This window comes from Lithobates pipiens, unplaced genomic scaffold (genome assembly GCF_037356315.1).
Source record: "Lithobates pipiens isolate NorthernLeopardFrog02 unplaced genomic scaffold, aLitPip1_a1.2 Scaffold_23, whole genome shotgun sequence".
Lineage (NCBI taxonomy): Eukaryota > Metazoa > Chordata > Amphibia > Anura > Ranidae > Lithobates > Lithobates pipiens.
The window spans coordinates 183,571,300-183,715,478 of NW_027507785.1; positions in this window are offsets into that span (position 1 = coordinate 183,571,300).

A 144,179-nucleotide genomic window follows, 5' to 3' on the forward strand; every position below is an offset into this window, starting at 1 on the left:
ATGACTTATGACAGATAATTGTTATTGTTTTAGTTTTCCTTTTAGTTGTTGTTATTAGTATTGGTTCTATATACTAGCACATAGCGAGTGATACTTCAAATCGGCTTTGATACCTATACTCAAGTCAGACAAAGGATTAGAAATATTGTGATTGCAGTCATGTATACCACTCTCAATGCTCGTTATATTTTCCTGTACCCGTGTTTATTGTCTCAATAAAAACATTTTTTAAACAAAAAGAAATCTTTGCACCTCAGCTTTAGAGGAAGTTCCATTTGAAGTTCCCCTTCGAGAGCCTAGTCCCAAGCGGGGGAGGGGGGGCCTTGTGGGGGGGGGGGGTACTGTCACGAATCACCAGTAATACCTGCATACCTTGTCCGTCTGCTTACCTGGTCTGTGTGTCAGCCCTGTGCTGCACTCTTACACCTGCATGGTTAAGTAATCTTCCCTCAGCGTGGCTCCACCCTAGCCTTTACAGGATACACTATTTAACACTGTGCTGTCCAAGCCTGCCTTGCTCGAGCAATATTGTGTGTTTGGTTTCCTGGCTTCTGCTTGCTGTGTGCTCTACGTCTGTTTCTGTTATCAATCTTGGCTTATTCTTTGACTATCCCTGCCTGTTTGTTACCTTGACCCTTGGTGTGTGCTCTGTTTATCCTTGTCTACAAGTTGCCCCAACCTTTGCTTTATCTCCTAACTATCCCTTGTCCTGGTCTGATGCTTCCTCACTATCCTCCTGTAGCCTACTGTGCGTGTAAGCTGGGAAACCCTGGGGGCCGTGACCCAGAGCCAGTTGGAAGCAGTCCATTCTCACCACTATAGGCTCTGGGGAACACTTGCTGGCAATTAGACTCCACACCCTGGGGAATCTTGTCCTCTAGCTCCCATTGGGATCTGGGTTGGTATTCCAGTGGACCTGATTTTCTGAACCACCCAGAGTTCCATCCACAGCAGTCAACCATAGGGTCCACTATCATAGTGGTGCACTCCTGACCCCAATGGTGTGCATCTGTCACCTGGCCTCAGGTGAGCTGGCGTGAAAAACGTATTTCCTTCCCAACTATACAATCTAGACACCTTATACCTTTACAAGGTGCATATACATACAAGCATATAGCCTCATACTTGCAAAACACCCTATCCCAACTGTTAAAATTCCTTCCAAAAATTCATCCAACTCCCCCAAAATGAAAGTAATAACTCTTATGTACAATCCATTGCAGAACAAAAACACATTTGTTAAATCATCAATATACAAGAAATGGTGCCTCCACATTTACCCATTCTGGAAAAAAAGTATTGTCTTTCATTTCAGAAATTATGGCAATTATAACTAATCCCACTCCTTCCCTAGTCATTCTAACCCTAGAATCCTTTCCACACGAGTTCAGAACCCTAGTAATGCATATACTATTTGCACGAAGTGCTCTAGAATTTCCTGGTATAGGGCTGAACTATATATATCAGATGCTTCTTGTTTTACTTGTACCCAATAATGTTTGCTAAAGTATTTGCCACTTGGGCACCTTAGCTGTGTTAATGCAGTTTTATAAATGAATACTGACATTATTTATTAAATATATGTTCTAATACATTCATTTGTGTTCTAATTCTTAGAAGCTTTATATAGCTTTGGAGGCACTTAACCTAATATTGATTAAGTGGTTTTAGTGTTGCGCAAATGGGGGAATACAAGCAAGGAGGGGAGAGGGAGGGGGGGGGGGGGGAGGGGGAGAAAGAGAGGGAAGGAGAAAAGAAAAAGGGGAAGGGGAAGAAAGGGCAGGGAGGGGGAAGGGGAACAGTTGAGTATGCAGGTAAAGGATAAAAGGGTAAAAGTCAAAAAGTGCTAGTGTAAAATTATATGCGTCTGGGTGTGCACAAATCCTTGTTCGGTACGTGCTAAACTAAAATATTGCTTTATATTTCTTTTAATTTAAAGATTGGTTTACTTATGAAGCTGTTCCAATATTTAAATTACAAGTGTTTTGCATGTAGAAAATAATACTATAATTTGCAAACTGCATGCAAATACATTAAGCAGAAATTGTACTACTAGAGAGCACTACATTCATCAGTGCATTCATTGCTTTATTTTGCATGCAAATTCACTAAGTGAACATCTTGGAAAGCATTGCTGTAATTAATTTGCTTTGAAGACTTCCATTTTAAATAGCAATTGCTTTTATAATGCAGAACAGAAAACAGGATTACTGGCATCAGTATAGAAATTGGTTCCCTATGGAAAATAAGGAAAAACAGTTTAGTCACCAAGTTAGGCCTAAATCATATTTCTACGTAATAACACATTTATTAACACATTTATAGAAGCATAAAAACATAGAAGAGTGACAGTAGAAAAAAAGTCTAGATGGTCCATTGAGCCTGCTAGTTTTTTTCTTTTTTGCATTAGTAGAGATTTCCCAAGCATATCAAAATTTGCATACCATTAAATGACTTACTTTACTATCTCTGCTGGAAGTCTATTCCAAGCATCAACTACTCTTTCTGTAAAATAAAACTTTCTGAGGTTAATTTTGAACTTTCCTCTTGCTAGTTTGAGGTCTTGTCCTGTGTTTTTTATCTTAGCTTCATATTGAAAATTCTGCCCTCTAGGGATGGGTAAACGGTTTGGCCCAAGCATAAGTTCAGGCTGAACATTTGCCTGTTTGACTTTTTGCCGAACACCCGAATTTGCAGGGTGTTTGTCAGGAGTTCGCCCCGACTTACACCCCTCAATGCACTGAGCACTACACAGTGCATTCTGCTCCCTGATCAGCGTGTAGTGTAAGCTGATTGTTTAGGAGCAGATCCAGGAAGCCAGCTGTGGCATTCCTTAACCGGTTCCAGACCAGCAGTGGCAGTTTTACTGCCGCAGGTTGGTCTGACTGCATGAGATCATGTTGCTATACGTGATGCGCACAGCCGGCTGGGAGGCACGCACGCGTGCCCCCCCAGCCATCCCCGATGATCGGATTCAATCAGGAGCTGATCAATCCCCAGGCCCAGGCCAATGATATCTGGCCTGGACCTGGTGATCACTCCTGATGCATGATATCCTTCCCCTGTCTGTGTAACTGTAAACACTGACAGGGGAAATGATGTCATCTATCCTTGTGATGGTCTTTTCCATTCCAGACCGAGAGGAGAGAGCATCAGAACAATGAGTTGCACAACACTACACTGACACCAGGTCACATAGGCACACATTCACCCCCCGATCACCCCCTCAGTTAAACCCTTCATAACCTGTCACTGTGTCACCCAGTACAGCAATCAAATTTTTTTTTTGATCGCTGTACTAGTGTCATTAGTGACGAAATCAGTGTTAGGGTAATTAGTCTTAGGCCCTGATAGGACTAGGGACCCCCCCAACTCCCCCAATAAAGGTTTAACCACTTGATTACCCCCTGTCACCTGTGATCACAGTATAAGTGTAATGGGTGACGCAGTTTAGCTAGTTTATTTTTCATGGTGTCAGGGCACCCGCCGTATTTTACCCAAAAAGGGTTTAACCCCCTGATCACCTGGCGGGTGATCAAAGTTAGGTTTTAGCGTCATATAGAGTCTGCATCGCCCCAGGAAGCATTAGATTAGTGCCAGTACCGCTAACACCCACGTACGCACCATACGACTCCCTTAGTAGTATAGTGTCTGAACGGATCGATATCTGATCAGATTTATACTAGTGTCCCCAGCAGTTTAGGGTTCCTAAAAATGCCGTGTTAGTAGGATCAGCCCAGACACCTGCTAGCACCTGCGTTTAGCCCCTCCGCCCAGCCCAGCCCACCCAAGTGCAGCATCGATTGATCCTTGTCACTTACAAAACACAACACACATAACTGCAACATTTGCAGAGTGAGGCCTGATCCCTCCGAACGCTAACAATTTTTTTGGTAGCATTTGAATCAGTAGCTAACAGTCAAGAGCTTTTTTACCTGTGAGTCTCACTAGTGTACCAATAAATTTACAGCCCAAAATGGCAAATCGAAGGTACACTAGTGAAGAGGCCTACACGTTTCTGAGCATGACAGACAGTGAAGAGGAAGTCCTTCATCTGTCAGATTCAGGCTCATAATATGAACCTGTAGACAGCAGCAGCATCCCCACAGATAGCTCTGATGACGGAGTTGTGGTCCCTGCCAAGGTCAGGCGTACCAGACCCCGATCTTCTGCTGTCATTGAGGTGCAAGAACCACAGGTCCCTCATGTGGTGCAGAGAGCCAGTACTAGTGCCGCTATTCATTCTGGTGAACTGGCAAGCACCAGCGGCCTAGTACATTCTGGTCATACATCCAGTACTGCAGTAACACGTGGTGACATGGGGAGTCCCATAAGTGCAGTTCAAGCGGGCGAGGTGGCAAGCACAAGTAGTGTCCCACTGCCACCAAGAAGAAGACAAACACAGGCCCATCAAGCCCATAGTGCCCTTCCTGCTGCATTTACCAATCCTAATTGGGAACCCACCACTTCTGCAGCACCTGTACTTCCCCCATTCCCCGGCCAACCCGGAATTCAGGTGGAAACAGTTGATTTTACATGACTTGATTTTTATTCACTGTATTTCACTATAGATATATTGTGGACCAAAGAAATTTGTATGCTGGTCAATTCATCGCCGCTTATCCCCAGTTGTCCCGTGCCAGAGATTGGAGACCAATTACGGTTTCTGAATTTAAGACCTTTCTGGGCCTATCTCTTCTCATGGGCATAAACAAAAAGAGTGAGTTGCGGTCATATTGGTCCACTGACCCAATTCACCATATGCCCGTGTTCTCTGCCTCCATAACTAGGACACGATACACACAGATCTTGCAGTTCATACACGTCAGTGACAATGAACTCTGTCATCCTCGGGGTGACCCTTAATTCTGATCGGCTCTACAAAATTCGGCCCCTCGTAAACCACTTGAATCAAAGTTTTGCAGCCTTGTTTACTCCCGATCAAGGAAAAATTGCTGACGTTTCGACACTAGCTGTACTACAGCTAGTGCAAAACGTCAGCAATTTTTCCTTGTTCGCTGTGTTTGTTGAGCTGTGATGTGATTTTCCACTAAAATAAAGTGGTCTTCTGAAGAGTGCAGCAGTCCAGAGCTTGACTTTCGTCTGTTGCTAGTGTTAAAGCGGGAGTCCACCGGGACTCCGCGTTTTTTTTTTTTTTTAAAGCCAGAAGCTACAAATACTGCAGCTGCTGACTTTTAAAATAGTGACACTTACCTGTACAGCGAGCCCGCGATGTCGGCACCCGAAGCCGATCTCTAGGTCGTCTGTCGGGTCCTGCCGCCGCCATCTTGGGTATGGGAATCAGGAAATGGAGCCTTTCGGCTTCATTTCCCGGTTCCCTACTGCGCATGCGCGAATCGCGCTGCGCAATAAGGACGCTCCCCGCTGCCTCTGGGATCTGTGTGTTTCCCAGCAGGCAGCGGGGCACTTGCGGTAAGGGGCGGGCACTTGCGGAAAGGGGCGTAAGTTACGCCCCTTTCCGCAGAGAGCTATCCCGGAAGTGGGTGCAGTTACCTGGATTATCCAGGTAACTGCACCCCCCTCCCCCCTGAAAGGTGCCGATTGTGGGAGGGGGGGAGGGTTCCGATGAGCGGAAGGTCCACTTTAGGGTGGACCTCCGCTTTAATAGCCAGCACCTGTGGCTTCCCATCCGAAGAGACAGTTTACAGCCTGCATGTGTGCTACTGCAGTGGTGAGATCCCTTCTCCTCCATATTACTCTCGATCAAGTTGTCTGCATTGATGAGTCTGTGATTAAGTTTTCTGGCCACTTCTCTATCAAACAGTATCTTCCCAGCAAGTGTGCCAGATATGGGGGCCAAGATGTATAAGCTCTGTGACAGGGCCACAGGCTATACATATAGTTTTATGGTTTACAGGGGAAAAGATAGTCACGTAGAGCCAGAGAACTACCCTGACTACATAGGAAGCACTGGTAAGTGTGGGACTTAGTGTCACCCTTATTCGGAAAGGGGTACCACTTGTACATGGACAGTTATTACACGAGCGTGACACTTTTTAGTCACCTTTTTGATTATGTAATTGGTGCATGTAACACCGTGCGATCTAATCCCCTGGGCTTCCCCCAATGGCTTGTAGAACTCCAACATAGTTAGGGGAGAGAGCCTGCTTGAGGTGTAATAATTTGTTAGCAGTGAAGTGTAGGGATTCACGGAATGTTTTCATTCTGTGCTCGCTTCACGCAGACACGGCAGTCCAAATTCCTACAGCGACTGATGTTATGGAGAAATCCTTCTGTGTCCACGAATACAACCTTAATATGGAAGAAGTGGACCAGTTGTTGGTGCCCTACCTAATTGCCAGACGCTGGTACAAAAATGTGTCTGTATACTTATTTTAATTGGCTTTGCTGAACACTCATGTGCTATACAGAGCTTCAGGATGGACTGGATCCTTCCTTAAATTCCAGGAAGAAATTATCAGATGGTGCTCTTGCCCTACTTCTTAATCCAAATGCAGTGAGCCGGCTGCATGAGAGGCATTTTCCTTTTGTCCTCCCTGGTACCCCTACCCAAGAAACCCCCAAAAAAGATGTTGTGTCTGCAGAAAACGTGTATTTAGGCATGACACCCGCTTTTATTGTCCCTCCTGTCCTGGCCAACTTGGTCTCTGCATTGGTGAATGTTCCAAACGCTACCACAAACATACCATAGTGGCGTTTTAGCGTAGGGTACAGCATCACACAGTCATAGGCACACTAACACAGGGTCTCGGGATCTTGAAAGATGTGATGGCCATCACATTTTGACAGACCATAATCTGAAACGTTAAGTTTACAGTTTTTTTGTACAGTTTTTATAAAAGTGAAGAAAAAAAACAACACAAAAACACAAAACAATCTAAAATAAAAAATCTAAAAATAGTTGTGGTTGTATTTTTCTCTTCTCTCTCTATTGTTCTCTATCTTATGTTTGCTCTCTACTGTCTGCTCTACTGTTCGCTCACTATTGTTCTATATCTATCTTTGCAGGTATGGTATGTTATACTGTAATGTTTGTTTTATTGTTAACCATTTGGTTAGCAGGTACACCATTCAGCTGCAGCAAAGGTTTAGTTATCTTGACAGCAACAGTGTTTGCTCCCACGATACATAAACCTGTGACTCCAATGCCATCGGAGGTGATTTCACCACCACAGTTAAAAAAAGAGCATATATGCCAAAGCATGGGGGCAGCAGGGATGGAAGAGCGATTTGCTCCTAACCTTTGGGGTGGATGACCCCATGCTTCAGCATATATTTTTTTTAGGCACAGATTGCAATGTTTTATTTTTACTATGTTTTATTGTATTTGCTTTGCAGGTATAGTAAGGCTTATTGTTATACTGTAATGTTACTTTGTTTAATTGTTAACCATCATTTGCATAGCAGGTAGGCCATTCAGCTGCAGCACAGGTTTATTTATCTTGACAGAAATAGAGTTTGCTCCCACAATACGTAAACCCATGACTCCAGTGATTTCACCACCACAGTTAAAAAAAGAGCATATATGCTGAAGCATTGGGGCTGCAGGGTGGAGGAGCGATTTGCTCCTAACTTTTGGAGTGGATGCCCCCATGCTTTAGCATATATATTTTTAGGCTATCCAGCTGCAGCACTGATTTATTTATCTTGACAGCAACAGCGTTTGCTCCCCCAATATGTAAATCAGTGACTCCAGCGCTGTAGGAGGTGATTTCACCACCACAGTTAAAAAAAAAATGGTGAATGTATGCCCATCATTAGAAGTGGGTGGATGAAGAGCAGTATTCTAATGGTGGGCATACCCACCAATCAATCTCTTTTTTTCATGCAGCCCACAGGCTGCATGAAAAAAGTACATTACAATGTATGCCCAAAAAGGACAAGCAACATACTGGTATGTTGCTGGACTTTGAATGCTTATACCAGAATGATCATCTTGGTATCATTCTTTTCAGCCGGAGGGCAGCTTCCATATAAAATCAATTCTAGTGGCTAATTAGCCTCTAGACTGCCTTTATAAGCAGTAGGAGGGAATGCCCCCCCCCCCCCACTATCTCCCATGGTTTCTCGGGCTCTCCTGTCCCAACAGGGAACCCGAGAATGCAGCTGGTGGTTCAGCCAGATGATGATAGAGCTGATCAGAGACCAGAATTGCTCCAATCATCTCTATGGTCTAAGAGACCAGAAGCTATGAGCATTTCATGACTTAGGTTTCATCAGATATAAACAGCGCCATTGGGAAATTGACAAAACATTTTATCAAGCTGATCTTGGTGTGGTCAGATGCTTTGAGGGCAGAGGAGAGATCTAGGGTCTAATAGATCCAATTTTTCTTTAAAAAGGAGTATCTGTCACTACCTATTGCTATCATAGGGGACATTTACAAACCCTAAAATAAGAATAAAAATGATTAAAAAAAATAAAAATGAAAAGGAACAGTTTAAAAATATAATATGAAAGCAAAATAAATAATAAAAAAAAAACACCCCTGTCCCCCCGTGCTCACACACAAAAACGAAAACAAGAGCCGGTCTGGTGTCATATGTAAACCACAATTGCGCCATGTATGTGAGGTATCACCGCGAAGGTCAGATCGAGAGCAGTCATTGTAGCAGTAGATCTCCTCTGAAGATCTAAAATTGTAACCTGTAAAGGCTTTTAAATGCTTTTAAAAATGTATGTAGTTTAATAGGGGGCGTGGCCCGCTGCAGACCATGATGGCTGCCTGAAGTCCGAGCTCCTCTCCATGGCCTGGATACTGGCAAATATCCTTCCCACAGCTCACACTATCAGAGCAGGGGAGGATCGGGGACGGTCCAGGGCATGTCAAGATAGCGGTATAATCCACCCAAGCCTCACCGATTAACAGGCTACTACTCGCTGGCCATCACAATGCAAAGGCCCTAAGATCGCACTGACACCTGCACATCTCCCCACGCTGTCTCTGCAAAGCTGACAGGCAACACTACAGTGCAGAAATCACCACAGGACGCAGCCACCGCTCCTATGAGAGAGAATATGGACACTTTCCCCTCGCCAGCAGACACCCCAGGATGACATAATGCTGACAGAGGTAAGAGACTGGCTACCTCCCTTGCACATTCCCCAAACAAAGAGCCACATGCAAAAAAAGAGGTCTGGTCCACTGTTGTTGCCCCCCCCTGCCAATTACCAGCCCCTTTGGGTCTTGTACGGATATTAAGGGGAACCCCGTACCCATATTAAAAAAAGAAAAGGTGTGGAGCCCCCAGGCCCTATATACTCGGAACAGAAGTATACAGGCGTGCAAACAAGACAGGGACTGTGTTAGACATGTGCGATTAGTTTCGTACGAATCGCAAATTCGTACGAATTTCCCTGAATTCGTACGTTCGGGAGGATCTGAAATACGAATTGCCATGCGTCCGAATTTTGTACGCAATACGAACTTTTGTTTATGTATTTCGGATCAGTTGTCGTCGCATCGACGACTCAGTCATTTTGCTTATTATGAGGGGCTCCCACCATCCTTGTGCTATGCTGACTTCCTCCTGGGGCTGTACCTCTGCTGTGCTCATTATGAGGGGTTTCCACCATTCCTGTGCTGACATAATGAGCACAGCAGGGGTACAGCCCCAGGAGGAAGTCAGCACAGCACAGGGATGGTGGGAGCCCCTCATAATGAGCACATGGCTGCCATGCACAGCTGCTCCAGTTTTGATCCCCCGCACTGTGCGGGGTCACCGGGGATGTGCGGGGTCACTGGAAATTGTTTGGTGTTACCAAGCATGTGCTCTCCGCACATCCCCGGTGACCCCAAACAGTGTGGGGTGATCAGGCAAAAACTGGACCAGCGATGCATGGCAGACAATCCGCTTCTCTCTTTTATTTTAAAATCTTAATGGAACAAACTGAAGAGAAGCTGATTTGTTGCCATGGGCAACTGCTCCAGATTCTGTTCGCTCCAATTTTGATCGATAAATGTCTTTTTATCTGTTCTAGCAGTCGTATGTGTAAATGAGAAGAATGGTGGGGGCACATCAGGGCACATTGGAGCACATCAGGGTACATTGGAGCACATCAGGGCACATTGGGGCACATCAGGGCATATTGGAGCACATTGGGGCACATCAGAGCCCACCGGGGCAAATCAGGGCATATTGGAGCACATTGGGGCAAATCAGGGCATATTGGAGCACATTGGAACACATTGGGGAACATCAGGGCACATTGGGGCACATCAGGGCATATTGGAGCACATTGGGGCACATCAGGGCACATCGGGCACATCAGGACATATTGGAGCACATTGGGACACATTAGGGCACATCAGGGCACATTGGAGCACATCAGGGTACATTGGAGCACATCAGGGCACATTGGGGCACATCAGGGTATATTGGAGCACATTGGGGCACATCAGGGCACATCGGGGCACATCAGGGCATATTGGAGCACATTGGGGCACATCAGGGCATATTGGAGCACATTGGGACACATTGGGGAACATCGGGTCATATTGGAGCACATTGGGGCACATCAGGGCACATCGGGCACATCAGGGCATATTGGAGCACATTGGGACACATTGGGGAGCATCAGGGCACATTGGGCCACATCAGGGCATATTGGAGCACATTGGGGCACATCAGGGCACATCGGGGCATATCAGGGCATATTGGAGCACATTGGGACACATTGGGGAACATCAGGGCACAGCGTTTACCAGCCAGCACGCAGAGTAGCGCAGGAAGCGTGTGTAATAACTTCTCTCTCCGCTCCTCCCTGGTGGCACCTCCTCTCTTCTTGTCCTTCCCAGATGATGTCACAAGCAAATAGGGGTAGATGAGAAGCGAGGGGAGGGATTGTGTGGAGGGACAGGGACCAACTACTAAGACCTAATGGCCATCTCTGCTGCAGACAGTCAGTTCAAGGAATGTTCAGAGTGAGGGAGGGGTACCCCAGCTTTGGCAAATTGATTTTCAAAAATGCTAACTGCTCCATTAGCTGGGGGGACAGCTGGGATCTTTGGGGCGACAGGATGTTTCCCGTCACAGAAAACACCCGCTCACTCTGGACACTTGTCGGAGGGCAGGACAGTAGCTCCTTGGCAATATCTGCGAGGACAGGCCACTCCTCGCTCTTCCCCTGCCAAAAAAAACATTGGATCTGCGGTGGGGTGCACTGGTGGGGCTGACAAATAGGACATGACAACCTCCTTTGCTGATATGGGTTTCTTGGGGTGCACTATGCTGGAGGTTCCCATTAGGGTGTCAAGTGCCTCAGCCAAGACAGAAGAGGCTCCGCTGGCAGGAGCTCTGCTCACTTCACTAGATGTAGATGATGCATGGGAGAGGGGGTCTTCAATATCTTCTTCCTCCTCTTCCTCTTCTCCCAGACTTACCATCTGCCTTTCCCTCTTACGCACCCTGTCGATTAGTCTGTCCCGCCATGTCGTCAGAGCACTACACCGCACAGCCATTTACCCTTGATGCGAGGGTCACACATGGCAGCCAGCATCAGTTCTGGGCAAGAGGCGGTCAACTCCCACGTGCGCCTACCCAACTTCATCAGAAATGTGTTTAGCAGAGCCAACACATCAGGTTGAGGGCCACCACCAGGCAAAGATTCCTCAGCCTCAGCCTCAGCACCTCGGCGTGCAGGAGAAAGGAACGGTACCCATGTTTGTCAACTGCTGATGAGGATCCAGATGTTTGAACTACATCATGGGACACCTTGGCCTGCCACCAATGTGCCGTCAGGGACAGGAAGACATGCTGGGCACTACACGCACTCCACAGGTCAGTGGTCAGGTCAGTGGCGGCCCGCCCATAGGGGGCGCCCGGGCGCCGCCCCCCCTCCCCCTAGGTGTAAAAAAATAAAAAGTAAAAAAAATGGGGCAGTGTCACATGGGTTGATGTCACATGGGTTGGTCACATGGGTTGATGTCACATGGCGACAGTCCCAGCATCCTCCGGGACTGTGACATCGTAAGGGGGCGGGGTCACCATGTGACATCAACCCATGTGACCAACCCATGTGACATCAACCCATGTGACACCGCCCCATTGTCCCTATATAAGTGGCAGCGCAGCGCGTCCCTGGCATTCCGGCCGGAGAGATCGTCGAGTCAACATCTCCTGGAGAAGAAGAAGAAGAAGAACGGGCGGCGGCGGCGGCAGCGACAGAAGACCGGGCCACCGCCTGTAAAAGAGCTATAAGAAGGCGCGGTGGCCCGGCAGAAGAACCGTAGAGGGGGACAAGACCCCCGAAGTCGGAAGAAGAGGCCGGCGGCGAGGAAGAAAGCCGGGCTCCTCTGCTAGCAAAAGAGCTACAAGAAGATAGCGGAGCAGTCCGGCGAGAAGACCCCCGAAGACGGAAGACCCCCGGAGCTGTGCAATAAAATATTTTAACCCTGTGTTGTGTTTTTTTTGTACTTTTTTTCACAGGTGAATGGGTAGGGGTACATTGTACCCCATACTCATTCACATAGGGTGGGGGGCCGGTATCCGGGGCCCCCTTATTAAAGGGGGCTCCCGGATTCCGATAAGCCCCCCGCCCGCAGACCCCGACAACCAACGGCCAGGGTTGTCGGGAAGAGGCCCTTGTCCTCATCAACATGGGGATGAGGTGCTTTGGGGTGGGGGGCCGCCCGCCCCCCCTCCCCCAAGGCACCCCCCATGTTGAGGGCACGCGGCCTGGTACGGCTCAGGAGGGGGGGGCGCCCGCTCGTCCCACCCCCTTTCCTGGCCGGCCGGGTAGCGTGCTCGGATAAGGGTCTGGTGTGGATCTTGGGGGGACCCCCACGCCCTTTTTTCGGCGTAGGGGGTTCCCCTTGGAATCCATACCAGACCTAAGGGCCTGGTATGCTCTCAGAGGGGGGAACCCACGCCATTTTTTTTCAGATTACATAAGGGGTGTGGTTTATGAGAAGTGGGAGGGGCCAACATGATGGGCGGGGTTGTGATGGGCGGGGTCTGGCGCCCCCCCATCCAAAAACTTCACCAGCCGCCACTGGGTCAGGTGCACTGCCTGTCCACCTGTCCTTCCAATCTCCTCCTTGAGCACCCCGACACAAGACCTGTATAAGGCTGGCACCACAGTTTGGCTGAAGGTCTTACGTGATGGCACACGGTACTGTGGTACAACAGCCTGCATCAATTGCTTGAAGGGCTCACCTTCCACAATATTGAAAGGTGCTCCTCCAACTGCAATGAGCTGGCCAATCAGGCGTGTTATTTTATGCACCTGCGCCCTAGACATACCCTTACTCTGAAAGCCACCAAAATCTTCCAGGGTGGCCTGGCTGGTATGGATTGGATGCGGGATGGTAACAGCATTCTTTTCTGCCTTATAATGGCTGGTGGTGCTGGCACTCATGGTGGCTGTGGCAGTGCCACTATTGGTTCCCCTTTTGGTGTTTGGAGGAGTGGCCATAATACTTTTCTCCCCTAACAGCACTGCATGGTGGTGCACACGCAGGTGCTGGTTCATGCCACTATTACTGAGATGTCCTATGTCTCGGCCCCCGGCTGACCTCCCTGCCACAGTGATTGCATTTGGCCTTCTGACCGACACCAATTCTTTTAAAATGCTGCCAAATGCTGGAACGGCAGCCACCACCTTGGACACTGCCTGATGGAATACCTTCCACTGCAGTGGTCACACTCTCTTTCTGAGGTTCGGCAGGAGCGGGAGGAAGAGACCTGAACATCCCAGGTATTTTGGGTTCTGTGATGTATTGAGGTCTAATGGTTGAATTGGCCCATTCTGATGCTGGAGGCTTAGAAAGCACTTGGGCAGGGGTCTTTTCAGGAGAAAAAAAGTAGTGGGGACTGAGGGGAGATACTTTCTGGGCTGTCGGTGGTGCCAACATGGGTAGAGGGCTGGAAATTAAATTTGTCTACAACAATGTCTGGAAAGCCTGCTTCCACCTCTTTCACATTGCCAAGGGAACAGTGATCATTAGAAGCAGTAAACTCTGTCTCCTTGCTGACCACTGCCAAGCTCCCTGTAGTGCTGATGGTGATGGCACTGGCAGCAATGGTGGTGGTGACATCATCATGAGCCTCGGCCTCCTGACATGTTTCCTGCTGCATGGCCAGGATCTCCAGCTTTGGCTGCACAAATGTATGTGCACTGGGAACCCCTTTGGCCTGCCCTCTTCCGTAAAAGGTACCAATGGGCAGCATGTTACCAGCAGCAGTGGCAGAGGTGGTAGCGCCACTTTTGCTATGAATTGTGCTGCTGGTTCTAGGAGGTAAATCCTGGAACAGCTGGTGACATGCAAATGTCTGCTGTTTGCCAGGCTCTTTATCACCAGCAGTCTTTACTCCCAGTCGCCTCAGCGTTATGGGAGGTGAGCTGAGCTCAGAGGGCGCAGAGACAGAACGTCCCACCTGCTGCTCATGTACACAGCTCATAGTTCTCCCTCTCCCACTCTTACTGCTTTTTTGGCCTTGTTTTCTGCTCATTTTTCCTTTAAAAGTTAGAAAAATGTAGACAAAAAAAAATATGATTTTGATTGCAGCAAACTAACACCAAAATCACCAAATGTACAAAAAAAATATTATACAAACAGAAAATAACAAAATATTAACTAAATGAAACAAGAAATGAAATAAAAAAAAAAAAAAAGATCTCTCAAAACCAACCAAAAAACTAATAAAACCAGAAACTAAACACTAAGAGATGATACACTTGCAAACTACAACAGATATAAACTAAAATGAACAATGAAAAACTAAGGATTGCAAAGATATTTGCTCAGATGCACAGACAAATAATCGTGTTATCTGCTCCACTACACTAACTAACCCACAAAGGGAAGTCACATGATCGGGCCTGCCCTGTAGGCCTCAGCAGCAGAAGAAAACCTCTGATTGGTCAACCAAGTCACATGTTGTTTCCGTAGTAACGAAATTTGGACATATTGTCATATTGAGGTATATATTTTTTCTTTTAAATTCATCGTAAAGAACGTTCGTACAAGTTAACGAACCTAACGACAATTCGTATTTCGTACGAATTGAAATTGAATTTCGGACACGAAATACGAAGTACAAATTAATTCTAATACGAACCGGAACGGAACGAAACTAATTTATTGACGACGCCCATGTCTAGACTGTGTAGGTTTTTTGTGTTAAGTAGAATCTGTTTGTAATTTTGAACTGGTACAAGTTACTCTTGTTGGGAGCAGGAACGGGCCCTGCTGTGAAATATTATATCAAGAATTGTAATTACATGCCCCTGTTAAACAGGGGCTGAAAAATTGGGCCTTAGGCACTGCTTGCTGGTGCCACAACACTGCAACCTCTCCCAGATACTCTAGTTGGAGTGCAGGAATGAGCCCTGCTGCAAAGCATTGCATCATAAATTTTAATTACATGCCCCTGTTAAACAGGGGCTAAAATATTGGGCCTATACACTGCAACCTCTCCCATACACTCTATTTGTAGTGCAGGAATGAGCCCTGCTGCAAAGCATTGCATACATTTTTTTTAATAACACGCCCCTGTTAAACAGGGTCTGAAAAATTGGGCTGGTGGCATCACCCAGAACCAAAAATGTTCTTCCAAGATATCAGCGGAGGGGGAAGAGGATAGACAGTCAACATAACGGGACAGTCACTCAGCATCAGCATAGGCAGTCTTGAAGGGATGTGATATTTAAAAAAAAAATATTCGGTTACATCAGCTTCAGGTGCTTGGTAGCTGGTGGTGATCCAAGACTGATTCATCTTTATGAAGGTCAGTTGATCAACTGAGGATGATCACATATTAAAAAAATAAAAGGCGTGGAGCCCCCAGGCCCTATATACTCAGAACAGGAGTATACAGGCGTGCAAACAAGACAGGGACTGTGTAGGTTTGTTGTGTTAAGTAGAATCTGTTTGTAATTTTGAACTGGTACATTTTTAAAATGTAGCTCCAGTCAAAAAATCTATTTTTAAGCTTTTTGGAAAACATAGGGAAGGGTTATCAACCCTTTATAATTTGTTTTGCCGTCCGTCTTTTTTCATCTCACTTCCTGTTGTCTCCTTCCGTTTGCAAGTAGGAGACGTTAGTAAGTTGGATGTTTGAAAGTAGGGGCCTGCCCTATATGCTCTGCAGAAAAGGCGGAACAAGGTGCTGGTGTTGCCACAACATTGTAAGCCCTCAAAGTGACTCTTGGTGGGCGCTGGAGCGCCCTGCTGTGAACGATTATATCAAGAATTGTAATTACATGCCATTGTTGAACAGTGGTAGAAAAATTTACCTTTGGTGGTTGTGGTGATGGTGCTGGTGCCACAACACTATAAGTCCTCACAGTTACTCTGGGTGGGCACAGGAACGGGTCCTTTTGTGAAATATTATATCAAGAATTGTAATTACATGCCCCTGTTAAACAGGGGCTGAAAAATTGGGCCTTAGGCACTGGTGCTGGTGCCACGACACTGCAACCTCTCCCATATACTCTAGTTTTAGTGCAGGAATGCGCCCTGCTGCAAAGCATTGCATCAAAAATTGTAATTAGATGCCCCTGTTAAACAGGGGCAGAAAAATTGGGCTTCTGGCGCTGGTGCTGGTGCCACGACACCTCAACCTCTCCCATATACTCTAGTTGTGGTGAAAGAATGAGCCCTGCTGCAAAGCATTGCATAAAAAATTGTAATTAAACGCCCCTGTTAAACAGTGGCTGAAAAATTGGGCCTTAGGCACTGGTGCTGGTGCCACGACACTGCAACCTCTCCCATATACTCTAGTTGTGGTGCAGGAATGAGCCCTGCTGCAAAGCATTGCATAAAAAATTGTAATTAAACGCCCCTGTTAAACAGGGGCTGAAAAATTGGGCCTTAGGCACTGGTGCTGGTGCCACGACACTGCAACCTCTCCATATACTCTACTTGTGGTGCAGGAATGAGCCCTGCTGCAAAGCATTGCATCAAAAATTGTAATTAAACGCCCCTGTTAAACAGGGGCTGAAAAATTGGGCCTTAGGGGGGGGGCGTGGCTGCCGCTATTCACCACACTACCGCCGACGCACTGAGCCTCTGGGCTATGCGGAAGAGGCACCAAGCGCCGGTGAAAATGCTAAAACTACCGGACTTCTTCCCGGCCGTCTCCCGCGGACTACAAGAATATGGCAGCGGGAGACAACCTATCAGTCACTTATCAGGTGATCTAGCGCCAGCTCCACGAGCGCGACCACATAGATCGGAACAAGAGAGGGACACAGCCACCGTACCCGGAATGTTTACTGCACAGGACAGCGGTTCCAACTCCAATTCTCCTTGTAGCTCACCTACCACGAGGAGCCCTGTGAAATCTAAACCCAGACTGGACCCTGAGGTATCCGCACGGAGCAACAGGCACTCTGCACTGGAAATGGAGGTGAGTGGTGCACACAACAATGACTCAGCTGTACACTATCCAGTAGACCCGATCGCCATGTTTCCAACTACAGGGCAAACGATATCGGATACTACATTAAAAGACATGCTCATGTCCCTGAGAACATCGTTACAATCAGACATGATGTCATGCTTTCAACAATGCAGAGCAGAGATCAATGAACTTGGGGACAGAGTGCATCAAGTAGAAACGAGAATGTGCGATGTCCCCGCATCCTTTAATGCACTAGTGGACTCCCACATGTCCCAACAAGATACCATCTCCAAAATGCAATCGAAATTGGCAGACCTCGAGGATCGTTCCCGTAGAAATAATCTGAAAATACGTGGCATACCTGAAAGCGTTGCAGCACAACATCTCCAGTCGTACGTTAACGATCTTTTTCAAGCCGCAGCACCATCACTATCCCCACTGGATCTTAGGATCGACAGGATCCATAGAGTGCCCAAACCGTCCTTCCTGCCACAAGAGGTCCCAAGAGATGTGTTACTCAGGGTTCATTTTTTCCAAACCAAGGAGATAATCCTGGATGTCTTCCGCAAAGCGGAGAATCTCCCAGAACAAGCGGCTAATCTACAAGTGCTCCCAGACCTCTCACAGCACACATTGCAATTGCAATTGCGACGATTACTAAGGCACTGCGAAACCACAAAATCTAAACTCATCGTCTTATACCAGGGCTCTAACCACCTTGTCAATTCGCTGGAAGATGGGTTGCAGCTCCTTAGACAATGGCAAATTATAACATCGGATACGAGCACAGATTCGCTTCCGCAACACAAGACTCCGCCTGGCAAATTACAACCGGACTGGCAACCCAAACATCATAGAAGATCCAGCTCACGACGCACCTGAGTTCAAGGTATAAGTGCCTACCTACAAGCTTTCATTAGGATTCCCCGAATGCTTATGGTACCGTCCACCGTACCTTAGCACCCACTGTTTGGGCAGCTACGCTGCCTGGTCCACTTGGACTTTGTTCATTTGTTTTGTTTGTTTTTTTCTCCTCTTTTCTTGTTTTTTTAATTCTGCAACTCAGTTGTTTATGCACAAGCTCAAGTTACTCCATATATCTCACGCTGGGAAAACGAAAACTGCAGCTCACTCGACTACACAATTTCCTTGCCACCGTTCTTGGCAGTCATCCCGGATAATAAATGTCTCAGGAAAAAACTTTCATTTCATCACTGGTCCCTGTACAAATCATTATAGGCTTCCTGAATTAGTCAGCGTTACAAGTCTATTCTTCCCACAAAAGAAGACAAAGCTTCACATCTTCCCTAAGCAACGCCGGCATCGTTTAACGTATCATTCAACTGTTTTGAATGACCATTAAGCTTCTATCAATCAACGCAAGAGGCCTCAATCCCCCGCCCAAAAGGAGATCTCTCTGGAAGGAGGCTATCCAGCACAAAGTGGACATCCTGGCAGTTCAAGAGACACATTTTCATAGATTAGCCACACCCAAATGTTCCCACCCGAATTTCCCGCACGTTTTCTTGTCCTCTATCACAGCTAAGAAGAGGGGGGTAATGCTGGCTGTAAGAGACACCGTGGCGTTCGAATTGAAAGACTCATTTATTGACCCAGAAGGTCGCTTCATCATACTGGTCTGTATTATAAACAAGCTACCTATTACCTTAACGTGTGTATATGCTCCCAACTCGCATCAACTTAAATTTGTTAAGCGGGTTATCAAGCAAATAACAAAAATGCGAGCGGGGAGCATGCTATTATGTGGGGATTTTAATATGACTATAGATGAAAATCTAGACACTTCTTCTCGAGTTAGGCAACGTGGCCCGAATTTCCGGGACCTCCTTATTAGAGAGGAACTGTATGATGTTTGGCGTTGCTTAAACGCAAATGATAAATCATTTACGTACTACTCCCCTAGATATAATTCTTACTCCAGATTAGACATGTTTCTTGCGGATAAGGTGCCCAGAACCAAAAATGTTCTTCCAACATATCAGCGGAGGAGGAAGAGGATAGACAATCAACATAACAAGACAGTCACTCAGCATCAGCATAGGCAGTCTTGAAGGGATGTGATATTTCAAAAAAAAATATTCGGTTACATCAGCTTCAGGTGCTTGGTAGCTGGTGGTGATCCAAGACTGATTCATCTTTATGAAGGTCAGTCGATCAACTGAGTCAGTGGACAGGCGCACCCTATGATTGGTAACAAAGCCACCAACAGCACTGAAGGTGCATTCCGAAAGAACGCTGGATGCAGGACAGGCCAGTAGCTCAATTGCATACTGTGCAAGCTCTGGCCAGTGATCCATCCTCAAGACCCAGTAAGCCAGAGGATTTTCGGTGGGAAAGGTGTCCAAGTCTGACCTTTCCCCTAGGTATTCCTGCACCATGTAAATCAGACCCTGGCGATGGTTGCTGGAACCGATCATACCTTGGGGCTGTGGACTAAAAAATTGTCTGAACGCATTAGTCAGACGGCCACCTTCTCCACCGCTCTTTCTGACTGATGCCTCAGCAACACATTGTCCAGGACCAGGAGTTTGTAACCTCCCAGTCTCTGGGAACGTGTTGCACACACCTTTCTGCAAGGCCTTCCGGAGATGTCTCATCCTCTGCTCCCTCTGCGACGGCAAGATAAGGTCCACAAACTTACCCTTGTACTGTGGATCAAGGAGAGTGGCCAGCCAGTAATGGTCCCTCTCCTTGATCCGAAGAATACGAGGGTCCTTCGGCAGGCTTTGTAGGATCAGGGAGGCCATGCACCATCAGAGGAATTCGGTCCAGAGTCCTCTGGGTCACTATGGACAACATGATCCACAGCTACCTCCTCCCAGCCACGTACAAGTCCACGGATTTCTTGGGACAGTAAATCATCCCTACAAGACTGCTGCTGCTGATGCTGAGTGCCAGGCTCCACCTCCATGCTGACACAATCATCCTCCTCCTGCTCCTCCTCCTCCTCGTCCTCTTCCTGTGTGATGGGTGGGACAGCAGGAACACTGTCTGGATAAAGGGGGCCTTGAGAGGCAAAGAAGTCCTCCTCTTCCTGCCTCTGTTCTGCCTCAAGTGCCCTGTCCATTATTCCACGCAGTGTATGCTCCAACAGGTTGACAAGAGGTACAGTGTCACTGATGCATGCACTGTCACTGCTCACCATCCTTGTGGCCTTCTCAAACGGTGACAGGACAATGCATGGATCATGCCCCACTGGCATGGTGAGAAAAAACCGAGCTCCCTTGACCCTGTCCTTGTGCCGTAGTCGCACAGGTACTCATTTATGGCACTCTGCTGCATGTGCAACCGCTGCAGCATGGCCAACGTTAAGTTCCACCTGGTGGACATGTCACATATAAGGCAGTTCTTGGGCATGTTCAACTCCTTTTGGAGCTCAGCCAGCCGAGCACAGGCATTAAATGATCTGCGGAAATGCACACAGACTTTCCTGGCCTGCTTTAGGACATCCTGTAAGCCCGGGTACCTGCCCAAGAACCGCAGCACCACCGGGTTAAGGACGTGAGTCACACAGGGCACATGGGTCAGTTGTCCCTGTCGGAGGACGGAGAGGAGGTTGGTGCCATTGTCGCAAAACCACCATTCCTGGCTTAAGCTGGCGTGGTGTCAACCACCTCTCGTCCTGCCCCTGCAGAGCTGACAAAATATCCGCCCCAGTGTGGCTCCTGTCCCCCAAACAAACCAGCGCAAGCACGGTATGGCATCGTTTTGCCTGCATATTTGCGTAGCCCCTTGAACGCCTACGGAGCACCACTGGTTCAGAGAACAGAGCACTGGAAGAGGCCACAGAGGAAGAAGAAGAGGAGGGGGTGGAGGAGAGAGGTGTGTCACAACCAGTAGTAGCATTTTGGAGGCATGGTGGCGTAACAACCTCCAACACTACTGCACCTTGTCCTGCATCCTTCCCAGCTGCCAGAAGAGTGACCCAATGAGCCGTGAAAGACAGGTAACATCCCTGTCCATACCTGCTGGACCATGAGTCAGCGGTAATATGCACCTTACTGCTGACCGCCATGTCCAGCGAGGCAAGGTCATTGCCTTCCACATGCCGGTAGAGAGCCAGAATCGCCTTCTGTGAGAAAAAGTGTCATTTGGGGACCTGCCACTGAGGAACCGCACATTGCACAAACTCACGGTAGGTGGCCGAGTCTACCAACTGAAAAGGTAGCAGTTGAAGTGTTAGCAATTTAGCCAAGCTAGCATTCAACCGCTGGGCATGTGGATGGCTGGGAGTGAACTTCTTTCTACGGTCCAGCAGCTGGGGCAGGGAAATTTGCCTGCTCGGACGTGGGTGTACTGCTAGAAGAGTGCCGCAAGTACTTGGCTGTGACACACCTAATTCTACACCTTCATTCCTCTCAGTGCAGGTTTCAGAGAGGACTGAAGGTCTAGTGGGGTTGGAGATCCCAGCTAATGAGGAGCAAGGAGAGGTCCGCTTTGTTCTTTGGTGTGGGTCTTTGAGGTAAGCTTGCCAACGAGCTGCATGGCAGGTCAACATATGTCTGGTCAAGCATGTGGTGCCCAAGCGGCTGATGTTTTGGCCACGCGAGATACGCTTGAGACATATGTTGCAAATAGAAGCGGTGCGATCTGATGCACTCATCTCAAAAAAGGCCCATACCAAAGAACTTTTAGAATAATGAGCAGAGGCAGCGCCCTGCACAGGCGGAGCTCTGCGGTGTGATTCAGTCGATGTGCTGCCCCTAAGTTGGCCCCCAGAGGGCATCCTGCCTCATTGGAGATGTGCCGCCTCCTCCTCTTCCTCTCTCCTACCAGAACTCACATGGAGTCAGTGCCCTCATCATCCCCTACCTCTTCATCACTGGAGCAAACCTGGCAATATGCTGCAGCTTGTGGAACATGACTGCTAGATTGCTGTCCTTCTTGAGCATCCCCTCTCTCTGCGCTCACGCTACTGTCTTCCTCTAGCTGAGTATCATCATCAGAGCCTACAAAACACTGGGCATCCTCCCGGAGCATATACCCAACACTATGCTCAAACAGTTCGGGGGACTCCTCAGGAAGACGTGGTGGGTCTAGGGAAGGAGTCACTGATGATGACATTGAGATGAGGGAAGAGGATGCGTTGGCAGCTGCATTGCTAGTACCCTGAGCCTGGGTGAGAGAGAATGAGAAGGATGAAGAGGGCTTGGTCATCCACTCTACCTAGTCTTCGGCATGATGCGGCTGAACATGTCCAGCTGCTGAAAATAAGGACAAGCGTGTCCCATTGTCACGTGCTGATGACGATGCACCACGTCCACAACCAGCACTGCTGTCTCTAGACACAGAGCCTGCTTACCCTCTTTTATTGGCTCGTGCCTGTCTGCCTCTCCTTGTTGGCCTTCCAGACATGGTAATGGCCTGCAGGGAGATGGGAAAACCAGCAATTGGGTAGTGGATATTTTGCTGGAGGCACAAAACACCCACTAACTCCTGCAGATGCCTTTATTATAGAACACCAGCAATAAAGGGCAGATACAGGTGTATATTGTGCTGTGCTGGAGGCACACAACACCCACTAACTCCTGCAGATGCCTTTATTATAGAACACCAGCAATAAAGGGCAGATACAGGTGTATATTGTGCTGTGCTGGAGGCAAACAACACCCACTAACTCCTGCAGATGCCTTTATTATAGAACACCAGCAATTAAAGGGTAGATACCGGTGTATACTGTGCTGTGCTGGAGGTAAACAACACCAACTAACTCCTGCAGATGCCTTTATTATAGAACACCAGCAATAAAGGGCAGATACAGGTGTATATTGTGCTGTGCTGGAGGCACACAACACCCACTAACTCCTGCAGATGCCTTTATTATAGAACACCAGCAATAAAGGGCAGATACAGGTGTATATTGTGCTGTGCTGGAGGCAAACAACACCCACTAACTCCTGCAGATGCCTTTATTATAGAACACCAGCAATTAAAGGGTAGATACCGGTGTATACTGTGCTGTGCTGGAGGTAAACAACACCAACTAACTCCTGCAGATGCCTTTATTATAGAACACCAGCAATAAAGGGTAGATACAGGTGTATATTGTGCTGTGCTGGAGGCACACAACACCCACTAACTCCTGCAGATGGCAGATGGCTCAATTAGAGAAGAGCAATATAGGTAGATACAGGGATATACTGCGCTGAAGGCACACAGACAACACCCAGATGGCAGATGGCTCATTTAGAGAAGAGCAATATAGGTAGATACAGGTGTATACTGTGCTGGAGGAACACAACACCAACTAACTCCTGCAGATGGCAGATGGCTCAATTAGAGAAGAGCGATATAGATAGATACAGGTGTATACTGTGCTGGAGGCACACAACACCAACTAACTCCTGCAGATGGAAGATGGCTCAATTAGAGAAGAGTGATATAGATAGATACAGGTGTATACTGCGCTGGAGGCACACAACACCAACTAACTCCTGCAGATGGCAGATGGCTCAATTAGAGAAGAGCAATATAGGTAGATACAGGTGTATACTGCACTGGAGGCACACAACACCAACTAACTCCTGCAGATGACTCAACTAGAGAAGAGCAATATAGGTAGATATAGGTGTATACTGCACTGAAGGCACACAGACAACACCCACTAACTCCTGCAGATGGTTCAATTCGAGAAGAGCAATACAGGTGTGCAGGCTATAAAAATATGTGGGAAATTTTTGTGTGAGCAGTAATGTAATTTGTCCTTTTGGAAGTGTGTCTCTTGGACGCAAAGTATGTCTGCTCTCTGTTTTGTAGCCTCATTCCATAGGGAGAACCTTTTAGCAGGGTGATTTAGCCACTTGGCATTAATTAATAAGCAGTTGATCACCATTGTTTAGGTAATGAGTGTTGTCACGTGGTCGTATGGTGTGGGTACTCACTGTTCCGGTGGAAGAGCTGGTAATAACAGATGGCCGTGATGATTGGGAAGAAGAAGCCCAGATGTTTTCGGTGAGAGATATCCTGTGGACTTCAACGTAACTGTGTATATCGAATAAAAGATAAGAAGAACATGGAACAATAAAAATAAAACAAAAAGAAACAGTCAATATGGTAAATATAAGAAATGGATCTACAGTGGTGTGAAAAAGTGTTTGCCCCCTTCCTCATTTCCTGTTCCTTTGCATGTTTGTCACACTTAAGTGTTTCGGAACATCAAACCAATTTAAACAATAGTCAAGGACAACACAAGTAAACACAAAATGCAATTTGTAAATGAAGGTGTTTATTATTAAAGGTGAAAAAAAATCCAAACCATCATGGCCCTGTGTGAAAAAGTGATTGCCCCCCTTGTTAAAACATACTATAACTGTGGTTGTCCACACCTGAGTTCAATTTCTCTAGCCACACCCAGGCCTGATTATTGCCACACCTGTTCACAATCAAGGCATCACTTAAATAGGAGCTGCTTGACACAGTAAGGTCCACCAGAAGATCCTTAAAAGCTACACATCATGCCGAGACCCAAAGAAATTCAGGAACAATTGAGAAAGAAAGTAATTGAGATCTATCAGTCTGGAAAGGGTTATAAAGCCATTTCCAAAGCTTTGGGAATCCAGCGAACCACAGTGAGAGCCATTATCCACAAATGGCGAAGACATGGAACAGTGGTGAACCTTCCCAGGAGTGGCCGGCCGCCCAAAATTACCCCAAGAGCGCAGCGACGACTCATCCAAGAGGTCACAAGAGGTCACAAAAGACCCCACAACAACGTCCAAGGAACTGCAGGCCTCACTTGCCTCAGTTAAGGTCAGCGTTCATGCCTCCACCATCAGGAAAAGACTGGGCAAAAATGGCCTGCATGGCAGAGTTCCAAGGAGAAAACCACTGCTGAGCAAAAAGAACATCAAAGCTCGTCTCAATTTCTCCACAACACATCTTAATGATCCCCAAGACTTTTGGGACAACATTCTGTGGACCGATGAGACAAAAGTGGAACTCTTTGGAAGGTGTGTGTCCAAGTATATCTGGCGTAGAAGGAACACTGCATTTCATAAAAAGAACATTATACCAACAGTAAAATATGGTGGTGGTAGTGTGATGGTCTGGGGCTGTTTTGCTGCTTCAGGACCTGGAAGATTTGCCGTGATAAAAGGAACTATGAATTCTGCTGTCTACCAAGAGATCCTGAAGGAGAATGTCCGACCATCTGTTCGTGTACTCAAGCTGAAACGAACTTGGGTTCTGCAGCAGGACAATGATCCTAAACACACCAGCAAGTCCACCACCGAATGGCTGAAGAAAAACAAAATGAAGACTTTGGAGTGGCCTAGCCAAAGTCCTGACCTGAATCCTATTGAGATGTTGTGGTATGACCTTAAAAAGGCCGTTCATGGGGGCGCATGCGCGGCGCTGAACGTGATGGCGGCTTGAAGAGATAGCTCCGTCTCGCCCGGAACTCTATCAGCGCCCTGGAGGGCTTAAAATCAGTTTGGCACTTCACAACCTACACCCTCCAGGTCCCCTAATCACGGTGCATGCCGTCAAAGAAGAAGAAAACCCGCAGCGGGAGCCAACATACCTTAACTCACTATCTCCTGCGCACGAGGGATAGCGACGTGATGGCCCAAGATGGCGCTGAGCGGTGCGGTATCACCTCCTCCCCGCTCGCCTCACCACAAGTCTCCGCGGGCTCTCCTTTGCTCCGGCCCCAGGTAGGAGATAATAACTCTCTCTCAAAGGCGGATCTGGACGCCAGCCTGGAAGCTATGTACGACAGGCTGGCGTCCAAGTTTCAAACGGAGCTGCACAAGTCCTCGCAAGCCTTATCACAGGAGATTGCGGCCCTGGGTTCCAGGACGGACAGGCTGGAAAGCAAGCACGACGAACTTGCGCTCGCACATAATGATCTCAGCAGGGAACATGAAACCCTCGTTTCAACCGTTCTGACTATGCAGTCGCAAATCGAGGAGCTCGATAATAGGAATAGGCGCAATAACCTACGTCTCAGAGGGATCCCGGAATCGGAGACAGACCTGATACCCACTGTTATCCGCCTCTTTAAATCTCTCCTACCGGATCACGAATCGTCCTCCTTTACGTGCGATCGGATTCACCGAGCTCTCCGTCCGAAGCCTCCTGCAGACAAACCCCCACGGGACATTGTCTTGTGCATGAAAGACTTTCTAGTTAAAGAGGACATATTGCGTGCAGCAAGAAACAAACAGTGCATCCTTTTGGATGATGCTCTTATTCAAATTTTCCCGGATATTTCCCCAGCCACTTTGGAGAGAAGGAGGAACCTCAAGGATGTTACTTCTGCCCTGCAATCAGCCCGGATTCGCTACAGATGGGGGTTCCCCTTCAAGTTAGTGGTGCCTCACAATGGCAGCACCTACTCTGTCACTACGCTCCAGGAGGGCCAAGAACTCCTTGTCAAGCTGGGTCTCTTAAATGCAGTGGATCTTCACAGACCACCCTCCACCCCCAGACCAGCACCTATTTGGCAAACTCCACCCTCGCGGAGAGACAGAAGAAGGATTCGTTATGGAATCGGGGACCACAACGCTGACAGCCCACGTTAGTCAGAGCCATTTCTTTTTGGGTTCCCCCCCTGTTTTCTAACCCTGGCTACCCGCCTTTCACTTGAACTTTATGGCCACCATGACGGTATGCTCCCTAATCTACACATTGTTCCGGAAGGGCCTCTTTGTTGGTCTGCCACGGGTTTGAGCTGCTGCCTGCTTCCCCCACCCAGCAAATTTCCTGTTTTTTCCTTTTTTGTGGAATTCTTGGTGTTTTTACGCTTGTTCTGAGCTGGGTTCGAGACCCTGTAGTCTCGGTGTTCTTTATTTCTCCCGTTTTTGGGGTTATCAGGTAATTGGACAGTTCACCTTCTTTCTTTTTTTTTTTTTTTTTTTTCTCCTTTACTAGTTACCTGACCCTACTCCTTTTGGAACAGGCTAAGCCTGGGTACGTTCAATTTTCTGGATATGTTCCAGTTCCTTGACTCTTTTTGGCTTGTTTTTGTTTTTGATTTTTGTTTTTATTTTTCTCTCTTTTTTTTCTATTACCCTCCACTAGCGATGGTGGTTGCTTCTCTAATAATACAGACTGAATATGTTGGTTTTTTTCTATATTTTGTTTCACTGAGGGGAGGTGGTTTTCGGATGTTGTCGGACGCAGTGGATGGCAGTGCCCCTGGTAATCTTATTTGGGCTTTTCACCCCACCCCCTTGTATCTGTTATTTTACTCCAATACTGGGGTTCTCTTAGCTAACCTCATCTTAGATCTTATCAATGGTAATTACATGCATATCTCATAATGTTCAGGGGTTTAACTCCCCTAATAAAAGGAGGAAGGCCTTTGACTTTTATAAGACGTTGGATGCCAAGGTTCTCCTCCTCCAAGAAACCCACTTTGCACGTAAATCTCACCCTAAATTTTTTCATAGGAATTATCCCCAAGCATTTTACACCCTTCATTCCTCCAAGTCCAGGGGGGCTGCCATCTTCTTGCACTCTTCCTTTCCTATGGACATTAAACGTGTGTATAAAGACGCAGAGAGTAGATATGTGATCATCCACGGGGTAGTATGTAATAGAGAATTGACTATTGCTAGTGTCTATGCTCCGAATGATGCACCAGCTACCTTCTTTAAGCAATTTTTTGATAAACTCTCCTCATTCCAATCTTCTCATTTAATCATAGGTGGGGACTTCAATCTGGTTGCGACTCCCACCCTGGATCGCTCTACTCACACACCTCTATCTAAGGCCTTCCCCAAATCCCTAAATTGTAATCTAGTAGAGTTTCAACTCTCTGATACCTGGCGAGCACATAATGTGGGTATTAAAGAATTCACATTTTACTCCCGCCCCCATAATAGCTCGGCGAGGTTGGATTATATCTTCACCTCACCCATTATACTGGCCAACTCAACCAAAGCGGTCATTCACCCCTGTGTTTGGTCTGACCATCACCTCACCTCCTTTTCCACCACATTTATCAAATTGGCCCCTACGCCACATTCCTGGAGGCTTAATGAAGCCCTGCTGTCTGATCCCTCTTTTATACCCCTTATCGAAGAGGCCATTGAAGACTATTTTAACTTTAATGCTCAACCCGATATTTTACCCTCAGTGTTATGGGTGGCTCATAAAGCAGTCCTCAGAGGGAAGATTATTGAGGTTTCAACTATACGCAATAGGATGACCAATGGTAGAATTCTGACTCTCACGCGAGAACTGGACCAACTTTACAGGAATACGGCCGCCTTACATTTAGAATCCACTAGACGAGAAATAGATAGCAAGAGGCTAGAGTTGGACTCCTTGTTGTCCAACAAGGTGGAGAAGTCTTTTAGATGGGCAAGGGCTAAACAAATCCTCTTAGACAATTCGGCATCCTCACCATTCGCACGAAAACTTAACCGCCTTTCCCGCCCTCCTCATATCTATAAGTTAAACAACAGAGAGGGACAACTTACATCCCACCCGAAAGAGGTCTTAGACATCTTTAGAAATTTCTATTCATCCCTGTTAGCCCCTAACGCAGACATTGAGGCCCAGGCAGTTGATTCCTGGTTGGACACGATACCCCTTCCCACTCTATCTCAGTCACAGTCTGAACAACTTAATTCACCTGTTTCCACAACTGAAGTTTTGAACGTCATTAAATCCCTTAAATTGGGCTCAGCCCCTGGTCCAGATGGGTTTGCGGCAGTCTATTACAAGAAATTTGCATCCCATTTAGCACCTAGACTTGCATGCCTGTTCAATTGGGTGATGCGTGGCGGCAGTTTCCCAGAAGAGATGTTGCTGGCAAACATGTCTTTGATACCTAAACCCGACAAAAATCATTCCCTCCCACAAAATTACAGGCCCATATCCGTTATGAATAATGACCTCAAAATTTTCAGTAGGATCCTTGCAGACAGGTTGGCTAAATTTATTCCCTGTCTTATCTCCCCATTCCAATCCGGCTTCATTCCCCACAGACTGATAACCGACAACATCCGTTTGGCCTCGGATATTATCCAAGATGCCAACTCTAACTCCCGTAGCTTACTTTTACTTAGTCTGGACATCCAAAAGGCCTTTGATAGTGTTGCCTGGCCCTACCTTACTTCAGTTTTGCAAAAAATGGGTTTTGGGGGAGAATTTTTGCATTCCTTCCACACCCTCTATAAGAATCCCATGACCAGAATCAAAATCCCTGGCTGCTGCTCTGATTTCTTCAATGTAGGTAGGGGCACGAGACAGGGTTGCCCCCTTTCCCCATAAATTTTTGCCCTTGCCCTTGAGCCCCTAGCCATAGATATTCTGAATAACCCCGATATTTCTGGTTATAACAAAGGCCCCCTGTCATATAAGTTTTGTATGTATGCGGATGATGTCCTCATGTTCCTAACGAACCCTCTGCTCTCCCTTCCCAATTTATTTGCCTCCCTTTCAAAATTTGCGGAGATATCGGGGTTGACCATCAATATGTCTAAATCATCTGCCCTTCCTATAGGTATCCCCCCGTTAGATCTCTTACACCTCAAACAGTCCTTTCCCTTCCACTGGCCGGACTCATCTCTATCCTACTTGGGGATAGCACTCCCAGATCATTATAATAAATTATTCACGTCCAACTACCCACCCCTTGTCAAAAAAATTAAAATGACCCTGAAGATGTGGTCCAGACTTCATATATCCTTCATGGGCAGGATTACCGCTCTAAAGATGGTGGTGCTTCCTAGGCTCTTATATTTTTTTCGTTCTCTCCCCATTAGATTATCAAGGTCTTATCTTAATGATGTACAAGCTTCCCTCCTTCGCTTTGTTTGGCAAGATAAACCTCCTAGATTTTCAAAAGCTATATTGTACCGCTCCTCTAAAAAAGGGGGATTGGGGGTTCCACAGATATGGCTGTACTATGTGGCCAGCAGATTCTCGCAACAGGCTCAATGGAATATCAGGGCTTCCAGGGTTCCGTGGGTACAATTTGAACAAGAATCTGTAAAGCCTCTTTTTCTTCCGGGTATGATGTGGATCCCTCCTTTGGCCAACCACACTAAGTCCTATGGGAATATGCTTGTCTCGGATGGCATGCTCCTTTGGCATAGATATAAGCACGTTTATGGTTTGGTGTCTCGGGCTCCTGGTGGTGCCTCCTTTTTGGGGGACTCCAGGTTCCTGACTGCACACAACCACTTAAATGCTTTCCGTCTTTGGATAGAGTTGGGTCTTATATCCCTTAAGGACTTTATAGTGGACTCTAACTTCACCACATTCCAGGACCTACAAGTTAGATTTCAGATCCCCCACACGGAGTTTCTCCATTTTTTGCAACTTCGACATTTCTTTCTTCATCATTACCCAGGCCCCTACTCAACGCCCCCGACTTCTTTTGAGGAGATCTGTTATACAGCCCCTAGACAGAAGGGGTTGATCTCTTTGCTCTACCGGGGCCTTGAGGAGGTGACGGGTGGAAATGACCTGAAATATAGGGCCTCCTGGGAACAGGAACTTGGGGATCTTAGTGACTCAATTGACTGGGTGGAGTCCTGGCGCAATATGTGCCAATGCACGAAATCCCTGTCAGTAAGGGAAACTGCTATAAAAGTGATTACTAGGTGGTATTATACTCCCCTGCGGTTACATAAAATCTTCCCACAGGCTCCGAACAGTTGCTTTAGGGGCTGCCCCCTTCCAGGCTCGTATACACACATCTTCTGGGACTGTGACCGGATACTGCCTATATGGCAACTTCTCTTTGATATAATTGATAAGTTGGCAGGCTTCCATATCACTTTAACACCACATCATGCTCTGTTGTTTCAATCCCCGCCAGATGTTCCCAAACCACTGAGAAAGTTGATTCATTCGATCTGCCTGGCCATGCTATGGTCAATTGCTTTCAACTGGAAGTCCCCCTCGCTTCCTCTCCCACAGGTCTTGTCTCGAGTAGATCTTATGATGCATTCTGAGAAAATTTACCACACTCTTCATGACACTATGCCTCTGTACGAGGCCAAATGGAATCCATGGTTTATATTTCGACTATCACACTGACCACGCTAGTCTCTCCTTCCCACTCTCCTTCTTTTCGCTTTGTATTTTCTTGTGTTCTTTTTTTTTCTTCCTTCTTTTCCATTCTATGTATCTACTTTCTTTTTGCTTATATTGTATCTCATGCTCATTATACTTCTGATTTAGTCGGATGTAACAATTAAAGCCCATGAGTTTGTCCCAGTTCCATGCAGAGTATTATTTTTGAAATATCTCTCTCACCATTGATTACATGTCATTTTGTTTACAGTAGTTGTTTATCACTATGTTATTTTGCTGTATTAACGATGGATATGTAATACTGCTGTTTGCACCCCCTTTCTTTTTCTTTGTATGGTTCTGCATGGGAATTTCCCGATACTCATACTTTGTATTTCAGTTGAATCTTTTTCAATAAAACGTTTGAAAACAAAAAAAAAAGGCCGTTCATGCTCGAAAACCCTCTAATGTAACTGAATTAGGACAATTCTGCAAAGATGAGTGGGCCAAAATTCCTCCAGGACGCTGTAAAAGCCTCATTGCACGTTATCGCAAACGCTTGTTTGCAGTTGTTGCTGCTAAGGGTGGCCCAACCAGTTATTAGGTTTAGGGGGCAATCACTTTTTCACACAGGGCCATGATGGTTTGGATTTTTTTTCACCTTTAATAATAAACACCTTCATTTACAAATTGCATTTTGTGTTTACTTGTGTTGTCCTTGACTATTGTTTAAATTGGTTTGATGTTCCGAAACACTTAAGTGTGACAAACATGCAAAGGAACAGGAAATGAGGAAGGGGGCAAACACTTTTTCACACCACTGTATAAACCGATCCGTGTGCAGAATCATCTGCTATCTATTACCAGGAGGGGGTAGAGGAGAACTAGATATATGTCTCCTGTCCCCGGAGAAATACACATGCTTATTTTTCATTATTTCCACCAGCGGTTTTCTTGAGAGAACGCTTATGAGTAACTACTTGCCATTCGTCAGGCATGTATTGTATATTTTCTGGTTGCGTACGAGTTAAGGTGTGATATGGCAGGATGTTCCATTTTCTTAATGCCTCAATCCCTTCTTCCAACTTAGAAATCATGACAGTGACCCCATTGTGGGTGATAGAAAGAGTTGCTGGGTATTTCCATTTATGGGGGATGGCATGATTTCTTAATGCTTTAGTGAAGATCGCTAGGTTTCTACGCCTTTGTAGTGTGTGTCTGTACAAGTCAAGCAGCATCCTTATATCAGCGTATTGTGGGGGTAATTTGTCCAGCTTACGGGACTCAAGTAAGATTTTTTCTTTTACATGATAGTAATGGACTCTCAAAAGGACATCCCGTGGTGTTTCATCAGAGATAAAGGAGGGTTTGGGGATTCTATGTATTCTGTTCACTATGAGATCTTGTATGGTCAGTTCCGGTAACATTGTGGAGAACATAGTTTGGGCAAATTGCAGGAGTTGGTTAGGCGGGATAGATTCAGGTATACCCCGCAGCTTGAGGTTATGTCTCCTTGATCTGTCCTTGAGGTCTGTGATTTTATCTTTCATCCATTGTATGTCTTCCCCCTAAGCCGCGTGTGCTTCCACCATTATGTTGTAGGAGGATGTATATTCTCCGATTTGGTGTTCTACTCTATCTACTCTGGTGCCCAGGGCCTGTACTTCTTTATGGCAGTCATGAATGCCTTTCACCATATCTGAGTGAAGAGATGCTCTTAGTGACATTAGCATTTCTTTAAGGTGGACTCGGATATGGGAGCATCAGTAGTTGGGAAGTCTTTTATGGGGTCCCTCTCATGGGTCCCCTGTGTAGCTGTGGAGAGTTGTGGCCCGTTTACCTCCATTGACGTATCAGGGTGGGATTGCGGCCTAGCAGGGGAGTTCCTCCACAGCCTAGCCTTCAACGGACTGCGCGTGGAAGGGCTTGGGGTTCCAGAGGATGAACCACTGTGAAGGATGCTGTACAATTTTTTGCCGCCGGCCCATCTTCATTGTATGCCCCAGTAGGAGAGCTTTCCAGGGGTGCCGTGGATTCCATGGATGACGCCGTTGGAGTCGGATGGCGGTGGATTTCTCCACATGGAGCTAGTTTGCCACGCCCCCTCCCATGTTGAGGTTTTTGATGTTGTCATTTTTTCCCACAATTCTTTGCAAAATGAAGATTTTTTTCCACAAAATTGTCATTGTAATAGGTTATTTTTCTCACATGGCATGTGTATACCACAAATGACACCCCAAAATAAATTCTGCTATTCTTCCTGAGTATTACGATATCACATGTGTGGGACTTTTCCACAGCCCAGCCACATAGAGAGGCCCAACATGCAGTGAGCGCTATCAGGTGTTCTAGGAGCATAAATTACACATCTAACTTGTTGCCTACCTATTACACTTTTGAAGGACCTGGAGCACCAGGACAATGACACGTGACACTGACGTGGCACTGATGACAGATGGCACTGATACGTTGCACTGATGACATGTGACACTGATGTGGCACCGATGACATGTGACACTAATACGTGGCACTGATGACAGATGGCACTAATATGTGGCACTGATAACAGATGGCACTAATACATGGCACTGATGACACGTGACACTGATGACAGATGGCACTGATACGTGGCATTGATGACACGTGACACTAATATGTGGCACTGATGACAGAGGGCACTTATATGTGGCACTGATGACAGATGGCACTTATACGTGCCACTGGGGACAGATGGCACTGACAGGTGGCACTGGGGACAGGTGGCACTGGGAACAGATGGTACTGACAACAGGTGGCACTGGGGGCAGATGGCACTGACAGATGGCACTGGTGACAGGTGGCAGTGGGGACAGATGCAGTTGGGACAGGTGGCACTGACATTTACTGTGGCACTTTATTTTCATTTTTTTTATACTTACCGCTGCAGCTGTTGATCTCTCCCTCCTCACAAGCTGTCTCTGTGTGAGGTGGGAGAGCAGGCGATGAGAGATGATCTTATATGTTTACATATGAGATCATCTCTCATTGTACAGGCTGATCGCACTGTAAACGGCCACTGTGATTGGCCATTTACAGCGATCTGTGACTGGCTGTGTCCATGGGACATGGCCAGCACAGAATTTACCTGATGGGCGCTCGCGGGAGGGCGCATCACGGAAGTAAACAGGAGGGCATCCAGGGATGGCCTCTCGGCAATTGGCATCCACGCTGCAGCCGTCTTTCGGCTATAGTGCGGATGCCTAGTGGTTAAACTTGGGTCCCATGCAAAATAAAAACACTCCTACATCACAGAATCCCTCTTAAAGCAGATTCGAACACTAGCCTCAATGCCTTAGTGGTCACCATCCCTAAAGCGGGAAAAGCTCCAGACAACCCTGCCAATTACCATCCAATCTCTCTCCTAAACGCGGACACAAAAAGCTACACTAAAATCCTTGTGCAATGTCTCTCCTCTGTAATTCCCCAAATTATACACCCTGACCAAGTAGGATTTGTGCCCGGCAAACAGACTTGAGATGGGCCCAGACGGTTTATTGACCTAATCCAATGGATGGAACATACTAGAACGCCTTCTCTCCTCCTATCTTTGGATGCAGAGAAGGCATTCGATAGGGTATACTGGCCATACATGGAAGCAGTACTCCATAAATTTGGGATATCGGGCACCTTTCTCACTGCCATACAAGGTCTATACATTCATCCAACAGCACGCATCTGAACCTAGGGCATCGTCTCCTACCCCTTCCAAATTACCAATGGCACCAGACAGGGGTGCCCATTATCTCCTCTAATTTTTGCCATGGTAATGAAACCTCTAGCACAATCCATAAGATCTGATCCATCGATCTCAGGTATAAAAATCTGAGACGTTGACCATAAAATTGGCCCATACGCTGATGACGTGATCATAGCCCTGACTAACCCCCTAACATCTCTACCGGCAGTACAAAGAGTCCTAGAAAAGTTCAGCACAATATCCATGTACAAACTGAACCACAGTAGATCCCTTATGCTCAATCTCGGCATAGAACCCCAAATGTTTAAAGCCATCTCCTCTAACTTCCCCTTTGCTTGGGCCCCTAACTCTTTTCTTCCCTATTTAGGAATCCACCTGACATCCCCAAGCCACATACTACTCAGAACCAACCTAGAAGACCTTGCGGGCAAACTTACAAAACTTACAAAAGAACTTAGCCGAGTTCCAGCCTCTTGGGCCGGTATTCTGGCAGATAGTGCCCTGCCATCATGTAGTGTCCGCCCCGTATTGCACATGCGCAGTACGGGGCAGAAGAAGCTTCGGAAAATCTCCAAAGCTGAACGGTGCCTACGCCGTGAGTGGAGGTGGTAGCCCCACCATCCAAATGGACATAGGGCTCGGAAAATTAGAGGGCCCCTCGCGGGCGAGCTTTGCTCGCCACGCTTCGGGCTTGGGTTCGCTGCGCTCGGCTCTTTTATATTCCTACTCTATGTCCACCCAGATGGTGGGGATAGAACCTGGACTCACGGCGCAGGCGCCGTTCATCCTCGGCTATTTTCGGAATCTGTGTTGCTGTGTACTGCGCATGCGCAGTACACAGCGGACACTATCCAATGGGGGACCATATATGATAGGACACCGAAAAGGATAGCTCAGGCCAAAATGTATTTACTTCCACATGTCTTATATTTTTTTCAAACTATACCCCCTCCACTGGTACAAAATCAGATCAAAAAGCTCCAGGGAATCATCAATAGCTTTGTTTGGCAACAGAAATGCCCCAGAGTGAAAAAAGACACACATTTGACTCCAGTCCAATACGGCGTACCAGACTTCCAAGCTTATTACTGAGCATCTATCTTAGATCAACTGAAGGCCTGGTGGTCAGACAAAACACCACACATCTTGGAAGCAAATAGAAGCCACTATACTACTCATAAACCCTAAACTTCTCCTGGTTGCCACATGGCTCAACCTCAACCCTAAGCGTTACCCACTTGATACCATCACAGCCTGGGTCTGGACTGCATTATCGCAATCTACACGAGGGATATCAATGGAAACTCTGTCAACAATACCAATTCAAGCGCTGCAACTTATCTCTCCAGACTTAGCCCTATCGGAATGGACCAAAGCCGGCATCACCAACATAGGCATGCTCTTCTCGGGATCAGTTCTGCAACCATTCACCCATCTAGTAAAACAATATGGCCTATCCAACCAAACTTTCTTTCTCTATCTGTGGATTAGATCCACCCTATCAAAAACACGTTGGTCAAATTCAGACTCTCTTTCGCTCCCTCTGATAAAATACTACAATCTTGATGTATCCAGAAACAAAGGAATTTCTCTAATATACAAACTGCTCACTAGACCATTAGCAGAAGGCCCTTATATTACCCCTACGCCTTTCCCACTGCATTACCCATTGGGAATCAACACAGAAGTTATTCCACAAATGGTACTTCCCCCCAGAAAGGCTGGCGAAGATATATCCAAATACCTCACCCAAATGTTGGAGAAACTGCAACAAAACCGGATCTCTCTCACACATATGGTCTCCTATCAGGAGATTCTGCGACAAAGTGAATAACCTAATCTTTTCCTTATGTGGTATAACCCTCCCCATGTCCCCACTTGAACTACTCCTGGGACTCTCTATTCCAACCTGGCTTAACCACTTAAAGACCGCCGTATTGCCATTCTACGTCATCAGAATGGCACAGGCAGGCACAAGCACGTAGATGTACGTGCCTGCCTTCCAGCGGGTGGGGGGTCCGATCGGACCCCCTCCCGCTGGCTACGGCGGTCCGTTTCCCTCCGGGAGTGATCCGTGATGAGGGGATGGCCGTTGGTTTCTGGCCACCCCCTCTCGATCGCTCCTGGCCAATCACGAACTTCCTCCCACTGTGTATTGTTTACACAGGAAGGAGGAAGTGATGTCATTCTCCTCGGGGCGGTCTTTTTGATTTAAATTGTTTTTATTGAAAAGAATCGGTATACATTACAGGTATAATGCAATCATTTCAGATGAAAATGTGTTACAAGTACATGACTTACATCAAATAAAATAAAAAAGGAGATACAAAATCACAGAAAAAAAAAAGAAAAAGGGGGAATCGAAAGGAAAAAGAAAAAAGATATTGCATTACGATTGAAAGCATAAAACCGGTTCTTCTCACTTGGATCAAATACACAGCAAAGTACAATAGGCTTATCTCTAACATTTAGCTCTGGCGCAACAAAAGTAACTAATGCTTTAAAATGAAACGTATACCCTTATGAGGAAGCGATATCTGTATGACTCCTCCGCACCCCTAATGGGATCACGCTGTGACAGAGGGGCCATCCAGAGCTTCGTCGGGTAGAGTTGACTAATACGACTGTACCTCACAAAAAGTATGGTAGTGCACTGGATAATGGGGAGGAGGCTATTTTCTATACCATTCCGTCCAACATTTCCACTGCGTGTCTATGTTTTTACCACAAGAATTCCTAAGGGCCAACAACCTTTCATATTGAAAATTGAGGTTCACTTGAGTTAAGACTTCCGATGGGTTAGGGGACAGTGTGCTTTTCCAGTGGCGTGCGATAATCAATTTGGCTGTGTTCAGAACTTGAATTACTACTGTACGGAATTGGGTGGGATAATTATCAATTCCAAGGTGTAAAATTGCTAAGGCGGGGTCTGGAGATTGTAGCACACCCGTAATTTCAGCGAGGATGCTGAACATTTTCCTCCAGTAACTAGAAATACCCTTACAATGCCAAAATATATGTAATGTAGTACCTACGTTACCACAGTCTCTCCAGCAGAGAGGAGATTGTGTGTTGAACATCCTAGCTAGTTGACAGGGAGTCCTATACCATTTATGCAAAATCTTTTGGGTAAGCTCCCAGTGACTGACACAGCGAGTAGCAATATAAGTACATTTAAGGGCTCTACTCCAGTGTGTAACATCATAGGATTTGTTCAAGTCCCTTTCCCACGTAAGCATGGACGGGGACTTCACCACTTCCCTTTTATGTTGAAGGATGTTATAGAACAATGAAATACCATTGCCCACCATGGTGGAGGAGAAAAGGATCTTCCATGCCGAACTATCTATTTCAATGACTGGTGGAGGGGTCTTCAGGAGAAAGGATGAAACCTGGTTGTATAGAAATTCACTCGATTGGGGAATGTCATAAGTAGATTTCAAGGAGTGGAAAGGCAGTAGCTTTGAATTGTAGTATAAGTCGTCAACCCACTCTAACCCATTCTCCTTCCATAAAGTAACTTTACTATACGGGAGTAGAATTTCCAGTGTTTGAATTGGGAACCTAATGGTAGCACCAAGGTTTTCTCTCGGTTGTTGCAGGCGTAAATGTCTCCAAGCTAAGATAGTCGCCACGATCGTAGGGGAGAGGTATGTTAAGGCTCTAGGTTTCCAAGCGTCTGCCAGTAGAAAAAGACTTAAGTGAGAGGTTTTCGCTATATAAGCTTCTAGGTTAGCCCACAGAGGATCAGGGCTGTGTAGGAACCAATGCTTGGCTTGCGCTAGAACAGCTGCCCAGTAGTAATCCTTAAGGTCGGGGAGGCCCATACCTCCCGCATTTTTATGCAGTATGAGCTTGTTAGAAGGGCATCGGGCCCTCTTGCCCTGCCATATGTATTGTTTAAGGAGCTTATTTAGGTCTTGGAGGTGCGACTGTTTATATACTATCGGGAGGGTCCTGAATATGTATAGTATTTTCGGCAGAATCATCATTTTATAGGACGCTATTCTTCCTGCCCATGACAACTCTGTTTTAGAGAAATGTGATATAGCTTTCTTCACGTCTTGTAGAAGGTTTTTGATATTGACCTCTGCTATATGAGATAGGTTAGTCGTTAGTTGTATACCTAAGTAGGGGATTTGTTTGGAGGTCCATACGTACGGAAATGTTTGTTTGAGATGCGAGCTCATGTGTTGGTTTATTCCTAAGTTTAATATTAGAGACTTGGTAAAATTCACTTTATAGTACGATATCTGACCGAATGTTTCTAAGATTTCATGTGCGAATGGTAGTGACACAGCTGGGTTAGTCAAGTATAGAATGAGATCATCTGCGAACAAATTAACTATATGAGCTTTGCGTTGGACCTTGAGACCTGATATGTGTGGATGTGATCTAATGGCCTCTGCCAGGGGTTCTATCATCAGATTAAATATAAGAGGTGACAGGGGGCACCCCTGGCGGGTGCCATTCGATAAGTGGAAGGATTTAGACAAGTGTCCCATAGTAAACACCTGAGCTGAGGGGTTGGAGTATAATGCAAGGATAGCCGAAAGGGCCTCCTCCCGAAAATTGAATTTCCGCAATTCCGCTGCCATGTAGTCCCACTGGACTCTATCGAACGCCTTCTCTGCATCTATAGAGAGAAGCAGAGAAGGCGTTCTTCGAGTCTCCGCCTGGTGGATGATATTAAGCAAGCGCCGTGTGGCGTCCGACGCCTGCCTCCCCTTCGTGAAGACAGTTTGATCCGGACTTATTAAGGTTGGCATAAGTTCAAAAATTCTATTGGCTACCATCTTAGCATATAATTTAATGTCTCCATTGAGGAGGGAAATGGGGCGAAAATTAGCTGGTGTATCGGGAGATTTGCCTGGTTTGGGTAAGGTAACAACATATGCTTTGAGCATTTCTGCTGGGAACGAACCCGTCGTCCTGGCTGTATTAAAGATAGAAAGAAGGTGAGGGGACAGTATGTTGGAAAAAGTTTTGTAATATGCATTTGAGAGTCCGTCAGGGCCAGGGGACTTTCCTGAAGGTAGGGAGTGTATAGCTTTCCCTAATTCGCTAAGTGTGAATGGGTCATTAAGGTCATGTAATTGGGTACTGGATAGTGAAGGTAGTTGGATTTTATCTAAAAAGGAATTAATTTGTTCTTTAGATGGTCTGGAGGTGTTGGGATCCGTGTGCAGGTTGTATAAGGATGCATAGTAATCCGCAAAGGCATTTGCGATTTCTTGAGGGTGTTCTAGTCTATTTGCAGTTTTAGAGTGGAATAAGAAGGGGATTGCCGTTTTGATTCGTTTTTCCTTCAGGCGATTGGCTAAGAACTTACCTACTCTATTATTATTCCCATAGTAGTTAAGACGGAGCCTTTTCATGGCTCGGTCATGTATTGTGCAGTACCATTCTCTAATTTTGTAACGTACGTTAAATAGTTGGTTTGCGAGATCAGCAGACGGATCTAATTGATTACGGAGTTCTAAATTACGTAAGTCAGCTAATAGGTCATTTAATGTGGAAGCTCGGATTTTTTGAATCTTGGATTTGATTTTAATTAGGACTCCCCTTACAAACGCTTTATGGGCATTCCAATTATTGAAAGGGCTAGTACTGTTAGGGTCATTAAGAATAAAGTATTCTTCGAGCTGTTGGGCAATTTCTTTGTGTAATTTCGGGTCTTGTATAATGGTTTCATCATTTCTCCAAATGCGTACTGGGACATGGGTTCTACCACATTCAATATGAATTAGAACGGGGGCATGATCCGACCAAGTAATATCAAAAATAGAGGATTTTGTAATCCTATGTAACATGGTCTTATCAGTAATAAACATATCCAATCTGGAGTAGGAATTAAATCTAGGGGAGTAGTATGTATAAGATCTTTCACTGGCATTGAGACAACGCCAGGCATCAAATAGTTCCTCTTTAATCAAGAGATCTTTAAATTTGGGTTGATGATTCCGGACTCCAGAGGATGTGTCTAAATCTTTATCCAATATCATGTTGAAATCCCCACATATCAAGATGCTGCCAACCCGCATCAGCTCTATGCGGTTGAGAACTTTTTTCAAGAACCTTAACTGGTGCGAGTTAGGAGCATAAATACATGTAAAAGTAATAGGGACTTTGTTCACTTTACACACTAGAATAAGGAATCTTCCATCCAGGTCAATAAAAGAGTCGTTAAGTTCAAAATCAACTGAGTCTCTTACCGCAATCACGACACCCCTTTTTTTTGCTGTGATCGAGGAGTGCATGATGAATGGGAAGTTTTTATGGGTACAAGTAGGCATAGACAACTTGTGGAAATGCGTTTCTTGTACTGCCAGTATATCTACGTTCAGTTTAGTTGCTTCTTGCCATAAAGATCGTCTCTTGGCAGGGTGATTGAGTCCCCGCGCATTAAGCGACAGTATATTAATACTCATAAGTCATTAGCATGGAGTGGTATGTGCTACTATGAAATAGACTCCGAAGTGTTGTCCTAGAGAGTACTCCCAGCGGTAAGCAATGGAATAACCATGGGGCCTTAGAAAGGTTCTGTTGGAGAGGTATGGACCTGAGAACAGGGCCAAAAAGGTATGGCACGCTGCAGGGCAGCAGAAATTCAGCATAATCTTGTGGGAAATGAACACTCGTGACCGAACAAATGTAAAACGTAGTAGAAATTTTGCAAGGTGGGTAACAAAGGAAGGCAACCTGTGAAGGAATAGTTCCATCTGTAGTCTGTTAAACTGTTAAACGAGGATAAGCGCCAAGAGATAGCAAACCGTTAATGAAATAGTTCATTTATTTCAACTTTGCATTGGCGTAGGCATGTCGTCATGTCTGTTTGCAAAGAGGATCTCAGTAACATTAATAATGCTTTCAGCATAGTATCTGAGATGGGCTGCCCTGTGGTCGGAAACTGTGCAATGGGGTCTTGTGTACAGTGAAGGGCAGATCGACCGCTGAGCGGGCCACTCACCTCCATGTCCCTGTCTGTTGCTCTGGGTTGCGGGTGGGTGGCTGGATCCATCCTGGGTTTAGATTTGGCAGGGCTCCTGGACGACGGAGATGTATTTGGAGAGTCTGAGTCTGAAGACGGAGTTCCTGTGTCTTCCTCCATCTGCGCTGTGCCTTCCGCTCTGGCTAGTATCTCTGTGCGCACTTGAGGCTGCTGGAGCTGCGGCGTGTGCTGTCTCCCTCCGCCATCTTTCCGTGACCGGGTAGAAGTCCGGCAATTTCATCTCATTTGGCGGCTTCTGAGATTTCCGCGGCATGGTAGATTGCACGGCGGGTGTCTCTGAGATGCGGATCGGTCGTTCTTTCGGCTGTATTGAGCCTATAGCGGGCTGTTGCGGCCTGATTCCCCGAGCGCTGAGCGGAGCTCTTTTAGATAGCGGCCATCACTGGGGCGGTCTTTTTGACCGGACTACGAGGAGAAGACACAAAGTAAGTGCACCAAAACACTACACTGACACATAGGTACACGTAGGTACACAAACCCCCCCCCCCGATCGCCCCCCGCCCCCCTCCCCCCCCAGTCACAGTGTCACTGATTGCATTGATCATTTCTTTACTGATCAATGCATTCAGTGTCAGTTGTAAAAGTAAAAACTGTCAGGGCAGTTAGTGTTAGGTCCAGGGTAGCCCCCTATCACCCCCCAATAAAGATTTAACCCCCTGATTGCCCCTAGAGTTAACCCGTTCACCCCATTTTGCCAGTGTCACTAAGCGATAATTTTTCTGATCGCTGCATTAGTGTCGCTACTGTCGCTAGGTAGCTAGTTATTTTTTTAGGTTCACCGCCAGGTTTTTATAGCGCTAGGTACCCCGATATACTACCCAATAATGGTTTTAACATCCTGATTGCCCCTAGTTAACCCTTTCACCCCCTTTTGCCAGTGTCACTAAGCGATAATTTTTCTGATCGCTGCATCAGTGTCGCTACTGTCGCTAGGTAGCTAGTTATTTTTTTAGGTTCACCGCCAGGTTTTTATAGCGCTAGGTACCCCGATATACTACCCAATAATGGTTTTACCATCCTGATTGCCCCTAGTTAACCCTTTCACCCCCTTTTGCCAGTGTCACTAAGCGATCATTTTTCTGATCGCTGCATCAGTGTCGCTACTGTCGCTAGGTAGCTAGTTATTTTTTTAGGTTCACCGCCAGGTTTTTATAGCGCTAGGTACCCCAATATACTACCCAATAATGGTTTTAACCCCCTGAATGCCCCTAGTTAACCCTTTCACCAGCGATCACAGTATAAGTGTCACTGGTGACGCTGGTTAGCCAGTTAGTTATTTAGGTTCCCCGTCAGGTTTTTATTTAGCGCCTGGGACCCCCATATACTACCTAATAAAAATTTGAACCCCCTGATTGCCCCTAGTTAACCCTTTCACCACTGATCACCGTATAAGTGTTACGGGTGACTCTGGTTAGTTTGCTTTTTATAGCATCAGGGCACCCACCATTTATTACCCAATAAAGGTTTAACCCCCTGATCACCCGGCGGGTGATATCAATTAGGTTTTAGGGTCAGGGTCTGAGTCGCCCCAGGCAGCGCTAGGTTAGTGCCAGTACCGCTAACACCCACGCACAAAGCATACACCTCCCGTAGTGGTATAGAATCTGAACAGATCAATATCTGATCTGATCAGATCTATACTAGCATCCCCAGCAGTTTAGGGTTCCAAAAAAACGCATTGTTAGCGGGATCAGCCCAGATACCTGCTAGCACCTGCGTTTTGCCCCTCTGCCCAGCCCACCCAAGTGCAGTATCGATCGATCACTGTCACTTACAAAACACTAAACACATAACTGCAGCGATCGCAGAGTCAGGCCTGATCCCTGCGATCGCTAACAGTTTTTTTGGTAGCATTTTATATTTAAATTCGGAAGGCAGTGCTTGGTTTTCGGGGTCCCGTACGTGGCTAGGCTCCCAAAAAGTCCCCCACATGTGGTATCCCCGTACTCGGGAGAAGCAGCAGAATTTATTTTGGGGTGTAATTTGACTTCTGCCCATAGCATGTGTGAGCAATATATCATTTAGTGACAACTTTGTGCAAAAAAAAAAGTTTGTAATATTCCCGCAACTTTTGGCAAAATATAAAATATTCCATGGACTCAACATGCCTCTCAGTAAATAGCTTGGGGTGTCTACTTTCCAAAATGGGGTAATTTTGGGGGGTTTTGTGCTATTTTGGCATTTTATGGCCTTCGAAACTGTGATAGGTAGTGAGGAGTTAAATCAAAAATTTGCACCCTTAGAAATCCTGAAGGTGGTGATTGGTTTTCGGGGTGCCGTGCGCGACTAGACTCCCAAAAAGTCCCACACATGTGGTATCCCCATACTCGGGAGAAGTAGCGGAATATATTTTGGGGTGCAATTCCACATATAACCATGGCATGTGTGAGCAATATATCATTTAGTGACAACTTTTTGTTTTTTTTATTTTTTGTCATTATTCAATCCCTTGGGACAAAAAAAAAAAATATTCAATGGTCTCAACATGGCCCTCAGCAAATAGCTTGGGGTGTCTACTTTCCAAAATGGGGTCATTTGGGGGGGTTTTGTGCCATCTTGGCATTTTATGGCCTTCAAAACTGTGATAGGTAGTGATAGGTAGTGAGGAGTAAAATAAAAAATGTATGCCCTTAGAAATCCTGAAGGCGGTGCTTGGATTTCGGGGTCCCGTACGCAGCTAGGCTCCCAAAAAGTCCCACACATGTGGTATCCCCGTACTCAGGAGAAGCAGCAGAATGTATTTTGGGGTGTCATTTCACATATGCCCATAGCATGTGTGAGCAATATATCATTTAGTGACAACTTTGTGCAAAAAAAAAAAAAAGTTTGTAATATTGTAATATACTTGTGGCAAAATATAAAATATTACATGGACTCAACATGCCTCTCAGTAAATAGCTTGGGTTGTCTTCTTTCCAAAATGGGGTAATTTTGGGGGGTTTTGTGCTATTTTGGCATTTTATGGCCTTCGAAACTGTGATAGGTAGTGAGGAGTTAAATCAAAAATTTGCACCCTTAGAAATCCTGAAGGTGGTGATTGGTTTTCGGGGTGCCGTGCGCGAATAGACTCCCAAAAAGTCCCACACATGTGGTATCCCCATACTCGGGAGAAGTAGCGGAATATATTTTGGGGTGCAATTCCACATATAACCATGGCATGTGTGAGCAATATATCATTTAGTGACAACTTTTTGTAAATTTTTTATTTTTTTTTTGTCATTATTCAATCCCTTAGGACAAAAAAAATAAATATTCAATGGGCTCAACATACCCATCAGCAATTTCCTTGGGGTGTCTACTTTCCAAAATGGGATCATTTGGGGGGGGTTTGTACTGCCCTGCCATTTTAGCACCTCAAGAAATGAGATAGGCAGTCAAAAATTAAAAGCTGTGTAAATTCCAGAAAATGTACTCTAGTTTGTAGACGCTATAACTTTTGCGCAAACCAAAAAATATACGCTTATTGAAATTTTTTTTACTAAAGACATGTGGCTGAATAAATTTTGCCCTCAATGTATGACTAAAATTTAGTTTATTCGATTTTTCTTATAACAAAAAGAAGAAAATATCTTTTTTTTTTCAAAATTTTCGCTCTTTTTCCATTTATATCGCAAAAAAAAAAATCGCAGAGGCAATCAAATACCATCAAAAGAAAGCTCTATTTGTGGGAAGAAAAGGACGCAAATTTCGTTTGGGTGCAATATTGCATTACCAGTTAAAGCAGCACAGTGCGAAATTGGAAAAAGACCTCTGGTCCTTAAGGTGTTTATTGGTCCGGAGCTGAAGTGGTTAAACACCTACAGACTCTGGTGACCCACATTCGTATAGTAGCAAGAATAGCGATCGTGAGAAAATGGAAAAGGACACACCCCCCGTTATTGAAAGATGCCATTCAAATACTCAACCAGAACTTCCTAATGTAATTTTCTTTTGCCAAAGCAAACATTTCCACAAACCGATTTACCAAAACCTGGGAGCTTTGGATCACACTCTAGAAGTGTACCATTATGTTAGATATCCTTCCTTTCCTGGAGCAAGTCCTCCACACCCCTATCTCGTCGGAAATCTCTTGCACAGTGAAATCCAGTCCAGTCGCAAGAAAAAAAAGCCTTCCAGTGCTGTAAAACGACTTGATCTGATGTGAACCAATACCAGAAACATACACTAACTGTGTGTAAGAACTGTGTGTAAGCTCCTCGACCATGACCATAAAGTAAGATTCTTACCAGAACTCCATAACCCTAAATTGTAGAGCAGTCATGGTAAACATAAATGAATAGACTACCCGGGGTCAGTTTTCCTCCAACTCATCAGATATCAGGCATCCATCTCTCAGTTATTAAAAGCATTCATGTATATAAAGTAAACATGCCACAATAGTGTAATTCTGCAAACACAATTGTACTGAAATTAGTTAAAACCACTCACATGTAAAATGATGCGTGCAACATTTCCCAATAAGGTAAACCAGCTGCAATGTGGATGGGCAAAGCCGATTTGTGTGCTGATGTCCCTGTGTACAGGCAACGTCCCTACTCATTTTGTCGGATGCTGATGTCAGTGTCAATCACTGCTCATCGCACTATATATAATTTGAGAAGAGGAAGGTGGACAGAGCCATTGTGTGGTTAAAGACGAACTGCACACAAAAAAATATACAGTAAAACTAATAATATACAAATGTCTATTAAGATTCCATATCTGTATATGAAAATACCAATATGTACAACATAAAAATATGTGTATTAATAAGAATTATCAAAAAATACTAATTATATAAAAAAAAAGTCACCCTACTCCTCATAAGAAATGCCACATACATTGTAAATCAGACAATTTAAAATAAGAACAAATGCACACAAATATTAAATCAATTGAATACTTTTTTAAAATACATAAATATAGAGCAGGTTTATCACAAAACCCAGAAAAATAAAGGAGATTTGGGACTTTAGATGAGGCTCTTGACATTGTGGGGGTACTTTAGTAGAAAACATGTTTAATAACATGGACAATGTATACAATACATATCAATGGTACAAGTAAAAAAATATTTTGATCATAAAATTACACATACATATACACATATAACATGGACATCAAAGATACGTATATAATATACAAAAGATTGATGAATAATTGCTATGAATTCATATATATATATATATATATATATATATATATATATATATATATATATATATATATATATATATATATATATATATATATATACATGTCATTGAGGTGGCACATTGCAATATAAGTAACATAGTATAAAGTAATATGAACATGATTGCTTCGTGTTCGAGTCGAACATACGTTTGACTTGAACATCGACGGTTAGCACGTTGGGCGGATACCGAACGTTATGGGCCATTATCTTCAAATTCATGTGGCGCTCATGGCCCACAATGCACTGCGCCATCGCAGTGCATTGCTGGCTCATGATTGGCCAAGCATGCACTGTGACCCCGCATGCTTGGCTAATCACAGCGCCGGCAGCGAGGAGAGCCATGATTGGCACGATGCCTGTGGCCAATCATAGCTCAGGCTGTGTAGTACACGCCCCACACTATATAAGGCCGCCAGCATGGCGGCCTTGTCTAGTGTGTTGGCATCTGTAGGATTTAGTGGGTGTTCTCTGTGTACCTTCAACACAGTACACACCGTTTGTTATCAGACGATTTTGCGTTCTTGCTCTTCTGTAATTGAGCTTTTAGCAATCTGCAGGAGTTTGTGGGTGTTGTCTGCGTGCCCTGACCGCAGTATACACCATTATATCCACCTAGATAGCTAGCTATATTGCTCTTCTGTAATAGAGCTTGCAGTCAGTTGTAGGAGATTGTGCGTGTTGTCTGCGTGCCCTGACCGCAGTATACACCATTATATCCACCTATATAGCTCGCTATATTGCTATTCTGTAACATAGCTTGCAGTCAGTTGTAGGAGATTGTGCGTGTTGTCTGAATGCCCTGAGCACACTATACACCATTATATCCACCTATGTAGCTAGCTATATTGCTCTTCTGTAATAGAGCTTGCAGTCATTTGTAGAAGATTGTGCGTGTTGTCTGCGTGCCCTGACCGCAGTATACACCATTATATCCACCTAGATAGCTAGCTATATTGCTCTTCTGTAATAGAGCTTGCAGTCAGTTGTAGGAGATTGTGCGTGTTGTCTGTGTGCCCTGAGCGCACTATACACCATTATATCCACCTATATAGCTAGCTATATTGCTCTTCTGTAATAGAGCTTGCAGTAAGTTGTAGGAGATTGTGCGTGTTGTCTGCGTGCCCTGAGCGCACTATACACCATTATATCCACCTATATAGCTAGCTATATTGCTCTTCTGTAATAGAGCCTGCAGTCAGTTGTAGGAGATTGTGCGTGTTGTCTGCATGCCCTGACCACACTATACACCATTATATCCACCTATATAGCTCTTCTCTAATTGAGCCAACTGCAGGAGTTAGTGGGCGTTGTGTGCCTCCAGCACAATATACACTACCCAATTGCTGGTTTTCCCATCTCCCTTCAGGCCATTACCATGTCTGGAAGGCCAACAAGGAGAAGCCCAGAGGCGCGAGCCGATAAAAGAGGGCAAGCAGGCTCTGTGTCTAGAGACAACAGTGCTGGTCGTGGACGCAGTGCATCGCCATCATCAGCACGTGGCCATGGGACACGCTTGTCCTTATTTTTGGCAGCTGGACGTGTTGAGCCGCATCATGCCGAAGACTTGGTAGAGTGGACGACCAAGCCCTCTTCATCCTCCTCATCCTCTCTCACCCAGGCTCAGGGTACTAGCAAAGCAGCTGCCAACGCATCGTCTTCCCTCGTCTCAATGTCATCATCAGTGACTCCTTCCCTAGACCCACCACGTCCTCCTGAGGAGTCCCCTGAACTCTTTGAGCACAGTGTTGGGTACATGATCCAGGAGGATGCCCGGTGTTTTGTAGGCTCTGATCATGATACTCAGATAGAGGAAGGCAGTAGCGTGAGCGCAGAGAGAGGGGATGCTCAAGAAGGACAGCAATGTGGCAGTCATGTTCCACAAGCTGCAGCATACTGCCAGGTTTGCTCCAGCGATGAAGAGGGAGGGGATGATGAGGGCACTGACTCCACGTGGGTGCCTGGTAGGAGAGAGGAGGAGGAGGAGGAGGCACATGTCCAACGAGGCAGGATGCCCTCTGGGGGCAAACTTAGGGGCAGCACACCGACTGAATCACACCGCAGAGCTCCGCCTGTGCAGGGCGCTGCCTCTGCGTGTTATTCTAAAAGTTCCTTGGTGTGGGCCTTTTTTGAGATGAGTGCATCAGATTGCACCGCTGCTGTTTGCAACATATGTCTCAAGTGTATCTCGTGTGGCCAAAACATCAGCCGCTTGGGCACCACATGCTTGACCAGACATATGTTGACCCGCCATGCAGCTCGTTGGCAAGCGTACCTCAAAGACCCACACCAAAGAACAAAGCGGATCTCTCCCTGCTCCTCATCAGCTGGGATCTCCAACCCCACTAGACCTTCAGTCCTCTCTGAAACCTGCTCTGAGAGGAATGAAGGTGTAGAATTAGGTGTGTCACAGCCAAGTGCTTTCCGGGCACTCTGCTAGCAGTACACCCACGTGTGATTATAGCAGGCAAATTTCCCTGCTCCAGCTGCTGGACCGTCGAAAGAAGTTCACTCCCAGCCATCCACATGCCCAGCGGTTGAATGCTAGCTTGGCTAAATTGCTAGCACTTCAGCTGCTGCCTTTTCAGTTGGTAGACCCCCTTCCGTGAGTTTGTACAATGTGCGGTTCCTCAGTGGCAGGTCCCCAAACGCCACTTTTTCTCACAGAAGGCGATTCTGGCTCTCTACCGGCATGTGGAAGGCAATGTCCTTGCCTCGCTGGACAGGGTGGTCAGCGGTAAGGTATATGCATATTACCGCTGACTCATGGTCCAGCAGGCATAGACAAGGACGTTACCTGTCTTTCACGGCACATTGGGTCACTCTTCTGGCAGCTGGGAAGGATGCAGGAAAAGGTGCAGTAGTGTTGGAGGTTGTTCCGCCACCACGCCTCCAAAATGCTACTACTGGTTGTGACACACCTCTCTCCTCCACCCCCTCCTCTTCTTCTTCCTCCGTGGCCTCTTCCAGTGCTCTGTCCTCTGAACCAGTGGTGCTCCGTAGGCGTTCAAGGGGCTACGCAAGTATGCAGGCAAAACGATACCATACCGTGCTTGCACTGGTTTGTTTGGGGGACAGGAGCCACATTGGGGCGGATATTTTGTCAGCTCTGCAGGGGCAGGACGAGAGGTGGTTGACGCCATGCCAGCTTAAGCCAGGAATGGTGGTTTTGCGACAATGGCACCAACCTCCTCTCCGCACTCCGACAGGGACAACTGACCCATATGCCCTGTGTGGCTCACGTCCTTAACCTGGTGGTGCAGCGGTTCTTGGGCAGGTACCCAGGCTTACAGGATGTCCTGAAGCAGGCCAGGAAAGTCTGTGTGCATACCTGCAGTTTATTTAATGCCTGTGCTCGGCTGTCTGAGCTCCAAAAGGAGTTGAACCTGCCCAAGAACCGCCTCATATGTTACATGCCCACCAGGTGGAACTCAACATTGGCCATGCTGCAGTGGCTGCACACGCAGCAGAGGGCCATCAATGAGTACCTGTGCGACTACGGCACCAGGACAGGGTCAGGGGAACTTGGTTTTTTCTCACCGCGCCAGTGGGGCATGATCAGGGATGCATGCACTGTCCTGTCATCATTTGAGGAGGCCACAAGGATGGTGAGCAGTGACAGGGAATGAATCAGTGACTCTGTACCTCTTGTCCACCTGTTGGAGCATACGCTGCGTGGAATAATGGACAGGGCACTTGAGGCAGAACAGAGGCAGGAAGAGGAGGACTTCCCTGCTTCTCAGGGCCCCCTTTATTCAGACAGTGTTCCTGCTGTCCCACCCATCACACAGGAAGAGGACGAGGAGGAGAAGGAGCAGGAGGAGGATGATTGTGTCAGCATGGAGGTGGAGCCTGGCACTCAGCATCAGCAGCAGCAGTCTTGTAGGGATGATTTACTGTCCCAAGAAACCCGTGGATTTGTATGTGGCTGGGGGGAGGTAGCTGCGGATCATGTTGTCCTTAGTGACCCAGAGGACTCCGGACCGAATTCCTCAGCTAACCTACGGTGCATGGCTTCCCTGATCCTGCAAAGCCTGCGGAAGGATCAAGGAGAGGGACAATTACTGGCTGGCCACTCAGCTTGATCTAAGGTACAAGTGTCAGGTTGCTGACCTTATCTTGCCGTCACAGAGGGAAATCTCTGGGAGGCCTTGCAGAAAGGTCTGTGCAACGCGTTCCCAGAGACTGTGAGGTAACAAACTCCTGGTCCTGGACAACGTGTTTCTGAGGCATCGGTCAGAAGGAGCGGTGGAGAAGGTGGCCGTCTGACCGATGCGTTCAGACAATTTTTTAGTCCGCAGCCCCAAGGTATGATCGGTTCCAGCAACCATCGCCAGCATCTGATTTACAAGGTGCAGGAATACCTAGGGGCAAGGTCAGACTTGGACACCTTTCCCACCGAAAATCCTCTGGCTTACTGGGTCTTGAGGATGGATCACTGGCCAGAGCTTGCACAGTATGCAATTGAACTACTGAAAAATTGAGTAAGCTGCGCTAAATCATAAACCCACATAAAATTCAATGAAGTAAAAAACATTAGACAAAATTTAAATAATAATGTGCAAAATTAGGCCTATTACCCCCAGTCCAGAATAAGGGTTATAGGATAAATGATCACAGTGAACAACGGAAAACGAAAAAACAAAAACAAAAAAATATAAAACAAAATAGTGAACACCCAATGTGTAATTATATAGACATTTAAATTCCAACAGAGTCCAATATAGATGAAATCGTCAAATCTTCTACTGTGTAGCAAGTGCTTGATGCACCACCATACAGCCAAAATGACTCCTTACCAGAATTTCATGATCCCCCACTATAGAGGGTCACCAACAGCATGTAACATTAGATATCTCCCACTTCAGAAGGGTCTCAGCTGTTCTCCTCCCTCCACGATATCATGACCAGTTTGTCAAACAAGTATCTTTAGTTATCTCCCATATATTAGGTCATATGTGCCAACTCCATGCAAAAGAAATGAAGCTTCAATAGTGTAAAACCTTTTAATATAACTCAAATATAAAAACAAAAATGCACTTACAAAGCACAAAGGAAAGATCAGCCTTAAGTCCGATGCACCGGTCGGACGCAAACAGACAAACTCGTTGTTCCTGGGTACAATTCCTTCGTAAGGGGTGATGTCAGCGCATCGCTCAGCCCTACGCGTTTCGCAAAAAATTGCGTCATCCAGGGGCACCTTCAAAGGCGCAAATTTCATCCAACTTACAAACGTCTCCTACTTGCAAACGGAAGGAGACAACAGGAAGTGAATGCACGAAACGAATGCGCTCCACCTAGCTAGCATTAAATCTGTGAAAAATCTAAATATATATATGTAAATGTAAACCTAAAAAAATATTAAACTAATACGTGTATATATGTAGGAAGCTGCCAGCAAAAAATAGTGATCTCAACACCTTAGGAAAATATAACAATACAGAAAAATGCGGCGCTACCTAGAACACTCAAAAAATAAAATAATATAATAAAACATATAAAGTGCAACAGTGAATCCACCTCACTAAAAGTGATAAATGTGCAATATTCAACCGTGAATATTATAATATCTGGTAAGATAAAGTGTATGAATCTTCAAAACATCATGCGTAAAACAAATAATTAAATGTGAAAATTGCTGAATAAATACTCCTATAAAAACAATAATACGTAAAAAGTGCTTCTCTAATGAAGTCCATGCAATTAAACGGTGAGCATGTATCACAGTTCATGCAAAATTAGTATAGTGTTCTCCAAATCCGTGACTGTCCAAAACTTCAGTGCCTGATTTCAGTGCCACAACTCCGTGCACCCACTGTTTCCCCCAGCCTCTCACCTCAGAAATCAAATATATAAGCACTGCAACAAAACCGATATTCACTCGTCTTTAGCAGTCCAGCTTCAGCAGGATACCACTGTACATATAGGAATAGTATTTCCCCAGTATCTTCAAACAGGTGAAATTATCGTTCGTGGTACATAGGAAAGATAAGGGGAGGCTCTCATGGGTAGTAATCAACAGCAGCGTTTTAATAGATAAAATAAATCACTTACATTGAAGCAAATGACAGCAAACTTCGCAAATACGAACGGAGCAAATGACAACAAACTTGGCAAATACGAACGGAACTTCCGGTCTCGGCCGCGAACGGAAGTGATGAGTGTAACACCAAAAGCTCCCTCCCCTTACCGTTTAATTGCATGGACTTCATTAGAGAAGCACTTTTTACGTATTATTGTTTTTATAGTATTTTATTAGTGTTTTTATAGAGTATTTATTCAGCAATTTTCACATTTAATTATTTGTTTTACGCATGATGTTTTGAAGATTCATACACTTTATCTTACCAGATATTATAATATTCACGGTTGAATATTGCACATTTATCACTTTTAGTGAGGTGGATTCACTGTTGCACTTTATATGTTTTATTATATTATTTTATTTTTTGAGTGTTCTAGGTAGCGCCGCATTTTTCTGTATTGTTAGACAACAGGAAGTGAGATGAAAAAAGACGGACGGCAAAACAAATTATACAGGGGTGATAACCCTTCCCTATGTTTTCCAAAAAGCTTAAAAATAGATTTTTTGATGGAGCTACACTTTAAAAATGTACCAGTTCAAAATTACAAACAGATTCTACTTAACACAACAAACCTACACAGTCCCTGTCTTGTTTGCACCGCCTGTATACTCCTGTTCTGAGTATATAGGGCCTGGGGGCCCCACGCCTTTCCTTTTTTTTAATATGGGTACGGGGTTCCCCTTAATATCTGTACAAGACCCAAAGGGGCTGGTAATGGGCAGGGGGGGCTACCTATGCCATTTTTCTCAATGATTTTCATCCATATTGCCGGAACCAGATATTACATTAAACCGCAAGCAGTTTTAAATTACTTTTTTCCGTTAAATGTCATTTTGTGCAGAGACGGTTTTAAACACGGGAACCACGTGCCACTTCACAGGCATACTATAGACACCCCCAGGCACAATATTTAAAGGAATATTTCACTTTTTCTTCACTTTAATCATCATTAAAATCAGTGCTCCCGAAAAAACTGCCATTTTTAAAAACATTTTAGGCATTGACCCACGTCCCCTGGGGCAGAAGCCAGGTCCCCAATCCCTTTTTAGGACAATATCTTGCATATTAGCCATTAAAATTAGCACTTTTTATTTTGAATGTTTGAGTCCCATAGACTTCAATAGGGTTCTAAAGTTTGCACCAATTTTAGGTCTGTTTGAAAGTTCTGGTGCAAACCGAACCGGGGGGTGTTCAGCTCATCCCTACTGGGTATCCTCATCAGAGCCTTCAAAACGCTGGTCATCTCCTAGAGCATGTACCCAACACTGTGCTCAAACAGTTCGGGGGACTCCTCAGGAGGACATGGTGAGTCTAGGGAAGGAGTGACTGATGCCATTGAGACGAGGGAAGAGGACGCGTTGGCAGCTGCTTTGCTAGTACCCTGAGCCTGGGTGAGAGAGGATGAGGAGGATGAGGAGAGCTTGGTCATCCACTCTACCAAGTCTTCGGCATGATGCGGCTCAATGCGTCCAGCTGCCAAAAATAAGGACAAGCGTGTCCCATGGCCACGGTGCTGATGACGATGCACCGTGTCGTGTCCACGACCAGCACAGTTGTCTCTAGACACAGAGCCTGCTTGCCCTCCTTTATTGGCTCATGACTGTCTGCCTCTCCTTGTTGGCCTTCCAGACATAGTAATGGCCTGCAGGGAGATGGGAAAACCAGCAATTGGGTAGCTTTAGGTGCACACTGAGCAGATAACACAGTACACCGACTGTAATTACTGCAGCTGTCTGCCTGTTTTACAGAAACAGAACAACACCAGCAATAAGGGGTAGCTTCAGGTTTATACTGTGCAGGAGGCACACAACGCCCACTGTAAATGCTGCAGATGCCTGTGTTACAGAACACCAGCAATAAGGGGTATCTTCGGGTGTATACTGTGCTGGAGGCACACAACACCCACTTTAACTCCTGCAGATGCCTGCATTACAGAACACCAGTAATAACAGTTAGCTTCAGGTGTATATTTTGCTGGAGGCACACAACACCCAATTTAACTGCTGCAGATGCCTGTATTACAGAACACCAGTAATAAAGGATATCTTCAGGTGTATACTGTGCTGGAGGCACACAACACCCACTTTAACACCTGCAGATAGATGCTTGTATTACAGAACACCAGCAATAAGGGGTAGCCTTAGGTGTATACTGTTCTGGAGGCACACAACACCCACTTTAACTCCTGCAGATGCCTGTATTAGAGAACACCAGCAATAAAGGGTAGCTACAAGTGTATACTGTGCTGGAGGCACACAACACCCACTTTAACTGCTGCAGATTCACAAGAAAATAGCACACTGTCCCTGCCTATCCTGCTCTCTCCTTGCACGCTGGAACACACTACACAAGGTCGCCGCACTGGCGGCTTTATATAGTGTGGGGCGTGTACTAAACCTCCTGAGTTATAATTGGCCACAGGCATCCTGCCTGTGGCCACTTATGGCTCTCCTCGTTGCCGGCGCTGTGATTGGCCAAGTATGCGGGGTCACAGTGCATGCTTGGCCAATTATGAGCCAGGAATGCACTGCGATGGCGCAGTGCATTGTGGGCTGTGAGCGCCACACGAACATGGCACGAACGGCCCACAGATTTCTGGCTTCGCCGAACGGGTGAACAGCTGGTGTTCAAGTTGAACACCAAACTCATCCCTTCTAAACTGCAAGGTCAGCCAGATTGCCAGACAGACTAGTCACATGACATTCTCAGATGTCACCAATTACTACTCCTCCTGCACTCATCGTTTCCAACAAAAATATAAGCTCAACAACTTTTTGAAGACCCCCTGTAGAATGTGTGCTTTGCAAGGTAAGCTGTGTTTTGTATGTGAATTTTGCACAGAGCTTAGTGAATGAGGTAATGGTCACTGACTTCCATTATCCAATCTTGTGCAATGTTTTTTACTTTCTTTGCACACGTGTATTCTTTGCAAAGTAAAATTTCATAACATTCACAAATCTCTGGGAAAAATTCACTTACAAAGTACAACTTTACTTGTAAAACGAACAGCCTATTTTCCTTTCATAAATCAACCACATAATATAGAAGGAAATGAAAGCACTCTAAATTTTAGGTAATTCATGTAATCAACAGCCATATCAGCATGTGCCATAAGTATGAGTGAGTTAATGAATCAGATTTTGGGCTCATTTAGATGGGCACTAAGACCTGTCCTCTGTGCTGTCTGTTGTGTCTGCATCCACTTTGGAGTTGCACGCAGGCAGCCAATAGAAATGGACACAGATGCCGTGGCTGCACAGATACAGTTTTATATCAAAATTTGACAAGCAGGCAGGAGGGTATACATGGATTCCAACAAACAATGTCTGTGTTCAGATCTCTGCACCCATTTCTTCCTGCATGTTAAATTTCAACATGTTACTGTGTCCATGCCGTTGTGTCTGCATCCAATTCTATTGGCCACCTATGCTCAGCTCTAAGGTGGATACAGATACGGTAGACAGTGATTCAGCATAAAGGACTGGTCTCAGCATTCATCTGAATGATCCCTTCCCCCCTAATGTATTAAATACAAAGTCTTTAAAATATTATCTTTAATCTCTCCATGTTTTATGAACCCTGCATGATTATGGCTTAGAATTTGATATTTGATATAAATTAACTAAAGATATGAGTCTGAAATTTGTATAATATTTTATATTTTTTCCTTCTTTAGGTGTAAGCATGAAATATCTTAACTCTCCATTTTTATTTTTCAAAGTTTTGTGTATTATTCAAATATATATAGATATTAGCAATACTATCTACTGTATATATACTTAGAACTAAGGGCTATACTTGGTATGCTTACATGATACATTTTCAACTAATATAAATTCTATGCCATCCTTTTAAATACAAAATTAATGTTCCTGCTAGCACAGTTAATTAGTCATCAGCAGAGTTATTTTGTAGAAGACCTTTAGGGTATGTAAACAGTCCAGTGGTTCTTGCAATTTTTTCTGTGCATTTGACTGCACTTTAATACTTGTTATAAAATTTCCAATTTGATTTTTGTGTCAGTACAGGAAAAAAGAATATAGTACAATATGTGTTCAATGGCATTTTAGATAAATCTTAATCTATCTGTATGCTTTGAGACCATGTGCATCTAAAAGAGGACACACCAGGAAATAATTTGTGGAAGCATATAACAAATACATTGTGGAAACTAAACTGCTTACTAGAAGCCTTTTGAAGCCTTGTAATACATTTTATAGTATTACATGACTACATTCTTTTTAAAACCCAAAGTTGTGTATGTTGTATGTACCATTATTTATAACTGAGATAAAATTCTAAATAATTAATGCTGGTTCTTATTCCCATCAGAAATTTAAATCACTTTAAACACCAGCTCCCATTACAACTGTCTACGATTTCTTTTCACTTTGGAGAGATTCCTGTTGTGTCCCTTTGACAGACAGTGAAAGGATAACTCTCCGATGGGAAATAGACAGCAAAAAATAAAAAAATAACAATACCCTCACAGTGATACATCTAACTTTTTAATTATTCTGTTTCTTTTTTATTTTTATCTGGATTTAGGTCATTTTGAAGCTTGTTACAATTTTTATTGTAATTACTAATCTTAAAAGCTTGTTATTTTCCCCAAGATTTTTACATTACATTACATTTTTACACATGAAAATTTCAAGATATAAACTGAAATTTACTGATTAACATAAAACATTTGCATACTAACTATAGTGAACAATTACAAGAGAAACAATTATTTGCACTATTATGGTTACAGTAAGTTCTTGTGGCAATTTTTGTTATAACATCATAATGGTGGATTTATAATATTAAAGTTTTGGTCCCAAGTGGTTTGAACATAGAATGTGACTTCAGCTGTTTTATCAGTGATGCTTGATGCATCGCTGATGAAAAAAATGTTTGTGGCCCATTAGGTATATATGTAGCACATTCTGCATTTATATTTACAAGTTTAAATAATTTATTTTTATTAGTTTATATATGTGAGTTGAAGCTTTGGTGCATGACGAGAACTATGATTTAATTGGTAATGCTGAATCTTGCCTTTATTCTTCACATGGTTGGGTTATTAATATTCCTTGCTATACTCTCCTTTGGAGAGATAGAGTAAAATGCAAAGGTGGTGGTGTCTGTCTCAATTTCAGAAGTGATCTCAAGGCAAGTGTGCAACATGACCTAGTTGACGGAGAGTGTGTTGAGCCTGAAGTATTATGGGTGTGCACATTACAAAGTTAAACATCAGAGTTTGTTACAGGCAACCCTGTGTTAATAGATGAAGTGGAGATTTAGCTCCTTGCACAGACAGACAAGGCTGCAATGAATGGCACAGTGATAATAATGGGAGATTTTAACTACCTTGAATTTTACTGAAGCAATGGCACTGTTGGAACAGTTAAAGGGGAACAATTTATATACCTATTACAAGTCAATTGTATGGTCCAATTCATTGAGGCCCAACTAGAAATGATGCTCTGCTAGACCTGGTAATCTCAATCCTTGCTAAGTTTATCACTAATGTTCACATAACAGTACATCTGGGTAGCAGTGGCCGTAACACAATTTAATTTAATGTTAGCTGATACTGCACTCGAAAGATAAAAACATTTAACTTTAAAAGAGAAAATTTTCCAAGGATTTGGGCTGCTCTTCAACACTTAAACTGGGTGGGAATACTGACATAGTTGAGCACAGAACAGAAATGGGAATTCTTCAAAATGACTGTATGTGAACACACTACAAAATATATTCACATGGGCAATAAGTTTAAAAGGCTAAAAATAAAACCAGTGGCTCACAGCCAAAGTTAAAAAAGCTATAAATAATAAAATGAAGGAACACTTTAAAGATTACAAAGAATAAAACAGATTATGTAAGAAGGAAATAAAGGCCACAAAAATGTAAAATGAGCGACAGAGTAAGGCAAACCTTGAAAAAATTGTTGAATACATTAATAGTAAAAAGTTCAGGTCTGAGCATGTAGGCACTTTACAAAATAATCTAGAGTAGGTGACTGAGGACAAAAAGAAGGTACATTTGTCTGTGTATACAAAGGAGCATGGGAGAGCTCAAGTCCATAATGGGGATGATATTGACATAGCCCCAAATGAAACACCATGGCTCAAAATTGATATGGTCTAGAAATATTTAGACTCAATAAAGGTGAACAAAGCACCTGGACCAGATGGCATATACTCACATGTCCTAAATGAATTGTGCTCTGACATTTCAAAGCCATTGTTTCTAATTTATAGAGATCCTTTAATGACTGGCATCATACCACTGGATGTGGTGGTATATTTAAATAAGAATCAAAGTCTTTACCAAGAAACTAAAGAACTGTAAGTTTTCGTTTTACTTCTATAGTCGGGAAGATACTGGAGAGTTTAATAAATGACTACATAGCTTCGTTTTTGCTACAAAAAATATATTTTAGGCACTAGACAGAATAGAATCATGAAATACGGAAGTTGTCAAAGAAATCTGATTTCTTTTTATGAGGAGGTAAGCAAAACCTCAGATAAAGGAGTGTCTATGGATGTAGTATATTTTTGGATTTTTCAAAAGTGTTTGGAACAGTTCTACACACACAGCTAATGTGTAAGGTAAAGTCTACAGGCTTGGAAAAATCTGTTTGTAAACTAATAGAAAATTGTCTAAAAGACCATATTCAGAGAATAGTGGTTAATGATTCATATGCTGAATGTTCTATTTCATTAGCAGCATACCCCAAGCTTCATTGATGGGACCCTTACTTTTTAATACACTGTATTTATATAGAGCCTGGGATTAAAAGTACAATTTCAGTGTATGCAGCTGACACCAAGCTGTAGTAATGTAGTGGAATACCAACCTTACAGGATGTCTCAAAGCACTATTTAATTGGGCGACTGTCACAGTTTAGCCACAGACACAACAATCCTTAAATTTTCAGTAGCGGAGTCTTTTAAGTTGTATAATTGTTGATAAAACGAACCAAAGCAATTGGCTATATCCTTGGGGTTAGTCAGTCTGTTGCCCTTAGGGTCTATTAAATATGAGATTGTGGATTGGGCTGTCTTACGTTTGTATTGTTGGGCCAGGGTTTTCCCTGATTTATTTCCCTGTGAGTACCAGGTTAGCATAAGTTTTCGCAAGTAGAACTCATGTTTGTTCTGAAGGTAAGTACTCAGTTCTGACCTCAATTTACCGAGTTCTGCGTGAGTGGAGGCAGAGGGTGAATGCATATTACTTTTCTCTAAAGACTTTATTTTGTCTAGGAGGGTGTTAAGGGTCGCAGAGTGCTTTTTCTTCTCCTGAGTCCCCAGTTTTAGCAGAACTCCTCTTAGTAACGCCTTATGGGCATTCCAACATGTGGTGTGATTGGAGACAGATTGTTGGTTCAGAGTGAAGTACTCGTCTATGGCATTTTTGACCTGTTCCCTAATGTCCTTGGTGCTGATCAGGTTGGCATTTAAACGCCATCATGTAAATGGGGTGGTAGATGGGGATAGATGGAGAACCATTGAGATGGGGGCATGATCTGACCACGATATTACCCCAATACTGGGGAAAGTAACGGTTTGTAGCAATACTTTGGATGTCAGGAACAGGTCAATCCTGGAATATGATCTCTGGGCGTTAGAGTAGAACGTGCAATCTCTCTCAGTACCATGTTGACACCTCCAAGGGTCATAGAAGTCTTCTAAGTGTAGAATGGAGGAGAGGGTGGTGGACCTTCTCCTGCGGGGGGTTGAGGAATCAAGTGTGAGATCTAGCACCTCATTGAAGTCCCCGCATAAAATAATTTGGTCTTTCGGATAGTGTTGTATTTTGGCAAGAATGGATTTAAGAAAGGGCTTTTGGTGTGAGTTAGGAGCATAAATGTTAACAATTACCAAGGGCTTGTTATTAAAACAAGCGGCCAGTATTAGGAATCTTCCTTCGGGGTCTTGTTCTACATTGGAAACTGTGAGTACTACCGTGGATCGCACTGCTATCAATACTCCTCTGACTTTTTTGTTTGTGCAGGAGTGGAAGATATGTGGGTATCGCTTATTAGTACATTGTTGAGGGTTCTGGGAGGACAGATAGGTCTCCTGTACGCATAGAATATCGGATCGGGAAGTCGTTGCTTCCCTCCATAAGAGGGATCGCTTGAAAGGACTATTTAGTCCCTTAATGTTAAGGGATGTGATTGTAAGGGACATGAGATACTAAGCGCAGTTGTCAAGATGGTACTGAGGTTGACTGACCCTTATGAAGAGGCAAGTAGTAGTTAGGTACACAGTGCACAAACACAAAATCGTAGACTTTTAGCAGAAATTAACAATTGTTGTAACAAAAAAAATAACAATAAGGCAGTAAAGAAAACAAACGGTGCTGAAGCTTCTATATCGCTAACTGAGTGATATAGAGGCGTAAGTCACTCAATTAAACAGTCCCTTCAGGAACAATGGGTGGTGAAAAACGCAGTGGAACGGTAATTCGGGTGTACAGTATGGGTAATGCCGTGTGCCTAGCACACAGTGGCAGTCTGGCGTGGGAGGATCGAGAGAAATAAGGCAATCATCCACAGTCACATGTGTAACTGAGCACCGGTTAAGAAAGAGGGCGACCTGGAGTGTTACCCCTTTGTCATCGGAGAGTCATGATTTTGTTTTTGTAGCCCATTTAGTAGGGATCCTGGAGGATCTAGTATTCAAAGGCGGCACCGGGGGTATGTTAGGAGAGATGCCCCAGTTATGTAGCTGTTTGAATCCATCTTTGGGAGTTAGAAAGGCGACTTGCTGTTGCTGGTAGTTTACAAGGAGCTTAGTGGGAAATCCCCACTTGTAAGCGATTTTGTGCTCTATGAGGATCGCAGTAATTTGCGAAAAAGCCTTGCGCGCCTGTAAGGTGGCGGCCGAGATATCATTATACAGCTGAATTTTAGTGAAGGGTTCAGGAAGGTTGCGTATGGTTCTCACGGCCCTCATGATCTGCTCCTTAGAATTAAAGAAATGTATCCTAGCCAGGATATCTCTGGGTATTGAATCGGGCAGGTGCTGCGGTTTGTGGATTCTATGCGCTCTATCAATGAGGAGATCCTGTGGTGTTAAGAAAGGTATGATCTTACGAAACAGTTGGTGCAGGTATGGAATTATATCAGGAGATGACACAGTATCTGGGACCCCTCGGATCTTAATATTATTCCGCCTCAAGCGGTCTTCGAGGTCTGCGACTTTAAGACGCAGTTGGTGGATAGCTGCGGAATGTTCATCTTGAATGTCAACCACAGTGTTATGGGAGCTAGTGGCAGCAGAGAGATGGTGCTCAATGTGAGCTATACGGTCTTCCATGTCATCTACTCTGTCCAACAAATGGTTAATGGAGGATCTAAGCTCTTTCTGCATGTCTGCTTGTAGTGAGAGTAACATGGCCTACAGGGTATGTTCAGAAGCAGGGCTGTCAGAGGTGTTGTAAGCAGCCAGAGAGGAGTTAGATTCACCTGGTGCTGCTGTGGAACCAGCGCCATGTTGCCGCTTCACTGGGGGAGGCTTAGAGGGAGAGTGTGCTGGAGACATCGCTGATCTCTTACCTCTATCACTCGGTGAGATGGCAGGCAAGCGCTGTTGTTCCTCAGATTCCTCCATATCCCCTCTCTGATATGGAGGAATCTGAGGAACAACAGACGCTGGGGCCACCGAGGCCGTGGGTGTCTCCTGAGGCGCGGGGCTTTCGCCCCAGTCGGCGCCATCTTGGGCCTGCACTCCGGCGGGCTTCATGTAGAATTCCGTGAGTTTCCTCGCTCCGTGGGCGGCGGATCTGCCGCGGGTCATGTCCCCTGTGATGTGGGGTGATCCCTGGGTCTCCGTGGGACAGATCGAGGAGGTTGATGGCACTGGATGCTGCTTGTAGCTATGTGGATGAGAGGAGCTCTATGCCTATGCGGCCATTCCGGTCAGCGGCCAAGCCACGCCCCCAATCCTTAAATTCTATCTGGATAGATGTTTTCAAGAGCATACATCTGGCAGCTTCCAGGTACAAAGAAGCTGCAGACCGGAATGACAGTGTGATGCAAAGCCCAACCCCTGAAAAACAACCCCACATCATAACTCCCCCTCCACCAAATGATTTGGACCAATGCAAAAAACAAGATCTATGAAGACATGGATGATCAAGTTTGGGGTGGAGGTACATGACTGGCATGCAAAGAGTCCTTACCACAACCAGATAGAACACCTCTGGGATGAATTAGAGAGGAGATTGTGAGCCAGGCCTTCTCGTTCAACATCAGTGCCTGACCTCACAAATGTGCTTCTGGAAGAATGGTCAAAAAATCCCATAGACACACTCCTTGTGGACAGCCTTCCCAGAAGAGTTGAATCTGTTATAGCTGCAAAGGGTGAACTCAATATTTAACCCTACGGACTAAGACTGACTGGGATGTCATTAAAGTTCATGTGCGTGTAAAGGTAGGTGTCCCAATACTTTTGACTATATATATATATATATATATATATATATATATATATATATATACACACACACATATTTAACCTATTGCAAACATAGGTAAAATGATAGTGTAAAGCCCCGTACACACGAGCGGACTTAACTCCGAAGGAGTTTCCAACGGAGTTCCGCCGGAGTTCCGCCGGAGTTCCGACAGAGTTCCGTGGAAACGGACTTGCCTACACACGATCACACTAAAGTCCGCCCGTCTGGTATGCGGTGACGCACACCAGGTCTGACGAGACTATAAAACGGAAGTTCAATACCAAGTGCGCCACCCTTTGGGCTCCTTCTGCTAATTTCGTGTTTACCTCGTGTTAGTAGAAGTTTGGTGAGAGACGATTCGCACTTTTCAGACTCGTATTTTTCAGACCATTTTTCACTGCTTTTCAGTTTGTGCTTGTGAGGTTTGTATCTGTTTTTTAGTGCGTGTAGTCAGTTCGTCTCTGTATTTTGCAGTGCGATCTACTGTGCTCGCTGACTTTCAGGTCGCTCTTCACAGGCCTTGCTGTTCTTCAGTGACTTCTGTTAAGTTCGTTCTGACAAGTCGACCGTTTTGAAGCCATGTTGCGTGTACGTACTCGTCGTCGAATTCGTGCTTTGCTTGTGCTTGGTGTTGTAGTTCATTCTTCAACCCAAAAACAGTCCGTGAACGGGGTGTTGAGGAGTTCATGGACAAAGAATTGGTTGCTCCAGCGTGACCAGTTCTCGCACATGCCTTTGCTTCGTGAGATCCGGGAGAATAATCCTGATGATTTCAGGAATTATCTCCGGATGACGGACCCCATTTTTCACCGTCTGCTGGCTTTGCTGACCCCTTATATCAGCAGGCAGGATACCTGCATGCGGCAAGCCATCACTCCGGAGCAGAGGCTCATCGCCACGTTGCGCTACTTGGCGACAGGGAGAAGCCTTCAGGACCTCAAGTTCTCGACAGGCATCTCCCCCCAGGCTCTGGGGATCATTATTCCAGAGACCTGTTCTGCCATCATACAGGTCCTGCAGGAGGACTATATTAAGGTATGATTTATCATTTAACATCACATTTTATTGTCTTTAATGTTTGCTAATGTCTTGTATTTCTTTCCTCAATCTCTAATTACCATGATTGCAATATGCTGTGAATGTCCCCTTTGTCCTCATGCATGCTGTAATCTTTTAATGCTCCTTTTTTGTCTTTCATGCATATTTGCCTTCATTAAACCTCACCAACATGCTATGGTAGGCCCATATCCACCTAGTCTAGTCACTTAAAATGTCTTTGGTCAGCTCCATTCTATTGCTTTATCCTAAAACCAAACATTTAATATTATTCCAAATGGTCTGTGTCCCCTTAACTGAATCCCCCCCCCCCGCTTAATAGTATCCCAAATGGTCTGTGTGTCCTTTAACTGGATCTCCCCCCACTTAATATAATTCCAACTAGTCTGTGTGTCCTTAAATTAATGTTGAATTATATATTGTATTTTTAACCCACTTCAACCCTGGAATGATTTTCCCCCTTCCTGACCTTCAGCACTTTTTTTTGTGATTTGGCAGTGCGTTGTTTGAATTGACAATTGTGCGTCCTTGTAACATGGCTCCTCCTAGTAAATTATTTTCATTTTATTAGCACAAATAGAGGTTTGATTTGGTTGTCTTTGATCAGCTCTGCTTTTTTATTTTTTGCGATTAACCACCAACAAAACCAAACCGCATTTTTACAAATATGCATTATTTTACACTTTTCGCTATAAGAAATATAGCCCCAAAAATATATCACCCTGATTTTTTTGGACATCATTTTATGCTGATACGTATTCTTAAACAAATTTGTTCAAATGAATCGCAATAAGCGTTTATTGATTGTTTTGTGCAAAAGTTCTATCGTATCCAAAATATTGTCTATTTCGCTGGCATTTTTTAAATCTTGCCATTTTTGTAAATAGTAATGGCGGTGCTAACCGTTTTTAATTTGTTGATTGTGACTGCCACATTATGGCGGACACATTGGCCAATTTCCATACATTTTTGGGACCATTGTCATAAATACAGTGATCAATGCTCTAAAATTGTATTGATTACTGTAAAAATGTCACATGCAGTGAAGGTGTTATTAAGCACAAGGGGGCCGAGGAATGGTTTAAAGTGTGTTCTGGGTGAGTGTTTATTAACTGTCTGGGGGATGGGCTAGCAGTGACCTGACCCTGATCACTGCTCCCGATGACAGGGAGCAGACGATCGGTGTCCTGTGACTAGGCAGAAGCGGGAAAGAAAGTTTGTGTTGTAATGTACAATGTTTAATGTGCAAAAGTACTTATTTTGTTTTTTTATGCTTTGCCTCCCTAGTTTCCTTCATCGCCACATGAATGGCAGACTGTGGCATCCTATTTTGCCACCCGTTGGGACTTTCCGAACTGCGGTGGTGCGATAGATGGAAAGCACGTCCACATTGTGCCACCACCCCATTCGGGGTCGTACTATTATAACTACAAGGGGTTTCACAGTATTGTGTTAATGGCGGTGGTGTCGGCACAGTATGAATTTCTGTATGTGGATGTGGGGAAGAATGGCCGGATGTCTGATGGAGGAGTCTTCGCCCAGACGGAGTTCTACCGCCGTCTACAGACAGGTGGACTGGGATTGCCACCTGATTCCGATAATGTTGAAGAACTCCCCTTCGTCTTCATAGCTGATGAAGCTTTCAGTCTGGACGAGCACGTCATGAGGCCATTCCCCCAAAGAACCCTCACCCCGGAGAGGAGGGTTTTCAACTACCAGCTGGCCAGAGCGAGAAGAGTTGTTGAAAATGCGTTTGGAATAATGGCCAGCCGGTTCTGTGTTTTTCTTACTCCAATCAACCTTGCGGAATACAAACTTAACCATGTTGTACTTACATGCTGCATTTTGCACAACTATTTAAATAAGAATTCAACAAATTATTTAGCTTCATTTGTGCCTGAGGCTGGACTTCCGGAAACTATGGCAGGCCTGGATACTGGCCGTACTGGCTTGGCCCCCCAAAGTGCCCATGAGGTTCGTGACAAATATGTAAATTATTTTAACGGTAGGGGGGCCATTGCAATGCCACACAATCTTTAAAGTTTTAACAATTAAAAGAATAAAAGAAGATCAAATCTGAATTTTGTTTTCTTGCTTGCTTTTGGTTTGTGCTGTCTCCTATGTTATCCTAGTGCACTTGTAGTGCCAAGTGTATTTTCATTAAATAAGGCCCATTGTCACTGGAAACACAAAATCACTTTTCCCAAACTGGTATTGAGCATTGAAAGAATACGCCATTGCTAGTTCCCTCCTTTTCTCTCCCTCTAGTCTCTATTCCCCTTTACTTTTAGTTCCCTCCTCACTCTTTCCCCTGTTCTTTCCCTCGACTTGCTCTTTTCTCTTCTTTCACAAACTGTTCTGCCTATGATGGCATATAATACACGTTATGTACCCATTACTGTTGCCCGGATTGCTTGGGCAGAGTATCCCTGCTTTATGTATTGGTTATAGCTTTTAATTTCACAATCACTCACCTCCCCCACTGATGCTATTTGTTGATTTTTGATTCACTTTGAGGGGGAGTCAGATGTACAACCTATATTTCAATGCATGGTTGTGACTTTTTTATTACTCCAATGCTCTGCTGGAATGTTCTCTTACGTCTATAATATCTGTAACTGTGCCTGTTACTTATTCTTGATTGTTGTCAATAAAATATTTGAAAAGAAAGAATACGCCACACATTGTTGATTCTTCAAAATTTTAATTTGGCCACATTCACATGTGCCATTGAATATTTGCATGAAAATTTTTATTTTGGTGTTAATTTAAAAATTTGTGGTAAAAACATTTTTTGGTTTCCTTTTTTTTATATTTTTCAAATTTGTTTTTTGTTTTTTTGTTTTTTTAAATTTTTGTTTTCTTTTTTGTAAAAAAATATGAAAAATGTAACAACAATCAGCCACAATATTTATAATTTAGGAAGTAACAATCTTAAGTAAAACAAGGGAAATGAAGAACATGATCGATATTATGGAGAAACGGATTATATTCTCCCCAAAATATTGATCATGTTCTTCATTTCCTGCTGCATATTGTCAATCCGATTCTTCAGGAGATCCAGGCTAGTTCGCATGGCATCTATTTCCCCATTCCAGCACATTATCTGGCCAATCAGCCTTTGTGCGCTGTCACTGGAAAACGGGGCCCTTTCCACAACCAGAACATCGCCTACAATAGATGATAAAAATTGGTTAAAAAAATATGCAGTCATACATGGATTTCGACAAGCTGGGGTGTCAGACACTCACCTGGTGGGGTGCCCATCTCCCCTACTTCCTCCACCTCTCCTTCCTCAACCTCTCCTTCCTCCACATCCTCGGGGGGGGGGGGGGCACTGGTGCTTGGAAATGTGTCCCTTTCCACAACCAGAACATCACCTAAAATAGATGTAAAAACATGTGTTTTGAAATATGCAGGTATACATCAATTACCTGAAGCTGTGGTGTCAGACACTCACCTGGTGGGGTGCCCATCTCCTCTCCTTCCTCCACCTCTCCTTCCTCCACATGCACATCCACGGGGGGGATGGGGCTAACCTCACATTCATGCTGGCAAGGGCGGCGGTCCCTGGGATCCTGCTTTGTGAGTCTTTTCTCCCCTATGAGAAATTAAACAAACAAAAAGGTATACTTAGCACACAGATATTTAAGGCCAGAACTAGGAAGATGAAACCTTGATTAGAAGTGTTGTACAATTGTCTGTTTATGAAGAGATGCAAAATGTGAAGACATGATAAATCAATTCACTTTGCCAAAAACGACAATAATTCGCTTTTTGTGCCAAGTTTCACACATGCCCAACCCCCCCCCCCCCCCCAAGTATACCAAGGAACCCCGTGTGGTTTACCCTAATAAATGTTCTCTGGTGTCCCACACTTTTGCTCATGAGTGCAGATGTGTTTTTAACCAGCTGCCAAGTGTCCTCTCCTTCAATTCCACTGAATGTTCTTTTCTAGTCATTGTAGTTTGAAACCCATCTAGACCACAATGTCCTAATCTTTTTTTTGTTCATAAAAATTACACTGCAAAAAAATGAGGATTAAACCCTGTATCATAAACGAGGTTTGACACAAACAACGAACGAGGGTTTGTTATTAAGGATACGATTACTGTATCCACCAACATGAAAGCAGCAATTTTTTACATTGTACAAATGTAAAGCATATGGATCAGTATGCAATAATCATAATAGGAACACACGACAAGTACTTACTTTTTTTAAGAACTTTCTTGATCCTTCTGTACTGATCCGGCTCCCTCAATTTAAGGTCGGACCATCGTTTCCTCAATTGGTCTTTTGACCGTCGTACCCCAAAACGATTGTGCAGGGTCTTAACTACTTTGGCCATGATTCTGGCCTTGCGCAAGTTCGGATGGGTGTATGGTCCATGCTTGCCATCATAATCCTTACTTCGCAAGATTGCCGCCATCTCCACCATCTCTTCAAATGCCATATTTGAGGCCTTAAATCTCCTCTTTCCGGATCGGGACGTTTGTGGCTCCGAGGATTCGTGACTACTGGAGTCATTATCAAGCACCTGTTGTGTTTCCGCCATGTTTCTCCTACTGCGCACCGAGAGAAAAGGGGGCGGGAAATATTCTTGTAAAAGAACGTCATGGGCGGGCAACGCAGGCATGGTTCTACGCGTGCGCACTGTATCTAACGCCAAAATGCACATGTCGTACGTGCTTACGTACGTTATGTGCGCACAAAAGGGCGGGAAAATAAGACTTGACCAAAAGAACGTCATGGGCGGGCAACGCAGGCATGGTTCTACGCGTGCGCACTGTATCTAACTGTATCTAACGCCAAAATGCACATGTCGTATGCACATGTCGTACGTACGTTATGTGCGCACAAAAGGGCGGGAAAATAAGACTTGACCAAAAGAACGTCATGGGCGGGCAACGCAGGCGTGGTTCTACGCGTGCGCACTGTATCTAACGCCAAAATGCACATGTCGTACGTGCTTACGTACGTTATGTGCGCACAAAAGGGCGGGAAAATAAGACTTGACCAAAAGAGCGTCATGGGCGGGCAACGCAGGCGCAGTTCTACGCGTGCGCACTGTATCTAACGCCAAAATGCACATGTCGTACGTGCTTACGTACGTTATGTGCGCACAAAAGGGCGGGAAAATAAGACTTGACCAAAAGAACGTCATGGGCGGGCAACGCAGGCGTGGTTCTACGCGTGCGCACTGTATATAACGCCAAAATGCACATGTCATACGTTCTTTGGAGAAAATAGGAACGGAAGTTGTGAGCAACCAAAACGAAGGTAAGTTTAAAAAAATTCACCAAATCAGTGGCATATCCTGCTTAGAGATTGGGGTCTATATTGGGCTAAGATTAGGAGAGTCTGGGCTAACATTATTGTTTTTGGCTTGTGTATTGTCTTTCAGAAAAATGAATCAGAAATTTAAAGATCCTGAATTTTTGAGTCTATTTATTGACAAATACAAGGAGCTGACAAATCTGGGGCAAGTAAAGCACAGTGATTATTATAATAAACCAGTAAGGAGGGCAACGCTGGAGAAACTTCTGACATTTGTGCAGACTTGGATCCCAGAGGCAGACGTGGACTTTGTGGACAAGAAAATTCAAATATTGAGAAACATGTACCGAAAAGGAGAATAAGAAAATCCAGAAATCCATCACATCAGGAGCAGCACCAGGTGATGTGTATGTACCCAGGCTGTGGTACTTTGACAAACTACGGTTTCTTGGCAACCAGAGTAAGCCCAGGGAATCGCTTTCAACCCTTCCCTCCACCCTTCCCTCCACCCTTCCCTGCAGCATTCCCTCCACCTCAGCAGAGGCTGATGAGCAAGCTGAGCCTTCCATCCTGGAAGAAGCGGATGCACCCAGCTGGAGCCAGGTAGTTTGTTACAATAAATAGTGATATTCATAATATTAATGATGTTAACTAGATGTTATAATTTAAACGCTATTATTGATGTTAAAAAAACTAATATTTTGATATATCAATTTACAGTAGTGGCCACAAATGTTTGTCACCAGCAGAAACAAGAAATAGTGGTGTCATAATGATACTCTTTTATATGTATTAACAGAATTTTGAAGTCAGGAGCTGAAAAATGTTTATGATTGATGAACAAAAAACTAAAACGATGTCCCTTTTTTATACACAGGATGAGCTCAGCCAGGAGGAAGGTGTGGAAAGTGGCAGGCAGGAGGAGGCCGGGCCCACTGTCAGCCAGGAGGTGGCCGGGCCCAGTATAAGACTCACACAATCGCAGGTGCCTCCCCTCTGTCTTCCGGAAAAAAGGCCAAAGAAGATGACAGTCACACAGGAGGAATCCCTGGGCTTCATTCGAGAGGCTACAAATGTGTTAAGGAGCCCCCTGAAGCTGAAGAGGCCTATGGCTGCTATATAGCCAGCCGGTTGCAGCAATTGGAGATGGGCCAACGCCTCCAGTGTGAGAGAATAATTTTCTCGGCCTTGCAGAAGGGGCTGAGTGGCGAATTAACTGCCACCAGCGAAATTGTGGATCAAGTTCCTCCTGTTCCTCCTCCTCCTCCTCCTCCTCCTGCCACAAGTACACCACCGGAGCCACAGCCTCACAGGAAGGCTGCTGAGAAGTCTGCAGGGAAGGGTGCAGTGAAGGGTGGAGCGAAGAGAAGAAAGTGATGACCTGGCTTCACTCTGGTCTGACCAAAGACGCAGCCTGTTGTACCACAGCCTGGGGACATATATACCATCTGCTGCTGCTCTTGATGTCTGGGATTCAGGGACCATATTGTACTTCTCAATATGTGAATTTTCTTTTCCACAGAGTTTAATGTTTGCCCTGGGGCCAAAAGGCTACACAAATGTCAGAAGTTTCTCCAGTGTTGCCTTCATTTTTTTTTTTTATGTGTTTTTTGGTCAAAGACATTTCTAAAAGACAATGTGAAATTAACAAGGGACACCAACCTCCGTGAGGTTCCAAAAAAAAAAAAAAAATGTTATTGTGGTAACTTGTCACCAGAATAAAAATAAAAAGGTTATTGTGGTAATGACACACACAAAATAAAAAGGTTATTGTGGTAATGACACACACAAAATAAAAAGGTTATTGTGGTAATGACACACACAAAATAAAAAGGTTATTGTGGTAATGACACACACAAAATAAAAAGGTTATTGTGGTCATGAAAAAAAATAAATAAATAAATAAAAGGTTTTTGGTGTTAACTTGACAGAATAATTAAATATGGAGATCACAAGAAAATAATTGGTAAAGAATTATACGAAAAATATGGATGAAAAAATAAAAAAAAGACGACTACAAAAAAAAATAAAAAACATTATTACTGAGATGCGGCTTTAAACTAAAAACAAGATCATTCATGAGATGAGGAGTAATAAGCCAGAAATGTGTTTTGTGAGAACTCTGTGAGTGAATATGAGCAGCAAAGCAACTTCGTTCTTCTAGCATTATAAAGAAGATGCGCTGCATTTAAACAAGCACAGAATTTGCAGCATGACGAATGTGCTACTTCCAATACGAACTGGAGTTTTACAAGACCGAGCACTTCCGTCTCGTACTTGCTTCAGAGCATGCGTCGTTTTTGGTCTGTCGGAACAGCATACAGACGAGCGGAATTCTACATCGGAACTGGGTCCGGTGGAGTTCCGTCGGAAAAATTTGAAGCATGTTCCATTTCTAAAGTCCGTCAGACTTTTGCGAATCAAAAGTCCGTTGCAGCCCACACACAATCGAATAGTCTGATGGAATCAGTCCGTCGGACTTTGGATGTTGAAAAGTCCGCTCGTGTGTACGCGGCATAAGAGTTTGGTGTGGCTGGTGGTGGATACACGTGGAAAGGCACAAGTTACATGGTTACATAGTAGGAGAGGTTGAAAAAAGGCACTAGTCCATCAAGTCCAACCTATGTGTGTGATTATATGTCAGTATTACATTGTATATCCCTGTATGTTGTGGTGTATGTTGTGTTCGCTCAGGTGCTTGTCTAATCGTTTTTTGAAACTTTCAATGCTCCCTGCTGAAACTACTGCCTGTGTAAGGGAATTCCACATCCTTGCCGCTCTTACAGTAAAGAACCCTCTATGCAGTTTAAGGTTAAACCTCTTTCTAATGAGTGGCCACGTGTCTTGTTAAACTCACTTCTGCATAAATGTTTTATCCCTATTGTGGGGTCACCAGTATGGTATTTGTAAATTGAAATCATATCCCCTCTCAAGCGTCTCTTCTCCAGAGAGAATAAGTTCAGTGCTCTTCATAACTAAGATCCTCAGTTACTATTAGGTTTGTTGCCCTTTTCTGTACTCACTCCATTTCCATTACATCCTTCCAGAGAACTAGTGCCCAGAACTGCAGCATATGACTGCTGTGAGGCTGGACCAGAGTCTTGTAGAGTGGGAGAATTATCACTTTATCTCTTGAGTTAATCCCCTTTTTAATGCATTATTCATGCCAATATTATGTTTGCTTTGTTAGCAGTAGCTTGGCATTGCATACCAGTGCTGAGTCTATCATCTACTAGGACCCCCAGGGTCTTTCCCATCCTTGATTCCCCCAGAGGTTCTCCCCCCATTGAGTAGATTGCATTAATATTTTTGCCACCCAAATGCATTTTTTAAATTTTTCCACACTAAATCGTATTTGCCTTGTAGTTGCCCACTCCATTAATTTGTTCAGATCTTCTTGCTTCTTGAAATGTTATTGCCCTGCTTAGCTTAGTACATAGCTCAAATACAGAGATTCAAATGTTTACCCCATCCTCTGGGTCATTTATGAACAAATGAAATAGGATTGGTCCCAGCACAGAACCCTGGGGGACCCCACTTTCCACCGTTTATGGGGGACTGTGTCAAATGCTTTTGCAAAATCCAGATACACCACCTCTATGGGCCTTCCTTTATCTAGATGGCAGCTCACCTCCTCATAATGTAATTCCCAGGGATGTATTTTGGCTCTTTTTAAATATTGGTGCTACAGTGGTTTTTCTCCAATCAGCTGGTACCTTTCCAGTTAGTAGACTGTCAGTAAAAATTAGGAACAATGGTCTGGCAATTACTTGCCTGAGTTCCTTAAGGATCCTGGGGTGCAAGCCACCTGGCCCCAGAGACTTATTAACCACTTTCAGACCGGACCATTTTGCTGGTAAATGACCAGAGGTCTTTTTACAATTTGGCACTGCGCTGCTTTAACTGGTAATTGCGCGGTCATGCAATGTTGTACCCAAACAAAATTTGCGTCCTTTTCTTCCCACAAATAGAGCTTTCTTTTGATGGTATTTGATTGCCTCTGCGATTTTTATTTTTTGCGATATAAACGTAAAAAGACCGCAAATTTTGAAAAAAAATGATATTTTCTACTTTTTGTTATTAGAAAAATCCAATAAACTCAATTTTAGTCATACATTTAGGCCAAAATGTATTCAGCCACATGTCTTTGGTAAAAAAAAAGTCAATAATTGTATATTTATTGGTTTGCGCAAAAGTTGTCACATCTACAAACTAAGGTACATTTTCTGGAATTTACGCAGCTTTTAGTTTACATCTGCCTATCTCATTTCTTGAGGTGCTAAAATGGCAGGGCAGTACAAAACCCCCCCAAATGACCCCATTTTGGAAAGTAGACCCCCTAAGGAAATTGATAAGTGGCATGTTGAATATTTTATTTTTTTGCCTCAAGCGATTGAATAATGACAAAAAAAAAAAAATTTTTTTTTTTTACACAAAGTTGTCACTAAATGATATATTGCTCACACATGCTATGGGCATATGTGAAATGACACCCTAAAATAAACTCTGCTGCTTCTCCTGAGTACGGGGATACCACATATGTGGGACTTTTTGGGAGCCTAGCCGCGTACGGGGCCCCGAAAACCAAGCACCGCCTTCAGGCTTTCTAAGGGCGTAAATTTTTGATTTCACTTCTCACTACCTATTACAGTTTTGAAGGCCATAAAATGCCAAGATGGCACAAAACCCCCACAAATGACCCCATTTTAGAAAGTAGACACCCCAAGCTATTTGCTGAGAGGCATGTTGAGTCCATGGAATATTTTATATTTTGCCACAAGTTGTGGGAAAATTACAAACTTTTTTTTTTTTTCACAAAGTTGTCACTAAATGATATATTGCTCACGCATGCCATGGGCATATGTGAAATGACACCCCAAAATAAATTCTGCTGCTTCTCCTGAGTACGGGGATACCACATGTGTGGGATTTTTTGGGAGCCTAGCCGCGTACGGGGCCCCGAAAACCAAGAACCGCCTTCAGGTTTTCTAAGGGCGTAAATATTTGACTTCACTCCTCACTACCTATTACAGTTTTGAAGGCCATAAAATGCCAAGATGGCACAAAACCCCCACAAATGACCCCATTTTAGAAAGTAGACACCCCAAGCTATTTGCTGAGAGGCATGTTGAGTCCATGGACTATTTTATATTTTGCCACAAGTTGCGGGAATATTACAAACTTTTTTTTTTTTCTCACAAAGTTGTCACTAAATGATATATTGCTCATGCATGCCATGAGCATATGTGAAATGACACCCCAAAATAAATTCTGCTGCTTCTCCTGAGTACGGGGATACCACATATGTGGGACTTTTTGGGAGCCTAGCCGCGTACTGGGCCCCAAAAACCAAGCACCGCCTTCAGGCTTTCTAAGGGCGTTACAGTTTTGAAGGCCATAAAATGCCAAGATGGCACAAACCCCCCCCCAAATGACCCCATTTTGGAAAGTAGACACCCCTAAATTTAGGGGTACACTAGTGAGACTAGGTAATAAATGGCGGGTGCCCTGAAACTATAAAAAAATAACTAACCAACCAGCGTCACCTGTAACAGTTATATGGTGATCACTGGTGAAAGGGTTAACTAGGGGGCAATCAGGGGGCTTTATGCGGTAGTATATGGGGGTCCCTGGCGCTATAAAAAGCTGCGGCGAACCTAAATACCTACCTGCCTAACTAGCGTCACCTGTGACACTAATACAGCGATCAGAAAAACGATCGCTTATTAGGCTGGGTTCATACTGGAGCGATGCGGGAACGCCACGAATCCGCGGCGGGTTCCCGCATCACATGCCTCCCGGCGGCAGTTCACACTGCCCTATGCGAACAGCTGGGAGTGTCAGTGAAATGTTAATGACACCCCCAGATCAGTTCGCATATCGCAGTGCGATCTGCAAACTCGGATCGCATGGTGTGAACACCCATGCGATCCGATTCTGCTGCGGGCCAAAAAAAGGGTCCCGTGCGAATTTGCGGCGGGTGCGGCGGGTGCGATGCGAATTCAGCCATACTATCTGTATGGCTGAACTCGAATCGCACAGAGATCGGATGTGATTTGCACTGCAGTGCGGTGCGAATCACATCCGTTCTCATAAACCGCTGCAATGTGAACCCAGCCTTAGTGACACTGGCGACGGGGGGTGATCACGGGGTTAAACCTTTATTGGGGGGGTTAGGGGGGTACCTTAGAACTAAAGGGGGCTAACCCTAACTGCCCTAACAGTTATTACAGTCACAAATGACACCCGCCGGGTGATCAGGGGGTTAAACCTTTATTAGGTAATAAATGGCGGGTGCCCTGAAACTATAAAAAAATAACTAACCAACAAGCGTCACCTGTAACAGTTATATGGTGATCACTGGTGAAAGGGTTAACTAGGGGGCAATCAGGGGGCTTTATGCGGTAGTATATGGGGGTCCCTGGCGCTATAAAAAGCTGCGGCAAACCTAAATACCTACCTGCCTAACTAGCGTCACCTGTGACACTAATACAGCGATCAGAAAAATGATCGCTTATTAGGCTGGGTTCACACTGGAGCGATGCGGGAACGCCACGAATCCGCGGTGGGTTCCAGCATCGCATGCCTCCCGGCGGCAGTTCACACTGCCCTATGCGAACTGCTGGGAGTGTCAGTGAAATGTTAATGACACCCCCAGATCAGTTCGCATATCGCAGTGCGATCTGCAAACTCGGATCGCATGGTGTGAACACCCATGCGATCCGATTCTGCTGCGGGCCAAAAAAAGGGTCCCGTGCGAATTTGCGGCGGGTGCGGCGGGTGCGATGCGAATTCAGCCATACTATCTGTATGGCTGAACTCGAATCGCACAGAGATCGGATGTGATTTGCACTGCAGTGCGGTGCGAATCACATTCGTTCTCATAAACCGCTGCAATGTGAACCCAGCCTTAGTGACACTGGCGACGGGGGGTGATCACGAGGTTAAACCTTTATTGGGGGGGTTAGGGGGTACATTAGAACTAAAGGGGGCTAACCCTAACTGCCCTAACAGTTATTACAGTCACAAATGACACCAATGCAAAAAAAAAATGACATTGGTGTCACTGTGACTGGGGGGCAGGGGTAATTGGGGGGGGGGTGATCGGGGGGGTGTGAGTGTGCCTGGCATGTTCTACTGTGAAGTGTCGTGTTGGTGCAACTCACCGATCCTCTCTCCTCGGTGTCGGAATGAAAAATACCGACACGGAGGAGAGATTACATCACTTCCTCTCCTGTGTTTACATTACAGGAGAGGAAGTGATGTCACGAAGGATTTCTATTCGTCGGGAGCGATCGCGAGGGGGTGGCCATGAATGAATGGCCGCCCCCTCATCCCGGATCGCTCGCGAACGAATACCGACCGCCGCAGGCACCGGGCGGGGGCCCGATCGGGCCCCCGACCCGCGGGAAGGCAGGGACGTACAGGTACGCCCATATGCCTGCCCGTGCCATTCTGTCGACGTACATCGTCATGCGGCAGTCGGGAAGTGGTTAATGTTACATTTTCCAAGTCTATTTCTAATTCTGTCCTCTGTTAGCCACAAGAGTGTTTTCAGTGATGTGTCATTAGGATAAACACTGCAGTTTTGGTTACTGAAGCCTCCCGATTCCCTCGTGAAGACTGTGGAGAAAAATAAAGTCAATGCCTTCATCATCTCCCAATCCTTTGTAACCAGATTTCCTTCCTCATTCTTTATGGGCTAATATGGTCTGTCCTCCATTTTTTACTGTTTATATATTTAAAAAATGTCTTGGGATTTTTATTTGCTGTCCTCTGCAATGTGTCTTTTGTGTTCTATCTTAGCTGCTCCAGTTGCACCATTTCATTTCTTGTTGCATTCTTTGTAAAGTCTGAATGCTGATGATGATCCTTGTATTTTTTGAAGGCCTTCTCCTTTGCTTTTATATGCATTTCTACATTGGAGTTAAGCCATCCAGGACTTTTGTTCGCTCTTTTAAATTTATTTTCCAATGGGATGCGCTGGCTCATGCCCTTATTGTTTGTTGTTCCTAAGATTTTATCCCAATGTATATCTTCTAGCAAGGTTCGTAGTTCAGGGAAGTTGGCTCTTTTGAAATTTAGTGTCTTTGTATTCCCCTTATGTTTCCTATTTTTGTGATTTATACTGAAGCTAATTGACCTGTGTCGCTGTTTCCTAAATTGCTCCTTATTTCCACATCCGTGATCAGGTCTGTATTGTTGGTAATCAGTAGGTCTAGTAATGCTTTGTTTCTAGTTGGGGCGTCTACCATCTGACCCATGACATTGTCCTGTAAGACATTTAGGAACTGGCGAGCCTTAGACGAATGCGCAGTTCCTTCCGTCCAGTCTATGTCTGGATAATTGAAATCCCACATTATGATGACACTTCCCATCCTTGCTGCTAATCCAGATTGTGATAGGTGCCCATCTCCCCCTCCTCCCTAAGGTTAGGGGGGCTATAGCATACTCCCAGTATTATTTTACCCATAGTTTCATCCCTTTGGAGCTATACCAGTAAGGATTCTACCTCCTCCCTAGCTCCCTTAGTGATGTCATCTCTCACATTCCCTTGTACATTATTCTTGATATATAGGCATACCCCTCCCTCTTTTTTACCCTCTCTATCTCTGTGAAAATGGAATACCCTTGAATGGTTGCCAGCCAATAATGAGAGCTGTTGAACCAAGTCTTTGAAATTCCCACAAAATCTAAATCCTCCTGGTACAACCGTATCTCTAGTTCTCCCATCTTGTCTGCCAGGCTCCTGGCATTGGTGAACATGCCACCTAGTTTAGACCGGTCGCATAATGTCCTTTTATTGGGTGTTCCGAGATTGCAAATAGGATTTGTTACTATACTTACCTTGGGTTTATGTGCTTTAGTCAACCTACCACTAATGCCCCCAATACTACCCTCTGAAATATGTTCCGTGCTGACTATTTCTACCTCTGGACCTTCCCCCCATTGCCTAGTTTAAAAGCCCCTCTAACTCTTCGGCCATTGTTCACTCCCAGCATATCTGCACCCTCTTCATTTAGGTGCAGTCCCTCCCTTCTATAGAATTGGTGACAGACTGAGAAGTCTAGTTCTCCAGGAACCCAAACCACTCACCTGATGTCATAGGGTGCACCCCTACCCAATCACATGGGGGGATGGGGCTGGGATCTGGGGGGCCCTTGTTAAAAGGGGCTTCCAGATTCTGATAAACCCCCCCCCCCCCGCAGACCCCCACAACCACCAGGCAAGGGTTGTGGAGATGAGGCCCTTGTCCCTATCAACACCCCAAAGCACTCTCCTCATGTTGAGGGCATGTGGCCTGGTATGGTTCCAGAGGGGGGTGCCCCCTCTTTTCCTGCGACCTGCTAGGTTGCATGCTGGGATAAGGGTCTGGTATGGATTTAGGGGGAACCCCCACGCCATTTAAACAAATAAAATTGTCACATGTTCCCCTTAAAATCAATACCAGACCTGAAACCTGAAGGGCCTGGTATGGATTTTGATGGGACCCTCGCGTCATTTTTTTTTCCATTTTGGTGTAGGGTTCCACTTATCTACTTCAATACACCGTGTTATATAAACTACACTGCCTGCATTGACTGAATATAGAGTATACACTGAATATTGGCTATACTAAATGTTTTGATAATTACATGGTTAATTACTCTGATGAATAAAATGTTAAACTGTTATGCATTGTTCTCTTGGCCAGTTTTCTCCCCCATTTCCCCTTCTTATTCCCCCCACCTTCCACCCTTCCTCATTCACCCTTTTCTTTCTCTTGATGTTGTTAAAATGCGATTTTTGCAGATGAGTTCTATGATAACAAATAGATTAAGACTAAATGGAAATAGGAGGATTGGATTATAGCAGTGCTTGAATAAAGAAAAAAGAAAAATACACATAAATCTTTACATAGAAGAGAGAAGAGGTTCAATAAAACTGATTAATAGAGCGTAAGCAATTCGATTTTTTTCTACTGGTCACTAGTAGACATGTGCAGAGTAAAATATTTCGTTTCGGAATTTCGTTTTCGTCCGAAAACTTAATTTATTTAGTTACTCCCGAAATTCGTTTTTATTTATTTCGTTTTTCGTTCAAAAATTGCATTCGTCCGAAAATCCACATGAATTACGGTCGAATCTGTCTTTGAAGGCTTATGGTGTCTGTCGAATGTATAAAGAAGATTCGACGGAGCTAGTATACAGCATACTTTAGAACCCCTGTTAAAGTCTATGGGACTCCAACATTCAAAATCTAAAGTGCTAATTTTAAAGACTAATTTGCAAGTTACTGTCCTAAAAAGTGTTTGGGGACCCGGGTCCTGCCCCAGGGGACATGTATCAATGCAAAAAAAAGTTTTTTCAGGAGCAGTGATTTTAATAATGATTAAAGTGAAACAATAAAAGTGTAATATTCCTTTAAATTTCGTAGGGGGGGGGGGGTGTCTAACTGTCTATAGTATGCATGTGAAGGGGCTCATGTTTCTGGTGCTTAGAACTGTCCCTGCACAAAGTGTCATTTATGCAGGAAAAAAAGTCCTTTAAAATCACTCGCAGCTATTATGAATTGTCGGCTCCGTAATACAGAGTACACTCATTGAAAGTCATTGATAAAAAAATAAAAAAATAAAATAAAAAAAAGCGTGGGGGTCCCCCAAATTCAATTACCAGGCCCTTCAGGTCTGCTATGGATATTAAGGGGAACCCTGCCTCAAATTTAAGAAAAAATTTGACGTGGGGTTCCCCCTATATATCCATAACCAGACCCTTCAGGTCTGGTATGGATATTAAGGGGAACCCCGCGTCAAATTTAAAAAAAAATTGACGTGGGGGTCCCCCTAAAAATCCATACCAGACCCTTTATCCGAGCACGCAACCTGGCAGGCCGCAGGAAAAGAGGGGGGGACGAGAGAGCGTCCCCCCTCCCTCCTGAACCGTACCAGGCCACATGATGTAACCCCTCTGATGTAACCCTCTGATGTAACACAGGCAGGTTTCCGTTACATCAGAGGGGAAACGGAAACCTGCCTGTGTTACATCAGAGGGGTGCGGGTCACCCATACGTCACAGGGAACCCTGGGTTTCCCCTTGCGTCAGAGGGGGGCGGGGTCAGGTGACGGGTGGCCCCGCCCTCCGTATATAAGAAACGTCAGGCCGCCGGAATCCTTGCAGTGTCTCCTCCGCGGAGACAGAAGAAGGATGGATTCGCTGCGCTGGATGAGATGAGCCATCGCTGGAGAGATGACCGTCCGTCGCTGGATAGCAAGAGTGGATTACCGCCGCTGGAATCTTTTTTTAATTTTTTTATTTTTAATAAATGAATTTTTCAAAAGTGTGTTTGTCTTATTTAACAATTTTTTACACTTTCTTTGTGAAATGGTAGGGGTACTTTTGTACCCCCTTACCATTTCAAACAGGGGGGGCCGGGATCTGGGGGTCCCCTTGTTAAAGGGAGCTTCCAGATTCTGATAAGCCCCCCGCCCGCAGACCCTCACAACCACCGGCCACGGTTGTGGGGATGAGGCCCTTGTCCTCATCAACATGGGGACAAGGTGCTTTGAGGGGTCACAGACCTCCAAAGCATCCTCCCAGTGTTGAGGGCATGTGGCCTGGTACGGTTCAGGAGGGAGGGGGGCCGCTCTCGTCCCCCCCTCTTTTCCTGCGGCCTGCCAGGTTGCATGCTTGGATAAAGGGTCTGGTATGGGTTTTTAGGGGGACCCCCACGTCAATTTTTTTTTTCATTTGACGCGGGGTTCCCCTTAATATCCATACCAGACCTGAAGGGTCTGGTTATGGATATTTAGGGGGAACCCCACGTCAAATTTTTTCTTAAATTTGAGGCAGGGTTCCCCTTAATATCCATACCAGACCTGAAGGGCCTGGTAATTGAATTTGGGGGACCCCCACGCTTTTTTATTTATTTTTTTTATTTTTTTTTTATCAATGACTTTCAATGAGTGTTCTCTGTATTACGGAGCCGACAATTCATAATAGCTGCGAGTGATTTTAAAGGACTTTTTTTCCTGCATAAATGACACTTTGTGCAGGGACAGTTCTAAGCACCAGAAACATGAGCCCCTTCACAGGCATACTATAGACAACCCCCCCTACGAAATTTAAAGGAATATTACACTTTTATTGTTTCACTTTAATCATTATTAAAATCACTGCTCCCGAAAAAATGGCCGTTTTTAAAACTTTTTTTTGCATTGATACATGTCCCCTGGGGCAGGACCCGGGTCCCCAAACACTTTTTAGGACAGTAACTTGCAGAATCTTTTCTCTCTGTCAAATCTTTTATCTCTGTCGAATATTTTCTCTATATAATCTTGGACTAATAGAGATAAGGTTAGGCACATTCGATCACAGGTTCTATAGACACAGATTGTTATTGTCAGAGTCATGTCGAATCTCCTATTCTATATCGAACTGTTGTAACAATGAAAACGAAAATAAAGCATTTATTTATGTCGGATCTTTCGTTTTTCGGATTTTGTGCTTTCGTTATCGTTTGTCAAAACGAAAACGAAAATAGCTGAAATTCGGACGAAAATGCATTCGGACGAAAACTAATGCACATGTCTAGTCACTAGTGTCCCACAGGGGCACAGATGGTCAGAAGTAGATGTTATATCCCAACAAGTTTCACCAGCATTGGCTTCTTCAGGGGATTATTTAGGACCACCAGTATTCAAACAGCTCTAGCACTAATAAGATACAAAAAGGTTTTCAAAAGTTGAGTGCACATGCTCAGCATCATATCCAGAGGTTGTCTGCAGAGGTTGAAAAGGTGGGGGGTGAGCCTGTCAGTGCTCAGACCATACACCGCACACTACACTGCATCAAATTGATCTGCATGGCTGTCATCCTAGAAGGAAGCCTCTTATAAAGATGATGCACAAGAAAGCCCTCAAACAGTTTGCTGAAAACAAGCAGACTAAACACATGGATTACTGGAACCATGTCCTGTGGTCTAATAAAACCAAGATAAATGTATTTGGTTCAGATGGTGTCAAGCGTGTGTGGCAGCAACCAGGTGAGGAGGAGTACAAAGACAATTGTGTCTTGCCCACAGTCAAGCATGGTGGTGGGAGTGTCATGGTCTGGGGCTGCATGAGTGCTGACAGCACTGGGGAGCTACAGTTCATTGAGGGAATCATGAATGCCAACATGTACTATGACATACTGAAGCAGAGCATTATCCCCTCCCTTTGGACACTGGGTTGCAGGGCAGTATTCCAACATGATAACGACCCCAAACACACCTCCAAGATGACCATTGCCTTGCTAAAGAAGCTGACGGTAAATGTGATGGACTGGCCAAGCATGTCTCCAGACCTAAATACTATTGAGCATCTGTGGGGCATCTTTATACAGAAGGTCATTGAGCGCAAGGTCTCTAACATCCACCAGCTTCGTGATTTTGTCATGGAGGAGTGGAAGAGGACACAAGTGGCAACCTGTGATGCTCTGGTGAACTCCATGCCCAAGAGGGTTAAGGCAGTGCTGTAAATTAATGGGGGCCACACAGAATATTACCACTTTGGGCCCAATTTGGACATTTCCACTTAGGGGTGTACTCACTTTTGTTGCCAGCAGTTTAGAAATGAATGACTGTGTGTTGAGTTATTTTGAGGGGGCAGCAATTTACACTGTTATGCAAGCTGCACACTCATTACTTTACATTGTAGCAAAGTGTCATTTCTTCAGTGTTGTCACATGAAAAGATATAATAAAATATTTACAAAAATGTGAGCGGTGTACTCACTTTTGTGAGATACTGTATATGTTTTTATATACATGTTTTTCTTAGTAAATGTCAGTATTGCTGTAGTAGGTTGGATACATAACGTAGATGCTTCACTTCATAGGCAGGGTCGGGGCAACCCTGGGCATATTATTAGGCCCCATTTACACTGGCATTACAAGTAGGAGTTTGAGGCACATTTTATCTCTCCTAAATTCCTTGTAAAGCAGTCTGCAATGATAACATGCTTTGCTTCAAAAATTAAGCTTTGTGTAGAGTTTGAAAGGAGTCAAATCATCTCAACTACTTCTATTCAAGTCTGTGATAACCAGTGTTGGTCATCTTACTTTAAACAAGTAATTAGTTAAATTACAAATTACTTCTCCCAAAAAGTAATTGCATTAGTAACTTGGTTACTGCATTGGAAAAGTAATTAGTTACTCAGCAAAGTAACTGTGACAGGGTTGGCAGCGTAGGCACTTGAGAGGGTGGTAGCGGTGATACTTGAGGGGGTGGCAGCAGTGGTACTTGGGGGGTGGCAGTGGTGGTGGTGTATCGTACTTGGGGGGTGGCAGAGGTGGTACTTGGGGGGGGGTAGCAGCGGTGGCGTACTTGGGGGCTGGCAAGCAGTGGTGGTACTTGGGGGGTGGCAGCGGTTGTGGTGCCATCCTCTCCCACCGCCACCTCTGCCTCTTACTGATCCCATCCCCCACCACCACTGATCTAATCCCTACCCTACCCCCCCATCACCTCTGTTGTAGAAATGATGGTGGGTGGGTAGGGATGGGATCAGTAAGAAGCAGAGGTGGTGGAGGACTTGCCATGGATCGATTGCACTGAAATTCGAATCATCAGACAGTCACTTACTTGAATGCCTCCAGTGATGCCTTTCCTCATGGGGAGAGAGAAAGACCCTCCCCTTCACTCGATTGGTGTCAGCTGGTAAGCTGACTTCATTTTTCAGTGTCCGCCCCACCTCCCTACATTCTCTCTCTCTCTGGATAGGCAGGGTGGGATGGGGTAGTCCAGACAGTCTCTCTGAGTCTCAGCCTCTTCTCAGCTCAGTGGGCTAAAGCCCCACTCCCCGCGGCAGAACGAATGGCCAGGCAGTGCAGCCACGGCGGACCTCCTGGGCGGTAGATGTAATTGCGGTAATGCCGCCCAAGTAATGGGAACTGCGTTACCATGAGGGGAAGAGTAATCACTTAGATTACTCGTTACCCTCTAAAGTAACTGCGTTAAGTAACTCCGTTTATTTTAACTGAGTTACTTACATCACTGGTGGTAATGCACCATAAACGCACCAGCATGTGTTGACAGTGTGTTTGCAATTTGTGGCACCTTTACAGCATGTTAGAAAGTGTTCACAGAAGCCAAGAAAAAGACTAGGCATCTGTGATGTATTTTTAGCACGTTAAATGCATGTGAAATGCACACGGGACATTTGGGAAGGGTTTTTAACTCACCTTTATCACACATTAAATGTGATGCAAACTCAATGAACAACTTGCATTAACACTATAGGCATGTTTGTTAAGTGTCAGTATTTTTGAGCACATGTGAACAAGGCCTTAGGGTTGTTTTAATGTTTCATTTTAGCCATTACTGAAATCCCTGCTTCTAGCTAAATGGAATTTGAAACATTTGTTTCACATGCTTTGGTATATGTCCCCTTTGGTAGTGCCCAACCCACATGACATTTGTATCATAAGTAGTGATGGACGAACTTCCGACGGAACGTTTCGCGAACGCCAAACGCGAACGCGGCCGATAGTTCGCGAACCGTAATGTTCGCGGCGGGCCCCATTGACTTCAATGGGAGGCGAACTTTACAAACCTACAGGTCAAATTTGCAGCCACAAAATAATTACTAGCTGTGCACACATAGTCCCACCACATGGCCAATGACATAACACATGTATGAGGTGAATCTGGGATCGGCAATTACAAGCATTCTTTTTTTATATGTGAAATTGTGACAATTCAGGACTGTGGAGTGCATGAAGGCAATGGAGGAGAGGGAAGGTCAGGGTAGGCAAAGAAGAGGGTGCATGAGATGATCAACCGCACAATGATAGAGAGCACTGACATCAGCAACGTGACATACAGCAATGACACCTGCACCATGATAGAGTGATCTGACACCAGCACCATGATAGAGAGCACTGACATCAGCAGCGTGACATACAGCAATGACACCTGCACCGTGATAAAGTGATCTGACACCAGCAGCGTGATAGAGAGCACTGACATCAGCAGCGTGACATACACAATGACACCTGCACCGTGATAGAGTGATCTGACACCAGCACCGTGATAGAGAGCACTGACATTAGCAGCGTGACATACAGCAATGACACCTGCACCGTGATAGAGTGATCTGACACCAGCACCGTGATAGAGAGCACTGACATCAGCAGCGTGACATACAGCAATGACACCTGCACCGTGACAGAGTGATCTGACACCAGCATCGTGATAGAGAGCACTGACATCAGCAGCGTGACATACAGCAATGACACCTGCACCGTGATAGAGTGATCTGACACCAGCAGCGTGATAGAGAGCACTAACATCAGCAGCGTGACATACACAATGACACCTGCACCGTGATAGAGTGATCTGACACCAGCACCGTGATAGAGAGCACTGACATTAGCAGCGTGACATACAGCAATGACACCTGCACCGTGATAGAGTGATCTGACACCAGCACCGTGATAGAGAGGACTGACATCAGCAGCGTGACATACAGCAATGACACCTGCACCGTGACAGAGTGATCTGACACCAGCATCGTGATAGAGAGCACTGACATCAGCAGCGTGACATACAGCAATGACACCTGCACCGTGATAGAGTGATCTGACACCAGCACCGTGATAGAGAGCACTGACATCAGCAGCGTGACATACAGCAATGACACCTGCAACGTGATAGAGTGATCTGACACCAGCACTGTGATAGAGAGCACCGACATCAGCAGCGTGACATGCAGCAATGACATCTGCACCGTGATAGAGTGATCTGACACCAGCACCGTGATAGAGAGCACTGACATCAGCAGCGTGACATAAAGCACTGACACCAGCACCGTGATATATAGCACTGACACCAGCACCGTGATATATACAGCAATGACACCTGCACCGTAAGCAGCCCCAGGAGGAAGTCAGCATAGCACAGGGAAGGTGGGAGCCCCTCATAATGAGCATAGCACAGGGATGGTGGGAGCCCCTCATAATATGTACAGCAGAGGAACAGCCCCAGGAGTAAGTCAGCATAGCACAGGGATGGTGGGAGCCCCTCATAATAAGCAGCCCAGGAGGAAGTCAGCACAGCACAGGGATGGTGGGAGCCCCTCATAATATGCACAGCAGAGGTACAGCCCCAGGAGGAAGTCAGCACAGCACAGGGATGGTGGGAGCCCCTCATAATAAGCAGCCCTAGAAGGAAGTCAGCACAGCACAGGGATGGTGGGAGCCCCTCATAATATGCACATCAGAGGCACAGCCCCAGGAGGAAGTCAGCACAGCACAGGGATGGTGGGAGCCCCTCATAATAAGCAGCCCCAGGAGGAAGTCAGCACAGCACAGGGATGGTGGGAGCCCCTCATAATAAGCATAGCACAGGGATGGTGAGAGCCCCTCATAATATGCACAGCAGAGGTAGAGCCCCAGGAGGAAGTCAGCACAGCACAGGGATGGTGAACTTTACAAACCTACAGGTCATATTTGCAGCCACACAATAATTACTAGCTGTGCACACATAGTCCCACCACATGGCCAATGACATAACACATGTATGAGGTGAATCTGGGATCGACAACTACTAGCATTCTTTTTGTATATGTGAAATTCTGAAAAATCAGGACTCCTGAGACAATGGAGGCGAGGGAAGGTCAGGGTAGGCAAAGAAGAGGGTGCAGGAGATGATGATCATCACCAGCACCGTGATATAGAGCACTGACACCGTGATAGAGTGATCTGACACCAGCACCATGATAGAGAGCACTGACATCAGCAGCGTGACATAAAGCACTACACCAGCACCGTGATATACCAGTCCTTAAGGATTAGCAGACTGTACCTCACTCAACCCTATATACTGTAGTACGCTATACCTTACCAGTCCTTAGAAGGACCTTTGTGGAACTAATAGGTTGTGATTAGCAGACTGTACCTCAGTCCCTATACTCATAAAGGACTGCTGCAGAATAGGGCAGCAGTCAGCAGTAGTGCACCTCAACCCTATATATTGTGGACCTATACCAGTCCTTAAGGATTAGCAGACTGTACCTCACTCAACCCTATATACTGTAGTACACTATACCTTACCAGTCCTTAGAAGGACCTTTGTGGAACTAGTAGGTTGTGATTAGCAGACTGTACCTCAGTCCCTATACTGATAAAGGGCTGCTGCAGAATAGGGCAGCAGTCAGCAGTAGTGCACCTACTTATAAGGACATTTGTGGAACTAGTAGGTTGTGATTAGCAGACTGTACAGCAGTAGTGCACCTCAACCCTATATATTGTGGACCTATACCACTCCTTAAGGATTAGCAGACTGTACCTCACTCAACCCTATATACTCTAGTACGCTATACCTTACCACTCCTTAGAAGGACCTTTGTGGAACTAGTAGGTTGTGATTAGCAGACTGTACCTCAGTCCCTATACTCATAAAGGACTGCTGCAGAATTGGGCAGCAGTCAGCAGTAGTGCACCTCAAACCTATATATTGCGGACCTATACCAGTCCTTAAGGATTAGCAGACAGTACCTCACTCAACCCTATATACTGTAGTACACTATACCTTACCAGTCCTTATAAGGACGTTTGTGCAACTAGTAGGTTGTGATTAGCAGACTGTACCTCAGTCCCTATACTCATAAAGGACTGCTGCAGAATAGGGCAGCAGTCAGCAGTAGTGCACCTCAACCCTATATATTGTGGACCTATATCAGTCCTTAAGGATTAGGAGACTGTACCTCACTCAACCCTATACACTCTAGTATGCTATACATTACCAGTCCTTAGAAGGACCTTTGTGTAACTAGTAGGTTGTGATTAGCAGACTGTACCTCAGTCCCTATACTCATAAAGGACTGCTGCAGAATAGGGCAGCAGTCAGCAGTAGTGCACCTCAACCCTATATATTGTGGACCTATATCAGTCCTTAAGGATTAGGAGACTGTACCTCACTCAACCCTATACACTCTAGTATGCTATACATTACCAGTCCTTAGAAGGACCTTTGTGTAACTAGTAGGTTGTGATTAGCAGACTGTACCTCAGTCCCTATACTCATAAAGGACTGCTGCAGAATAGGGCAGCAGTCAGCAGTAGTGCACCTCAACCCTATATATTGTGGACCTATACCAGTCCTTAAGGATTAGCAGACAGTACCTCACTCAAACCTATATACTCTAGTACGCTATACCTTACCAGTCCTTAGAAGGACCTTTGTGGAACTAGTAGGTTGTGATTAGCAGACTGTACCTCAGTCCCTATACTCATAAAGGACTGCTGCAGAATTGGACAGCAGTCAGCAGTAGTGCACCTCAAACCTATATATTGTGGACCAATACCAGTCCTTAAGGATTAGCAGACAGCACCTCACTCAACCCTATATACTGTAGTACGCTATACCTTACCAGTCCTTAGAAGGACCTTTGTGCAACTAGTAGGTTGTGATTAGCAGACTGTACCTCAGACCCTATATTCATAAAGGACTGCTGCAGAATAGGGCAGCAGTCAGCAGTAGTTCACCTCAACCCTATATATTGTGGACCTATACCACTCCTTAAGGATTAGCAGACTGTACCTCACTCAACCCTATATACTCTAGTACGCTATACCTTACCACTCCTTAGAAGGACCTTTGTGGAACTAGTAGGTTGTGATTAGCAGACTGTACCTCAGTCCCTATACTCATAAAGGACTGCTGCAGAATAGGGCAGCAGTCAGCAGTAGTGCACCTCAACCCTATATATTGTGGACCTATACCAGTCCTTAAGGATTAGCAGACTGTACCTCATATGGCTTAAATTTATGACAAAATTAGATTTTATTGGATTTCTTTTAAAATAGAAAAAAGAAAATATTGTTTTTTTTTTCAAATTTCCGCTTTTTTTGCCCTTACATCGCAAAAAATAAAAAACAGAGTCGCAAATAAATAACACCAAAATAAAGCTCTATTTGTGCGAACAAAATGATAAAAATGTCATTTGGGTACAGTGTAGCATGACCGTGCAATTGTCACTGAAAGCACTAGAGCGATGAAAGCTGAAAATTGGGCTGGAAAGGAAGGGGGCGAAAGTGCCCGGTATTGTAGTGGTTAAGGATTAGCAGACTGTACCTCACTCAACCCTATATACTCTAGTACGCTATACCTTACCAGTCCTTAGAAGGACCTTTGTGGAACTAGTAGGTTGTGATTAGCAGACTGTACCTCAGTCCCTATACTCATAAAGGACTGCTGCAGAATTGGGCAGCAGTCAGCAGTAGTGCACCTCAAACCTATATATTGTGGACCTATACCAGTCCTTAAGGATTAGCAGACAGTACCTCACTCAACCCTATATATTCTAGTACGCTATACCTTACCAGTCCTTAGAAGGACCTTTGTGGAACTAGTAGGTTGTGATTAGCAGACTGTACCTCAGTCCCTATACTCATAAAGGGCTGCTGCAGAATAGGGCAGCAGTCAACCGTATATATTGTGGACCTATACCAGTCCTTAAGGATTAGCAGACTGTACCTCACTCAACCCTATATACTGTAATACATCATACCTTACCAGTCCTTATAAGGACCTTTGTGGAACTAGTAGGTTGTGATTAGCAGACTGTACCTCAGTCCCTATACTGATAAAGGACTGCTGCAGAATAGGGCAGCAGTCAGCAGTAGTGCACCTCAACCCTATATATTGTGGACCTATACCAGTCCTTAACCACTTCCCACCTGGCCAATGCACATATACGGCCGGGTGGGAGCCGTCTACTTCTGATAGGACGTTCAGGAACGTCCTTCAGAAGGAGCGGGATTGCGCGCGCGCGTGCCCGTGCAGCGGCGCAATCCCGATGTGCTCGTGTCACCCGGACACGGCACATCTCAGATTGGCAGGAGGGCTCTGTGATTGGCTCTCCTGATCACATGACGGCCGTGTCCAATCACGGCCGTCATGTGATGTAAACAAACAGCCAGTTGCTAGGCAATCGGCTCCTCCTCTCCTCACACAGAAGTCATCACTGAGGAGAGGAGAGCAGATCTCTGCAGCCGGCTGATGATCAGTGAGTATGAGCTGTTTTTTACAGCTTTTTACTCACTGATCATCAGTCTAGTGTAATACACACAACACACCACACAGTATAAACACAATGTCCCCACATATGTCCCCAAAACACACATGTCCCCAAAACATACATGTCCCCAAATAATAAAAACACATGTCCCTAATAATAAAAACATGTCCCCCACATATGTCCCACTAAAATCACATGTCCCAATGATTATCTGTACACATATGTACGTGATCACCTGCACACATATGTACATGATCATTTGCGTACATATGTCCGTGATCACACAAACCAATTATTATACACTTAACGGAATTTTTTTTAACAAAAACATGTAGCAGAATACATTTTGGCTTAAATTTATGACAAAATTAGATTTTATTGGATTTCTTTTAAAATAGAAAAAAGAAAATATTGTTTTTTTTTCAAATTTCCGCTTTTTTTGCCCTTGCATCGCAAAAAATAAAAAACAGAGTCGCAAATAAATAACACCAAAATAAAGCTCTATTTGTGCGAACAAAATGATAAAAATTTCATTTGGGTACAGTGTAGCATGACCGCTCAATTGTCACTGAAAGCACTAGAGCGATGAAAGCTGAAAATTGGGCTGGAAAGGAAGGGGGCGAAAGTGCCCGGTATTGTAGTGGTTAAGGATTAGCAGACTGTACCTCACTCAACCCTATATACTCTAGTATGCTATACCTTACCAGTCCTTAGAAGGACCTTTGTGCAACTAGTAGGTTGTGATTAGCAGACTGTACCTCAGTCCCTATACTCATAAATGACTGCTGCAGAATTGGGCAGCAGTCAGCAGTAGTGCACCTCAAACCTATATATTGTGGACCTATACCAGTCCTTAAGGATTAGCAGAGAGTACCTCACTCAACCCTATATACTGTAGTACGCTATACCTTACCAGTCCTTAGAAGGACCTTTGTGGAACTAGTAGGTTGTGATTAGCAGACTGTACCTCAATCCCTATACTCATAAAGGACTGCTGCAGAATAGGGCAGCAGTCAGCAGTAGTGCACCTCAACCCTATATATTGTGGACCTATATCAGTCCTTAAGGATTATCAGACTGTACCTCACTCAACCCTATATACTCTAGTATGCTATACCTTACCAGTCCTTAGAAGGACCTTTGTGCAACTAGTAGGTTGTGATTAGCAGACTGTACCTCAGTCCCTATACTCATAAATGACTGCTGCAGAATTGGGCAGCAGTCAGCAGTAGTGCACCTCAAACCTATATATTGTGGACCTATACCAGTCCTTAAGGATTAGCAGAGAGTACCTCACTCAACCCTATATACTGTAGTACGCTATACCTTACCAGTCCTTAGAAGGACCTTTGTGCAACTAGTAGGTTGTGATTAGCAGACTGTACCTCAGTCCCTATACTCATAAAGGACTGCTGCAGAATTGGGCAGCAGTCAGCAGTAGTGCACCTCAAACCTATATATTGTGGACCTATACCAGTCCTTAAGGATTAGCAGACAGTACCTCACTCAACCCTATATACTGTAGTACACTATACCTTACCAGTCCTTATAAGGACCTTTGTGCAACTAGTAGGTTGTGATTAGCAGACTGTACCTCAGTCCCTATACTCATAAAGGACTGCTGCAGAATAGGGCAGCAGTCAGCAGTAGTGCACCTCAACCCTATATATTGTGGACCTATATCAGTCCTTAAGGATTAGCAGACTGTACCTCACTCAACTCTACATACTCTAGTACGCTATACCTTACCAGTCCTTATAAGGACCTTTGTGCAACTAGTAGGTTGTGATTAGCAGACTGTACCTCAGTCCCTATACTCATAAAGGACTGCTGCAGAATAGGGCAGCAGTCAGCAGTAATGCACCTCAACCCTATATATTGTGGACCTATACCACTCCTTAAGGATTAGCAGACTGTACCTCACTCAACCCTATATACTCTAGTATGCTATACCTTACCACTGCTTAGAAGGACCTTTGTGGAACTAGTAGGTTGTGATTAGCAGACTGTACCTCAGTCCCTATACTCATAAAGGACTGCTGCAGAATTGGGCAGCAGTCAGCAGTAGTGCACCTCAAACCTATATATTGTGGACCTATACCAGTCCTTAAGGATTAGCAGACAGTACCTCACTCAACCCTATATACTGTAGTACGCTATACCTTACCAGTCCTTATAAGGACCTTTGTGCAACTAGTAGGTTGTGATTAGCAGACTGTACCTCAGTCCCTATACTCATAAAGGACTGCTGCAGAATAGGGCAGCAGTCAGCAGTAATGCACCTCAACCCTATATATTGTGGACCTATACCACTCCTTAAGGATTAGCAGACTGTACCTCACTCAACCCTATATACTCTAGTATGCTATACCTTACCACTCCTTAGAAGGACCTTTGTGGAACTAGTAGGTTGTGATTAGCAGACTGTACCTCAGTCCCTATACTCATAAAGGACTGCTGCAGAATTGGGCAGCAGTCAGCAGTAGTGCACCTCAACCCTATATATTGTGGACCTATACCAGTCCTTAAGGATTAGCAGACAGTACCTCACTCAACCCTATATACTGTAGTACGCTATACCTTACCAGTCCTTATAAGGACCTTTGTGCAACTAGTAGGTTGTGATTAGCAGACTGTACCTCAGTCCCTATACTCATAAAGGACTGCTGCAGAATAGGGCAGCAGTCAGCAGTAATGCACCTCAACCCTATATATTGTGGACCTATACCACTCCTTAAGGATTAGCAAACAGAACCTCACTCAACCCTATATACTGTAGTACGCTATACCTTACCAGTACTTAGAAGGACCTTTGTGCAACTAGTAGGTTGTGATTAGCAGACTGTACCTCAGTCTCCATACTCATAAAGGACTGCTGCAGAATAGGGCAGCAGTCAGCAGTAGTGCACCTCAACCCTATATATTGCGGACCTATACCAGTCCTTAAGGATTAGCAGACTGTACCTCACTCAACCCTATATACTCTAGTAGGCTATACCTTATCAGTCCTTAGAAGGACCTTTGTGCAACTAGTAGGTTGTGATTGGCAGACTGTACCTCAGTCCCTATACTCATAAAGGACTGCTGCAGAATAGGGCAGCAGTCAGCAGTAGTGCACCTCAACCCTATATATTGTGGACCTATAACAGTCCTTAAGGATTAGCAGACAGTACCTCACTCAACCCTATATACTCTAGTACGCTATACCTTACCAGTCCTTAGAAGGACCTTTGTGCAACTAGTAGGTTGTGATTAGCAGACTGTACCTCAGTCCCTATACTCATAAAGGACTGCTGCAGAATTGAGCAGCAGTCAGCAGTAGTGCACCTCAAACCTATATATTGTGGACCAATACCAATCCTTAAGGATTAGCAGACAGTACCTCACTCAACCCTATATACTGTAGTACGCTATACCTTGCCAGTCCTTATAAGGACCTTTGTGCAACTAGTAGGTTGTGATTAGCAGACTGTACCTCAGTTCCTATACTCATAAATGACTGCTGCAGATTAGGGCAGCAGTCAGCAGTAGTGCACCTCAACCCTATATATTGTGGACCTATATCAGTCCTTAAGGATTAGCAAACAGAACCTCACTCAACCCTATATACTGTAGTACGCTATACCTTACCAGTACTTAGAAGGACCTTTGTGCAACTAGTAGGTTGTGATTAGCAGACTGTACCTCAGTCCCTATACTCATAAAGGACTGCTGCAGAATAGGGCAGCAGTCAGCAGTAATGCACCTCAACCCTATATATTGTGGACCTATACCACTCCTTAAGGATTAGCAGACTGTACCTCACTCAACCCTATATACTCTAGTATGCTATACCTTACCACTGCTTAGAAGGACCTTTGTGGAACTAGTAGGTTGTGATTAGCAGACTGTACCTCAGTCCCTATACTCATAAAGGACTGCTGCAGAATTGGGCAGCAGTCAGCAGTAGTGCACCTCAAACCTATATATTGTGGACCTATACCAGTCCTTAAGGATTAGCAGACAGTACCTCACTCAACCCTATATACTGTAGTACGCTATACCTTACCAGTCCTTATAAGGACCTTTGTGCAACTAGTAGGTTGTGATTAGCAGACTGTACCTCAGTCCCTATACTCATAAAGGACTGCTGCAGAATAGGGCAGCAGTCAGCAGTAATGCACCTCAACCCTATATATTGTGGACCTATACCACTCCTTAAGGATTAGCAGACTGTACCTCACTCAACCCTATATACTCTAGTATGCTATACCTTACCACTCCTTAGAAGGACCTTTGTGGAACTAGTAGGTTGTGATTAGCAGACTGTACCTCAGTCCCTATACTCATAAAGGACTGCTGCAGAATTGGGCAGCAGTCAGCAGTAGTGCACCTCAACCCTATATATTGTGGACCTATACCAGTCCTTAAGGATTAGCAGACAGTACCTCACTCAACCCTATATACTGTAGTACGCTATACCTTACCAGTCCTTATAAGGACCTTTGTGCAACTAGTAGGTTGTGATTAGCAGACTGTACCTCAGTCCCTATACTCATAAAGGACTGCTGCAGAATAGGGCAGCAGTCAGCAGTAATGCACCTCAACCCTATATATAAGTGGACCTATACCACTCCTTAAGGATTAGCAAACAGAACCTCACTCAACCCTATATACTGTAGTACGCTATACCTTACCAGTACTTAGAAGGACCTTTGTGCAACTAGTAGGTTGTGATTAGCAGACTGTACCTCAGTCTCCATACTCATAAAGGACTGCTGCAGAATAGGGCAGCAGTCAGCAGTAGTGCACCTCAACCCTATATATTGCGGACCTATACCAGTCCTTAAGGATTAGCAGACTGTACCTCACTCAACCCTATATACTCTAGTAGGCTATACCTTATCAGTCCTTAGAAGGACCTTTGTGCAACTAGTAGGTTGTGATTGGCAGACTGTACCTCAGTCCCTATACTCATAAAGGACTGCTGCAGAATAGGGCAGCAGTCAGCAGTAGTGCACCTCAACCCTATATATTGTGGACCTATAACAGTCCTTAAGGATTAGCAGACAGTACCTCACTCAACCCTATATACTCTAGTACGCTATACCTTACCAGTCCTTAGAAGGACCTTTGTGCAACTAGTAGGTTGTGATTAGCAGACTGTACCTCAGTCCCTATACTCATAAAGGACTGCTGCAGAATTGAGCAGCAGTCAGCAGTAGTGCACCTCAAACCTATATATTGTGGACCAATACCAATCCTTAAGGATTAGCAGACAGTACCTCACTCAACCCTATATACTGTAGTACGCTATACCTTGCCAGTCCTTATAAGGACCTTTGTGCAACTAGTAGGTTGTGATTAGCAGACTGTACCTCAGTTCCTATACTCATAAATGACTGCTGCAGATTAGGGCAGCAGTCATCAGTAGTGCACCTCAACCCTATATATTGTGGACCTATACCACTCCTTAAGGATTAGCAGACTGTACCTCACTCAACCCTATATACTCTAGTATGCTATACATTACCAGTCCTTATAAGGACCTTTGTGTAACTAGTAGGTTGTGATAAGCAGACTGTACCTCAGTTCCTATACTCATAAAGGACTGCTGCAGAATTGGGCAGCAGTCAGCAGTAGTGCACCTCAACCCTATATATTGTGGACCTATACCAGTCCTTAAGGATTAACAGACTGTACCTCACTCAACCCTATATACTCTAGTACGCTATACCTTACCAGTCCTTAGAAGGACCTTTGTGCAACTAGTAGGTTGTGATTAGCAGACTGTACCTCAGTCCCTATACTCATAAAGGACTGCTGCAGAATTTGGCAGCAGTCAGCAGTAGTGCACCTCAAACCTATATATTGTGGACCAATACCAGTCCTTAAGGATTAGCAGACAGTACCTCACTCAACCCTATATACTGTAGTACACGATACCTTACCAGTCCTTAGAAGGACCTTTGTGCAACTAGTAGGTTGTGATTAGCAGACTGTACCTCAGTCCCTATACTCATAAAGGACTGCTGCAGAATAGGGCAGCAGTCAGCAGTAATGCACCTCAACCCTATATATTGTGGACCTATACCACTCCTTAAGGATTAGCAAACAGAACCTCACTCAACCCTATATACTGTAGTACGCTATACCTTACCAGTACTTAGAAGGACCTTTGTGCAACTAGTAGGTTGTGATTAGCAGACTGTACCTCAGTCTCCATACTCATAAAGGACTGCTGCAGAATAGGGCAGCAGTCAGCAGTAGTGCACCTCAACCCTATATATTGCGGACCTATACCAGTCCTTAAGGATTAGCAGACTGTACCTCACTCAACCCTATATACTCTAGTAGGCTATACCTTATCAGTCCTTAGAAGGACCTTTGTGCAACTAGTAGGTTGTGATTGGCAGACTGTACCTCAGTCCCTATACTCATAAAGGACTGCTGCAGAATAGGGCAGCACTCAGCAGTAGTGCACCTCAACCCTATATATTGTGGACCTATAACAGTCCTTAAGGATTAGCAGACAGTACCTCACTCAACCCTATATACTCTAGTACGCTATACCTTACCAGTCCTTAGAAGGACCTTTGTGCAACTAGTAGGTTGTGATTAGCAGACTGTACCTCAGTCCCTATACTCATAAAGGACTGCTGCAGAATTGAGCAGCAGTCAGCAGTAGTGCACCTCAAACCTATATATTGTGGACCAATACCAATCCTTAAGGATTAGCAGACAGTACCTCACTCAACCCTATATACTGTAGTACGCTATACCTTGCCAGTCCTTATAAGGACCTTTGTGCAACTAGTAGGTTGTGATTAGCAGACTGTACCTCAGTTCCTATACTCATAAATGACTGCTGCAGATTAGGGCAGCAGTCATCAGTAGTGCACCTCAACCCTATATATTGTGGACCTATACCACTCCTTAAGGATTAGCAGACTGTACCTCACTCAACCCTATATACTCTAGTATGCTATACATTACCAGTCCTTATAAGGACCTTTGTGTAACTAGTAGGTTGTGATAAGCAGACTGTACCTCAGTTCCTATACTCATAAAGGACTGCTGCAGAATTGGGCAGCAGTCAGCAGTAGTGCACCTCAACCCTATATATTGTGGACCTATACCAGTCCTTAAGGATTAACAGACTGTACCTCACTCAACCCTATATACTCTAGTACGCTATACCTTACCAGTCCTTAGAAGGACCTTTGTGCAACTAGTAGGTTGTGATTAGCAGACTGTACCTCAGTCCCTATACTCATAAAGGACTGCTGCAGAATTTGGCAGCAGTCAGCAGTAGTGCACCTCAAACCTATATATTGTGGACCAATACCAGTCCTTAAGGATTAGCAGACAGTACCTCACTCAACCCTATATACTGTAGTACACGATACCTTACCAGTCCTTAGAAGGACCTTTGTGGAACTAGTAGGTTGTGATTAGCAGACTGTACCTCAGTCCCTATACTCATAAAGGACTGCTGCAGAATTGAGCAGCAGTCAGCAGTAGTGCACCTCAAACCTATATATTGTGGACCAATACCAGTCCTTAAGGATTAGCAGACAGTACCTCACTCAACCCTATATACTGTAGTACGCTATACCTTGCCAGTCCTTATCAGGACCTTTGTGCAACTAGTAGGTTGTGATTAGCAGACTGTACCTCAGTTCCTATACTCATAAATGACTGCTGCAGATTAGGGCAGCAGTCATCAGTAGTGCACCTCAACCCTATATATTGTGGACCTATACCACTCCTTAAGGATTAGCAGACTGTACCTCACTCAACCCTATATACTCTAGTATGCTATACCTTACCACTCCTTAGAAGGACCTTTGTGGAACTAGTAGGTTGTGATTAGCAGACTGTACCTCAGTCCCTATACTCATAAAGGACTGCTGCAGAATTGGGCAGCAGTCAGCAGTAGTGCACCTCAAACCTATATATTGTGGACCTATACCAGTCCTTAAGGATTAGCAGACTGTACCTCACTCAACCCTATATACTCTAGTAGGCTATACCTTATCAGTCCTTAGAAGGACTTTTGCGCAACTAGTAGGTTGTGATTAGCAGACTGTACCTCAGTCCCTATACTCATAAAGGACTGCTGCAGAATAGGGCAGCAGTCAGCAGTAGTGCACCTCAACCCTATATATTGTGGACCTATAACAGTCCTTAAGGATTAGCAGACAGTACCTCACTCAACCCTATATACTCTAGAACGCTATACCTTACCAGTCCTTAGAAGGACCTTTGTGGAACTAGTAGGTTGTGATTAGCAGACTGTACCTCAGTCCCTATACTCATAAAGGACTGCTGCAGAATTGAGCAGCAGTCAGCAGTAGTTCACCTCAAACCTATATATTGTGGACCAATACCAGTCCTTAAGGATTAGCAGACAGTACCTCACTCAACCCTATATACTGTAGTACGCTATACCTTGCCAGTCCTTATAAGGACCTTTGTGCAACTAGTAGGTTGTGATTAGCAGACTGTAGCTCAGTTCCTATACTCATAAATGACTGCTGCAGATTAGGGCAGCAGTCATCAGTAGTGTACCTCAACCCTATATATTGTGGACCTATACCACTCCTTAAGGATTAGCAGACTGTACCTCACTCAACCCTATATACTCTAGTATGCTATACATTACCAGTCCTTAGAAGGACCTTTGTGTAACTAGTAGGTTGTGATAAGAAGACTGTACCTCAGTCCCTATACTCATAAAGGACTGCTGCAGAGTTGGGCAGCAGTCAGCAGTAGTGCACCTCAACCCTATATATTGTGGACCTATACCAGTCCTTAAGGATTAACAGACTGTACCTCACTCAACCCTATATACTCTAGTACGCTATACCTTACCAGTCCTTAGAAGGACCTTTGTGCAACTAGTAGGTTGTGATTAGCAGACTGTACTTCAGTCCCTATACTCATAAAGGACTGCTGTAGAATTGGGCAGCAGTCAGCAGTAGTGCACCTCAAACCTATATATTGTGGACCAATACCAGTCCTTAAGGATTAGCAGACAGTACTTCATTCAACCCTATATACTGTTGTATGCTATACCTTGCCAGTCCTTAGAAGGACCTTTGTGCAACTAGTTGGTTGTGATTAGCAGACTGTACCTCAGTCCCTATACTCATAAATGACTGCTGGAGATTAGGGCAGCAGTCATCAGTAGTGCACCTCAACCCTATATATTGTGGACCTATACCACTCCTTAAGGATTAGCAGACTGTACCTCACTCAACCCTATATACTCTAGTACACTATACCTTGCCAGTCCTTAGAAGGACCTTTGTGCAACTAGTAGGTTGTGATTAGCAGACTGTACCTCAGTCCCTATACTCATAAATGACTGCTGCAGATTAGGGCAGCAGTCATCAGTAGTGCACCTCAACCCTATATATTGTGGACCTATACCACTCCTTAAGGATTAGCAGACTGTACCTCACTCAACCCTATATACTCTAGTACACTATACATTACCAGTCCTTAGAAGGACCTTTGTGCAACTAGTAGGTTGTGATTAGCAGACTGTACCTCAGTCCCTATACTCACAAAGGAATGCTGCAAAATAGGGCAGCAGTCAGCAGTAGTGCACCTCAACCCTATATATTGTGGACCTATACCAGTCCTTAAGGATTAGCAGACTGTACCTCACTCAACCCTATAAACTGTAGTACGCTATACCTTACCAGTCCTTAGAAGGACCTTTGTGGAACTAGTAGGTTGTGATTAGCAGACTGTACCTCATTCCCTATACTCATACAGGACTGCTGCAAAATAGGGCAGCAGTCAGCAGTAGTGCACCTCAACCCTATATATTGTGGACCTATACCAGTCCTTAAGGATTAGCAGACTGTACCTCACTCAACCCTATATACTCTAGTACGCTATACCTTACCAGTCCTTAGAAGGACCTTTGTGCAACTAGTAGGTTGTGATTGGCAGTCCCTATACTCATAAAGGACTACTGCAGCAGAAGGGCAGCAGTCAAGTATATTCTTTCTATATTTGGAAGAAAGAATATTATACGTGTACAACCCTATTACCATACCAGTCCTGAAAAGAACCTTTGTGGACCTAATAGTAACAGCTACTGATTTAACTGACTGTCCCTCACTGCCACACACAGCTTCCTGTCTGTCCCTATTTAAACTGACAAAACACAGGCTGCTGCAACAATATCTTGAATAGCACTCAAAACTATATCCTGTACTACTTTACCATACCAGTCCTGAAAAGGACTTTTGTGGACCTAATAGAAACAGCTAATGTTTAAACTGACTGTCCCTCTCTGCAACACACAGCGCCCTATCTGTCCCTCTCTCAGCACTGACAAAAGACAACCTGCTGCAACAATGACTTGAATAGCAGTGCCTCAGACCTATATCCTGAACTACACCTATACCATACCAGTCCTTAAAAGAACTTTTGTGGACCTAATAGCTAGCGATTTGGGTCACTGCAGTCTCTCCCTGCTCCACACAGCAACCTCTCCCTATAGTGACATAAGAAAGAATGTAAAATGGCCGCCAGATCGGGTTTATTTATAAGTTAGGGGGAATGTCCAAGTGTTCATGTTCTGTAATGTCTCAATTGGCTGTCCTGTACCACATGATGGATGTGTCATCATAGGTCAAAGTTCTTTTACACAGTAAACACGTAAGTCCGCCGGGCGAACAGCGGCAATAGTCCGCCGATCGGGCGGACCGCGAACAGCCGAAATTTGCCGCGAACCGACCGCCGGGCGAACCGTTCGGCCATCCCTAATCATAAGGCCTAGTATATTTACCTGGAAAATAAGCACTAATGTTTTTTTTTTACATTTGACTACCATCGGCTCCCTTAGACTTTAATGTGGTTTACAGAACATAATTGGACCAAATCCAGATACATTTTTGCTAATCTCTAGTAGTGTATCTGCACAAGCAAAGGTTGTATTAAAATGCAATACACGTCCATGTCCATAGTCTGTTTATCCAACAGTATTACTCCTTAAAAAACTCCACATATACTTTACTAAGTGCTTTTCCTTTTGATTTATTTTTCTCTAGTAGAGATCAGTTGTCATTGGTAGATATGCACAGTGTGCCCTCTGTTGCTGTGGTATTGAGAATAGATTGCACCCACAGAGATTGGTTTGGACTGAAGAGGAACATATGCTATGTGGTGCATGTATGGTCAGTGCCGGGACAACGTCATCCAGTGCTCAGGGCAAAGATGCCAATCTGTGCCCCCCTTTCCCTCAGGGTTAGGCTCAGGGTGCCCCCTACCCCTGCAATATACCATTGCGCCAGGGGCAGCCATCCCTCCTGCCCACCCCTTGTCCCAGACCTGCGTATGGTGTCATTATTAAAGATATTCCTTGTCTTTGCTGTTCCTTAACATATTGGGCATTTTTTCAGAGCTTCCTGAAGATGCCTGACTGACAAAATGTGTAGAGGCAGGGCTTCCAGACGGTGCTCCTGGTTCTGGTGAAGTCAGTTCCAATCCACAGCTTCTGGTAATTGGAATGCACGCTGGCTTCAGACAAGAGCAGAGCAGTGGCATTTATATAGAGATTGAGCAGGTTATTTTGGTGCCAATAAAGGCACATTCAAATGTGCGTGCATTTGTATTATGCTCTATGGTGGTTTATGATATTAATAAATACTAACTACAGAGATATTTCTTGGCCTTTGTATACATGCTGGTGATGTGCTGAGGAACAGGGGGTATCTTTGTATTTTGGACACTGGAAATGTAGTTTGATAGTATGATGGATACTGGAATCAATGTTAAATAGTGCACATATTTTTGTGGATATTTTCCTGTGTTTTTACATTGGAGTTTGTAATAATTTGAACACAGCGAGTATAGCGCCACCTTTATTTACTTTGTCACTAAAGGACTGTTGGAATTGCCAAATAAGAGTTATGACAGAATAAATGTTAACATGTTATGCTGACCATCCTCCCCTAATCTGCAGGTGATGGATACCTTGCTAGTAAACTGTATATTTTAGTAACACAGTTTAAAAATACATTAATATAGTCCTAACAGTGTAAAGCAAAGGAGTTTAAAGTTGTTCTAAAGGATGACTTTTTTTTTTTTTTTTTTTACTTTCATCCTTCATGCATTCTCTGCATGAAGATAAAAATACTCTGTGTGTAGCCAATGAAGAGGGAGATTAGCTCTGTTCTGTGAGTCAATGGGCTCACTCGGGACCGAGCACACACTAGTGCCCTAAAAGCAAGTGTTCTGTTATAAGGGAACTCAGCAGGGGGGAGGAGCCCAAAATGTTGCTATTTTCATAGTTAGTAAGGTTGATTAAAGACACCAGTCCATCCAGTTCAACCTGAGTGAGTGTCTACAATTGTCCCTATCCCTGTACATTGCATGCTCACATCAGTCCCTACCCTCAAGGAGCCCACATTCCAAGGTCCCCATTCATATACTAGGGCCAATTTTGGACAGAAGCCAAAAAACCTAACTGCATGTCTTTGGCGAGTGGGAGGAAACCGGAGTACCCAGAGAAAACCCACGCAGGCACAGGGAGAACATGCAAACTTCAGGCAGGTAGTGTCGTGGTTGAGATTTGAACCAGCAACCCTTCTTACTCCTAGGTGAGAGTGCTAACCACTACACCACTGTACTGCTATTTTATGTTTTTTAATTCCTTTAGAATCACTTTTATGCCCCGTACACACGATCAGATTTTCCAACAACAAATGTTGGATGTGAGCTTGTTGGCTGAATGAAAGTCCAACAGTGTGTATGCTCCATCGAAAATTTGTTGTCGGACTTTTCGCCAACAAATGTTGGCTAACAGGTTCTCAAATTTTCCGTCAACAAAACTTTTTTGTCGGAATTTCCGATCATGTGTACACAAGTCCGATGCACAAAAGTTCACACATTCTCTGAATCAAGCAGAAGGAGCCGCACTGGCAATTTAACTTCCTTTTTCTCAGCTCGTTGTAAGTCTTGTACGTCACCACGTTCCCACGTTCGTAATTGGTGGCCAACATTTGTGTGACCGTGTGTATGCAAGACAAGTTGGAGCCAACAACCTTCGAACAAAATTCCGCGGTTTTGTTGTCGAAAAGTCTGATTTTGTGTATGAGGCATAAGTTTGGAATCTCTCTTGAGTTACTCTTTTTGATAGAAGACATTCTAAACTGATACAAAGCACATAGAGTGTACTCACATAATTTTCATGGTTGTTTATTAAATAACTATATTTATTGTGCATTAAAACCTACATACAGTATTTGTATGGGAGTGCATTACTAGAATTATTTTCTGACAGTATGTTAAGTCTTTTAAAGTATGGAAAAATGGTTGAACAAGAAATGTAGACTTTTGTGCAATGTAAGGTTTGGAAGCAAGACTCAGAACAAACCCTTTAAATCAAGAAAGTGTTCCCAGTGTGAAGTTGTAGCATTGCTTCAAAGAACATAGCAGTCATGGCTTTGGTGTACAATTCCCATTGGTTTCTACAGCTCATCAAAACTGCTCTGAAATATAACATTTATATTACCAGGGGATTCTAATCATTCTTCCATGGAGTCTTTGTTTGTCAGAGGCATCGGGATGTTAAAGAAAGGTGAAAACTGCTTGTCATGAGTGTTACATGTCAGGGGTTTTGTTATACATTAGAGAACAAATATCTGACACTGATAACCCCCTGAAATCTTTCAGAAAGTCCTTTGTTTGCTACTCTACTGCACAAAAAGATTTTTTTAGTTTCAATTAGCACTACAAATACACTTAGAATATCTAGATATAATAAATGTATATATTTTGAATACCACTTGCATATATATATATATATATATACTGTTTCTGCTTCTATTATTAGTAGGGATGAGCAAATCTGTGCAGGCTTGGTTCACCAAGGGTGCAGCAAATATTGTTTGAAATTCAGCAAATCTGAACTTAGACAGTAAACTTGGTGAATCTCACTGTTAAATTCTGGCCTTCTAGGGCTGATAGGAAAACTCCTGTCAGAAAGAAGGAAATGGAAGCTGGGTGCTGTCCTGGGGGACCAATGTAAAAATGTTCTCCTTGCTGTGAAGGCCATTTATAGGTGGAAGCAGGGGCCATTTGTTTGTTACTGGTGTATATGGTCCGTGGACACACTGGGCACCTTTGCCGCCATTGTGCTATTGCTGGGTGTCCAGTGTGCTCCTTTTCCTTTAAGGGGGATAGGGCTGCCTCCAGGCCCACCTGCCCCTCATTTATCCATTTAATGCATGTGCTTCCACTGTGGAGACACTTATAAATTCAGTAGTGTTAGGACTGCAAGCATACACAGGGTGTCGTGAAGAGCCCTGGCAGCTTATACATGCATTTGCAAATGCGTGCTAACTAAACCACTGTTTTTAATGCAAACTGTTGGACAGGTTAATTTGGTCAGTTGGCAGACTGGTTGGTGAGTTGAGCTATGGAATGTTCTGTTTCTGTCTTTCATGTGTTTGCCCTTCCATGTGCTCCTTGCTGTGAAGGCCAGTTATAGATGGGGACAGGGGCCATTTGTTTGTTACTAGTGTATATATGGTCCGGGGACACAATGGGCACCTTTGCTGCCATTGTGCTATTGCTGGGTGTTCAGTGGGGCAGGGGCCATTTGTTTGTTACTGGTGAATATATGGTCCAGGGACACACTGGGCACCTTCCTGTGCTATTGCTGGGTGTCCAGTGTGCTCCTGTTCCTTTAAGGGGGATTGGGCTGCCTCCAGGGCCACCTGCCCCTCATCTATCCATTTAATGTATGTGCTTCCACTGTGGAGACACTTATAAATTCAGTAGTGTTAGGACTACAAGCATACACCGGGTGCTGTTAAGAGGCCTTGCAGCTTATGCATGCATTTGCAAATGCGTGCTAACTAAACCCGTTTTTAACGCAAACTGTTGAACAGGTTAATTTAGTCGGTTGGCAGACTGGTTGGTGAGTTGAGCTATGGAATGTTCTGTTTCTGTCTTTCTTATAGAGAATATGTCTAATCTTGCCAAACAAACATATTAACATATCTTTGAAGGTTATCAATAAAGGATTTTGGAATGGTGATGGGGAGAGCTCTAAAAAGATATAACAGTTTAGGTAATAGATTCATTTTGATGGCTGTGACTCTCCCTAGGAATGAGATGGATAAGAAAGCCTTATTTTAGGTATGTTTCAGAGAGGAGATAAACATGGAGGATAATTTGCAGCAAAAAACGGAAGATAACTGGGGTAAATCTCACCTTAGATTAAGCCACGAGATGCTAACTTTACCCAAGTCAAAAGGAGTTATAGGCTTCCCAGATATTACCAAATACCACTGGGCCTGTCAATTAGCCAGAATAATAGATTGGAACATGCATTCCCCCACTAAAGCATGGATAACAATCAAACATGCGTCCTCCCCCATACCATTACAACAAATGCTATGGACCGCCTCAATACACATACTGCCAGATTGTAAACAACACCCTGTAATCAGCAATACATGACAGATTTTTTTTTTTTTTTTTTTTAATGTTTATTTGGTTTTACAAATAGAAATTACAAAACATAGCCGTATAGTTTTACAGAAACAGATTCCTGCACAATAAACAGCAAACAATAGATTACCAATAGTCCTCTTGTATCGTGTTACGATAAAAAAGGTCCTAAAAGGTCCTAAAAAGTCAAACGACCTAAGTATACCAGTTAAACGATTTCACTTCGTAACCCTTGGGTGAATACCCTCTAGAGTGGGTGAAACGAATAGGGAGAAAAAATTGCACAGAGTATGGTCCATGTTGTCAAGGAGGCTTAAAGTTGGCCGGATCCCCACGGAAAGGCAGTTTAAGTCTACCCAGAGATCCAGTTAGGTTGTGTTGAAAATACCATTCCGTGAAGCGAAACGGTTGCATGGCCATCTGAATGTCAGAGTGTGTTAGTGTGGCCTCCATATAGTTGCGCCACCTCGCAAAAAAGCGGTGAGTAGGTTTAGGATTCCTGGTAATGGTATCCAATCTCTCCAGGTAGAAGAGCGATTCTATAGCCTTTTGTAACGCCGGTAGTGTAGGTGGTGTCTTGGAGATCCAAGATTGCATAATGGTCCTGCGAGCAACAAGAAGGGCTAACTGTGCCCATTGAGAAACTGGGGTCCAATTTCCACCTCCCGACGGTGGAGTTTGAGGAGCATAGCCAAAAAACACAAAGCATAATATCCTTCGGAATCTGTTGGTGAGATACCGAGCCTACATAGGTAGTTACTGCATCCCAGTAGCTTTCAATGGCAGGATATTCCCACAGTCGATGGATTAGCGTGGGGTGAGTAACTGAGCACCATGGACATATTTTCAAGTTACCATTATTTTTATCTACGTAAGCGGGGTAGTAGGCTCTGTGAAGTATCCTGAATTGTGTTTCGCGCCATGTTTCAGAAAGTGAGAGTTTCCTTATTCGCCTGTATCCATCCAATATTTTTTCAGGAAAAGCTTCATCTCGTAGAAGGGTTGCCCATTTCTGGAAAGGGGTGAGATGGTATTTGTCAGTTTGGTGTTGAATAAGATAGGAGTATAGGTTAGTTATCGAATAGTCCCCCGAGTTCAATACAGTGTCTATGAAAGACTGCTGGAAAGGGTCCGTCTGCGGACCGCATTGGGAGCTCAAGTAATCGATCAGTTGACCGTAATAAAAGAGATGGGTCGGTGGGAGTGAAAATTCTTGAGATAAGACTTCAAACGATTTAAATTTGCGAGAGGCAGATTGATATAGAGCTTTTGTGGACGTGAGACCTTTTACTTTCCATTGCGCATAGATTGCGTGTAGAGTGGACGGGATAAACATGGGATTCCCTTGGATAGGAAGATGACTCGAGATGGTGGCCGGTAAACCTAATAGTTTGCGGGTTTCTCTCCAGGCAATGACAGTGTCTCTGACCAGCAAATTAGATTTTAGATGAGGTGGCAATGCGTGCAAATTGGAATGAAGAATTGCTGCCAGCGAGTATGGAGAAGCCATAGCTCCTTCTAGTCGTACATTACAATATCTAGAGTTGCCCGAGATCCAGTCCAGACCCTGACATAGGAGGCATGCAAGGTTATAAAAACGAATGTTGGGCACCCCAGCACCGCCCTCGGTCTTCGGGAGGCATAATTTATGGAGAGCTATACGTGCTCTCTTACGAGACCACAGAAAGGCTGATAGTGCCTTGTATATTTTCTGGATGTCTGCGTGTTTTAGCAGGAGGGGAATGGTCTGCATGGGGTATAGTAGTCTAGCAAAGGATATCATTTTAAACAAATGGCATCTCCCGAAGAGCAAGATAGGCAGGGCTGTCCATAGATCTAATTCCTGTACTATCCTTGAAATAAGTGGGGGGTAATTCAACCCGTATAATGAGGTCGGTTCCCGACCTATGCGTATGCCTAGGTACGTGATGTGGTGTTTGGCTATGGCAAATGGGGACTGATGTGTCCATTTGTGGGACAGTCTGGGATTCAGGGACAATATCTCACTTTTGTCAAAGTTAATTCGAAAACCGGAGCAGCTTTGAAAAGTGGCAAAGATGCCCTGTAACTTAGCAAAGTCGGAGATGGGGTCAGTGGTGAAAAACAGGATATCGTCCGCAAATAAAGCGGATTGCAGCTTCTGCTGACCTATTGGTAGGCCACTGATCCCATCCTGCGAATTAAGCAATCTAGATAGAGGTTCAATCGCCAGGTTAAATAATAGCGGCGACAGTGGGCACCCCTGCCTGGTACCTTTGGTCAGAGGTATTGAGTCTGATATGAAGTCCGGGGTGACCAGTCGAGCCGTGGGGGACATGTACATCTGTTGGATAAATTGCATAAACGGGCCCTGAAAACCAAACTGTGTCAGTACTCTGAATAGCCAAGGTAGACTAACATTATCAAAAGCTTTTTCCGCATCTAGTGATATGATTGCTACGTCTTGGGTGGGATGGGTTTTGGCATAGTGCAGGGCCAGTAAGACTTTACGAATATTAAGGGTAGCTGAGCACCCGGTCACAAAACCTGATTGGGCTGGGTGGAGTAGCGAGGGGAGTATCTTGGCTAGCCTAGCGGCAATTATTTTTGATAAAATTTTAGAGTCCACATTAATCAGAGAGATTGGGCGATATGACCCAGGCATAGTGGGATCTTTACCTTTTTTAGAAATAAGTTTTATGAAAGCATGCGAACCCGTGGGCAGATAAGGCCCACCCTGCCACATGCCTGCATAAACGAGTTGAAGGGTATCCGGTATGTACTCCACGGTAGATTTATAGAATTCCGCCGAGTAGCCATCCGGCCCTGGCGCTTTAGCCGTGGACATTAACGAGATAGTTTGTTTAATCTCCTCCAGAGTAATAGGGGCATTAAGTAAAGTGAGGTGTTCGTCTTGCAGCGTCGGTAAGTTTATAGTGGACAAAAAGGCATCCGCTGAGCTCATGTCAGTTGGGTCAGCTTTGTACAGGTTCGTGTAATAATTGGTGATAATGTCATTGATCCTCTCTTTGGCTAAGGTCACAGAGCCGTCGAAATCCCTCATGGAATGTATGCGGTTGGGTCGTCTGGGCCCAGCGCATAATTTCGCCAGGAGTTTGCCCGATTTGTTTCCGTATCTGTGAAAATATAGTTTAGAGTAGGCCAGTTGGGCCAGCTCCTGCTGCTCAGCCCAGAGGTCAAATGCCCTTTTAGCTCGAGTCCAGCTTTGTATATTTTCTGGCGTACGGCTCAGAAGCAGACGCTCATGGGCCGCACTAAGCGTTTTGCTGGTATCATTATACTGACTCTTATTATGTTTTTTCAGCTGCGTGGTGTATGATATTATCCTGCCTCTCATAAAGGCTTTTCCCGTTTCCCAAAACAAGTTAGGATCCGAGATATGTTCGCTATTGGTGGTCGTATAGTCAGTCCATGCAGTCCGAAGCATGTTCTGGAAGTCTGGGCTGTCAGCTAGGTAGGAGGGGTACCTCCATGTTTTCGGCGCATGAGGGGTCGCTGATAGCGATAAATGCACTACTATAGGACTATGGTCCGATATCCTGGCATCTAATATGTCCGAGTCTATTATGGAGGGCGTCAGGGCGGGGGAGGCAAAAAAATAATCTATGCGCGAAAAGGATTGGTGCGGTAGAGAGAAAAAGGTGTATTCTTGGCTAGTCGGGTGTTGTAGTCGCCATATATCAGTGAAATGTATGGAGGTTAGTGCTTGGGCTAATGGAGTAGGTTTGGGTGGGGTGTTGGTCAGAGGAGTTACACGACGAGTACCAGTCGTTGAACGGTCCGTTATGGTGGACATAACTGAGTTAAAATCTCCCCAACTAGATGTTTTGATTCAGGGACGGCTAGAATCCACTGGATTACTTCCTGAAAGAAGGGCGTGCTCGGCGAGTTCGGGGCGTAAATATTAGTGATGGCCATGGGGATTGAGTCTAGTAATATCTGCACTGTCACCCTACATCCCTCTGTGTCAGCTCTAATAGACGTCATTTCATGTTGTAGGTTTTTATGCACTAATATGGCAACACCAGCCTTGCGTCCAGCTGCTGGCGAGCCATAAACCTTGCCAACCCATAGTTTACGCAGGCGTTGCAGGTCATCTGCCGTAAGGTGGGTCTCCTGCAGTAAAGCTATGTCTGTTCGGAGGCGTTTCATGTGTCTCAGTACAGCCATACGTTTACATGGAGATCGAAGCCCCTTGACATTCCATGAGACAACATTCAAGTTATGCCCACCAATTGCTGATGCCACAATAGAGTTAGCTGGGTAAGAATCTTAGTGGCCAGTGCAGGGACAGCCTTGCTGTGCTCAAGTGTCCCCGCGGGTAAGTGTCTCCACAAGTAGGCCTCAGTCCCCAAGGGTACTACAACTATCTTAGGTATCTGTATCTGGTATACAATTGTATAAACGACATAACTGAGCATATATATAAAACACAATGTGTGCAATAACATAACAGCATATATGGACTTTCCTTTTTTCCACATGAGTCACAACTTTCAGACTCGGCTACCAGCCCTGTCCCGCCCCTCCCCTGATGGCTGTTAAAGGGCCATAGGGGGAGATATATCAAATTGCAGAAAAAAGAGTAAAATAAAGAAGATAAGAAAAATAAAACAAAAATGGACATACCTGGCGGCGTGTAAAACCTAGTATCCCCCGCAGGGGTATATGAGTGGATGCAATGGGGAATAACAACAGATGACCCCGGCTCCAGTGAGGTTCTACGTGCCCTTGACTAAGACCCATCTGCATGGGGAAAATGGATAGGGTGTGGGAGCCGAGTTGAACGCTGCAAACCCCAAGTAGGTAATACTCTAAACCATTTAACAGAGAACCTTGTAGAAAAAATAAAAAAGACAACCTGCAAAGAACATAGTAACTGCCTATATAAGCATTAGGAGGGCAGGTGTTGCAGTTTTAAGCTTGGGAGAACGGGGATCCTGCCAGCGATCCTTGGAGCCCATATTTTAGGCCAGTGGTATCCAGAAGGACCGGAGAGAGAGAGAGAGGGAGATCCCAAACTAAAGTAAATCCTCACCCCCTGGTTGTCCGTAAGGCTGTGGAAAGGTAGGTTTGTCAGCGGTGTCCTGAACGATCATCCTTGGGCGCGACTCTGATGCGCTTGTGCGGAGGGTTAGTGGGGCTGGGCTGAGGCTTAGAAGGCACAGCCGATTTGCCCGCGAAGTGGGAAGACGATGGGTCGGTCACGGCCGAATGATCCATATCAGAGCCCATGGATTCGACGTATCGTTCTGCTTCTCCCGGCGTGGTGAAGGTGAGCTGGTCCCCTTCGTACGTTTGGAGGCGCAGCGTGGCCGGATAGGACAAGGAGAATTTGATACGATTGTTATACAGGGCGGTGCATACCGGGGAGAAGGCCTTGCGTCTGTTCTTAACCTCCACTGAGTAGTCAGCAAAAAGGAGCAGTTTAGCCCCATCAATCATCAAAGAACGTGAGCTGCGGAACTTTTGCATGATGGCCGTCTTATCAGCATAGTTCAGATACTTAACAATGACATGCCGGGGTTTGGAGTGCAATTCGGACGGCTGTCCGATACGATGAGCCCGTTCGATCATGCATGGCGTGCGGAGGCCCAGTTGTTCCGGGATCGTTATGGTGCATAGCGTTGATAGCTGGGCTGAGGTAACCGATTCCGAGAGACCTATAATGCGGATGTTGTTCCTCCACGATCTATTCTCCAAATCGTCCAGTTTCTCCCAGATCTCTTTATGGGTGTTAAGGACCCTAGCTATCGTGGCAGACGTACCTGCAGTTTCGTCTTCCAATGCCGAAATGCGGTCCTCTGTCTACTGCAGTCTCTGTGCCTGGGCCTGGACTTCCAGGTGTAGCTGCTCCAGCCCTCTGTTGACTGCTGCGTCCACTGTAGCAGTGAGTGTGGGACCCAGCAAGAGCACTACCGCGTGTGCTATGCCCTCGGGCGACGCAGGGTCCGTCTGTATAGGCGTCGCTGGATTCGGGGGTTCTGGAGGTGGCGGGGCCTGGTCCGGAAAGTGTGGCGCGGCCGCCATGTTGGCCGCGTGTGTCTCTCCCGCGGGAGGGAGGCCCGCCGAGGCCGCTTTAGCGTATGACCGCTCTATGAAGCGATCCATGATGGCTCACCCTTCCGCCAAGGTAATAAGGGTTCTCCCCGAGGCCTGTGCCGGTTATTTAGGCAAGATTTGCGAGGAAGAACGCGAGAGCTGAGGGCGATCACCTCCTCCTCATGTGGCGCCGGAACCGGAAGTGCTATGACAGATTTTTAAGACAGTTTGCTGTAAGCTCAAAATATCCTCCTCATCAGATCCCTTGATGCCCATCTCTAATAATGTGGAATTTTCACCGGGTGTAACGGAATCCTTTCTTTCAGGACTCTCGCCCCACACAACCACGCGAGCACATCACTTTTTTTCAGGGACCACCTTCCTAACCCACTTCACACGATCAGCACAGATTCCGGGAAACTCACTCCCCTTCTGGACGTACGTCCAACTAAGACACTTCCTAAATAAGCCCCAAACACGCTCTGAATACTCGAGACAACTCACACCTTTCAAAGTAATTTGCACCAAAAAAACACAGAGATTCCTGATCTTGGATATGTACTATTCTCTGACCACAACACAAAATCCAACATAGTTTGCCTTAGATGGGAGAAGGAACTCTCAATAAGCCTTAAGGATTGGGAAAACATATTTTCCCCCATACACAAGGAATCAATCAATGACTCTGCACAAGAAAATGGCTGTAAGGTTTTTTTCTAGATGGTACAGGACCCCTGTCAGACTTCACAAAATTTCTCCCACAATACCCTCTGATGTGCTGGAGATGTGCTGACCCAGAAGGATCCCTGCTACATATCTGGTGGTCCTGTTCTTTAATCCAAACCTTTTACAAAGTCGTTCACTGCCTCACCTCCAAAATCACCACATACCCGATAGATTTTTCCCCAGCTCAAATGCTTCTACACCACTCATGCATTCCCAAAAGAGATTATCCTCGATTTCTAGCTTTACACCTCTTGATTCCTGGAGAAATGTGCATTCCAGCTCAATGGAAAGCAACCAATCCCCCAACCATGGCAGACTGGTTTAGACATATTATCGGAATTGCAGAAATCAAAGAACTCATTCACCAGGCCAATGATACATCTGCCAAATTTCAGAAAATATGGTCTTGCTGGCAACATTTTCAAACAACAAACGAATACACCCAATTATTGTCTCAATAATGACTGACAATACACCCTGTGGGGTCGGAGAAGGAGGGTGGCCCTACTCCCCTTATAATCCCCCTCATATCTACCTACAATATCTCCACCCTCCTTTTTTTCTGTCTTCATCTCCCCTTTTCTATTCTACATATCCCCAACACAAATATCATCTCTCCTAGGCAATGGATATCTTGCACAACCCCTTCTATATATGCCCCCCCCTTTCCAATTGTCTCCTCCCATCATTCCACATCATCCCTGTGCAGAACTTTCCCAGCCCCCTTTCAAGTCATATAAAAAAAGCCCTACCCCAATTTCATTAAACTATGTGACCACAGACTAAGCCTACTATAAAACACAACTTGTGTAGAAACAGAACGAAACTCTGGATAGCCGCACTCCGGATTGTGTAAAAATTAGATGCCTTTATTTCTTCAAAATGCAAGTGCAAAACTCCATTGAACAAAACGTCACAGCAAAAAGGGAACAAAAAAGGATTTTTGAATAAAATAGCTAACGCGTTTCACTCTACAAACAGCGCTTACTCATAGCTAGCTTATGTTCTGAATGACAAACAAATATATACTGTTCATGTATAAGCACACCACAGTGAAATTAGAGGTAAAACCATGACAGCTGATAAAGCTATCATCATAGATTCTCCACACATGCATTCCACACCCAGTTGTTGGTTAGTGAAAATAACTGGGAAAGGAAGAAAGGGGAAAAGGGTGAACATGTCTGTGTGTTGAAACGTGATTTGATGAAAAGTATAAATATGTAAAAAATATATATACATATACATGTAGAAGTGAAAATAACAAAGTGTGAAAATAAAAATAAAAATATATATATGTATATATGTATATAGACGTGTATAAATGTGTGTATGTAAATGTATTGGTGTAAATGTGGTAAAAATACTTGTGATTGTGCACTAGTGCAGAGTGACCTTTTAATGCATAGATAAAGAATATGAATAAATGTCATACAATTCAAAGGGAAACAGTATTGAATGTTTATATGTATGTAAATAAACTCAAATATTTAGAAAATAAACTGTGATATAAAAGTGACAAGGATGAACATGCACTAAACAAAGTCACATCGGATTGATGGCCATATTTATGTGAACTGTCGGTGAAAAAGGAAAAGGATAATAATAAAAGAACCAATATGAAACCATACAATTGATGGACTTATTTCGATGACAAGTAGTATGCATGCATGGAAAATCCGAGATTCAGAAGCAGATCACAATTGCCAAATATTTCTAAAGTTGTACATACACCAACCAATCTCGTGTTTTTATCGATGTGTAAATGAATGTAAATACACCAATCAATGCATAAAATAAAGTATGTACCTGCAACTACCACTATAAAAACACACAAATATACAAATATAACATGCAAAATAGTTAAATAAAAACAGAATCAAAAAAGAAAAACAAAAAACCTTTTAGAACCCTCACGGACACTAGAGTAAGCCTAGACGCCTCAATCAAGTGCCTAAAACAGTAAATGCACCCAAATGAGGCGTATACTTTAGGCAATATACCATTTACTTGAATGTTCCATAAATATTACGATTAATGGGCGAATAAAGGAAGAAACATTAATAAGGAGGGGGGGGGGGGAAATTTTTAACCCCTTCCCTCCTAAACTATAATTAACTTGTGTTGTTCACAGGGGTCGCCCATATAAAAACCAATACAACGGCGTGCAGAAATGTCTGTAATACAATAAATGCAACTAGTGTACAGACACCATCTGCTCTATATAGAATAGTGATATATAGTGTGTGATCGCAGTGTATATAAAGTCACTTAGACATTTTTTATAAGTTGTATAGTGTGAAAAGGAAATATCGCACTATAATGCTGTGAAACAGTGAAACATCTCCTTTTCTTTGAAGACCAATGACCTGAGTGAATATTATGAGAGAGTCTATGATGGAATAGAAGCAAAGATACAATGGCTATGACAGGTGATTGAACATGATCAATTCCGCATGAGATAAAATGGTGATATATATAACTACAATATGTATAAACTCATGTGGACACAGTCTGAATTATATATATGCAGAAGGGATCACGCTGCAATGCTGTGGGATATCTCTTGATTTCTATTTTTTATTTTTATTATTATTTATTTATTTACCTAATGTAAATGACACCTCTCTAGGTTGTGTAAAGTAAAAAAATATATAAAAATGTTTTTACTTGTTAAAAGACTATAGTCATGGAAAAAGAATATTTCCAGATCTGTATAATGGTTAAATGTGAAATGTGCTGCATATAAACCGCAGCAATAAATTGCATAAACCGCAAAGTATGTAATGCGGCATATACAAATTCCCCAATATCTGGGTTATATCAGTAAACCACATACATGTAAAACAGTAAGTGTGTCCCATATCTGTGAGACTATACCCATGTAATATATACTGTATCTGAAAAAATCTATATATGGGTAACATTCACAAGCTAGACAAAAACCCCCCCTCTATGATATTAGTAAATATGGGGAAGAAATGTCAATTGCCACCCACTTGGTGTGCCTGACTAGCGCACACATGTATAATTTTAGGCATTCACATGGATGTTATCATTTTGATCCCATATGACAAGCTTATAGAGGGTGTTATTGTGAATGAACCTATGACTATTATAACGTTAAATTTCAGGATGGATGGAAGAGATAATGAAAAATAAGAAACAGAACTAGAACACTAGTACATCATAAAAGATAACATTAAATTGGGGTAATCTTAATCCTGAAGGGGAATTACAGTGTTTCAAAAGATTTCTCAATCATAATAATATGAAACATCCCAATCAAAATTTAACCCTGTCGGAATTCTGGTTTCTAAAAAAAGAGTATCCAGAAAGCCTCATGTTTACAGAGTATGAGAAATCTGTCACCTCCTCGCTTGGGGGTCACCACCTTCTCAATCCCCTGTATAAATAGATTTGAAACATCCTTCTGATATACAGTGTTCCAGTGTCTAGCCACATTAGTGGATTTGCTCTTTTCAATGTCATATAAACGATCTTTAAGTCTGCATGTAGTGCGTCCTACATATTGTATATGGCAAAGATTGCATGTGATGACATAAATTAAATACTTAGTGTTGCAATTCATGAAAGATTTAATGTCAGCAATTTTATTGTTAACGCAAAAAGTAATCTGTGTACCTCTCATGATATGGCAACAATAAGCACAACCTGTTTTTTTATGACAAGTGCGAGCAGGGCGAGTCAAGTCTCTCTCCACCATTTTTTGGAATAAATCCAGATCCTTGCCCCCCTGACTCAATAGGGTAAAAATTGGATCTAGTCTTAAGGCTGGGTTCACACCGCTGCGGGGGGAGAACCGGATGTGATTCGCACAGCAAATCACATCCGATCTCCGTAGCACTGCGAGTTCAGCCATACAGATAGTATGGCTGAACTCGCAGCTGTCCCGCAGCAAACTCGCACAGGACCCTTTTTTGGGTCCGCAACGGAATCGGATCGCATGGGGGTTCACACCATGCGATCCGATTCCTGTGCGAGTCGGCAGATCGCACTGCGATATGCCGACGGATCTGGGGGTGTCATTAACATAACATTGACACCCCCAGCCGTCCGCATAGGGCAGTGTGAACTGCCGGCGGGAGGTGAGCGATGCGGGAAAACGCCGCGGATTTGCGGCGTTCCCGCATCGCAATAGTGTGAACCTAGCCTTAATGACATTTTGAGGGAAACATCGATTGGGTCAAGGGGGAAGGAATCCAATTCCATAGCAAGATCCTGTAAATCTAATAATGCACAAGTATCACATAACTTGACAGGTGAAGGAAGATCAGGAGACTCACCCAGCTCACAGGTGTCAAAGGAAACCTCAGCTTCAATGTCTGTGGAAGAAATGTCCAAGAAATGTTTCTTGAGTGTTAAAGCTCGTGAAAACCTATTAATATCTAAAATAGTTCCAAACGAATCAAAGTGTCTATTGGGGCAAAAACCAAGTCCTCTTGATAATAAATGACATTCCTCTTTCAATAAAATTCTCTCTGAAACATTGATAACGTTTAGGGCTATCTTCTGGTTCTCGTCCGTGACATGTGCTGAGTGTCCTTCACGACTTCTGTGTTTCTTGCCCCCTCTCCTGACTTTATGGATGATATTTTCTTTTTGGTTTGACTGGATCTTTGAGGATTTCCCGGTGACCGATCTGTAGTAGATTTAATTGAACCTGACGGTTCTATAGAACTTGTGAGATGTTCTGGAGAAGAATCTGACATGGTATACGTACGCAAGGGTATCATCTCCCAGGTCACTGTCATGATCTGAGAAACTGACTTGTTTAATTGGATTCCTCCAAGAACGTCTAGGAAAAAATCGTGGCTTCTTCCAAACGTAGACTTTTTTATTTTCATAGTCTGTTTTATCACGAGCCATTTTCCCTCTTTTACTGTCGATCACCGATTTTTCCATTTTATCCAATTTGCTGTTAAGTCGGCTGTCTGAATTCAAAAAGTCAGGGTGAGTTTGCATCCTTGCTAGGTCTGTTTAAACGGAGGTTATCTCTGTTTGTAGCACTTCTATTTCTTTTTGTTTAGATGACACTAAAGTCTTCATTAAGGTGAAGGAGCAGATATCAAGTGCTTCAGTCCATTCCTTCTTCATGTCATCATTGAATAGTTCTGAGGATGGAAACTTTTTAATACGCAGTCCTCGTGGAATGTGTGCTATAGAAATGTATTCTGTCAGAAAACTAATGTCCCAATAAACTCTGATCTCTTTAGCCATCAGATGCTCAAATTTCCTGAATTGACGTATTAAAGGCACACTATCATCGTCCAGAGATTGTACCGTGTGTGTCTGTGATGTTCGTCGTAATGGATTATTGGACGGCGCCGTGAGGGTTCTACTGAATGTTCCCTCTGCTGTGGTTATGGTGATGATGGTCAGATCCATGTTCAGGATTGTTCAGGCAAAATTTCTCAACCCCACTGGTAAAATAGATCGGAGAGATAAACGAAGCTGTAAATACCTGTGTGCAGGTGAATAGAAGTGGATGTTCCGAGCTGGTGATATTTAGAACATGCAAAAAGATCCAGAAAGTCGACAAAACAAACAGAAATTTCACCGCTCCAAGACAAAACCACTGACAGGCTGCTAGCTCTCCAAATGGATGGGGGTTCCAGGTGCAGGCTGATTGCATAAGCCAAATGTGTAGAAACAGAACGAAACTCTGGATAGCCGCACTCCGGATTGTGTAAAAATTAGATCCCTTTATTTCTTCAAAATGCAAGTGCAAAACTCCATTGAACAAAACGTCACAGCAAAAAGGGAACAAAAAAGGATTTTTGAATAAAATAGCTAACGCGTTTCACGCTACAAACAGCGCTTACTCATAGCTAGCTATAAAACACCCCTTCCCGTGGAAGTTACTAGTGGTCCGCTGACCGCAACCCTAGGAGTAACTAACACCTCTAAAACCAACAGGATACCAACAAGAAGAAGCCATTAGGTAAACAGTACATGATGATAGATGATCTTATGCCGCGTACACATGACTGGATTTTCCGGCAGACAAGGAACCGATGAAATCATTCCGTCGGATAGTCCAATTGTGTGTGGGATAGTCTGATCCTTTTTATTTAAAAAAATCACACGGACCTAGAAATAGAACATGTTTCAAATCTATCTGACCGACTAAATTCCTATTGGGAAAACCATTCGTCTGTATGCTGGTCCGACGGACCAAATATAATGCAAGGGCAGCTATTGGCTACTGGCTATAGTACTTCCTTTTCTAGTCCCATTGTACATAATCACATTCAAAAGGAACAGACTTTCAAATGGACTTTAGTCTGTTCGTGTGTGGGCAAGTCCGTTCGTTTGAAAGTCCCTCGTACCTCCGTCAAAAGTCCTTCAGGAAGACCATCAGACCTCTTCTGCTGGAAAATCTGGTCATGTGTATGCGGCATAGCTACTTGTTAAATGTGATTACCTACAACTAATTCTTATCACATCTCCATACATGAGATACACCCCTGGCCTATTATGCTATCTCAGATAGGCTACACAAAACTTGACTATCCAACGCCTCTCTAAGTAATAGGCTCTCTGATAGACACGACCGGGGTAAACAAAACACAAAGCCTATGTTCAATGTCTACAGCCCTCCAGGAACAAACACAGTTCATATGGGTCTAGTCACCCAAAACACTCGCAGTCATTGTTACACCCGTTTCATGTATTGTGTATACTTGTTAATGAATCTCTATCTTGTATTAACACAATACATTGGACTTTTTGTAGCATGCAATGTTATTTTGTATGTACTTCATCTTTTGTACATAATACAATTTTCATTGGAAAAAAATAAAATAAAATGAAAGATAACTGTGGTGTGACATAAATTCTAAGATATACAATTTTATCAACAGACCATTGAAATGGAAAGGATCTTGGGAGAGCTTCACACTGGGCCACATGTATATTAATTGGGAGAGCTGTAGATTTAGTGATATTGAGTCCGGATAAAGAGGTACATTTAGTATAGAGCAGTGGTCATCAACCCTGTCCTCAGGGCCCACTAACAGGCCAGGTTTTATGTATTACCCTGGGGAGATGCAGACTAGAATACTGCAATCACTGAGCAGCAAATTATATCACGTGTGATGTATTTCAGGTATCCTGCAAACCTGGCCTGTTAGTGGGCCCTGAGGACAGGGTTCGATGACCACTGCTATAGAGAGTAGGCTGGGTAGGGAATTTGGGGGCTGAGTTAGAAAAAAGCATAACATTGTCTATATCCATGCAGAGTTTAAACTGAGAAGATTCAATAGGGTATCCAGTTATATCTGGGTGTCTTTTAATAGCTATTGCCAGGAGTTCTAGTCCCAAGGCAAACAATAACGAGGAGAGGGGGCATCCCTGATGGGTACCTTTGCCCAGCATGAAGAAATCCGAATTGCAACCTGGTAATTGTATTCTTGTCCACGGAGAGTGTTGGAGGGCTTGTACCCCTGTTAGAAACTCATCTTTAAAGCCCATTTGTTGCAGCACTGAGAATAGATAGGGCAAGAGTTTCAGAAACCATGAATCAGACTGAGACAGAAGAACAGTTAAATCTCACTTGTTTAATAATAATAAAAAAAGGTAAACATAGTAAACGTAGTGAAAACATAGCTCCCAAATCCTCATTGATGGTAATTGTGTGTGGTTCTGTGTAGAATTTAGTGACTTAAAGAAGTACAAGATCCACTTGGAAGGAAGTATAGGAAGTATTGTTTGACCATGTAGTAGATCTTAAGGCATGCCTTATCCAGAGGTATTTGATTGGGAATATTGTACCTCTTATGAAAGGTTTGAAAGGTGGGTAAGTCCGCATTGTCAAAGATATCCTCAATGGTATTAATTCCAGCTGTTGACCATGTAGAGACATACAGGTCTGTATAGAGAAGATCCAGTGAGGAGAGGGGGAAGAACACCATGTTTTGTTTCTGGGCTGAGAAAAAGAGTGGGTGGTGTCAGAATCCATGAATCAGACTGAGACAGAAGTACAGTTAAATCTCACTTGTTTCATAATAATAAAAAAGTAAACATAGTCAAAACATAGCCAGATTTCAGGAATGGGAATGGATAGTCAGACAAGCCAAAATGTCAGGGAGCCAGAGATGAGCATAGTAGAACAGCAAGCAGGATCTGAAGCCAGAAGGGATGTCAGCCAAGCAAGTCTTTAACAGGCACTCAGGAGAGCATCTCTAGAGATATACTCATCTGGCTGGAGCATCTGGGCTGGACGGCTTAAGAAGGCAGGACTGATGAGCAGGTGAGTAACTGTGGAGAGATAGGAGCTGGCAATTAGCCAACAGCTGAGTGGCCAGCTCAGAGAAGGAAGGGCTAAACCCAGCCCTGACAGTACCCCCTCTTCAATGACCCCTCCCCCTTGGAGGACCACCAGGCTTGAGGCGAAAATGTCTATGGAAATCATGGAGGAGTACAGGGGCATGTACGTCCGAGGATTAGACCCAAGAGCGTTCCTCCGGACCGTACCCTTCCCAATGCCCCAGGTACTATATGCACCCACGGAACCAAGGGAGTCAACAATGGACTGTACTTCATACTCCTCATGGTTCTCAACCTGTACAGGGTGAGGATCAGGCGACAAGGTGGATTGCAGACCAAAGGTTTTAATAAGGGGACATGAAATACATTTGATATACGCATATTAGAAGGAAGGTCTAATAGGTAAGCCACTGGGTTAATCCTGCAAAGAATATGAAAAAGCCCAATAAACCAAGGAGGGAACACAAAGTCGGAGGTTGTGAGATGACAGCCACACTCTGTCTCCAACCTGGTAGGAAGGCACAGGCAGGCTTCTGTAGCTATCATTAGCATGTCGCAAAGCCTCCCGGACTTGTGCCCAATTGGAATGAAGACCACAGAGATGCTCCTCTAATGCAGGAATACTCTGCAGAACAAACGAGTCAGATAACATGGAAGATTGGAAACCATATTTCACCATAAATGGGGACAATCGAGAAGCAGAATTCAAAGCACTATTGTGAGCAAAGTTCCCCCATGGTAAGAGGTCTAAACAATTGTTATGATGGTCAGAAATATAGCAATGCAGAAATTGCTCCAAAGACTGATTGGCTCGTTCTGTGGCCCCATTAGACTGCGGATGATATACAGAGGAGAAAGCAAGCTGTATTCCCAATTGTGCACAAAAGGCTCACTAGAATCGTGCCACAAACCGACTACCCCTGTCCGAGACAATCACCTTGGTTAGCCCATGTAAGCAAAAGATCTCCAGAGCAAAAATGGAAGCCAGTTCCTTAGAATTGGGCAACATTTTAAGTGGAATACAATGTGACATGTTCGAGAACCAGTCAACCACCATAAGGATAACTGTGTTGCCCTGGGAGTTGGGTAACTCCACAGTGAAATCCATAGACAGGTGGGTCCAGGACCTCTCGGCATTAGGTATAGGTTGTAGGAGGCCCACTGGAAGGTGTTGTGGAGTCTTACTCAGAGCACACACGGAACAGGCAGCTATGAAGCTAGTTACATCAGCACGTAGATTAGGCTACCAGAATTGTTGGGATATGGCCCAAAAGGCATCTCCCCATTCTGCCTAATGACAGGACACTGATCACTGCTCCCTGTCATCGGGAGCAGTGATCAGTGTCCACGTCACACAAGCCCACCCCCCAGTCAGTTACAAACACTCCCCTAGGACACACTTAACCCCTCCTGCCCCCTAGTGGTTAACCCCTTCACTGCCAGTGAGATTTTTACAGTAATCAATGCAATTTGAAAGCATTGATCGCTGTATTAATGCCAATGGTCCCAAAAATGTGTCAAAATTGTCTGATGTGTCCTCCATCAAGTCACAGTCATGATAAAAATCGTTTACTGATTACTAGTAAAAAAAAAATTATTAATAAGAATGCCATAAAATTATACCCTATTTTATAGACGCAATAACTTATGCGCAAACCAATCAATAAACGTTTATTGTTTTTTTTTTTAAACCAAAAATATGTAAAATAATATGTAGTGGCCTAAACTGAGGAAATTTTTTTAAATATATTTTTGGGGGATATTTATTATAGCAAAAAATAAAAAATAATGCGTTTTTTTCAAAATTTCGCTATTTTTTTGTTTATAGTGCAAAAAATAAAAACCACAGGGGTGATCAAATACCACCAAAAGAAAGCTCTATTTGTGGGAAAAAAGGGACGGCAATTTTGTTTGGGAACAACGTCGCATGACTGCGCAATTGTCAGTTAAATTGACGCAGTGCCGAATCGCAAAAAGTGCTCTGGTCAGGAAGGGGGTAAATCCTTCCGGGCTTGAGGTATTCTTTGAGATGCTGCCCCAGGCATTTCCCATGACAGAAGTAAAGTAGATTTTGTGATATCTTGGCTTTTTGTGAGAGCCTTGGCCTGGGCAAACCCTCTATGGGAGACTCAACAACCTGTTGTCTTGAGTTACCTTAAGTGTGTGGCTCACGTTAAAAGGGTATTTGACATTCCCGTATGCTCCACTTCTGCTGCCCAGTGCTTGTCCAGCAATAAAATACCTTACTCTGATAGCAGAGGTTGCTTGGAACAATGAGGCCCTTGTGGCTACTTTTTCTCGTGGTCTCTTGGATACCATCAAGGATGAGATAGCAGCCTGAGATATACCTCAGAATTCACTATACTGATACTGAGATGGAGAAGTTGATCCCGTTTACCATCCTCATTGACTCCAGACTCAAAGAAAGACTCTCTTTTAAAGAAGTGCTTGCGGAAGCCTCCCATGCCTCCTGGTACTGGGCTGGTCAGTGAAGGTGAAACCATGCACTTGGGTTTCATGCATCTCTCTGCAAATGAGAAAACCTTTAGGAGGAGGGAGAGATTGTACCTTTATTTGGCCAGGCAGGTCACTTTTTGAAGTCCTGTCCTACCCATCCAGGGAACGCCCAAACCTTGAGGTCCTGTCACAGACAGTCAAGAAGGGTTCCCTCCGCTGGTAATATCGATCATTTAGTGTGCAGTACTGAGATCCACCAGCAGGTGTCTCCTGGCAGTTTGGAGCTGTCAGAAGAGCTTTTCCCTGCTGGAATTATGTCATCTTTGGGCCGCAGTACTGGCACCCACCAGCGGAGGGATCCTGGCAGTGTGGATCAGGTATTACCTTCTGCAATCAGGCTTCACATCACTGATAGCAGCCGTAGTATAAATACCCGGCAAGTGCACACGCACCTTGCCCTGGTATTGTCCTTGTGCCCTGACCTGCAGCCTGTTTATCTGTTTCCTGATCCTGAAACCTTGATTCCTGCATCCTGCCTCCTGAACCTGTTGTACCTGATCCTGTCTATTACTGCATCCCTGGAACCTTGTCCTGCAACCTTATCCCTTTCTCCTTGTCCCCCCATCTGCTGACCTCCTGTTTATGACCCTGGCCTGGCTTGACTACGATTCTGGTACTCCCTTTTGCTACATGTGCTGGTTAGTTTGTTTATCATCGCTGTTTGGTTGTTTGATTTGTTCACTCAGTTTTATTGGTGGTGTGTTCACATTTATATGCATTGACTTTAGTAAACTTACTTTCACCTATTTATGTCTGGTTCACTCTGTAGCAGTCACACAATTCTGGTCACATCTAGTTTATGACACCGACCTTAGGTGGCATTGTTTTGTCCCCACTTATCCAGAAGGATAAGCCCCTGGTTTTGGTTACCCTTTCTTGCGCTGAGTCGTCCATTGAGATACAGGCTCTAACCGACTCTGGAGCTGCAGGCCTGTTCATTGATGCTGCCTTTCTATCGAAGCACTTGATTCCGTTGCAGCTGCGTGACACCGCACTTGCCATTGAGGCTCTTGAGGGAAGACCTCTAGAGCCTGCCCATGTGACTCATGAGACTGTTGCATTGTCCATGGCCATAGGGGCTCTTCACCATGAGATAATCATATTTTTTTCTTTTGCAATGTCTTTGACAAAGGGCAAGCTGGTAGTTTGCCTCCACACCGGTCGTATGATTGCACTATTGACCTTCAACCTGGTGCCAAACTCCCTCGTGACCGGCTTTACCCTTTGTCAGTCTTGGAGGATAAGGCCATGGAGGATTATGTTGCAGATGCACTTTCTTGAGGTTTCATCTGCAAATCCTTGACTCCTACTGGTGCTAGTTTCTTCTTTGTGAAGAAGAGGAGTGGTGAACTGAGACCTTGTGTCAGGAACTTACCAGCAATAGACAGGTACAGCTGCGTGCACACAGGCGTCGGCGTGTGTCTTCTGCTCGTTCGCGTACGCGTTCGCGTGCGCGTTCGTTTACGCGTTAGTGTGCACGTTCGCGAGTGGCGTTCGTACGCGCGCTCGTCCACGTGGTCGTGCGTGGCGTGCGTGCGCTCCTTCCCGCCACTGAGCGTTTAAAGGACTCTCAAGTGCGCCGGTGCGGCGCTGTTTCGTCTCAGCTTCCGTGTGTCTGAATATCTGATCCTGAACCCGGTTACCTTTGAATACCTGATCCTGAACCTGATTACCTGCTACCGTTATCGACCCGGCTTGCTTGACTTCTCTGCCTTCTCCAATCCCGACCCGGCCTGCCTGACCTCGAAACCTCTTCTGCTTGTGATTCCGTTGCCGACCTCTGCCTGCTTACCGACACCTCTTCTGCCTTCCGTTACCATCAGTCTGCTTACCTTCTGACCCGGACCGTCTGACTCTTCTTCAGCCTGCTGCCAGTTCCAACCTTCGGCCTCTGAAGCTACTGCCTGCATTTCTCAGCTTCCAGCAACCCGCAGTCCACTCAGCCTTCAGAGGGATCTCCGCTCTTCTACCAGCTCCAGCGGCTCTATCCAGCAGGCCCTCCTACCCACTGTGCTCTCGAGACCGCTGTTCCCATTCCAGCGGCTCCTGAACCAGCGCTGTAAGAGAGGTCTCCTCCTACAAGTCGGGCTCCACATCTGGACTCTAACACCTTGTATTGATTATAGGGGTCTCAATAGTTTCACAATTAAGAATGCCTATTCGATTCCATTGATTACGGAGTTATTTGACCACCTCAAGGGAGCAATCGTTTTCACGAAGCTTGATTTAAGAGGGGCATACAATCTTGTGAGGATTAAGGAGGGCAACGAGTGGAAAACTGTGTTTAATACCAGAACAGGCTATTATGAGTACCTCGTAATGCCTTTTGACCTTTGTAATGCCCTGGAAGTTTTCCACAAATTTATTAACGATGTCCTCCGAGATTTGTTGCAGTTATGTGTGGTGGTTTATCTCGCTAATATCCTCATATTTTCCAAGTCTCTGGGGAGCCACCACACAGATGTCTGTCGTGTGCTTCAGAAACAATCTCTATTGCAAATTGGAGAAGTACGAATTCCATTGTGAACAGGTTAAATTACTGGGTTATGTCATTTCCACTGCTGGTTTTTCAATGGACCTAGAGAAACGTTTTATCAGTCCTACAATGGCCTAACCCATGGTTTTATGTCCTCTGCCGTGTTTTCTTAGCTTTACTAATTATTATCGGAAGTTTATTCATAATTTATCATCTCTGGTTAAGCCCCTGACTGATATGACCAAAAAAGACGGTAACTCACAGTGTTGCTCTCCGGAGTTCATTAAGGCCTTTGATAGCCTCAAGGCTGCCTTTATTTCTGCTCCTGTGTTGGCACATCCTGATTAGTGATGGACGAACTTCCGACGGGACGTTTCGCGAACGCGGACTGCGAACGCGGCCGATAGTTCGCGAACCGTAACGTTCGCGGCGGGCCCCATTGACTTCAATGGGAGGTGAACTTTACAAACCTACAGGTCAAATTTGCAGCCACAAAATATTTACTAGCTGTGCACACATAGTCCCACCACATGGCCAATGACATAACACACATATGAGGTGAATCTGGGATCGACAACTACAAGCATTCTTTTTTTATATGTGAAATTGTGACAATTCAGGACTGTGGAGCACATGAAGGCAATGGAGGAGAGGGAAGGTCAGGGTAGGCAAAGAAGAGGGTGCAGGAGATGATCACCAGCAGCGTGACATACAGCAATGACACCTGCACCGTGATAGAGTGATCTGACACCAGCACCGTGATAGAGAGCACTGACATCAGCAGCGTGACATACAGCAATGACACCTACACCGTGATAGAGTGATCTGACACCAGCACCGTGATAGAGAGCACTGACATCAGCAGCGTGATATACAGCAATGACACCAGCACCGTGATAGAGAGCACTAGAGGTCGACCGATATATCGGCCGATTTTTGGCATTTTTTAATTCGTCGGCATCGGCCGATTGTGCTGATAAAAAAGCCGATTACATGTTCAGCGCGACTTGCAAAAGACTTCTGTAATAGAAGTCAATGTAAGTTGCCTGAAGACATCAGTGAAGGACTTTCCTCCTCTCTGGGCAGGCTGCCAAGAAAAGATCAAAGTGATACAATGTTTCTTCTTCAATGGGCTGAACTCCCTGTGTAGAAGTTCTCAGTTTAACCATTTAAAGACTAAATCTTTTCTGACACTTGTTGCTTACAAGTAAAAATCCAGTATTTTCTGCTAGAAAATCACTCAGAAGCCCCAAAAATTATATATATTTTTTTAGCAGAGACCCTAGGGCAGTGATGGCGAACCTTGGCACCCCAGATGTTTTGGAACTACATTTCCCATGTTGCTCATGTACTCTGCAGTGTAGTTGAGCATCATGGGAAATGTAGTTCCAAAACATCTGGAGTGCCAAGGTTTGTCATCACTGCCCTAGGGAATAAAATAGCGGTTGTTGCAATATTTTATGTGACACGGTATTTGCGCAGAGGTCTTTCAAACGCAAGTTAGCCCTTTTTTTTCGTCCAAAAGTTTTGAGTGCCTGTTTTTGTGTATTTAATAAATCGTTTTTTTTTTTAATCTAAATTATACATACAAGTGAACTGATTGGAGGTTTGTTTTGTTTAATAAATGTGTAAGAAATTTTCTGCATCACTTATTAAGGCTGCTTTCACACTAGATCGGGCAGGCGTTGACGTTAAAACGCTGCAAGCTTTAGCAGCGATTTACCGTCATTTTACCCCCGCTATTCGGCTGCTAGTGGGGCAGTGAAGCACTGCTGCAAAATCGCATTGCATGTGCTTCAGCAGTGGTGACCATTCATTTCAATAGGCAGGAGTGGTGGAGGAGCGGTTTACACCGCTCCAAAGATACTGCTTGCAGGATTTTTTATTTTTTTTTAACGTCCTGCCAGCGCATCTCCTCATTGTGAAAGCACTCGGACTTTCACACAGACTGCAGGGGAGTCGTTTTGAAGGAAATTTACAGGCGCTATTTTTAGCCCAAAATCGCCTGAAAAACGCCCCAGTGTGAAAGGTGTCCAACTTAGATTTTATGAGATGAAGGGGAAAAAAAAGGAAAAAAAAAATAAAAAATCGGCCTAACATATCGGCCCAAAAAAATCGGCATCATATATCGGCCATCGGCCGCCACGATTTCTAAATATCGGCATCGCCATCGGCCAGAGAAAAACCCATATCGGTCGACCTCTAGAGAGCACTGACATTAGCAGTGTGACATACAGCAATGACACCTGCACCGTGATAGAGTGATCTGACACCAGCACCGTGATAGAGAGCACTGACATCAGCAGCGTGATATACAGCAATGACACCTGCACCGTGATAGAGTGATCTGACACCAGCACTGTGATACAGAGCACTGACATCAGCAGCGTGACATACAGCAGTGACACCTGCACCGTGATAGAGTGATCTGACACCAGCACTGTGATAGAGAGCACTGACATCAGCAGCGTGACATACAGCAATGACACCTGCACCGTGATAGAGCAATCTGACACCAGCACCGTGATAGAGAGCACTGACATCAGCAGCGTGACATACAGCAATGACACCAGCACCGTGACATAACACATGTATGAGGTGAATCTGGGATCGACGACTACAAGCATTCTTTTTTTATATGTGAAATTCTGACAATTCAGGACTCTTGAGACAATGGAGGCGAGGGAAGGTCAGGGTAGGCAAAGAAGAGGGTGCAGGAGATGATCACCAGCACCAGCACCGTTATATACAGCACTGACACCTGCACCGTGATATAGTGATCTGACACCAGCACCGTGACATAACACATGTATGAGGTGAATCTGGGATCGACAACTACAAGCATTCTTTTTTTATATGTGAAATTCTGACAATTAAGGACTCTTGAAACAATAGAGGCGAGGGAAGGTCAGGGTAGGCAAAGAAGAGGGTGCAGGAGATGATCTCCAGCACCAACACCGTGATATACAGCACTGACACCTGCACCGTGATAGAGTGATCTGACACCAGCACCGTGACATAACACATGTATGAGGTGAATCTGGGATCGACAACTACAAGCATTATTTTTTTATATGTGAAATTCTGACAATTCAGGACTCTTGAGACAATGGAGGCGAGGGAAGGTCAGGGTAGGCAAAGAAGAGGGTGCAGGAGATGATCACCAGCATTAGCACCGTGATATACAGCACTGACACCAGCACCGTGATAGAGTACACTGACACCAGCACCGAGATAGAGAGCACTAACAGCAGCACTGATACCAGCAACTTGCTGTTGGGCCCCAAAAATATGACACCGCTCAACCTCTTCAAACAGGAGGGTACGGGCATATAGTACGGTGTGCTTTTTTTGTACAAGGAAGTGAGCCAAATGAAGAAAAAAGGTCTGTGTGCTCGATTAAAAAAATAGTTTATAGACATATACATGGTCTACTGGTCACATGTGTTGAATTCCTCCGAGATCCATGCCTCATTCATTTTTAGAAATCTGAGGTAATTAACACTGTCGTGAGTTAGGCGAGTACGCTTATCGGTCACGATTCCACCTGCTGCGCTGAACGTCCTTTCGGACAGAACACTGGGCGAGGGGCAAGCCAACAGTTCGATTGCAAATTGGGCAAGCTCTGGCCAGAGGTCAAGCCTGCCCACCCAGTAGTCCAGGGGTTCATCACTCCTCAGAGCGTCCACATCGGCCGTTAACCCGATGTAGTCGGACACCTGACGGTCTAGGCATTCCCTGATGCTGGATCCGGATGACACCTGTCGATGGGTCGGCTGAAAGAATGACCTCATATCAAAAGTCACCAACACATCTTCAAAACGGCCTCTTCTTGCAGGCGCTGTTGGATTGGTACCCGCAACTCCTTCCTTTGCCAGCGCACGCAAAAGCAGAATGTAGCATTTCTAGAAGCAAGGCCTGGAAGTGCTCCATTCTGACAGCCCTCTGTGACCGCGGTAACATTTCCGCCATTTTGTGTTTGTACCGGGGGTCTAAGTACGTTTCCACCCAGTACTGGTCCTTGACCCTTATGCTTTTTATACGGGGGGTCCCTATTAAAACACTGGAGCATGAAGGCCCCCATTTTCACTAAACTGGAAGCGGTGTGGTGGCCTGGCTCCTGCTCATCATCCAGGATAATGTCGTCCTCTTCATTCTCCTCTCCCCATCCACGCACAACAACAGGGATCCCAGAAAGGTTTAAAGCATGCTCTTCTTGCTCCTCCTCATCCGCCCCGGCACCATCCTCCTCTGACTCCTCTTCAGACTCCTGTTGTTCACTTGTCTCAGATAGAGTAGCCCCCCCTGGGAATTCATCCAGCATTCCGACTTCCTCATCTTCCCGCTCCTGCTCCTCCACAGCTTGATCAATGACATGACGCAATGCACGCTCCATAAAGAAGGCATAAAGTACCATGTCACTGATGGCACCATGACTGCGACTGACCAGTTTGGTGATCTCCTCAAATGGCTGCAGAAGTCTGCATGCGTCGCGCATGAGCAGCCACTGGCACGGTGAAAAAAACCCAGCTCCCCAGAACCTGTTCTGCCGCAGAATTCCTACAGGTAGACGTTAACTGCACGTTTCTGCTGGAGCAGCCTATCAAGCATATAGAAGGTTGAGTTCCATTGCGTCGGGCAATCGCAAATAAGACGTCTGACCGGCAGATTGTGTCACCGCTGAATGTCAGCAAGGCGAGCCATGGCTGTGTAAGATCTTCTGAAATGGGCCGAGATTTTCCTTGCCTGCCGCAAGATGTCCTGGACCCCAGGGTATTTGACAACGAACCGCTGCATGACCAAGTTTAAGACGTGTGCCATGCATGGCACGTGCGTAATTTTGCCCTGTTTCAATGCGCTAAGCAGATTGGCACTGTTGTCACATACCACTTTACCAACTGTCAAATTGAGCGGTGTTAGCCACTGATCTGTCTGTGAACACAAAGCTGAAAGGAGTGCCGGGCCAGTGTGGCTCTTGGCTTCCAGGCACAACAGACGCAGCACGGCATGGCAACGTCTCACCTGGCATGTCGAATAGGTTCTGGGGAGCTTGGGCGGCGCAGCGGAAGAGACGCTAGCAGCGGAAAAGGAGGAGTCAGCCGAGGAGGAGAGGGAGGAGGATGGAGTAGGAGGAGGAGGAGAAGAAGAGCCAGGCCTGCATGCAATCCGTGGCGGTAAAACCAAATCTACACGGGTGCCACGGGTTACATGCTTGATGGCCGTCAGAAGGTTCACCCAGTGGGCAGTACAAATGATATACCTTCCCTGCCCCGTGTTTGCTAGACCACGTGTCTGTGGTCAGATGTATCTTGGCACCGACACTGTGTGCCAGATATACATTCACTTGCCCCTGAACATGGCCATATAGCTCTGGGATGCCCTTCTCTGAGAAATACTTACTTCCTGGGACCTTCCATTGTGGTGTTCCAATGGCCACACATTTTCGAAAGGCCTCCGAGTCCACCAGTTTATGTGGCAGTAGTTGGTGGGCTATCAGTTCTGACAAGCCAGCCGTCAACCGTTGGGCAAGAGGGTTATCCGGCGTCATCATTTTTTTACGCTCGAACATTAGGCACACGGAAGCCTGCCTTTTTGCAGAAAAACGTGAGCTTGGCGTGATGGAAGGTGGAGTGGAGGACAATTATGAGGAGAGAGGAGAAGGAGAAGTAGAAGACGAGGCTGGACGGTGAGAACCTGGAGTGTGGCTTTGTGTGTTCCGTTGCTCCCACTGGGCTCGGTGATAGCAGCTCATGTGCCTTCTTAAGGCGGTTGTCCCTAGGTGAGTGTTGGGCTTTCCGCGACTAATGCGTTGACTGCAAAGATTGCAGATGGCAACACTATTGTCAGCAGCGGACACGTTAAAAAAAGCCCACACTGCGGAGCCATGTGTCGGCATCCTGGGGGTGCCAGATGTGACCGTACATGGTTGATGACTCGCTCCTTATACATTAGCAGTCTGCTTTGTCCCTCCTGTGCAATGTAAGTTATTCCTGCTTCTCCTCCCTATCTGCTGGTCCATTTCTCTCTCTGAACTCCCCTCCTCTTCCTCTCTTGTGGGCACCCACGTGACATCACTAAACACGTCATCATCGACGTCACCTTCCCCACCGCTATAAGTAGAGATCTTGGAGTAGGCAGCAACACCGGGGACCAACCTCCTCCTTGGGCTGATCTGGGTACTGTCGTCAGACTGCTGAGTGGCGGTTCTTGCTACCTCCTCTTCCTGATCCAATGCCAAGAGTGGCTACGCATCAGAAATGTCTTGATATGGATCAGAAAATAATTCCTGTGACTCAAGCAGAAGGTATGTGGTGGTGGTGGTGGTGGTGTTGTTGGTGGTAGTGTCTTTGGGGGTGCACATAGCAGAGAGTAAAGAAGAGGGTGCAGATCGAGAGGATGAGGAGGGTGCAGAATAGTGAAGCTGAGTGAGCCACTCAACCAATTCTGGTGCTTCTTTTGACGTAATCGCACGCACCTTCTGCAATTTCCCACTTTGGCTCAAGCCTGTTGTTCCTACCCTACCCCTACCACCCCTGCAGAAGGGCCGGCCTCTTCCTCTGCCTGTCATTTTTTAAATGACCCTGTGACAAAACTCTCAGTCCCTATACTGATAAAGGACTGCTGCAGAATTGGGCAGCAGTCAGCAGTAGTGCACCTCAACCCTATATATTGTGGACCTATACCAGTCCTTAAGGATTAACAGACTGTACCTCACTCAACCCTATATACTCTAGTACACTATACCTTACCAGTCCTTATAAGGACCTTTGTGGAACTAGTAGGTTGTGATTAGCAGACTGTACCTCAGTCCCTATACTCATAAAGGACTGCTGCAGATTAGGGCAGCGGTCAGCAGTAGTGCACCTCAACCCTATATATTGTGGACCTATACCACTCCTTAAGGATTAGCAGACTGTACCTCACTCAACCCTATATACTGTAGTAAACTATACCTTACCAGTCCTTATAAGGACCTTTGTGGAACTAGTAGGTTGTGATTAGCAGACTGTACCTCAGTCCCTATACTCATAAAGGACTGCTGCAGAATAGGGCAGCAGTCAGCAATAGTGCATATCAACCCTATATATTGTGGACCTATACCAGTCCTTAAGGATTAGCAGACTGTACCTCATTCAACCCTATATACTGTAGTACACTATACCTTACCAGTCCTTAGAAGGACCTTTGTGCAACTAGTAGGTTGTGATTAGCAGACTGTACCTCAGTCCCTATACTGATAAAAGACTGCTGCAGAATAGGGCAGCAGTCAGCAGTAGTGCACCTCAACCCTATATATTGTGGACCTATACCAGTCCTTAAGGATTAGCAGACTGTACCTCACTCAACACTATATACTCTAGTACACTATACCTTACCAGTCCTTAGAAGGACCTTTGTGGAACTAGTAGGTTGCGATTAGCAGACTGCACCTCAGTCCCTATAGTGATAAAGGACTACTGCAGCAGAAGGGCAGCAGTCAAGTATAATATACTTTCTATATTTGGAAGAAAGAATATTATACGTGTACAAACCTATTACCATACCAGTCCTGAAAAGAACCTTTGCGGACCTAATAGTAACAGCTACTGATTAAACTGACTGTCCCTCACTGCCACTCACCGCTTCCTGTCTGTCCCTATTTAAACTGACAAAACACAGGCTGCTGCAACAATAACTTGAATAGCACTCAAAACTATATCCTGTACTACTTTACCATACCAGTCCTGAAAAGGACTTTTGTGGACCTACAGTAATAGTAACAGCTAATGATTAAACTGACTGTCCCTGCTGCACACAGCGTCCTGTCCCTCTATGCACTGACAAAAGACAGGCTGCTGCAACAATGACTTGAATAGCAGTGCCTCAATCCTATATCCTGAACTACACCTATACCATACTAGTCCTTAAAAGAACTTTTGTGGACCTAATAGCTAGCGATTTGGGACACTGCAGTCTCTCCCTGCTCCACACAGCAACCTCTCCCTATAGTGACATACGAAAGAATGTAAAATGGCCGCCGGACCGGGTCTATTTATAAGTTAGGGGGAATGTCCAAGTTTCCATGTGCTGTAATGTCTCAATTGGCTGTCCTGTACCACATGATGGATGTGTCATCATAGGTCAAAGTTCTTTTACACAGTAAACACGTAAGTCCGCCGGACGAACAGTGGCAATAGTCCGCCGATCGGGCGGACCGCGAACAGCCTAAATTTGCCGCAAACCGACCGCCGCGTGAACCATTCAGCCATCCCTAATCCTGATCCTACATTACCTTTTATCCTTGAGGTTCATGCTTCTAAGCCCTTGTACACACGGTCGGAGAATCTGTCGGAATGAGTCTTATCGGACCGTGTCGTCAGATAATCCGACTTTGTGTGGTATGCATCGGACTGATTCCGTCCGAATCTCCGTCCGACCCAATTTTCCAACATGTTGGAAATATTTCCCGACCAACTGGGCCGGACGGACCTAATCCGATCATGTGTAGAGCATTTTCATCGGACCAAGTGCCACGCATGCTCAGATCAAATTCCTACATCAAAGCTATTGGCTACTAGCCTGAATGTAGTCCCATCGTAACGAAATTATGTCATCATGTTCTGAAAGATCGGATTTTTCGCCAACTTGGCCCGACCGTGTGTATGCAACAGTTTCGGACACAATCCGTCGGACTAAATCCGACGGGCAAAATCCGACGGATTTGGTTGGCAAAATCTCCGACCGTGTGTATGTGGGCTTAGACTGAATTTGGTGCCCTTCTGTCTTAATGTCCTACCTCTGAGAGCGCTATGCATCCTTGTGGATACTTTTCCAAGAAATTGTCACCTGCTGGGTGCAATTACGAGATTGGTGACAGAGAGCTGTTAGCGATGATTTTAGCCCTGAAAGAATGGAGACATCTCCTCAACTGTGCCAGTTCTCATTCTTACCGACCATAAGAATCTCACATTCTTCTCTGTGGCTAAATACTTCTCTCCAGTAGGGTATGATGGGCTCTTTTCTTGTCTAGTTTCAACTACATTGTCTCATTCTTACCCAGTACTAAGACTGTAAGGGTTGATGCTTTGTCACAACAATATTCCTTCACTTCCAAGATGGAGTTGGATTTGTTTCCTGTGATTCCTCCTGATAGTATTCTGTCTATGGTTCGAATCAGTCTCACTTCTCCTTTGGGTTACAAAATTCTTGCTGCTCGGGTCAATGCTCCTCCCGAGAAACTTTGTGACCACTGCTTTCTTCCAGAATCTCTGTACTGCCGTGCTCCATACTTGCCAATCTCCCAAGGCTGCTAGCCACCCTGGGAAGAATCAACTCTTTTGGGCCATTTCCCAACAATTCTGGTGGCCTAGTCTATGTGCTGATATAACCTCCTTCGTATCTGCCTGTTCCGTGTGTGCTCAGAGTAAGACTCCACAAGTCACAGTTATCCTTATGGTGGTTGATGGGTTCTCGTAAATTTCCCATTGTATTCCACTTAAGAAGTTGCTCACTTATAAGGAACTGGCTTCCATTTTTGCTTGGGAGATCTTTCGCTTAAATGGACTAACCAAGGTGATTGTCTCAGACAGGGGTAGTCAGTTTGTGTTCCAGTTGTAGCGAGCTTTTTGTGCACAGTTGTGAATTGAGCTTGCTTTCTCCTCTGTGTATCACCTGCAGTCTAATGGGGCTGCAGAACGAGCCAATCAGTCCTTAGAGCAATTCCTACGTTGCTATATTTCTGACCATCATAACAAATGGTCAGACCTGTTACTGTGTGCAGAGTTTGAATATAAAGGGGTGGGTCCTGCGCAAATCGTGCCACTCAAATAAAATACACAAATTCAAAATAATATAAATATGTGCATACATACAATGCCGTGAAAAAAAAATATAGTCCAAAAAACAGCACGCATAAAAATATATAAAAAATATATAAAAAAATGGAAAAAAGGTTTAATGATAGAACAATAATAAAATGTCCGCTACTCAAGGCTCCCAGAACTCTCACCTTTAAACGAAGTGAATAAGCAAATCAAACAAACTCCAGGATTCTCTTATTTCATTCATAAATAATAAATAATAGCCATCAGGAAATCCAAAGGAGGGATGCAATGATACAATTCCGCCACTAGAGGGCCAGTCCCAGCTTCCAGAATAGGTGAAATGGATCTTCACTTCTATTTCACAGTGTATGGCTCAAAATAAGAGAGAGGAGGGGGAGAGAGAGAAACAGGAGACTTCCATAGTGTAGTAGTTTAAAAAACGGCAGGTAGATTTATTAAAAAGCAGTAAAGACTCTCACATTTTAATTGCAAAAACAAGCAGAATCAGGAAGAGGGTATAATGACAACTTCCTCCCGCCTTACTCTACTTCTGGTTCGTCCTCTGGCCAATCCCTACGCGTTACGTCATGTGACTTCTTCATGGGGATCGCCCATGAAGAAGTCACATGACGTAACGCGTAGGGATTGGCCAGAGGACGAACCGGAAGTAGAGTAAGGCGGGAGGAAGTTGTCATTATACCCTCTTCCTGATTGTGCTTGTTTTTGCAATTAAAATGTGAGAGTCTTTACTGCTTTTTAATAAATCTACCTGCCGTTTTTTAAACTACTACACTATGGAAGTCTCCTGTTTCTCTCTCTCCCCCTCCTCTCTCTTATTTTGAGCCATACACTGTGAAATAGAAGTGAAGATCCATTTCACCTATTCTGGAAGCTGGGACTGGCCCTCTAGTGGCGGAATTGTATCATTGCATCCCTCCTTTGGATTTCCTGATGGCTATTATTTATTATTTATGATTGAAATAAGAGAATCCTGGAGTTTGTTTGATTTGCTTATTCACTTCGTTTAAAGGTGAGAGTTCTGGGAGCCTTGAGTAGCGGACATTTTATTATTGTTCTATCATTAAACCTTTTTTCCATTTTTTTATATATTTTTATGCGTGCTGTTTTTTGGACTATATTTTTTTTTCACGGCATTGTATGTATGCACATATTTATATTATTTTGAATTTGTGTATTTTATTTGAGTGGCACGATTTGCGCAGGACCCACCCCTTTATATTCATTATTTGATAGTTTGTGCTCACTATTTTGTCCTGCTGCATTTTTTAGTTAGCATTTGCACTTTATATCACTCAGGCTCTTTTTCACAGCATCTGTGTTTCATTATATCTGATTTTGGATTTTGTTCCACTTTAGTGACTTATTACCACTTAGCGGCGCGAAGGCTGACCACTTTTATATTTTTGTGTGCAGAGTTTGCTCACAATAGTGCCTTAAATTTCGCTTCCCGATTGTCCCCGTTTATGGCGAACTATGGTTTCCAACCTTCCATGATGCCTGACTCGTTTGTTCCACATAGTATTCCTGCGTTAGAGGAGCATCTCCGTGGTCTTTGTTCCACTTGGGCACAACTCCAGGAGGCTTTGCGACATGTTAATGATAGGTACAGACTCCATTTCGACGGCAGACGCCTGCTTGCACCTTCCTACCAGGTTGGGGACAGGGTCTGGCTGTCATCTCACAACCTCCGACTTTCTGTTCCCTCTCTGAAGTTTGCACCTTGGTTTATTAGACCTTTCCTTATTCTTTGCAGGATTAACCCAGGGGCTTACATGATAGAGCTTCCTTTTAAGATGCGTATCTAAAATGTATTTCATGTCTCCTTATTAAACCCTTTGGTCTGCAACCTCTTTACCACCTCTGTGCCACACCCTCACCCTGTACAGGTTAAGAACCATGAGGAGTATGAAGTGCAAGTTCCGTGGGTGCATACAGTACCTGGTGCATTGGTACGGTCCAGAGGAATGCTCTTGGGTCTCATTCTTAGATGTAAATGCCCCTGTCCTCCTCCGTGATTTCCATCAACTTTTCCCTCAAGCCTGGTGGTCCTCCAAGGGGGTGGGGTCATTGAGGAGGGGGTACTGTCAGGGCTGGGCTCAGCCCTTACTTCTCTGAGCTGGCCGCTCAGCTGTCACCTAATTTCCAGCTCCTATCTCTCCACAGTTACGCACCTGTTGATGATATCCTGCTCGTTAGTCCTGCTTGCTGTAACACTACACTGACCCCTAATCGTCTGGCTTCACTATCAGTTCCGGTTACCGAACTTTGGCTATGTTTTGACTATGTTTGTTCTATTTACTTTTATTATTAAACAAGTGTAATTTAACTGTACTTCTGTCCCGGTCTGATTCATGGTTTATGACACCATGGGCTGGTGTGTATTGTAGGAGACCCATATCTCATATTTCAAGAGAACAAGGAGTTGGAACACATATTTTTTTTTTGTTCATAATTGAGAGAGGGAATAGAAATGTGTTCATAAACTGTGTTTTTGAAATACTTTATATTAATTACTGAAAATATACAAATTAATAATAATCCTCAATATATTAGTAAATTATATTGGAGTAGTTATAGGCATGATTAACCAAGCAATGTTACATACTCAAAGGAAACAGGGGAAAATGAAAGGGCTGGAGGGTAACTAACCCCCAGGACTTTTATACGGTACCCTGATAGAGGAAGATCAAAAACATGCCCATATTAAAATAAATAATTTTATTCAAGAAACAAACAAATATAAAAACAGCAATATAAACACTGTTGGTATAAATATCAATTGGTTGTGTACAGAGCGGGTACAGGATCAAGGATGACAACATATATTACCAATCTATACACGTAAAGATGCTGCAAATTTCAACATGTTTCGCTCCCTTGAGCTTCCTCAGGATAATGCAACTTACGTTTAAAAACTGAAAAAGTAAATTGAGAAATAAATTGCCAATATAATTGGACAAAAATGCATTCAAATTAATCTCAATGCAATAAGTCAAAATTGATCCAGATGAAAAAACATTAATAACATTAATAACAAATTAATTGAGGAAAAATGTAAACATAAACGGTAAGTCATAATCAGTAACCAAGAATAGGTACAAATGGATTACTACAATAAATGATAATGATAATAATGTTGCCGTCTTACCATATGGGTCATAGCTCATGGGTTAAATATAGTCAATATCCAACATTAGTCACACCCAAACAGAGGGGTAATTAAGGTAGTTATATGCTCATCATACTTATTACAACAAAGCTAAAAGATATTTTTCTTTTTTTCTTCTTTTGTTATCTAAGTTTATGTATCAGCCCCCCCTTTGGAGCTGATTAAAATTATAATTTTCTCAACACCACTTATCTCATTTTTATTTATTTATACTACCGCAGTCTTTTTTTTTTTTATGTCCCTATAATGCGGTCTGCACGGGCGCCCGGGGGCAACTTTGCTAATACAACCTGTTAATCAATGAGGCTGTTGCAGGTTGCCCCCTTGTTATTGGGGATATATCCGCTCATATGCATAGCCTCGCTCGGTTTCCTTCTAGCTTTTCTAGGGATGGAGGAGTCTATGGCGGTTTGGATACAGTTCCTCCGCCTTCTCTCCTTCTCTTTTTGGCCCCTTTCTCTGTCCGTCCTTTAGACAGGGTAGATGCCATTACCAAAGATGGCCGCTGTGTATGGCTTACGTAATTTACGTCGCCCGCGCATGCGCAGTACCTTGATTTGGCTCTGCGCTGGGCGGGATCTCCTATCTGCACGGCCGCAGCTCGGCGGTGACATCAGACGCCGCCGAGCTGGAAACACTGATTTAAAAACCCTAGCTAATGTCATTGCCTTCTTGGCAATTGACTGTGAAGGACCTGCTGCAGGTGGATCCCGGGTTTTTTAGTGGTTTAACCTGACAGGCTGTGATGGCGCTATTAAGGTACAGTGTTTATCTATTGGGCCTCATTAATGGGGGCTCTGCATACTTTCTTTGACTTGCTTTATCCTGGTCTTGTTGACCATAATAGCATACTCATACTTGTCCCTATTGTCTATTTTTTGGATGCAACATAGGAAGACGGTCACAAAGGATTCCGTCACAGGCAGTCTGACAGCATCTTGTTAATTAAAGGCATATCATCCTAGTTAATCCCCATTGATTCTATCACACTCTACTGTCACTACTTTCAGGTATGTCAACATACTTGTTTTGTTTGAGTAGCCAGTCATTAATTGGATACCCAATAACGTTTTATCTTCCGCTTACTATTATAATCCTATGTCTCTGTAGATCGCTGTTGGGACCTCTGATCTTTTTCTGCAGTTCTCCATTTTTTCAAAAATACCCCCCCCTTCTGTTTGGGTGTGACTAATGTTGGATATGGACTATATTTAACCCATGAGCTATGACCCATATGGTAAGACGGCAACATTATTATCATTATCATTCATGTAGTAATCCATATGTACCTATTCTTGGTTACTGATTTTGACTTACCGTTTATGTTTACATTTGTCCTCAATTAATTTGTTATTAATGTTATTAATGTTTTTTCATCTGGATCAATTTTGACTTATTGCATTGAGATTAATTTGAATGCATTTTTGTCCAATTATATTGGCAATTTATTTCTCAATTACTTTTTCAGTTTTTAAACGCAAGCTGCATTATCTTGAGGAAGCTCAAGGGAGCGAAACATGTTGAAATTTGCAGCATCTTTACGTGTATAGATTGGTAATATATGTGGTCATCCTTGATCCTGTACCCACTCTGTACACAACCAATTGATATTTGTACCAACAGTGTTTATATTGCTGTTTTTATATTTGTTTGTTTCTTGAATAAAATTATTTATTTTAATATGGGCATGTTATTGATCTGCCTCTATCAGGGTACCGTATAAAAGTCCCGGGGGTTAGTTACCCTCCAGCCCTTTCATTTTCCCCTGTTTCCTTTTAGCATTTGAATTCTGGGATGTGGTACCCCTTTATAGTAACAATCCTGTCTTGATCATTTCATCTTTACATATCGTTTGTCAAGCAATGTTACATATTTTGGTTTGTGCATTTATATATTTTGATATATATATATATATATATATATATATATATATATATATATATATATATATATATATATATATATATATATTGTTTAATGTATTCACAAATTAGTCTTCATATTATTCCTATGAGGGAAATACTGTATATGAATGTGATGTCTAGAAGTTTTATTAATGGGGATGTTTAAGAATAAGCCATTAAACTTCTAGTTAAATACATAGGGTTAAATTCAATATTACCTAGTTTAAGGAATTTAAAGATAAGGTACGGTAATTGGTGTGGGTATTTTTCCTTAAAGTCATAGATCTTAGGAATCGCCACATTAGTCTGACAGTTTTTGATGGTTTATTGTGTTTTTATAGCTAAAGTCAAAAGGTTATTCAAGAAATTAAATAAGGTAAATTTCTATGCAACACTGCCACCTTTGGCAATGGTGAATAAAGGAAACTCCAATTTTTCCTATAAGGGTTATCCAGGAAATGAAGTGTGTTCTATGTCACTCATGATGTGAAAGCCATTTCCACACCCATATTCTAGAGGGGATATAGAGAGGGTTACACATGACACGAGGGGAGACTGAAAGAATTTTTGGGATGGAAAGAATCATGGAAAACGAGAGGAGAAAGAGAGACCGCAGAGATGTAGGAATGTTGGAGAAGTCCTGTGGGACACTTAACTTGAGGCTTCTCAAAACAACAGAGTTCTTAAGCCCCAGTAAAGAATTGATCCTTTAACCTTTACCTTTTTGGGTAATTGAAGTCATTTGAGCATATGCTTAACTAATCCAATCACAGTGCCAGAGCAGGTACGTGCTAAAATCACACTATGGAAGGGGGGATATCGTCATGCTTTCCGCCTCCGGGACCGCCACAGTTCCTTCTATTGTTTCCAACTGGGGGATAGCCAGGAGGCTGGGGGGGGGGGGGTTATGTGGGGGATTATGAAGGGGCAAAGCGGCATTTCATTAGATTATCCATATGCTGGAGGGAGCTTTGCGGGCTTCACGAGCTCAGCATCCACACATGTCCAACGCCCACATCAGGCCCCTCCCTCCCCTTGCAATAAGCCTCTTATGCTGCGTACACACGACCACATTTTCTGGCAGAAAAGGCACAATGGAATAATTCCATCAGATATTATGATTGTGTGTGGGCTTCATTGGACTTTTTTATTCAAAAATTTGGACGGACTTAGAAATAGAACATGTTTCAAATCTGTCTGACGGAATAAATTTCAACCATTGCTGGTCCGACGGACAAAATACGACGCAAGGGCAGCTATTGGCTACTGGCTATTGAACTTCCATTTCTAGTCCTGTCATACGTCATCATGTTCAAAAGGAACGGACTTTGGTCTGTTTGTGTGTAGGCAAGTCTGTTCGTTCGGAAGTCCATCGTAACTCCGTCAGACCTTTTATGCCGGAAAGTATGGTCTTGTGTGTGTGGTACTATAATTCACCCCTGATTCCACTGAAAGATATAAAATACTTCACACCAGGGATTGAGACAATGTTTGGTAATTGGGTCACACGGGAGAATGCACAGCTGAAAGATGTAATGGTGCAAGATAAAATGTGCACTTACCAGGAATTAAAAAACAAAAGTGAACTGATGGTGATAGATGTATTTTGGTATAGCCAATTGAAACATTTTATCGAGAAACTGCCGCAGCCTATTAGATTGGTAGAAAATCTACTTCCGCTTAAGAAAATATGTGTAGATAAAAGTAGGAAGAGAGTGATCTCCAAGATAAGGTAAGGTAAGGGGGGGTGAATTTTTGCAATGCATTATGAAAGATTTTTATGGTTGATATTGTGAGCTGCTGAGATGAGAGGAGCACCTCACCAATTGTAAAGTGTTTTGATACAGAAAAAAATAATGAAGAAATAAAAAGATAACTAATCCAATCAATATTTGCAGTTCAATTTTAAAGTGAATTGAATTTTAAATGCAGTGTGATTTTTTTTTCACTTTGAAACCCAGGGATATATGTTTTTCAAAAAAAAAAATATATATATATAGTTATATCTCACAAAACTGAGTTCAAAGTCTTAGAATTGGATTAGTTACAGTATGTATTGAACCATAGATTCATTCTAAATTGAAAAATATCTTGATTACATTTTAAGCTATGTGCACAGTATAACATTTTTGTCTGTGCATTTTTAAAGTGTAATTTTGAAGGTTTATTTGTTTTGAGAAGAAATAACAAGTATTAAAGTCAACACCTAGCCTGTTTACAGAAGTCCGTAGAGCCACAGAAAGCTATTTACTAAGTGTTACTAAGTATACGTTTACTAAGTATTGAAATATTTTATGTTGTAACAAGAACTTATGGTAAAATTGTATTATCATTGGTATTTCCAATATATATTTGTATATATTATCTTTTTGTATTATCACCAATTTTATCTGAAATTATTTTACACTGAATTTTAGTTAATAAATATGTATTTTTAGCACCCTGTTATTGTCTTCAAAATAGCATGGATAAATAAACTCAAATTAATTGGTTGTATTTGTAGAAAAAATGTGAAAAGCTCAAAAAATCACAGATTTTGCATAATTCCATGAATATAATATTGTTTTATTATTTCAGTATAAACATTCTGACAACATG